General features: G+C 36.5%; 1 protein-coding gene across 1 annotated transcript; it reads left to right on the top strand.

The window, feature by feature from the left end:
• The first annotated feature begins 36,633 nt into the window (after positions 1–36,633).
• On the top strand, positions 36,634–138,003 carry MAP3K2 (mitogen-activated protein kinase kinase kinase 2). The gene is made up of 17 exons (XM_027854764.1): positions 36,634–36,736; positions 74,192–74,261; positions 89,524–89,642; positions 90,639–90,679; positions 95,949–96,048; positions 101,862–101,975; positions 103,754–103,844; positions 109,527–109,657; positions 110,179–110,258; positions 116,914–116,981; positions 117,523–117,615; positions 118,278–118,481; positions 121,282–121,430; positions 121,829–121,960; positions 124,009–124,138; positions 132,485–132,662; positions 135,904–138,003. The coding sequence occupies exons 2-17, from the start codon at positions 74,258–74,260 to the stop codon at positions 136,127–136,129; spliced, it is 1,860 nt and encodes a 619-aa protein (XP_027710565.1). The 5' UTR covers positions 36,634–36,736; positions 74,192–74,257; the 3' UTR covers positions 136,130–138,003.
• Positions 138,004–144,179: the final 6,176 nt, after the last annotated feature.

The raw sequence follows: 144,179 nt of genomic DNA, 5'->3' as shown, positions 1-144,179 counted from the left end.
CCCTGGAATTCTAGAGTAAACCTCTTAAATAAAACTGAGGTTTGGCTCTTGTCTACTGTCTCCCCTAAAAGAATGGATAAGGCCTCTTCTAGATAATCAATGTACAAAACAGATTCCAGGTAGGGACAGTTATTTAATACTTCCACCACAAATGAAAGGTCTAGAACACAAATGACCCATAAGCAGTTATTCACAAATACTTAAAACACGAAGCAATAACCCATCACCTATTACTCTCTCCCTGGAGGCAAAGGTAACTCTAGTGGGCTGCTCCACAAGGATTTCACACTCTCTTCAGATCTGCACTACACAGGTAACTCACAACATGCAGATCTGCTTGTCTAGCTGGGCTCGGCTCTTTAGTCCCATTTAGCTGCAGAAATATCCTATCATTGTTCCACTTCTCCCCAGAGAAGCTGCTTCAGAAACCACCTCATTCCGGATAACCAACTCCTCCCCTCCTTGCTAAAAGTCCAAAGAGAGCCTGCCTCGGTCCCAAGTCACACCCTCAGATGAGGAAGGAACTCTTCTCTTTGGTGCTTTACATAGTCTACTGAGAAGGTTATTCATCCTGGCTTAGTAGTCAATAATCTTTGACAGTCATGGGATCATGTGGGGATCAACCAGGCCTTACCTGTACTTTAACAAGGTGTCTGAGCATGTGGCTAACTGTAAGAGGGCAGAGCCCATGTTCAGCTCCATCATGCATATAACGACTAGAATATTAGTCACTAGGTGATGCATTTTTATTGGAAACAGCAATTCTTGTAACTGTCTACCAAGGATAGAAATTTGCTCTTCTGGAGGTTCACTAAGGGGGCATTCTGGTACAGGAAATAGGGCATTAACTCTGGAATCAATGGGCCTGGATGCAAATTCTGTTTCTGATGCTTACTAACTTTGTGACCTTGGGCAAGTCACTTAATTTCAGGGGGCTTCAGATTCCTCAGCTATAAGATGAGCGGGTTTAACTAGGTGATCTCTGTGGTCCCTTTCAACTTCCGAACTAGGATCCTAATAAACATTTAGTTGATGATTATACATTTTGTTCTCAGACAATTTTCAAATTAAAATTTTTTTCTCTCCCCCACAGTCATATTTCTCTCTCTCTCTCTCTTTCTCCCCCTCCCTCCCTTTCTTCCTTTCCTTCTTTTCCATTCTATCTAATACCTACTTTTTTTTTAACATGGATTTTATCAGTGTTGGGAGCTCCCAATGAGGATCTCTCTCCTTCAGAACAGATTAGTTCCTTCTCTGCAACTTACTATCATTTCATGAAGCACTACAGCTGGGATGTGGCCAGGTAGGACTAGAACCCAGGTCTTCCAGATCCTAGAGCCAACTTGTTATCTACTCTGCTGCCATATTGACTCTCCCAAAACCTACTTTTAAAGAACTATGGCAAGAAGGAGGTGTCAGTAGTTAAAGTCATTGGATCTGGGCATCCAGTTCTAGAAAGTTTGTTGTCTTTAAATAAGTATAGATAGCACTTTCTCTGGGCTACTTCGCCATCTTGGCACCCTTGGGTTTACAGAGTGGGTGCCTCTAGGGATGCTATTTCCAGTTTCTAGAGTAACCTATGGCATTTACTAAGATTGCATAGGAAGAACATTAGCTCCCCAAATTTTCCCCATAAACCTGGAGTGCACTCTTCTACAAATACGAACAATATCCATGGAAAAATGAGATAGAAACTTAAAGCATAGTGTTGGTGAGCACATGTGGCCGAGATAACTCACACCTCTGGTACTATGGGCCCCAAAAGCCTTTCTTTCCCCCTAAAATCCTCTTCACAGATTGACTCTTAGCTGCCAGAACTAGTCCTCCTTTGAATCCATGGTCAGATCTCTTCTTTGTTGCCAGAGATCACTTTGTTTAAAACTGCTTCCTCTCGAGTCATTGCCTCTGTGCATGCGTGTCTGTCTAGAAAGTGCAGGTCAACTGCTCAGCAGGTGGCTCCTGCCTAAATTCCTCATACTAAAGAATTCTTGAACTTCTGAATGAGGTATTGCCTACTGGCCTCTAATGCTAGATGCTATGGCTGATAGTGGGAGGGAGGAGATGGGTGAAAAGTGAATCCTTTCAGGGGCTGGCTTCTTCCTCAACTAGTGAGTGGTTCCTGCCTGGAACTCTAGAGATGGTGAGTTTAACCTTTTAAGGGATCGTGAGTGGCATGGCCAATTTTTATCTGGCTAATGGCATTGCCTCATCCAATTCAATCAAGGAAATTTTGTTCACATTTCATAGAGGGATACAAGTTATGGACATATTTTTACAATTAATTTAACATCTCATTATCTGCCCCTTTGTTTTCTGAGATTACATACTTGGCTTCCTGGGCAAAAGGATTGATCAGAAACCAATATCCATGTTTACACTATCTATATCTACACTACACTACACACACACACACACACACACACACACACACACACACATATGTATATGTATCCCAGAACCAATTACTTTTAAAAATCATGGTGCTGTGGGGTAGCCACCAAAGAGGCAGCGTGGAACAGCACTTGGGCAACTTGCTGGATGTCTGTGGGTCTAAGATCTAATCACTATTCTGACCCTTAGCATTCAGCGTGATTTTGGGCAAGTTATTCGATAGTATTGGCAGCCTCGTCATCTGTCACAGATGGAACAAGCAATACCAGTTTGACTTGTTAGACTGTTATATAGAAGAACAATTGTAAGCTTATGCTTTACTTGCATGTAATCTCAAAGGAGAAAAAGCTCAGCATACATATCATACTCCTATGGGAGGAGCGTATTCCACTCAATTTTCTGAGTACTATTTTATTTTTTCTTCTTTTCCTTGGTAACTAAAACACTAAATGTAGGATCATCCCACAACCTCCCTAATAATGTTTGGCTCAGTCTAATGCTTCCCCAAATGAGTAAGAAATGGGCTACTATCAGAACTGGCCCAGACAAAACTTCGGGGTTAAAGAAGTTTGTAGTTATCAAGATAAGTCTTCCTGGTATCTGTACACTGGACCTCCAGAATCCAAGCCTGAATCCCTGGAAAGGTTAATCCACTCACATTTGGAGCTCTAGGACCCAGCCCAATTGTCAGGTGAATAAATTAATGCAAACTAGCCCTCTTTGCTCGAAATCCCTACTGGTGAACCTGGACTCTGAGCAGTGCTTCATCTTCATATCTCATCCAACTGTTTACTCAGTCCACCTTACATCTTCATGGTGCTACTACAGTAATCAAATTAATAGTACCATTACTTCTGGAAAGATCATAACAATTGACCACTTTCTATACTAACTTACCGTTTCTCTGACCTCCCAGATCAAAACTACTTTCTCTGGCCCCAAGTCCCCTCTATGTGATGACTTCCCCTATTAGAATGTAAGCAACTTGACGGCAAGGACAATTTCTTTTTATATTTGTATCCCTAGTGCTTAGCACAGTACCTGGCACATAGAAAACACTTAATAAACACTTTTTCATTCATGTGTGCATTCTCTAGCTTAATCTTTCTTCACCCTCTCCAACTTTAACTCCCCACTTCCAAAGGATTCCACTATCCCCTTGCTTTTTTCCCTTTATCCCCTAAATATATTTCTCAGATATTTCACTCATACCAAAGAATGAAAACATATTGAAAAAATACTGAAAGCAATACAAATTAATATAGGAGTTTGTATTTTAATAGACCTCACAGTCTTAAGCTGAAAATATGAAACTGTAACCTATGGAGTTTCGGCCTTCTGGGGGAAAAGATTTCATGGGAGGAAATTTTGGATCAGAACTCTGGAGCTAAAGGGAACTTTGCAGATAATCTAGTTAATTTCCTCATTTTTGAGATGAATAAACTATGTCCCATCTGTCTTAAATTACATATAGGCAGTGGCATACACTGGCCTATTATACAGGTGGGGAGAGAAATGCATGGGACTGCTAAGAAGGCATGGTGTATCTGTGTATGCTTAAGCCACATATTCTCAAAGAAGTATAGAAGTAGGTCAGAGCTTCCCACTGAATGAGTAACCATGTTTGCTGTCTAGTATAACGGCTTCCGTAGGGAAAAGCAAAAACTTTTTACCTCGCAGTAGTCATGTTACTTGGATGCAAGCTGCCTGTGGCTTCTGGATGCCGGGGGGGGGGGGGGGGGGGGTGTTTTTTTTCCAACAATCAGACATATTTTAGATAGAAGCAAGAATAGTGTGATACCTAAGCAATGCATTGGGCCACTGTACAAGGCATGGGTGACTGGAACCAATAAATTTTACATATAGAAAATATTAACGTGCCTTTGAAATAGAATTATAATTTACTGAGCACCAGTAGCTCATGGAATAATCAATCTCGGCCTCATAGACCCAGGACTTTGACCTGTTGTATGACCAAAGAAGGCCTAATATTGCTAGAACTCCTGGGAATCCTCCTTTATTTCAAACAAAGAAGCATTTTTTTCTCCTTTGAGCTAAGAGTCCTAAGTAATATTATGATTGTTGCTAACATCTGGCATGACCTTAATTTGGTTAGTAGATGTTCCTAGATGTTGTTATCCATTAACCACCTGTTCTTCAAAGAACGTTTCAAGGAAATTAAACTTTTGAGTTTATTGCCAACTTCCAGGAATTATTACACACTTCATCACCTCAGTCCTGGGACAAACTGTCTTGGGACTTCTGATGGCAACATTTTAAACTATGGTTTAAGGAATGATATTAAAGATAGCTTTGGGTCATGGCAGTGGAAACTGACTGCATCTGTCTCCTCTCTTTTAGAGTAGGCATTTATGAAGACCAAAAAAAAAAAAAATCAATGCCACTCAATTAATCAACCAGTAAGCACTTACCAGCACCTGTTGTGTGCTCAATATTGACTCACAGATGTCATCAAGTCCAACCCTTTCATTTTACAAATGAAAAAACTGAGGTCCAGAGCAAATAGTAAGCTTCAGAGTCAGGATTTGAACTCAGGTCCTCTGGCTCCACAGCCAGTATTATTTCTACTCTACCACCCTGATTCACTGTGCACTATTGAAACTATGGAAGAAATCTACTCCTTCACTTGACATTTACTAGCTGTGTGACCCGGGGCAAGTCACTTAACCCCAATTGCCTCACCAAAAATAAAGAAAAAAAAGAAGTATACTCCAACGGGTATGTGATCTCACTAACATGTTTATTCCCTCTAGCAATTTGGATCACAACCCATCCATGCCTGTGCATCCATCTTGTCCACATACTGATATAAATTTGCTAAACAGAATCCATTCGACATGCTGGAGACCTTCCTGAGTTCTTTTGATATTACATGTATACAGCAAGAAGGCTGTCATAGGTTATTTTTCAATCTCATTTTGTGACCACCTATTTTTTTCTTTTTATACGTTTCCTTGATAATGTCTTTTATACTATTACATTCATAATTCTTTGTGTATAATTTGCTAAAGCTGCTCCAGCCTGCCATGCATATCTCCATTGCCCTCAGCTTCATTTCTTTGGAGAATATAGTATTTCATGACTTGTATCCACACAAAGTCATCAGAGGAATATTGTTGTTTTAAAAAAATGCAAGGGCAGAGCCAAAATGGTGTAGTAAAAGCAGCGACTTCCTTGAGCTGTCCTCTAAACCCCTCCAAATCCCTGTAAATAATGACTCTAAACAAATTCTAGAGCAGCAGAACCCGCAGAAAGACAGAGTAAAACAAATGTCCAGCCCAAGACAACCTGGATGGTTGATAGGAAAGGTCTGTTGTTCTAGGCTGGGAGAAGAGCACAGTTCAGTGTGTGCCCCAAAGGCAAAGACAGGGCCCCAGTGAACCTGGAGCAGGCCTCACAGGACTAAATCACTGGCACCTGTGGCAGTTTCCAGATTTCTCAATCCACAAATGCCAAAGACAACTTAGAAGATGAGTAGGGAAGGTCTGTCAGACCTGGATGAGAGAGGAGTGTGATCTAGCCCCCTCCCTTGGGCAGCGGCAACAGCTTCTGGAGCTTGTGGCCCACAGACGGTAGAGGGATTGAGAGGCTGATCAGGGGGAGATTGCAGGGATCTCTTTGCTGGTGCTGAGGCAGGATTCTCTTGCTTTGCTTGTGCTTGGAACTGGTCACGGTTTTGGGTGGCAGTCTTGGGGGGAGGAAAAGCACTGATGTGGTGGAGCTTGTGGTAGTGGTGGAGAGAGAATCCTCCCCACACTTCCAAGGCAGAAAAGAGGTCACTCATAGACCAGAGGACAGGCCAGGCTCCCTTGATCATACCACCTTGGAAGAACTGAAAAATTTACAGGTCCCTAGAAGTATCCCTGAAAACAGCTACACAAAACCCCTGAAGCTTGGGACAGTACACCCTCCACAATGGAAGCAGACCCCTACCTTAACAAAGAGTTTAAAACTCAAGTAATTGACTGGGAATATGAGCAAACAGTGGAAAAATCCTCAGATTATAGAATTTTACTTTGGTGACAAAGAGGATCAAAACATACAACCAGAAGAAGACAACGAAGTCAAAGCTCCTATATCCAAAGTCTCCAAGAAAAATATGAATTGGTCTCAGGCCACGGAAGAGCTCAAAAAGGATTTTGAAAAGCAAGTAAGAGAAGTAGAGGAAAAATTGGGAAAAGAAATGAGAGTGATGCAAGAAAATCATGAAAAATGAGTCAACAGCTTGCTAAAGGAGACCCAAAAAAAAAATACTGAAGAAAATAATACTTTAAAAAATAGTGTAACCCAAATGGCAAAAGAGGTGCAAAAAGTCAATGAGGAGAAGAATGCCTTAAAAAGCAAAATTGCCCAAATGGAAAAGGAGGTCCAAAAGCTCACTAAAGAAAATAATTCCTTAAAAGTTAGAATTGAGCAAATGGAAGCTAATTACTCTATGAGAAATCAAAAAATTACAAAATAAAACTGAAAAAAATGGAAAAAAATAGAAGACAATGTGAAATATCTCATTGGAAAAACAATTGACCTGGAAAATAGATCCAAGAGAGATAATTTAAAAATTATTGGACTACCTGAAAACCAAAAAAGAGCCTAGATATTGTCTTTCAAGAAATTATCAAGGAAAACTGCCCAGATATACTAGAACCAGAGGGTAAAATAGAAATTGAAAGAATCCACCAATCACCTCCTGAAAGACATCACAAAAGGAAAACTCCTAGGAATATTACAGCCAAATTCCAGAGTTCCCAGATCAAAGAGAAAATATTGCAAGCAGCCAGAAAGAAACAATTCAGATATTGTGGAAACACAATCAGGATAACACAAGATTTAGCAGCTTCCACATTAAGGGACCAGAGGGCTTGGAATATAATATTCTAGAGGTCAAAGGAGGTAGGATTAAAACCAATAATTACCTACCCAGTAAAACTGAGTATAATCATTGGGGGGGGGCGGGAATGGACATTCAATGAAATAGAGGACTTTCAAGCATTCTTGATGAAAAGACCAGGGATGAATAAAAAAAATTGACTTTCAAATACAACACTCAGGAGAAGCATGAAAAGATAAACAGAAAAGAAAATTATAAGGGACTTATTAAAGTTGAACTTTTTACAATCCTACATGGAAAGATGATATTTGTAACTCATAAGACCTTTCTCAGTATTGGGGTAGTTAGAGGGAATATATATAGACAGAGAGCACAGGGTGAGTTGAATATGAAGGGATGATATCTAGAATAAAACTAAGGGGTGAGAGATGATTGTACTGGGAGGAGGAGAAAGGGAGAGGTAGAATGGGGTAAATTATCTCACATAAAAGAGGCAGGAAGAAGCTTCTACAGTGGAGGGGAAGGGGGGTAGCTGAGAGGGAATGAGTAAATCTTACTCTCAACGGATTTGTCTTAATGAGGGAGTAACATACACACTCAATTGGGTATGGAAATCTATCTTACCCTACAGGAAAATGGGGAGGAAGGGGATAAGGGGTGGGGGGATGATAAAAGGTAGGGCAGATTGAGGGAAGGAATAATCAGAAGCAAACACTTTTGAGGAAGTACAGGGTCAAAGAAGAGAATAGAAAAGACACAAGGCAGGAGAGAATGAGGGGAAATATAGTTAGTCTTTCACAACATGACTATTATGGAAGTGTTTTGCATGACTATACATGTATAATCTATATTGAATTGTTTGCCTTTTCAATAAGAGTGAGTGGGGAGGAAGGAAGGGATTTGGAACTCAAAGTTGTAAAAACAAATGTTAAAAGTTATTTTTACATGCAACTGGGAAATAAGCTATACAGGCAATGGGGTATAGAAATTTATCCTGCCCTAAAGGAAAATAGAAAGGGAAGGGGTTGATAGAAGGGAGGTCAGAATGGGGGAAGGGGTATTCAGAAGGCACACTGTCTTGGGGTGGGGGAGGGGAGAGATGGGGAGCAAATTTGGAACTCAAAATCTTGTGTAAGTGAATTTTGAAAACTAAAAATAAATTAATTTTAAAAAAGAAAAAAAATGCTTCATTTAAAAAAAATAACGAGGAACAGTGCAATTTCCCAAAGGAAATCCAGCCCACTCCCCTCCTCCTCCTATTTAATGTTGGACCCAAATCATAGTCCATTTGTGATAACTGTCACAGATACATGTATTACTGATCTACAAACTCTCTATATAGGCTGCCAACGCAGACCAGACAATAGATATTCTTCATCCACTTGGTTTTTTTCTATGTGGATAGTTAGGGCAAACTCTTTTGAGTGATTATGAATCTTTTTAGGAGGTTTTGCCAAGTTTTGGGTGTTGATGCAATGAACTCAATGTCATCCACAAACAGAGGGATTTGGAGGACCTCCTCATTTATTAGGAATCCCTCTTTGCCTAGAATTCTGTGTTTTACCTGAACCATGACAGAGCAAACACCTTTGGTGAGCATATATTTCACTTTTTTAAGCCTCCCTTGCTATCAGAGGGTCATTGACCAACATTATCTCTGTTGTTACATCTTTGCAGGTTACATTATCAGATTTTGACCTATACACAGGAGACACTTGTTAGAGGAGAGGTTATCTGCAGGTAATGTTTTGCTCTACTGAATCAAAACATTTTTTTTCATAGCAAATAGTAAACAAAAAAGGATCTTGTATTTTCCATATCTTTAATTATAACATCATAGTCTGCTGCAGTACATTGTTTGTGAGTGTCTCTATCTCTTAATACCCTTATCAAAGATGCCTTTAATGTATATATAGATTATTCTCATAAACATTTTATATAGATGGGAAAGTAGGTTTATAGACCAGTAGATAGCTATATTCTCTCAGTAACCTTTTTGTTTCAGCAATAATATTTGAGGGTTTTTTTTTATGCCTTTGCTATCCTTTCCTCTTTCAGATACATTAAGAATCAATCTCTCAAAGCCCTCAGAATTGTACTGCTTCTGGGACAGACTTTTTATATCTGTATATGTTCTAGTGCAATTGTGTTTCCAATTCTTTTTTTCTTCAATGCCATTTCTACTTTCTCCAGAAATGAATCTAAGTTTGCAATGTTGGAGGAATTCCAGAGGAGGCACAGCAAAGATGGTGGAGTAGAGGGAGCATTACAACAGAATTCTCCCAACATTCCCTTCCAAACAACTTTACAATAATACACCAAATCAAATTCTGGAGTAGCATAGCCAACAAATGGTTGGGGTGAGATATTTTTCCAGCCCAAGACAACTTAGGAGGTTGGATGGAGAGGTCTGTGACACTGGAGTGGGAGTAGAGATTGCAGCAGCAGCAGCAGCAGTAGTAACAATTTTGGGAGTTCTCAGAGACAGTAAGGAGATGGGACAACTGGTCAGAAAGAGATTAGAGGAGACCCCTGTATGGGGACTGGTTGCAGGACCAGGCACTGCTTAGCAACTCCATTGCCCATTACCCAGTTCCAAGTTGCAGTTCCAGGGTGGAAAGAATGCACTAGTACTTGTGGTCACAAGGAAGCAGGGGCCCTTCCTGGATCACGACTAGAACATAGGCAAGGTGAGCAGTGACCACACCTCTACCTAGATCATACTACCTTTGGAGCACCAAAAACATATAGACCCTCCAGAACTAACTGTGAAAAGAGGAGGGCAAAAAAACCCTAAAACTTGGGATAGGGACTCTGCCCACCCCATCTCCTCAGAGGTGAGCAGAACCCAACTCTAACATAAAGTTCAAAGTCAAGAAATAGGCTGAAAAATGAGCAAACAACAAATAAAAGAACTAACAAATAAAAGAATCTGACCATAAAAGTCTACGATGGTGACAGGGAAGACCAAGACATAAACTCAGAAGACATGAAAATAACTACAAGCAAAGCTTCAAAGAAAAATGCAGGTTGGACACAAGCCCAACAACAATTCCTAGAAGAGTAAAAGAAAAAAGGCAAAAAAGAGCAAAAAAAAATGATTTTAAAAATCAAATAAGAGCAGTAGAGGAAAAAGAGTCAAGAGGAAAGAAATGAGATTGAAATGAGATTGAAGCAAGAAAATTATGAAAAGAGAATTAACAGCTTAGTAAAGGAGTCACAAAAATTACTAAAGAAAATAACTCCTTAAAAAGCAGAACTGGCCAAATGAAAAAAGCGGTGCAAAACCTCACTGAAAAAAATAATTCCTTAAAAATTGGAATTTGTCAGGGGCAGCTAGGTGGCACAGAGCACCGGCCCTAGAGTCAGGAAGACCTGAGTTCAAATCCAGACCCAGACTCATGATACTCCCTAGCTGTGTGGGCAAGTCACTTAACTCCAACTGCCTTGCAAAAAAAAAATTTTTTTTAATTGTTCAAGTAGAAGCTAATGACTCCTTGAGACACCAAGAAACAATAAAAACAAAGCCAAAAAAATGAAAAAGAAAAACAAAAGAAAATATGAAATGTCTCATAGGAAAAACAACTGACCTGGAAAATAGATTGAGGAGAGATGATTTAAGAATTATTAGACTACCTTAAAGCCATGATCAAAGACATCATATTTCAAAAAGTTACAAAGTAAAACTGCCCAGATATTTTAGAACCAGAAGGTAAAATAGAAATCAAAAGAATCCACCAATCACTTCCAGGAAGAGATCCCAAAATGAAAACTCCCTGGAATATTATAACCAAATTCCTGAGCTGCCAGCTCAAGAAGAAAATAGTGAAAGCAGCCAGAAAGAAATCAATAAACTATTCAAATACCAAAGAGCCACAGTCAAGATCACACATGATTTAGCAGCCACCATGATAAAGGAGTGGAGGTATTGGAACATGATATTCTAGAAGTCAAAGGAGCTAAGATTACAACCAAGAATCACCTACACAGCAGAATTGAGTATAATCCTTCAGAGGAAAAAATGGATTTTTAACAAAATAGAGAAATTTCAAACATTCCTAATGAAAAGACCAGAACTGAATAGAAATTTTGACATTGAAATATAAGACTCAATAGAAGCCTAAAAAAGGAAACATGAAAGAGAAATCATAAGGGGCTGAACTGTATACATTCCTATATGAGAAGATGGCACATGCAACTCCTAAGAACTTACCATTTTTAGAGAAGTTAAAAGGAGTCTATATTGACAGAGGGCACAGGCATGAGTCGATTTTGTTGGAATGATCTCAAAAAAAGAATGTGAGAATGAGAAAGAGGGAAGTACTGGGAGAAGGAGGAAGGGAGAGGAAGAATGGGGGAAATTACCTCACATAGAAGAGACACACAGAGAAGATTATTTTCAGTGGATGGGAAAATGGAGAGGGGGAATTGGTGCAAAGAGTGAAAAATATATACACATTCAATTGGGTATAGAAATCCATCTTACCCACAGGGAACTAGGAGTGGAAGAGGCTAAGAGAAAGAGGAGGAGGGAGGTGATAACAGGAAGGCTAGATTAAGGGAGCCTAGATTTTCAGAAACATAACAAATTTTGGGGGAGAATAAAAAAGGATAGAGAAGAAGAAACAGAAGAAAACAGGATGGCAGGAAATACACAGTAATCATAATGATGAATATGAATGAGATGAACTCACTCATAAAACAGAAGCAGATAGCAGAATGGATTAGAAACCAGATGCCAACAATATGTCATTTACAAAAGAAAAAAAAATACTTGAAACAGAAAGCCATACACAGAGTTAAAATAAGGCGCTGGAATAAAATCTATTATGCTTTAGCTGAAATAAAAAGGGAAGAGTAGCAATCATGACCTCAAATAAAGTAAAAGCAAAAAACAGACCTAATTAAAAGAAACAATCAGGAAAACTACATTTAGCTCAAAAGTATCATAGGCAATATAATAACATCAATAATAAACTGATGTGTACCAAATGGCATAGCATCCAAAATCTTAAAGGAAAAGTCAAATGAGTTGCAAGAGGAAATAAGACAGTAAAACTATTCTAGTGAGGTACCTCAATTTATCCCTCTCAGAAACAGATAAATTTAACCATAAAATAAATAAGAAAGCAGCTAAAGAGATGAATAGAGTTTTAGAAAAGATAGATATAAGCCAAATTGAATGGGAATAGAACGAATAGAAAAACAATTTTTTTTCTCAACTGCACATGGCACCTTCACAAGAATTGACCAGTTATTAGGGCATGAGAACCTCACAAACAAATGCAGAAAAGCAGAAATATTAAACATACCAGTTTTACATCATAATGAAATCAAAATTACATTGAATAAAGGGCCTTGAAGCATAGATTAAAAATTAATTGGAAACTAAATAATCTAATCTTAAAGAATGAGTAGATCAAAAAACAAGATACAGAATCAATAATTTCATTAAAGAGAATGATAACAATGAGACAACATACTAAAATTTGTGAGGTACAGCCAAAGCAGTACTTAAAGGAAATTTGCTTATCCCTAAACACTTATATCAGTAAAAGAAAGAACAGGACAATTAATTGGGCATGCAACTAAAACAAACAAAAAAAAAAGTAGAAAAAGAACAAATTAAAATTTCCAGTTAAATACCAAAAAAGAAATCATAAATATCAAAGGAGAGATTAATAACATTGAAAAAAATTTAAAAACCATTAAACTATGAAACTAGGAGGTGGTTTATGGAAAATCCAATAAAATAGACCATTAGTTAACTGAAAAGAAAGGAAAGAAAAGAAAGGAAAGAAGGCAGGAAGAAGAAAACTAAATTGCCAGAATTAAAAATTGAAAAGGGTGAATTTACCACCAATGAAGATGAAATTAAAGCAATTATTAGGAAGTATTTTGCTCAATTATATGCCAATAAAACTAAAAATTGAAGTGAAATGTAGGAATATTTGTAAAATTATAAATTCCTCTGATTAACAAAAGAATAAAGTACTTAAATAATCATATCTTAGAAAAATAAATTGAATAAGCCGTAAATGAGCTCCCTACGAAAAAATCACCAGGACTACATGGATTTACAAGTGAATTCTATCAAACATTTAAAGAACAATTAATTCCAATACTATATAAACTATTTGAAAAAACAGGTAAAGAAGGAGTCTCACCAAATTCCTCGTATGAAACAAATATGATCTTGATACCTAAACCAGGGAGAGCAAAAACAGAGAAAGAAAACTATAGAAAACACGTATCCCTATTAAAAAATACTAGAAAGCATAGGAATAAGTGGAGCTTTTCTAAAAGTGATAAATAGTATTTATCTGAAATCAAGAGCAAGGATTATCTGTAATGGAGATAAATTAGAAGCCATTCCAATAAGATCAGAGTGAAGCAAGAATATCCAGTATTATCATCATTATTTTATATTGTACTAGAAATCCTAGTTATAGTAATTAGACAAGAAAAAGAAATTGAAGGAATAGGAACGGGCAACAAGGAAACAAAACTATCTCTCTTTGAAAATATGTTGGTTTAGAGAACCCTAGAGAATCAATTAAAAAACTTACAAAAACAACTAACAGCTTTAGTGAAGTTATAAGATATAAAATAAACCCACATAAATCATCAGCATTTCTATATATTACCAACAAAACTCAGCGGGAAGAGACAGATTCCATTTAAAACAATTGCAGATGATAGAAAATACTTGAGGGTCTATATACCAAGGCACACTCAAGAACTATAGGAAGACAACTACAAAACACTTCATAAAATAAAGATAGATATAAACAATTAGAGAAATATTAATTGCTCATGGGTAGACTAAGGCAATATAATACAAATGACAATTCTACCTAAATTAATTTACTTATTTTTTTTGAGGGAGAACTCTTTATTTGATAGGAACAGTTGGAAAAAAAATGGAAAGAAATATGCAGAAATTAGTTTGAGAATACAACTTGTACTATATATTATAAAAAGATCAAAATGTATACATGACCTGGATATTGAAGAAAGTACACACACACACACACACATACACACACACACACGCGCGCACACACACACAAACAATGTAATACATTATATATAATATATAGGTATCATTTATAGTTAAAGTTATAGTGTCACAGTTAATTAATTTATTTATTCAGTGCCATAACAATTAAACTACCAAAGAATTATTTTATGGGGCTAGAAAAAATAATAATGAAATTCATCTGGAAAAATAAAAGATCAAGAATGTCAAGAAAATTAATGGAAAAAAAAAGTGGAGGGAGGTGGCTTAGTCATACCAGATCTCAGACTGTACTACAAAGTAGTAATCATTACAACAATCTAATACTGGGTAAGAAATAGAGTGGTGTTATCAGTGAAATAGTTAGGTATATAACACAGAGTAGGAAATTACCATAATAATCTAATGTTTGATAAACTCAAAGACCCAAGCTTTTGGTGCAGAACTCACTATTTGACAAAAACTGCTAGGAAAATTAAAAAGAAGTCTGGTAGAAACCAGGCATAGACCAACATCTCAAGTCATACACCAAGGTAAGATCAAAGTGGGTAGATGATTCAACTATAACGGGTGATAATATAAACAAATTAGAAAAGCACGGGAAAAAATTCTTTCCAATTTGCAGATAGGGGAAGATTTTATGACCAAATAAGAGATAGATAGGATCACAAGAAATAAAATGGATATTTTTTAATATGTAAAATTAAAAAGGCTTTGCACAAATAAAACCAATTAAACCAAAATTATAAGGAAAGCAGAAAACTGGGTGGGGGAAAGGGGTGGGAATTTATAACAAGTTTCTCTGATAAAGGCCTCATTTCTCAAATGCATAGGGTACTATACCAAATTTATAAAAATAAAAGTTATTTCCCAATTGATAAATGGTGAAAGATATGAATGGGCTGTTTTCAGAAGAAGAAATCAAAGTTATCAATATTCATATAAAATACCCTAAATCACTAATAATTATACAAATGCAAACTAAAAGAAATCTGGGGTACCACCTCACATCTATCATATTGGCTAATCAGACAAAAGGAAAGTGACAAATGCTGGAAGGGAAGTGGAAAAATAGATACACTAATGCACTGTTGGTGAGGTTATGCACTGGCCCATTCATTCTGGATAATAATGTGGAACTATGCCTAAAGACTATAAATTGTACATACCCTTTGATCCAACAATAGCACTACTAGGTTGTATCCCAAATTGATCAAAGAAAAAGGGAAAGGACCTGAGGCAGAGAAAAATCAAAGATCAAACCGAAGTTAGGAAGATGGCAGACAGAGTGATGCAAGTCAATTAGACAAGACCCATTTTTCCCTGAGGAGGTGACACATACAGATGGAGAAAGCTAAAGTGGCTGAAAGTGGCTGAAAGTGGCTGACGAGTTCTGCCTCTGATTCCAAAGGAATTCTCCCAACTTGTGTTTAGCCTTATCTGACCTGCTTGAGATTAATGAATTTGTAAGAGGCCCTAATTACCATTGTCTGGTTCACTATAAAACCATACTCCTCTTGAATATGTAGGCCATTTGGTGGTGGAGTTATTGTCTGGCTAGAGCAGGCTTTCTGGGAATAGTGTCATATATTTGTGTTAGACAAGAACAGAGACCCAGCAGATAGCAATGAGGTTATGAAAATACTCTATATTTGAGGGTGGGTTTTTTTTTTTTCATGTTGACAAGTTAGACTAAGGATTTGCATATTTTCTTGTGTCTTCAAGAGTAAGTATGTCTGTATGGTTTATATATTAGTTAATAAACCCTGTAGTCAGATCAACTTATCTTGATATTTTCTTTGTTTCTTAAAATTCATAGAAAGAACAGGTTTAGGAGACCAAGATAATAAACCAGTTTTGAATGTCTTGAGTTAAGGAATAGCTAGATGGAAATGCCTTATGGGCAATGGAAAATGCCAGTCCGGAATTCAGAAGAAATACCAACCAACCAACCATCATTCAACAAGCATTTATTAAATGCCTTCTTCTCTTACATACTGGAATTTTTTTTAAAAAAGGAAAGAAACAAACAAACAAACAAAGAGTCTCTGCTGTCTAAGAGCTTCCATTCTAACAGAGGAGATGGTATGGACATAAATAGGTCTATATGGAATAAATACTAAATATATAAGGTAATTTTGGGAGAGTAGACACTAAGATCTGGGAGAATCAGGAAAGGCTTCTTGTAGAAAGTAATGCTTGAGTTGAATCTTGAAGGAAACAAGGGAACATAGGTGATATAGGTGAGGAAGAAGTGCATTCCAGGCATGTGAGATAGCTAGTACAGAGGCACAGGAATGAGAGGATTGTGTGTGTGAGAGACAGCAAAAAGGCCAGATAAACTGGACCATAGATTATAGAAAGGGGAGCGATGTAGGTGAGAAAGGCAAATGGGGTCAGGTTGGAAAGGAGTTTAAATATTAGAGGTAGAAATAAAGATTTGAAATCACCTAAGTTGAGGTGATGTTTGAAGCCATAAAAATGAATGAGATTTTCAAGAGAGAGTAGAGATAAAAAGACAAGAGGGAAGAAAAGAGCCTTTTGGGATCATCCTTCTTAGAGGGTCAGGAAGTTGGTAAAACAGACAGACAAGTGGTTGGAGAGACAAGAGAATGCAATGTTTCTGAACTCAAGATGGGAGAGAATTTGAGACTTATCAGTAGATTCTGATCATGCAGTAATGTAGTAAAATGGAAAAGAATTGTATTTTTCAAGTGATAGAAAACCAAATTTATCCAATATTTTTGACTAGACAGCTTCAGAGAGAATTCTAATAACTTTATTTTATCAGACATTTCTAGCTGTTGAACTGTTTCTTACAACTCCCAAAATGATGTTCCTCTCATTTCTTTTTTTCTAGGTGCATGAAATGTTTAATAGAGCTAGATTCCTCTGTTGTACTTCATTTTTAGGTGGGTTGAGAAACTTTTGGTCTATGGGAGAATCACTTGTTCACAAATAAAAAATATGAGTCCGAGACCACACACAAGCAAAAAGAAATTTAATTCATGTTTAAAAATAAGAATCAAATAACAAATAATGCTATTAAATAATAAAAAAGAATTATTCAATTTCATATTATGGCAAGAAGGAGAGGGGAACAACATGGCATAGTGAATAGAGGGCTAGTTTATGGTTTTTGCAATTATGGGAAAGTCATTTACCCTCTCAGTATCCTAGAGAATTATCTAAGCCTATAAGTTACAGAATTATCCATCTGAATTGGTGGAAGGAATGTACATACCAGGAGATCTCTACATCAATGAAACAATAGATTCAGGACACCCCTGCTACACATACCCTACCCCCCCCCAAAAAAAGAATGGAAACATTCAGCAGAAAAAGAAAGAAAGAGTTTTCTACTAGGTCCATACCACAAAGATTTTTTTAAAAGAGGAAAAAGTTCCATATATACAAAAATATTTCTAATAGCTCATTTCATGTTGGCAAAGAACTGGAAACTGAAGGGGTAAACATAAGTTTTAGATAATGGCTGAATAAGTTATGGTATATAAATGTGATGAAATACTACCATGCTACAAGAAATTATTAAATGAAGCTAAGAGGGACTTACCTGAGCTTTCCCAAATTCCCTTCCAAACAATGCTAAAATAACACCTCAAAATGAATTCTGAAGTGGCAGAAACAGCAAAAGTATTGGGTGAAACAATTTTCTACCCCAAGGCAACTTAGAAAGTCAGTAGGAAAAGTCTGTCTCACTGGAGTGAAAAAGGAGTGTGATCTAGTGTAGGTCATGCTGGGCAAGCCACCAGCAAGCCTTGGGGGTGACTGAATCAGTTGTGGCAGCTTCCAGGGCTCTCAGTATACAGGAGAAGAGGGTTGGACAACTGGTCAGAAAGAGATTACAGGAAACCCTTTGCCAGCCCTGGGAGCAGTACTCTGTTGCATTGCCCATACTCAGTTCCAGGTCAAAATCCCAGGGCAAGAAGAAGCACTAACAGGAGCAAAGACTCTGGTCACAGTTCCAGGGTAGAAAAGAGTGCTTGTGGTTGCTCTGGTCTGTGAGCCAGTAGAACAGTGATCACACCTCTCCTTGGATCATACCACCTTGGAAGAACTGAAAACTTACAGACTTCAAGAATAGCTCTGAAAACAATAGCACAAAAAAACCTGAAGCTTGGGACAGTGCCCCCCTCACCCCAGAAGCAGAGCCTAACTTTAACATCAAGTTAAAAGTCAAGAAATGGGCTGAAAAATGAGCAAAATGAAAAAGAACCTGACCATAGAAAGTTACTATGGTGAAAGAAGATCAAAACACAAACTCAGAAGACAACAATGTCAAAACAGCTATATGTAAAACCTCAAAGAAAAATGTGAATTGGTTTTTGTGCCCAAAAAGAATTCCTGGAAGAGCTCAAAAAAAAAAGATTTTAAAAATCAAATAAGAGAGGTAGAGGAAAAATTGGGGAAAGAAATGAGAGTGGTGCAAAAAAAATCATGAAAAAAAGAATCAACAGCTTGGTAAAGGAGGCACAAAAAATACTGAAGAAAATAACATCTTAAAAAGCAGAACAGGCCAAATGGGAAAAGATATACAAAAATTCACTGAAGTACAGAAATCCTTAAAAAAGTAAAATTGGTCAAATGGAAAAGTAGGTGCAAATGTTCACTAAAGAAAATAATTCCTTAAAAATTAGAATTGGGCAAGTGGAAACTAATGACTCCATGAAACATCAAGAAATAATCAAACAAAATCAAAAGAATGGAAAAAAAGAAGAAAATGTGAAATATCTTATTGGAAAAACAACTGACCTAGCAAATAGATCCAGGAGAGATAATTTAAGAATTATTGGTCTGCCTGAAAGCCATGATCAAAAACAAGAGCCTAGACATCATATTTTAAGAAATTATCAAAGAAAACTTCCCTGATATCTTAGAACTGGAGGATAAAATAGAAATTGAAATAATCCACCAATCATATCCTGAAAAAGATCCAAAATGAAAACTCCCAGGAATATTAGAGCTAAATTCCAGAGCTCCCAGGTCAAGGAGAAAATAATTGCAAGCAGCCAAAAGAACCAATGCAAATATCATAGAGCCATAGTCAGGACAGTACAAGATATGGCAGCTTCTAAAGGATCAGAGGGCCAGGAATATGATATTCTGGAGGGCAAAGGAAATAGAATTATAACCAAGAATCATCTACCCAGCAAAACTGAGTATGATCCTTCAGGGGGAAAAATGGATATACAATGAAATTGAGGTCCTACCAGAATTCCTGATGAAAGACCACAGCTGAATCAAAAATTTGACTTTCAAATAAAAGACTCAAGAGAAGTCTAAGAAGGTAAGCAAGAAAGATAGATCATAAGGGATTCAATAAGATTAAACTGTTTATATTCCTACATGGGAAAATTATACTTGTAACTCCTAAGAACAGTATCATTATTAGGGTACTTACTTAGAAGGAGCATACATAGACAGAGAGTACAGGTGTGAGTTGACTATGTTGAGATGATAGCTAAAAAAAATAAATAAATTAAGTGGTGAAAAAGAGGGATACACTAGGAGAAGAGGGAAGTGAGAGGTAGAATAGGTTAAATTATCTTACATAAAAGAAGCACAAAAGAGTTTTTACAGCGGAGGGGAAGATGGGAAGGGGGTGGGCAGATAGCGTTTGAACCTTATTCTCATCAAAATTGGCTCAAACAGAGAATAGCATCCATCAGTTGGGTATAGTAATCTACCTTATTGGAAAGTAGGAGGGGAAAAGGATTTAAAAAAAAAAAGAGGAGGACAGATTGATAGAAGGGAGGGTAGATTGGGGAAAACAGTGATCAGAAGCAAAACACTTTTGAGGAGGGACAAAGTAAAAGAAGAGAGAGAGACAGAGAGAGAGAGAGAGATGGATAAACTGGGAGAAAAATAAAATGAAGGGAAATACATAGTAATCTTAACTATGAAAAAAATTGGAGGCAGAGCCAAGATGGTGAAGTAAAGGCAGGGACTCACTTGTGCTCTCTCCCAAACCCCTCCAAATACCTTTTTAAAATGACTCTAAACAAATTCTAGAGCAGCAGAACTCACAAAAAGATGTAGTAAAACAAATTTCCAGCCCAAGACAACTTGGAAAGTCAACAGGAAGGGGCTGTCGCACCTGGGTAAGAGTGGAGCACAGTTCAGTGCAGGCCGCACCAGCACAGCCCCAGCCCCAGGAAACTTTGAGAATGGCTGAATCAGCAGCAGCAGCAGCAGTGGCTGCTTCTGGAGCTCTCAGCCCACAGACGATTCCAGTTCACAGTCCTGCGTGGCAGTCCCAGGGTAAGAAGGAGCACTAGCACAGCAAAGCTTGTGGTCACAGTGGAGGGGTTCACTCCCCACAGTTCCAGGGCAGAAAAGAGTGATTGTGGTCACTCACAGACTAGAACACAGGCCGGGAGAGTAGTACGTCATACTACCTTGGAAGAACTGAAAACTTGCAGTTCCCTAGAAGTATCTCTGAAAACAGCTGCACAAAACCCCTGAATTTCAGCTTGGGATGGTGAGCCCTCCACCCTGGAAGCAGAGCCCTACTTTAACAAAAAGTTAAAAGTGAAGTAACAGACTGGGAAAAATGAGTAAACGACAGAAAAAGAAACCTCTGACTATAGAAAGTTACTATAGTGACAAGGAAGATCAAAACACATATTCAGAAGATAACAAAGTCGAAGCTCCTACATCCAAAGCCTCCAAAAAAAGTATGAATTGGTCTCAGGTCATGGAAGAGTTCAAAAAAGATTTTGAAAATCAAGTAAGAGAGGTAGAAGAAAAATTGGGAAGAGAAATGAGAGTGATGCAAGAAAATCATGAAAAACAGTTTGGTAAAGGAGATACACATGCACAAAAAAAAAATATTGAAGATAATAACACCTTAAAAAACAGACTAGGTCCAATGGTAAAAGAGGTCCAAAAAGCAAATAAGGAGAAGAATGCCTTAAAAGCAGAATTGGCCAAATGGAAAAGGAGATCCAAAAGCTCACTGAAGAAAATACTTCCTTAAAAACCATGAAAAAAAAAATTTTTACAGCAAATTCCTCTGATAGAGCCTCATTTCTCAAATATACAAAGAACTGAGTCAAATTCATAATAAAGGTTATTCCCTAATTGATAAATAGTCAAAAGATACAAATGAACACAATTTTTCAGATGAAGAAATCAAAGCTATCTATAGTGATATGAAAAAAATTCCCTAAAAATTATTGATTAGAGAAATGCGAATTAAAATAACTCTGAGCTACCATCTCACACCTATCAGATTGGTGACTATAACAGAAAAGGAAAATGGTAAATGTTGGAGGGGATGTGGGAAAATTGGGACGCTAAAGCTCTATCAGCTGTGAACTGATCTAACTGTTCTGGAGAGCAACTTGAAATTATGCCCAAAGAACCATAAAATTGTGCATATTCTTTAGCCCAGCAATAACACTACTACTGTATCCCAAAGAGATTTTTTAAAAAGTTCTTTTTGTGGTGGCAAAGAATGGGGAATTGAGGGGATGCTTATCAACTGGAGAATGGCTTAACAAATTGTGGTGGAAGTGGATTGTGATGGAATACTATTGCGCTATAAGAAATGATGAGCAGGATGTTTTCAGAAAAAACTGGGAAGACTTATATGAAATGATGCAAATTGAAGTGAGCAGAACCAAACAGTATACACAATAACAGCAATATTGTACGATGATCAACTGTGATTAACTTAGCTATTCTTAGCAATACAATGATCCAAGACAATGCTGAAAGACATGATGAAAAATGCTACCCACCTCCAAAGAAAGAACTGATGGAGTTTGAATGCAGATTGAAGTACACTTTTTTTCTACTTTATTTTTTGGGGGGTTTGTTTGGGGCTTTTTTAAGTCTGTTTTCTTTCACACTATGACTAACATAGAAATGTTTTGCATGACTGCACATGTATAACCTGTATCAAATTGTTTGCATTCTCAAAGCCAGGGAGGGAGAAAGAGAGAGAATCTGGAATTCTATTTTTTTTAAATGAATCTTTAAAATTATTTATAAATGTAAGTAGAAAATAAAATACTTAAAAGTGAAAAAAATTTTAAAAAGAAATGACAAGGGAATAGTTTTAGAAAAACCTGGGAAGACTTGTATGAACTGATATAAAATGAAATGAGTAAAACCAAGAGAACAATTTATACAATAACAACAATACTGAAAGACAAACAACTTTGAAAGACTTGGGAAACATAATTACCAGTCTCAATTCCAACCAGTTCAGGATGAAACATACTATCCACCTCCAGATAGTGAGCTAATGGAATTAGAGGGGAGATTGAGACATGTTTTCTTTTCTTCCTTCCTTCCTTTCCCTCCTCCCCTTTTTAATATGTCTAATGTGGGATTTGTACTGCATGATTGTACATATTTATAACAAGGTTTTTTTCTTGCCTTCTCAATGGGTGGGGCAGTGGGAGGAGGGAAGGAGAGAATTTGGAACTGAAAATAAAATTGAATTTTTAAAAATGGAAGGAGGACAAAATCACAAGAAAATGGAAAAATAAACATTATGGGGAAAAGAGGGAAGGAAATACATTCAGAGAAAAGAGAAGAGATATTCAGAGCAAAGAGCAACTAGATGGGTAAATGAGGCAAAAGGCAAAGGAGAGAATTCAGGGCTATTAATGGAAGATCTCATTCTTAATCTCATTCTTATGAGAGATGCTTATGAAAGAAAAGTAGAATGGGAAGGAACATCATGGAGAAAAAGGGAGAGAAAGACTGAGGTGTAGAGAAAGGTCAAAATCTCTCACCCCTTCATCCCATGGCCTGGTCTCCACACCCCCATTTTATCCAGGCTTCTGCTCCACAGCTTTAGCCCTAATTCTGCCTTACAGCATTTTTGTGTTTTTTTCTTTGTTCTATTGCTACATTCTTTGAAACTTGTCCTTTTTGCTCCACAAGTTTCTCCTACTGTGGCAGTAAAGTATGCAGAGTTGTTTTTCAAAGTACCTTGTCTTTTTGATTCTCAGTTCACATTTATCTTGGGTTTCCAATAAGGTATTTTAAAATAGATCCTAAGCTTCCTGTGAATTCCACATGATGTGGAAGTGACCCTGGATTCTCTAAGGCTATTCCAGGGCAATGTAAGCTCTCATAGGATAGAAGGCCTTCAAAGATAAGCTGGGCAATATAGATAGATAGATAGATGGATAGATATATATGTAGATATGTATATCTATATATATAAAATGTGTGTATGTATGTATATATGTATGTGAGTATGTATAGTATTGTCATAGCCAAATTAAGTGTACAATCTTATCACTAGAACATTGGCTACCAGGCGATACTTTTTTTTTCTAGATACAATTTATAAAATGGATTCATGAAATTCCTGGAAGTAAATTTGCTTTTAAAATTCTATTTTTCTCCTAAATAATGGCTAATTTGATTCTTTTTCAATTTCCTTCTCTCAAACTGCATAATCATATGGAATCATAGATTTAGACCTGGAAGGGACCTCAAAGACCACCTAGTTATTCTCATTTTACAAATGATGAAATTGAGACTCAAGGAAGACTGAAATGACTTGTCCAGGGATGAACCTGCAGCCTTGAGGCCACACTTGGCTTTTTAGGTTCTTGGGTGTGTCCTTTTGACTGAGTCCAAGTTGTACAAAACAAATCTTTTTATTAAGGGGATTTGTTCTGTGAGATTTGGATTCAGTCAAAGAGCCACAGTTGACGACCTAGAAGACCACATGTGACCTCGAGGCCACAGGTTCCCCACCCCTGGACTTGTCCAAGGTCATATGGGTAGTTAAGCATCAGAGGTGAATTGGAAAGATTTTTTCCCATGAATATGCCAGTACTGTGATTGCAAGAGATTTGCTCACTAGCAAAATCTAAAGATCTTCTTTACATGGAGTTGTATCTTCATCTTGAGAACTTCCAGGATATTTCCACTAATGATGTTTAAAGTCATGATGTATTTTTATAACTAGAGGAAATGGGTTTTTAAATTGAGGGTTAAGGTACTTGGCATTTGTTAAAAAATTTGCCCTGAGCTAAAAGATCTTTGGCCAGGGTCTTTAGGCTGAGGGTTTCTCACCCCTTATAGTCTGAACATTCCTTAAGTTTAAGTCTTTAGACTCATTAAAAATCATTTATGAAAAGACTGTGTTCTGGTAGAAACTAGTGGGAACACTGGATTTGGAGTCAAAGGACCTAGGTTTAAATCCAGCCTCTGCCACTTACTTGTTGAACAGCTAAGGGGTACAGTGGATAAAGAGCCTGCCTAGAGTCAGGAAGACTCATCTTCCTGAGTTCAAATCTGACCTCAAACAGTAACTAGCTGTGTGACCCTTGGCAAATCATTTAACACTGTTTGCCTCCATTCCTTATGTGTAAAAGGAATTGGAAAAGGAAATGGCAAACCACTCCAGTGTCTTTGCTAAGAAAACCCCAAATGGGGTCCCAAAGAGTCAGACACAACTGAACAACAAAATCTGCCACTTACTAGATCTGTGAGCTAAGCTAAGTGATTTAATTTGGAGCTGGGGGCAGGGGGAGGGGGAGTGCTCTGTGCCCACATCTGTAAAATGAAGCCGAATTCTGAGGTCTCTTATAGTTCTACATCTATGATCTTGCAATTTGGTTTCTTATCCTAAATTAGAAATTATGTTGCTTAAAATGAGGGATGCCTGTAGTGTGCAAGGAACAGAATGGAATAATCACATTTTAATACTCCATAACAGTAGGAAACAATTCTTCTAAAACCTCAGTTGACTCAGATCTATAAAAGGGTTTTTAATTATAATGGCTCACAACATGAATAGACAGGCTGAGGTACAAAGTGGAGTTGCATCCTTTCCAGGGACCAGTCCAGCATTTTTACTCATGAAAAAGTCATAGCTAGACTTAGAGACCAAAGAAATGACCTTTATAGCAGCTAGCATGCTAGACTCCCCAAGACTTTAAGGGACTGCCAAAGAGGTCTTTTTAGTTCTTATTACTACCTTTGGGGGGGACACCTTTAAAAAAAGCTATGTTATATCTAGCCTCATCTGAATTAAAGTATTTTAAACTGTTCTACATTGCTTTTAAAAAATAAATAAACATGAACAAAAAAGAGAGACACGCTTCAAAGATTTTCCTGCAAAATCACAAACAGAATCAAAATTCAGAGGAAAAAATGGTCTGCCTGTAACTTTTAACAATGTATGCCCTGTTAACTTAGTTCCAGGGCAAGAGTATATAGGGATGAGTCATCCCAATCCACCCTGGCTATTAAATTCTCTCATCCCTCCCCTAACACATGAAGCTGGGAACTGGTTGCCAAGTAATAGGACATAACATATATAAATAAAATACAATTCATTGCTGCAAAATCTGAGTGCATTTCTTGGTCTCTTCACCATTCCTTTTGCTTCTTTTGTCATTTCTTTCATTTATCTGAATTTCTGTGCTATGTATTTCTCCAGGTGAAGCTCCAATAAAAATGAATGAAAGGACGTTAGGACCTTAGTAAACAGGAAAATGTGGGGATCAAGAACTATTTATAAGACTCCTAGATAGTTTAACTAAGAGACTTGTGGTAGAAAATGAAAGAAAGAAGACTGCAGAGGAGGCAAGCCTAGGGCTGGAGGAAGTGGTAAGACAAAGGAGTGGGTGGTAGCAGCTGTACTAAATCTTTACTATTCTAATTAGATAAGTAATGCATAACAACTTGTAAATAAAGCTGAGATTGCAGACAATTTTTAAAGTTAACTTGGGATTTCTTTTTTCTCTCCAGGAACTGAATATGGAAGATGGCTTGGTCAATACTATAACACAGAATGGAATTTATTCTTTGCAAGGAACTCTAACATAGCCCCAAAGGACATGTGCCAGCACTTGATTATCTTATTGTTATATTATCATGTATTATTCTCCATTTTGTTTCATTTGTTAGTCATGTCTCCTCAGTTTGTTTGTAAGCTTCTTGTAAGCACTGTGCCCATATCACAAGCTTGGAGTGGGGGGGGGGGGCGCGGAGGGAGAATAGCGTGGTCTGGTAGACAGAAGTCTAGACTTGCAACAGAAATATCTGGGTTATCCTGCCTCTGACACTTCCTGGCTGTGTGACCATGAACAAGTTTTTCAACCTGTCTGATCTTCAGTTTCCTCCTCTGTAAAGGGGAGGTGATAAAACCTATAGCATATTCCTCACAGTACTGTTGTGAGGCCTAAATAATATAAAGCACTTTGCAGCAAATTATTTGTTGAACCTGGGCCAGGTCTCTGTTGCATTTTTTCCCCACACTTCTGTGCTGCTGCCAAAGGCTAGTGTACATAGACACTGGGGCACAGCCAATTTGGGGGAATAGGAAGTGGACTGCTCCTGGATCTCCAAACTCCTGATAGATTCTCTTCTGGGATGGTGGCCAGAGATCCAAGATTTCATTACCCTCAAAGATCCCACTCAGTCAATAAAGTGCAAGAGCTCTTAGAGACCTCAGCAGGCACAATAAATGAATAGTTATACTCATTGTCCCTATAATTACAGGTAGGTGACTAAATGGTACAGTGGCTAGAGTACTGGACTTCAGTCAGGAAGACCTTGGTTCAAATCCTACCTCAGATTCTAGGCAAGTCATTTAATCCCTGTGAACTTCAGTTTCCCCAGGTATAAAATGGGTATAATAATAACACCTAATATAACATCACATCATTTGTTGAGAGGTTAGAATTAGATTAACACATGTAAACCTTAAAGCACCATATAAATGCTAGCTAATATTACAGATACTGTGATATCCAGCAATAGCCACAAATTTCCCCACAGAATCTTTACTACCTGCTGTTTCAAATTGCAGTGAGGAAATTGGACTTGCAAAGTAACTAACTAGCATAACCTGGGCAAAGAAACCAGACAGTAAAGTTGATGAGTGGCTTCAATTTCTTTCATTTTACTTGTAAAGGTGAGTTATAGAACCATATTATATTAGATTAAAAGGAGCAAGGCTATATATGCAAATAAGCATGACTAACTTGTAGGGTTTGGGGGAAGGAGGAGGTAGGATAGGCAAACAGGAACTGTGTTCATTAAGTTACTGAGTTAATCCAAAGTGTTTCTAAATGAATTTTAAAGTGCTCCAAAGTAGCATTGAAAGTGTTGGTTTAATTATGCTCGATATTGATATCTGGAATGGAGAACCATGGCTTTGAGAAGGCAAATGGCTAGAGCTAAGTGTTGAGAAACACAGGCATAATCTGTGCACTTCCTAGTTGGTAGCAACAGCTGGTATTTGTAAAATAGGGAGTGGCCAGAGGAGTAGGGCAATTAAGGAGTGGCATTTGGACCTGGGCAATTGCAAGTAGGGGTGTCAATGGCAGAGACGAAGAGAGAAATTAGTGGGTTCTAAGTGATTATTGTGAGGTCTCAAGACAGCTACTTAACCTTTTAGCAATTGTGTTTCCTGATATGTAAAATGGAATAATTGGGCTGATCTACTTTTCTGGACTTTTATGAGGACTAGCAAATGGTTGATAAATATAAGATAAAGGAGGATGGATCTCTAGAGTCCCTTCCAAATCTATAGACTGTAAGCCTATAATCCTAGAAGGAAAAGGAAGAAGAGAGTGGGAAAGGACTTCAGAGGTCACCTAGTCTATTTGATAGAAGAGGAAACTGAGTTGAAGAATGATGAAGGTCTGAAATCAAATATAGCAAGTTATTGGCAGAAAGCCAAGGATTATAGAATCCAAGACTCTTAACTGTCCATTGAGGAAGAAAACAAAGAGAAAGGATAATACTGTAGGAGAAAGAAATGAAGCAGGTCATTGGTATTTAGCTATTTGGACACATGTCAGAGAAAAGACCTAGACAAACAGGAAACAACACTTGGAAACAAAAGTTTAAAGGATATATTCCAGGAAAGCTGGTCTAGATACCAAATTATGAGATAACGGTTTAGTGACAATTATTTGGCAACTTAAATACATATATGTAGATACAGAGATATATTTAAAAGTATTATTATTATCATGATAACAGATGGACAGCCTGAATACCCCACTGGTACCCATGGAATATAAAAAGCCCTAGAGGCAGGTTTCCAGCATGTTAGAAGGATCTAATGCAGAACATGAGCAGGAACTGCACCAGGTGAGAAAGCATAGATGGGTTAGGATTTGCACTGATGGACTTACATCAGTGAAATCCCGCATTCACTAGAGTATTGAAATGTAAAGCTATCTTTAAAAAAAAATCAGTTAACCAACAATTGAAACAAAAATGTAGGTAAATTTCTAGCCAATGTCTCTAAATTTGAACCATTTACATCTAAATCAGATATAGGTAGAAAGTCACAAAATGATAGAAAAGTACACAAAAATTATTTTAGCAAAATGAAATCAATTTTAAGAAATCTTTTTGATAAGATGTTAAGGTGTACAACATTTTAAAATCGACAAATAATTCAATGTAATTTCAAATACAGGTGGCTTAAGAAAAAACAACTACATACCCGGAAAATCAGAAAATGTAGGCTGTGTTAAAATAGTGGCCACAAAATTCACCTTTAAAAATCTAGAAAAGATATGGAACCAAATCCTGAGGGGGAAATCCAGAAAAAGTCACAGTGAATCATTTGTCCAGCCCAAAGCAGCATAAAGAGACAGACAGGGAAATCTGGGAACACTGGAGACAGGCCATGTGCAAACACTCCAGAATCCAGGGAAAGCCCTTGCCAGCAAGGTGAAAGGAGGTTCCAGACTCCAGGGCACCCCAAGACCCATAGTAAAAACAAATGACCTGCAGGCCAGATTGAGGAGAAAAAAATTAGGAATCATTGGACTACCTAAACATTATGATAAAAAAAAATACCTTAGGCATCCTATTTCCAGAAATCTTAAAATTGCCCAGATCTCAGAACCAGGGGGCAAAGTGGAAATAGAAAGAACTCCCTGATCACCTCCTGAAAAGAACTCTGAAATGAAAACTCCTAGGAACATTATAGCCAAAATCCAGAGTTTCCAGATCAAAGGAAAATACTGCAAGCAATCAAAAAGAAAGAATTCAAATATTGAAGAGCCACAGTCAGGATCATACACAGTTTAGCAACCACCACTAAGAAGGACTGGAGAATTTGAAATACCATATTCCAGAGGGAAAAAAGGATTGGGCTTACAGCCAAAAATCAATTACCCAGCAAAATTGAGTATGATACAATTAGAGGAAAAAAATCGATCTTCAATGAAATAGAGGACTTCCAAGCTTTCTTAATGAAAAGATGAGAGCTGGGTAGAAATGAGAAGTGAAGAGAAACATAAAAAGGTAAAAATGAATGAACAATGATAAATAAATGAGGATAAACTGCTAACATTAAATTATGAGGAAATGATACATGTCTCTTCTGAACCCAAGCATCAACAGGAGTCAAAAAGGGAATAAAATTAGACAAGACCTGTGAGTGGCTTTGTTGTTTGATGATCTTAAGAATGGAAAGAAAGGGGAAGATGAATACACTGGTATCAAAAGGAAAAGAAGGTTAGCGAAAATTATCTCATATGACCAGATACACAAGTAGACATCTATACAAACAAGAAGGAATCCAGAGAAAGGGAGGAAGCAGCTGACTCTTGAACCTCACACTCATCTGAACTGCTGAAAAGAGAGAAGAATACACATGTACACAGGAAGTTGGGTACAGAAGTATATTTCACTCAGCAGGAAATGAGGAGGAAAAGGGGAGAAGGAAGGAAGAATTAGAGAGAGGGTAAATTAAAGAGAGACTAGTCCTAAGCAAAACAAACTCTACGTAAAAAATCACATAAATAAGAAATACATCTCTTTGTGAGGTGTCAAAGAATGGGAATCTGAGGGGGTGCTCATAAATTGGGGAATTGATGAACAAGTTATAAATGTAATGGAGTACTTTTGTGCTGAACTCTCATTAGTGTAATGACCAATCAGGATTCCAGAGGACTGATGAGGAAATATGTTACCCATCTCCTGATAAAGAGGTGAAGGACTCAGTGCATAATGAAACAATTTTTTTTGGACATAACCAGTGTGGAAAGTTGTTTTGATTGACTATACATGTTTGCAATGGGTTTTGCTGTTCTTGTGCCCTCAATTGCAGGGGTGGGGTTTGGGAGGGGAGATAAGAAGTGGATTTTAGATGACAAAAACAAAAAAAAAGTGCATGTTATCAGCTCAATATTGTTCAAACCAATACAGAAGTCAACATAGATAACTGAATTCTATAAATAACCTTCTGTTGGGGTTATAGTTCCCACTCCTTATTTCAGGAAAATTTGTGCCACTGTCTAAATAAGTGGCCAATCAAAAAGTCATTTACCTGTTCCCACTCCCCACTCTCCCCCATTAGACTCTGATTCTATGTGGGTAGAGATAATGTCTTATTCTTGTATTCTCTATGATATTTTTCATGTAGACAGTGATCAATAGCTGTGTATTGAACATTTTTTTAAAGCAATACATTTACCTCTCTAATTATATCTTGTTTAGGCTAATATTAAATTTTAGTTTGCATTCATTAAACACAAATGAACTAAGTGAAAGTGTGTCTGGTATGTGCTGGGTAGTTAGGATAAGCACAACTAGAGTTTTTTAAATAGTTCCAAATGATCCCCAAATCATATAATCTCCATGTGGGTAATTACTGCTTCTGTTCAAAGCCTGGGCCCTCCACTTCAGGTCTTCTGATGATCTGTTTAGCATCCTTTCCACTACACCACATTGCTTCCCCAGTGACAACCCCATCTCCTAAGTTACAGTCCAATTGCCTCTAGCGTCACAGTTCACAATCTTTCTCCTATCCTTTCCTCTATCCTTTGGTGCCTGTGAGGCCTGGGAAAGACCCTACTTTGGAAAGGCCAAAGTCATCCAATGCATCCCAGGCCATCATCAGTCATTTTGACTTTTATCTTGCAGCTGGACTTCGATGACTCTGGAGGAGAGAGTGAGGCTGACTACTTTGCCAAGCTCTGCCTCACTTAAACCCAATTCACAAGCAAGTCAAGACATCACCTTCTTCATGCCTTTAGTCTTCTTTGAGAACAAAAGACGAACAACATCAACAATCTCCATCCTCCTCAACTCTACCTCCTGGTATGCTAGATCTTTTTATTGTCCCCTCTGCCCTCCAGTTCCATAACGAACAAATTTCTCTTTATACTGGGCTTCTTATTCTCATACTTCTTCCATCTTCTGGTACTCAAAAAAACTGGAGTAAAATTATATCTATCTGCTCCCTTAAATATTATGTCTAGGGGATATGGTGTTTAGGTTCAATCTAACTTCTGATGACTGTTTCATTAATATGGGAAGCAGGTCCCAAAGCTTTATGTCCAACTTGTTGTTCAGTTGTTTCAGTCATGCCTGACTCTTCGTGACCCCATTTAGGGTTTTCCTGGCAAAGATACTCAAACAGTTTACCATTTCTTTCTCCAGCTCATTTGACAGATGAGGAAACTGAGGCCAATAGTTAAATGACTCGCCCAGGGTCACACAGCTAGTTAAGTATCTGAGGCAAGATTTGAACTCAGGAAGATGAGTCTTCCTGACTCTATGCTCTGCACTCTATCCATTATACCACCTAGCTGTCCTTATATGCAAGGCTTGACCCCTTTCTCAGCAAATGCCAGTTCCACAATGAACACACAAAGCAAGTAACAAAGACATTCATTTATCCAACTTGATAGCAAAAGAGAATAAGAGAAAGTATACGTAAGAGAATATACATCAGACAAATACAGGGTGAAGTAGCTCTCCTTTTAGGCGGTAACACAGATCTACAGAGAAAAAGAGACAGAGACAGAGAGACAGAGAGAGACACAGAGAGACAGAGAATCCTAAATCTGACCTCCAAAGGAAAATTCCCCAAAGTCTCTAGCAACAAGCTGGGGATAGGGACGTGATGGGGACTGTCAGTTCCTCTCATGTCAGCTTCTTCCTAGAGTCTTTTCCTTCAACAACCTGAAATGAGATTGGCATCTTTCATCTTCTCTCTCAAAGCTGGAAGCCAGAAGCTTCCAAAGAGACTGAAAAGTTTGGAAGAGATAGAGAAGATCGGAAGAAACCCAAGAACCTAGAAGAGACATAAAGAACTGCCAACAGTTCTCACTCTTGCTCTCCCCGATTCTTCCCCACACCTGACACAGGCACAGGGCATTGATCTCCACCAATGAGGAGACAGTGCTATACAAACGGGCTTTGGGACTCAGCTTACACATGGAAGATTTTTATGAAGCATCCAAATGGAAGAGGACCTCCCCCTACATGTTGGGGTCTAACAAAAAGATGTTCCTGCTTGCAGAAGACACTGTGCTGATTACATTTAGCTGTCCAGTGGGAGCCAGAGTGTGAGAATGTTAATGGAAGGTACCCTAAGTAAATGTAAGTAGCAAAAGAAGCTTGAACTATCCCATGGGAAAACTTGCATATGACCCTGAGCCATCCCTGGCACTATGCCTTCTTTGTTCTGTTTCTATACATCTGACCTCGTCTAATTAAGAGCAGGTGTGGGGATACACTATTCAGTCCTCCTGCTGCCAAGGACCAGTCTTGTGAGTAAACTCTCTAAACTCCCTCAATTAATCCAATAAATCCTAATAAATCTACACATACATATATCCATGCTGGTGTGGACTGCCCTTCTTCAGTATCTTGGTATTATCTCAGAAGGTTTGCCACTCTATAACTGGCATAATCAGCAGAGATTATATCCTATACATATACTGCACTTTTAAAATTTGTAGTTGGCAGGACCTTGTCTCTACACAAGTCCCATAACATTACAAGGCATCTTCAATTCAATCCGCTATTAATTCAATTCAATTCAAAGTACATATTAAGCACTATGTCAGACATTGTGTTAGGTGATGGGAATATGAAGATGAAATAAATGTCCCTGTCCTGAAAGAGCTTATGTTCTATACAAGGGGAAACAACAGACCCAGAGAGAAGTGTGTGTGTGTGTGTGTGTGTGCACTTGCTCGCCTGCGTGTACATACATAAATAAAAAGAATACAAAGTGATGGAGGATAGGAAGAAGCGTGAAGTACAATAAAGGTGTCAAACTCACAGTCCATAAAACTCCTGAGTGCAACCCCAAGATTAAAACATAATTGGAAAAGATTTAACAAAATAAATAAAAATCCAACAAAACATTTTTTGTTGTTCAGTCTTTTTGATCTTGTCTGACTCTTCATAACCCCATTTCGGGTTTTCTTGGTAAAGATACTAGAATAGTATGCCATTTTCTTTGCCAACAATACAACATATATAATGTTAATTTGTGGTTTTCTAAATCTATATGCATAGGCCATGAGAGATCAGCCTCTATTTGAGTTTGACACCATTGGAGTAGAGCAGTAACACTTGATGGGATTAGAGAAGAGATTGGGCTAATAAATCCATATAGGAAAAACCAAATTATTTAATAGTCCCAGACTATTATATGCAGTTGAATGTCCAGTTTATGAGTTATGCTTTTCATCTGTGTACAGTAATTTTTTCCACTAATAAGAATTACCTAGAGTATTGATAGGTAATGCCCATTGTTACATTGGTAGAATGTGTCAAAGGAAGGACTTGACCTCAGATTTTCGTAACTCCAAGACATAGAGCCTTTCTGAATTACAGCTAGGTCCTTGAAACCCACCTGTGAAATGGTTGTGTGTTTTCCAGTTCATACTACTCTGTTATAATTATGTAAAATATCTTAATTGGTTCCAGACAAATAGAAATACGCATTTTTATTTTATCTCAATTCAAATTCAAATAAAGTGACCATTTCACAGGATTTATCATTTGCACTAATCAGGACCTGGCTGTTGTATATACATACACTTGTCTGGGACCACAAAGGAAAAATGACTAGTTGGGCCTACAATTGAATAGGAGGAAGGCACTGGGTTGGATTGCATTTGGGAAACTGCACAGTACTTTTGGTGATCCTAACCTGTTTCCTGCAACACAGCACTTAAACACAAACATTTTTCCAGTAATATCATGGTCACAAATCTTTGAACATTCCATCCCTGAGGAACTGAATGCGCTAAAATGAGATGGAAAGACTCTCCTCAATTCCCACTCAAACTTGCAGGTCAGGTTACTGCTTCCACAAGAGTTCTAGGGGGTCTAAGTGTTGGTAGTTTTTCTAATACTATGGCTCACAAGCTGCTGCAGATCCACTAACTATGCATTTGTTGTCGTTAGTGTTTGAGTCCTATCTGACCCTCCATGACCCCATTTAGGGTTTTCTTGGCAAAAATACTGGAGTGGTTTGCCATTTCCTTCTCCAGTTCATTTTACAAATGAGGAATTGAGGCAATAGGGTTAAGTGACTTGCCCAGGGTCACACAGCTAATAAATGTTTGAGGTCACATTTGAACTCAGATCCTCTGACTCCAGGCCCCTTATGCTATCCACTGACCCACCTAGCCGTCCACAACTGTGCTTTAGGAATTTGTTCTTAGGAGACTAAGAGGCAGTGTGCATAATGGTTAGAAGGCTGGCCTTGGAGTCAGGAAAATCGGGGTTCGAAGTTCTGCCTGTGACAAATACTGGCTGAATGATCCTGAACAAGTCTCTTTAGCTTTCAGTGCTTAAGCAGCTCTCTAAGACTGTGAAGTTTCAAAGTAGTTGTAGATCTGCATTGATAGAGGGAATTTCCTCATTAGGAATTTCCTATATCAATGAAACCTCAGATTGAGCCTCAGTCTCCTACTCCCACGTGTGTCAGGCACCTCACTAAGCACCTGCTCTCAAGGATGTTACATTCTAAGAAGGAAAGAGCCTAAGTTAACAATGTGCGGCAAACTGCCTATAAAAATATAGGTCATTAATAATCCATTATTAAAAATTATTAATCCTTCCTGCCATTTCCAAAATACCTTTAAAAAGTGTTAGCACTGAAGGCTCAAAGAAGGAGGCTAAATTAAAATTTCTTTTCCCCTCTCATTCGTGAACCCCCCAAGCTTCCTAGGTGGCAAGTCGAGAGGCCCTTGGACTGTTTGGGTCCTGGTTCTGCTGCTCCTGGATGTAGCGTCACTTCCCTTCTCCTGGCCTCAGTTTCCTCATCTGTAAAACGAGAGGTCTGGCTTTGATTTCTTTAAAGTCCCTCACAAAACTAACATCCTGTGCTTTTGATTCCCTCATTTCTCCCAGACGTTGCGAGGGACCCCATCCTGTCAAACAAAACATTACAAAATTAAAAAAAACAAAAACACTTCTGGTTTGACGTTCTTCTCGGCGGTCAATCATTCCGGCCTCTCCTGGGAGGGAAGTGGGGAAGGGATGGGGGTAATTATTAACTGAAGGGTTTCGGCGTCTGGAAGTCAGGAAGGCCGAGCTGGTTGGAGCTGGGACTCGAGACCCGGGAATCATGACCCCCGCGGGTGACCTGGCTCAGAACCAGCGCCGGGGATCGGGGGCGTAAAGAGGACGGGAGGCAAGGCAGGCTGGAGATCCCCTAGCCTGTGCCTTCACTGCGCAGGCGCGAATGGCCTTCTTCCCGTAACTGCAGTAGGCTTGCGCAGCCACAGGGGCGCTCCAGAGCCAACGAGCGCGCGCCCGGCGTTTCCTTCGCCTCCTCCCCTTTCCTCTCTCCCTGCACTCAGTTCCCTCTCGCCCGCATCCCCCCAGCCCAAAGGTTGAGCGCGTGTGCACGCGCGCGAGCCCAAGACGGCGCGGCGCGGCGCGCACGCGGGGAAGGGACGATGGAGCCCGGGCTGGTGACGCCTCCCGCGCGCGATGCTCTACGTCACGGGTGCGTGTGTAGTGGCGGCAGGGCTGCCGTCGGCGACGGCGGCTTAGGCGAGCGGCTTGGCTGCTGGGGCCGGCGGGGGTGGGGTGGCTGGGCTTGGCAGCCGCTGGAGTAGACGACGACGGAGAAGACGACTCCGACTCCTCCTCTCTCCTCGCCTCCTCCCTCCCTTCCCACCGGTGAGAAGCTTCGGCCGCCGCCGCCAGCCCCAGCCGCTCGGTCACTGCTGGGGCCTCGGGGAGCGCCAGGCCTTGGAGCTTCCCCTTTTTTCGCTGCCCCGCAGGCAGCCAGGCCCCCGCCGGCCGCAGCCGGCCTCCGCAGGAGGGGGACGGCGGGCTGCCCTTTCCTCGCCGCCGCCGGCGGGAGTTCCATGTGAGAGACGGGCCTGGCCCTCGCCGGCCGCCCGCTGCGTGACCGACTCGTTTCTCCGACCCGGACCGGCCTCCTCGTCTCCTCCCCTCCTCTCTCGGGGGTCCCTCCGCTGTCACCCGCGCCCGGGTCCGCGCTCCCTTCCCTCCCCCCCAGCCCCCGGGGGGGAGCGGTGACAGGCCGTGAAGGGGGAGGGGGGTGGGCCGAAGGTGGGGGCGCCCCCCAGCCCAGCCCCCTCGGAGGATCGCGGAGGCCCCCCTGGGGCCGTGGAGCACCAGGAAAGGCCTCCCCAGGTTCGACCTAGCCAGGCACTGACGTCCCGGTGTGGCGGTGACGGCCCCCCGCCCCCTGCAGTCCTTGGAGCCAGGTACGTGTGTGCGCGCGCGTGCATGCGTGTGTGTGTGTGTGTGTATGTGTGTGTGTGTGCCGTGGTGGTGATTTCAATGCAAGGGTGAAGGGTTGGGCTTGAAGGGGGGGGAGCATACATGTGGCAGCTGGGCCGCTGCCTGGAGGAAGATGGAGGTACGGAGTGTTGGGGTCACTGGAGAGCAGGGATGGAGCTCCAGGAAGGCCTCGGCATCATGAAGACCTGTCGGGTGTCGGGGGTGCTGCCCGCAAACGCGCTGTTGTCAACTCTCGGGGCTGTCACTCGCTGGAATAAGCACAGCGCCTATTGGTAGCAGTTATGGGCCTGTGGATCACTAACTAGGTTCTGGGTTTTACACTGATTCGGTCCTGTTAGGAAGACAGGCTTTAAGAATGCAGGGTGGACCTCTTGAGCTTGTTAATTTTGTATGGTGGGCCCACTTTTTAGAAAAATGTGTTGACGGGGTGGGGGGAATTGTGGAAATGAGGAATCTGCAACAGTTTTAGAAGACTGTGGTTAGGAACAGTATCTGGGAGAGTTAGAAGCATTTCACGGCCCCAAAAGTGCTTGTCTAAAAAGTATCACGTTTCTTTAGTATCCCTCAATTTAAAGTTTATTTCCATTGTATTCTTAAGGAAGTATTTACAGGCATCTTGCAACTGTATCTAGATTTTGCTAGGGATGCGTGTGTTGAAGAAGGTGTGAGCTAAATAAACACAGTTCCTCTCTGGGCTGGGTACTAAGTACAAACAATTATTGTACTCTTCTGGCCTCCAGCTTTTTCCATGAGTTTCTCTGTTTAGTCAAGGAAATATTTTTTTTAACTTTTGATTTTCATAATTTTTAAAGGTGTTTTTTTCCAGTTGCCTTTTTGTTGTTAGGGTTTTTTTGGGGAAAATGCCTGTTTACTCTTTTATAATATATAGAAATGTAAAATACTATTGTATTCATTCTGCAGTTGGCTTTTGATGCATGCAAGAGACTAAAAGTTGGGTGTTTTACTTGAGATTTCCTGCTTGATAAATTTGTTGTTAGATATGTGGCAGTGGCCACACACTTAACTAATTTCCAAGTCTTATGTCTTTTTGTCTCATGCATTGTTTCTGAATTATTTGAACACTTAATTTAGAAAATCATAGAAAGTTACCTCCTATCAGTTTTGTGTAATTGAATTTTCATTCCTTTGCAGTGAGGGATGAATGTATACTGTGTATGCTAACTTAAAGATCCATTTCATTACTTTTTTCAGAAAGTTATTTAAGTAAGGGACCAAAGATACTTAACAAAATAAATGATTTTTTAAAACTCTTGTATTAAATTTGGTGTACACAGTTATTTCATTCCACTTGCTTAGGAAAAATACAAAGTAATAGTATTTGTGAAATTAGTTTTTCATGGCTGCAATATTTTTTAACATTAGTAAGTGCCTACAACTATGCTAAGAGCCTTTTTTTTGCAGGGGGGGGTTAGGCAATGGGGATTAAGTGACTTGCCCAGGGTCACACAGCTAGTAAGTGTTATGTGTATGAGGCCAGATTTGAACTCGGGTCCTCCTGAATCCAGGGCCAGTGCTCTATCCACTGTGCCACGTAGCTGCCCCCTGCTAAGAGCTTTAATATGATATCTGACAAATTGAAGAAAAAGATTATAGAATTAAAGGAATTTTGAAATGATTCACAGATTGATTTGTTCTTTCTAAAAGTGTGAATTCATTTGGCTGAATCATATAGACATTGGTGGAATGATTATATAGTTATGATCTATGTAGAGGTTTGTCCTGAAATAAACATCTTCTAATAGATCTAACTTATTTTGGGGGGAAACTTTATAAACTTTTAAGAAAACATCTGGTCTTGTATTTTAAGAAAACATCTTGTATTTACTCATCATATTATCCTGTCATATTCTCCTTATTTTTCAAGGGGAGATAGCTATTATATGTTAGATACAGGCATGCCTTGCTTTATGCAAGCATATATACATATAGCATATAAATCTAAATTTACACAAAGTTCAGTTAATCCACAAATGTCATTATTTACTTTACAAAAAAGATTAATGATAAAGCAAGTTCTCTTAGTGCATTTAAAATATCTGACTGAGGGGGAAGACATGCAATTTTTTTTTAAAGAACACATGACTAATGTAAAGCAAGATAGTTGTGTATGAGTTGCATTTACCAAAAAAGAAAAAAAAAAGCCAAATAGCCCTTTCTTTTATTGTCTAAGAAGATGTTAAATATTTACTACAAAATGAATCATTTGATCTTGGGTGTTCTCTGAACTCAGTTGGGACATATATTGCCTCTGTTACTCATAGCAATTAATTATATATTGCTTTTTAACATCTATTGTTACTTAACTCTTAAGTTGTTTAATGCTTGTGTATATAACTTATCTCCCCAACTGGAGAGAGCAAGGGAAAGGTCTTATACCTTTTTGTGTCCCACACAGTGTCTGGTAATTACTCAGATTTTATTAATAATTTTCAATAAAACAAATCTTATTTTCTTTTAAGTTATAATTGTAAAATTAGAGATGTGTTCTAATGGAAGAATTTGTGAGTACAATGATTAGCAACATGGTTGTATGTGTTCCTTGAAGCAAGTGTAAGGATGATGTTGAAACCACCCCATTTGGCTCTGGTGCCTTGATTAGATGAGAATACTTTTTGGTTGAATTATTATATTCATAACTGAGTGAACAGGACCAGTGCACCATCTTTAATTGTTCAGAGCTACTGTGTGAAAGACTGGAGCATGGCCTAAACGATTTGTATGAAAGAGAGAAACTATCTCAGAATTAAGGGGGAAAAAAGAGATACCGAGCTCTGGTTTGAGAGCTTAGAGCAAACATGGAGCAAAGGGAGCTGTGTCAGAGAAGTGAGATATCTAGGAGAGTCTTTGACTGTGTGGGTCTCCCAGAGAGGAGGACCCAGTCTGAGGGAAGTCCTAAGAAAAGACAAGCTTTTTTCGCTAACCTCCAGTCTAGATGCTTGTCCACAGATACTGTAATATAATCTGTTTTGTTGCACAAATGTTTCCTGAAAACTGAATTTTGCTTCTACTAGAAAGACAAGGAATAACTGGAGACAGATATAAATGTAAGATTAGATAGAGAGCTTTGCTAGGTTTTAGTAATTTTCCTAATTGGGTGCTTGGAGCAATTGTTACTGAATTCAGAACTTTTCATCTAAAATAAACTCCCTAAGTCAGGAGAATCTGAATTTGAATCCAGTCTCAGACACTTACTAGCTGTGTGACCCTGAGCAAGTCACAATTCCAGTTGCCTCCATATATATATATATATATATATACTTGCTAGAACTGAAAAAGAAGGGAACCAAGTGGACTTTAGGAATCATTGTATTGCCCTTAGGCTTATAATGAGCTAATGATTTTTAACAGGGTATTTATAGGGGTTGCCTTGAGTGATCTTAGAAAGCTGCTGAAATATTTCCTATTTTGTTAACCAACATTGCATTATCTTCTTGGGTAAGAAGTATTAGAACCTCTGTCAATTATTTAACTACAGTATTAGAAACAATAAACATTGATAAATAAGTGAATAATCTCTACTGAGATGCAAATTAAAGAACTAGACATCTGAAAAAAAATTTTTTGTAAGACTTTTCCAGTTAGTGTACTCAGCTAAATAAATATCTGGGGTAATGATATGAGCCAAGAATGCTTCCTCTACCCCAAAAAGAACAACAAAACTGCCCTTCTTTTTCTTAGAATCCTATTTAACTTTTTAAGATTCTACAACCTTCTCCAAGAAGCTCTGCTTGACATAACTCCACCTCACCCCAAGTTCAGTTCATTTAACAATTTATTAATCACCTTCTTTGAAAAACAAAATAGTACCTTCCCTCAAGAAACATATTTGTTGGGGGGGAAACATGTCCATAGATAAGTAAATACCAAATATATAAAATAATTTTGGTGGACACTAATAAATGGGAGGGTCAGGAGAGGCCTTGTGTAGGAGGAGACACCTGAGCTTTGAAAGAAGTGAGGGATTTTAAAAGGAGAGTTGAAGACAAAAAGCATTCTAGCCATGGGAAGACAGCTTGTGCAGAGACACAAAGATGGGAGGTGAAATATTGTCTTGGTGAAATAGTAAGTAGGCCAGTTTTCTGGAATACAGTCATCCAGGGATGGGGAACCTTTGGCCTTGAGGACCTAGAGGGTCACATGTGGCCTAGAGCCTGCAGGTTCCCTACCCCTGGAGAGTTTATAAATAGGAGTAATGTGAAATCATTCTGGAAAGAAAGGTTGGAGGCAGATCATGAAGAGTTTTGAATGCCAAATAAAAACTTTGTTTTTTAGCCTAGAGTCACTTAAACATTTTGAGCACGGGAATGCCATGGTCAGACCTGTGCTTTAAGAATACCAGTTTGGCAACTGTGAAGAAAATGTATTGGAGAGGGTAGAGGATGGAGACAGTTGGCTAGAGTTGATAAGGACCTGAATCATGGTGATGGGAATCTGAATAGAGACAACTGGACGGACATGAAAGATGTGGAAATAGAATCATGCAACATAGCAACTGATTGGATATGGGAAGGGAAGAGTTGAGGATAATTCTGACATTGGGAAACTGGGCAACTGGAAGTATGATGGTGCCCTCAACAGAAATAAAGAAGTTAAGAAAAAGTTTGGTTTTAGAGGAAAGATAATGATTTGCATTTTGGACTTGATGAGTTTGAGAGCTAAGTGGATCTATTTAGCAATCATTTGATGGTAGAGGATTGGAGTCCAGGAAAAACTAGGGATGGATTTGTAGATCTTACAGTTATTTCATAGAGACAAACTGAATCCCTAAGAGATGATAAGATCATCAAGAGAGAGAGTACGGAAGAGGAGGAGGACCCTGTGCAAGAGTCTTAAGTGATACCCATAAGGGTGCAAGAGGAACATAGTAGATGATGTTCCAGCAAATGGGGACTGAGATGGGTTGGTCAGACTAAGAGATAGGAAAACCAGGTGGGAGCTTTGTTATGAAAGGTTAGAAATTATCCAAGAAGAAGGAATAGTCAGCAGTGTCAAAAGGTACAATAAAGTCAAGATGAATTAGGACTAAAAAAAGGACATTTTATTTAGTGGTTAAGATATCATTTGCAACCTTGGAGAGAGCAGTTTGAAGAGAGTGATGAAATCAGAAGCTAGTTTTCAGGTAGTTGAAAAAGAGTGTGTTATGAGGCAGCTGGTGGCACAGTAGATAAAGGGCTGGGCCTGAAGTCAGGAAGAGCTCAGTTTAAATAGTGCCTCAGATACTTTAATCTAGCTGTGTGACCTTGGGCAAGTCATTTAACCTCTATTTGCCTCAGTTTCCTCATCTGTAAAATGGGGATAATTATAGCAATTACCTTCCAGGATTGTTGTGAGGATCAAATAAGATAATATTTGTAAAGCATTAAATGCTAGGTATTATTTATTATTTTTTTTTCCTTTCTTTTCTTTTCTTTTTTTTTTTTTTTTTTTTTTTTTTGGTGAGGCAATTGGAGTTAAGTGACTTGCCCAGGGTCACATAGCTAGTAAGTGTTATGTGTCTGAGGCCAGATTTGAACTCAGGTCCTTCTGACTCCAAGGCTGGTGCTCTATCCACTACACTACCTTCCTGCCGCTATTATTTATTATTAATTGGCAATAAGTGTAGATGGCCTTTTTCCCTAGGAGCTTTGACTTCGAGGAAAAAAAAAAGATGTAAGCTTTAAAGGTATGGCATGATCAAGTGAAGGGGATTTTTTTTTTTTATGCTAGGGAATATCTGGGCATGTATGTGAGCAGCAAGAAAGGAACTCTTGCATATTTCATATTTTTTATTAAAATCTGTTTAGATGTCTTATGTCTCTATAGTTTCTTGTACAGAATGGGAATCCTGTAGAATGGGGATGACCATACCAATAGTACCAAACTTGCTTAGGTTCTTGTAAGGCTCATGTGAGATAATGCACACAGAATGCTTTGCAAATGGCTCTATATAAATGTTAGTTTTTACTAGATTCCAACCCCCTACCCCCATGGGGCCTAGAACCATACTGAAGGCTTTAAAATAATGTTTGTTGTTGAATATTAAAATCCCATGGAGTCAGTGAGTTTTTCTGATTAAATGGGAATGACTAGTATTTTATGTATGTGTACTTTTTGATGAGTGGTGGGTTCATTTTTCTTTTAATGTTTTATACAGTAGATGTGTGAGAACTAAATGTCTATTGACAAATGCTCCTACATGTGGATATTAGGAATCTTCAGTAACTCTTTAATGACCTCTAAGGACCCTTCCAGCTCAAAATCTGTGATTCTTTGTGTAGTTTTTGTTATGTCTTGGGGCCCAAATTTTTTTGTGGAAATAACTTTCAGATTAATTCAGATAAATTGGTGGGAAAATATGATTCAGTATGCCAGTGATCATTTTACACAGCTGTTACAGATAATGCATAAAATGAGGTTAACTTGTAGTGGTTTACTTGGTTAATGATTTTGTAATAAATGCTTGCAGGGTGCATTATTTTTTTGTATTATTTGTGTGACTGAAAAATTCATCATTAGAACTCAAAATACTTTGTGACTATTTTTACTAAATTTGACTTATGTTTCTACATTGAGTGTGTTTTAGGATTACTTTAGAATCTTTTTAAAAAATAATTACAACATCTACCTCCTTCTCTTTTATTTATGTGATATTGAAGACAGCTGGAAGAAATCACAAAACTATTGAGTGCACCATAAATTTTTGTCATTTGATCTCAACTGGTCTCTCACTGCAGCAAGGCAAACATTTTATTCCTCCTTAATCACTTCAGTAGCACTCTTTACAGCAACTGTTCCAAATCTTCTTGTCTGGCCTCTCCTACCCTCTCATCTGAGGACCTCATCTCATAACCTCACTAAAAAAATAAAGGCTGCTGGCTAAGAGCTCTTGCTTCTCTCCTCCTCATCTCGTATCATTCAAACATTTCCCCACCCCACCCCCATTATTTCTTCCTTCACTCCTATCTTGGATAAAGAGGTGATCCTTTTTATTGCCAAAATCAGTTCCTCCAAATGTACCTCATTACATCCCACTTCAGCAAAATGCAAAGTTACCAGTGATCTCCTAATTGCCAAATCTACTGTCCTTTTCTAGATCCTCATCCTTTTTGACATCTCTGCAGGCTTTGACCCTGTTGATCACTTTTTCCTCCTACATACTCTCTTCTCTAAATTTTCATGATATTGTTTTCTTTTGGTTCTCCTCCTACTTGTCCGACTTCTCCTTCTCAGTGTCTCCTTTGTTTCTTCTTCATCCATGTCAGTCTACTTATTAAGGATGCTCTCTAGGGCTCTGTCCTGGGCCCTCTTGTCTGTTCTCCTTACTTGTAAATGAGGTTACTTGTAACCTCATCAACTCTCATGGGTTCAATTATAATCTTGATGCATATGATTCCTAGAGCTTTATAACCAGCCCTAGTCTCTCCCATCAGCTACAGTCACGTGCCACCAACTGCCTCTTGGACATTTTAAATTGAATGTCCAATAGGTATCTCAAACTCAACATGTTTAAAATAGAACTCATTATCTTTCCCACCAAATCCTTCTTTTACCAGTTTTTCTGTTATGTCTTGGGTACCAATATCCTACCAATCACCGAGGTTTCCAACATGAGTGTCATCCTTAACAACTCATTTGCATTCACACCACATATCCAGTGTCTTGTCAGATATTCTTGTTTTTACCGTCATAACATTGCTTATGTATTCCCTTCCTTTCACTCACACAGCCAGTAACCTAGTTCAGACCCTCATTATTTCTCACCTGGACTATTGCAATATTTATCTGACTGATCTTATCTCCCTAAAATATCTCCTCATTCTAATCTATCCTCCATTCGGCTGCCTTAGTGATTTTTCTAGTCTAAGTCTGGCCACAACAGTCCCCGGCTGAGTGACCTCTAGTGGCCCCCTAGTAACTTCAAGATCAAATATAAATTGCTCTGTTTGGATTTAAAATTGTTCATAACCTGGTCCCATCCTACCTTTCCAATCTTCTTAGACTGGGCCCTTTTTTTTTTAACTCCCCTCCAAACACGTTTTAAACCACCTACGTTGTCTTACTTGTAGTGCCTTGAATATGACACTCCATCTCTGACTCCATGCTTTTGTGCTTACTCCCCCCCCCTTATTAAGCAGAATACTCTGTCCCCTTATTTCTCTTAGTTTCCCTAACTTCCTTTATGACTCAACTCATCTTACTTTATGCAGTAGGCCTTTTCTGGATCTCTCTAAGATCATCTCCCATATACTTTGTATATGTCTTGCATGTACCTAGTTACTTACATGTTATCTCACCCACTAAAATGCAAGCCCCTTGAGGACAGGGACTGGTACTTAGCACACATAGTAAGCAGTTACAAACTACTTGTTGACTGATAAACTGATTGATTGATAATCTACTATTTATATACTGCTTTAAAGTTTGCAAAGTTCTTTACATATCTTATCTAGTTTGATCCTCACAGCATCCTTATGAGGTAGATACTGTTATTATCTCCATATCGCTGATGAGGAAACTGGGACTAATAGAGGTTAAATAACTTACTGAGGGTCACGCAGCTAGCAAGTGTCAGTTTTAAGATTTGAACTCAGTTCCTCCTACCTCCAAATTTGACTTTCTATCCAGATACCACATAGCTGCCTTTATTACTGATCTAATGAGATACTGAGAGTTTTTCTCTGCTAATAACATGTTAGAAGTATTGTTTGGAAATAAGAATACCACTAGTTAGTCCATGGAAGTTGAGATGGGTTAACTGTAATGGTTTTCATCATGGTTATAATGTTTAAGTTAGAAAATACTTGATATACACACAGGTACTGAAAGTTTTTATTGGTACATGGGAAACAAAAGAAGTCCAAGACATTAATAGAAGGGAGTTAATAATCCCACTCTGTTTAGTACTTGTCAGACCCATATGTAGAGAAGTATGTTAAATTATAGATGCTTCACTTAAGAGGGATATTGATAAATGATGGTTTATTTAGAGGTGAGATAATAGGATTTAAGGAAATTTGAAACCATGTTACATAAAAAAACTTTTGGAGGAGCATGGGAAAAGAGACTTGGAGGATAGGTTAGTTTTCTTCAAATGTTTGAAGAACTATAATGTGAAAGATGGATTGGACTGATAGAGAACTAGGTCCAATGTGCTGAAATTTAAGATTGGGTTTGTTTTAATATATATGTGACTTTATAACAAATAAGGTTACTCCATGGTGGAAAAGGCTAACCTTATGAGGTATTGAGTTTCCTGTCACAGGAAGTATTTAAGTAGAGGCTGAAAAATCACTTGTTAGATATGTTTGAGAGATAGAATTCCTACATGGTGGTAAGGAGTTTGGAGTCTATGAACTTTTCCAATTCTTTAAAAAAAAAAAAGATGGGAGAAGTTCACATCATTGTCACTTTCCAGTATATTCTCCCCTTCCCCAGATAACCCTTTTTTTTAAACAAGTACAGTTAAGCAAAACAAATCAATACTTTAGACATATCTGAAAATTTTCTCGTTTTGCACCTATAGTTCACTACCTGAATACCTCTGAACTAATTGTTCCTCCAAAGTTGTGATTGATTGCTGCATTTATTAAAGTTCCAAAGTCTCAGTGTTTTCTTCCTTTAAATTATTGCATAAATTGTCCTCTTGGCTTACTTGTGTCAGTTCATTTAAATCTTCTTGATTTTCTCAGAATTGTCATTTCTTGCTATGTAATAAATATCCATTACATTCATTTACCACAGTTATTTCAGCCATTCCCCAGTTGATGGGCCCCTACTTTCCTTCCAGTTCTTTGTTACTACAAAAAGTACTCTAAAATACACAAATTCTGTATATATGGCTAAAAACCTTTTACTCTGTCTTTTGACATCCTTGGAGTATATGCCTAGTAGTGGTATTTCTGGGTGAAAATGTCTGTACAGTTGAATGACTTCTTAATATAACTTCAAATTGTTTTCCAGCAAAATTAAATCAATTCACAGCCTCACCCACCGTGCATTAGTATGCTCCTTTCAACTCCAGGATTCTATGAACAATTCCATTGTAATCAATTAAGTGTTAGATTTTGTTATAGATTACAAATGATATAATATTGTAATGCATCCTTTTTCCTTACTTTCAAATAACCTGGCACATACCAGGTAGCCAAATACCTTGGGACATTGCTGACTAATTGGGTATTGTAACTGTGGCATCTGTACTAGTCCATATCCCAGAGTTAAGAGAGCAGTGAATGTAGAAAAAGCCATCCCTGAGCCATATGTCTTTTGATTATACTCTCAGCTTCCAAAAGCAAGAGCCTCTCCCAGAACTAGTCCAAGGGAGCTTGGCCTTTGACCCCAGAGCTTTTGCTTTTAATTATTTCCAGAATTCTACCTTTAGCTATAGGCATGGAGACTATTTGACCTTTGTAGCCTTTGAGTTTACTTGCTTCCTTGATTTCAGAGAGATATGTGCAATATCTAATCCCCAATTACCTTCTCCTCATCTTTGGCTGTAGCCATTGAGTCTTAGTACCTGATTCTAATAGCTACTCCTTTTTTCATTTATTAAACCTGAGCCATCTTGACTCTAAGCAAGGATCTTTATTTATAAGAAAAAATAGAATGAATATAAATTTGATAATAATATTCCTGGCTAAGGTCATTGAAAGTTTTTGTTAAGTCAACCAATATTAAATAAGGGCTCATATTGTACTGAGGGGCATTGTAGAGGAAACAAAAGATCTAAAAGACATGTATTTAACTCCTTTTGGATCAGAGAATTTAGAAATAGAGCAGTCTTTTAGTCTAGTCTCCTCATTTTACAGATGAAGAAACTTAGCCTGAGAGAGGCTAAGAGCTTTGTCCAAGGTTAGACAGCCTTTAAGTGGCAGAACTAGAATTAGAATCCAGGTCCTCTGACTTTAGATTTAGTATTATCACAGTGGTTGATGTTTTCTTTGTTTTTTCTCTAGTCTTAGTTCCTGAATTGCATCTTTGTGTCAGGACTAGGCATCTGCCTCCTGCTATGGTGGCAGAGTGGATAGACTGCTGGGCCTGGAGTCATGAAGACCAGAGTTCCTATCCAGCCTCAGACACTTACTACCTGTGTGACCCTGGTCAAATCACTTAACATCTGTGTGCCCCAGTTTCTTCAACTGTAAAATGGAAATAATAATAGCACTTGCCTCACAGAGTTGTGTGAGGATCAATTGAAATAATATTTGTAAAAGATGCTTAGCACGGTGCCTGCATTGTAGGCACCATATAAATGCTTATTCCCTTTCCTTCCCCTTTTGGGTGAGGATAGTCTGCCCTGCTTGGTCTTGCTCTGTGTGCACCTTCATTTCCAGAAGTTAGGGTCCCTTAGATCTTTAAGGATCAGAGTGCTGTATCTTCACGGCCCTCCTGACTTTTCGGGACAGAGTGCTAGATGCCTTGGAGCCCAAGGGTTTGGGATATCCCATTCTGCCAGCACAATGTTCATTATAGTGTATTCCAGGTCATTTCTGAGGTCCCAACAATAGGTTTCCAGTCACCCTGAGGCTTTCTTTGGAAGCTCTCTGCCCTTGCTGCCTCTGTACTTGGAGCCCTGGAGGCTCATGCTGGGGAGGCTGCATGCTTGTTGGCCTGTTCAGGCAACTGGTTTTTATGGGAACCCCCTTTCCTATCTCTAGTCAGCTTCTGGCTGACTTTTTTGTGCAGTTCTGGGGTGGGAGTAATAAGCTACATTTATTATAGCTGCTTATTAGATTTCTTGATCATTATTTGACTTGATGTGATTTTTAGATTTTTGCTGGAGTAGGTGTGGAGGAGCTGAACTGTCTGTCTCCTTTCAAGCAGTCATCTTCTAAAACTGTATACCTGATAATTTGAAGAAAAGGGAGAGCACTCACAGCTAGGGAAATCAGGAAAGGCATGGAATGCAGAGTTCAGGGAATAGCAGGTAGACCAGTTTGACTGCAAAAGAGAGTATTTTAGTAGAAGTTATGTGTGGTAAGCTTGGAAAGGTAGACAGGAACCAGATTGTGAAAAGATTTAAATGTCAAACTGAGGAGTTTGTTTTTTATCTTAGGGGCAATAGAAATGCACTGAAATTTCTTTACCAGGGAGTGATATGGCAAGACTTGTCCTTTAGAAAGTTTCTTTTAGTAATTGTTTGGTGGACATGAGGGGAGATACTGGAAACAGAGTGTTTATTTAGGAAACTTTTGGAATAATCCAGGTGATATGTGATAAAGAATACTGACCACTATCATTCACATATTCTTTGATCCAGGAACATTGGCCTCCTTGCTGTTCCACCAGTAAGACACTCCATCTCTTGGCACAGGCATTTTCTCTGCCTGTTCTCTGTAGCTGGAATGTTCTCTATCCATCTCCACCTACTAGCTTCTTCGACTTCCTTCAAGTTCCAGCTAAAATCCTACCTTCTACAGGAAGCCTTTCCTAGTTCTTCTTAATTCTAGTGCCTTCCCTCTGTTAATTATTTTCAATTTATCCTATATATAGCTTGTTTGTATATAGTTGTTTGCATATTGTCTCCCTCAGTTAGATTGTGACCACCTCAAAGGTAGGAACTGTTTTTGCCTTTCTTTGTATACCTAGCATTTGACAAGTAGTAGGTGCTTAATAAATATTTATTGACATGCAACTGGATAAACTAAGATATATATGTGAGAGATGTCATGGAAGTAAAATGGATTATTGGTAATGTGAGGGAGAGAGAAGAGTTAAGAGTGACTGAGGTTTGGAAGCCTGGATGGATTGAAAGGATGGCTGTACATTTAACAGAAATAGGAAGTTTGGAATCCATCAATCAGTAAGCATTTGTGTGCTAGGCATTGGGGATACAAAGTAAATTTATATTTCTGCATGTTCTCTCTTCTCTGGATTTTTGTGAATAGAGGAGTAATATGATCATTCCTTCATTTTAGGAAACAGCAATGTGAGAGGATTAGAATAGTCTCAAGGCAGGCAAACCAGTAAGGAGGCTATTGTAATAGCTTAACGTAGAGGTGATTAGGGCCCAAACTAGGGTCATGGCCATGTGAGTACAGAGAAAGTCAGATGCTAGCAATGTTGTAAAGAAAGAAATAGCAGATTTGGCAACTGAATGGATATGTGGGGTAAGGGGGAAGAGAGTTCAAGATAACTCTGAGAATGTGATTCTGGGTGACTAGGCAAGTGATACCTGGAGAGAAAGGAGGCAGTTCAGTAGAGGAGAAAACATGTTGAGTTTGAGATGCCTTGAAACATCTAGGTGGAGATAATCAAGCAGTTAGTGTTGTGAACTTAGATTGGAACTTAGAAGAGTAAGTAGGGCTCTCTGTATATGTCTGAGAATCATCTTCTTAGAAACTTAAACTGAAACCATGAAAGATGGTGAAATTGTTAAGAGAGAGAGAGTCAAGGGAGCAAAGCAGCAGCTATATGAAAGAACCTTAGATGACACCCGTGGTAAGAGGGCAACACAAGGAAACAATTCAGCAAAGAAAACTGAAGTGTTTAGATAGAAAAAAAGCAAGAGAGAGCAATGTTATGAAAACTCAGGGATCAGAGAATATTCAGAAATAGAAATATACTCCTTTTGCTCTAAAAATGATGATTTTGGGTGAAATATAAATGGCTTTGGAAATAAAGTTCTAGAACTGTCATCAAAGTTAAATGTAATTGTTTGGGAATATTTAAAAATAGACTGTTTTTTGGTTTTGGGGTTTTTTTTGTTTTTTGTTTTTTTTTTTTTGGTGAGGCAATTAGGGTTAAGTGACTTGCCCAGAGTCACACAGCTAGTGAGTGTTATGTGCCTGAGGACAGATTTGAACTCAGGTCCGGCTGACTCCAGGGCTGGTACTCTATCCACTTCTAAACCTAGCTGCCCCTAGATTGTATTTTGTTGACATCATGAATCATTACTATGACAGTAACAAGTTTTATAGTGAAAAGTACAATTAAGGAAATGTCTGAGGAGAAAATGCATTTTTAAGATTGCATAAGTTTTAAAGTTAGAATGGAGTTCTTTCATTGTGAAGTTTTGATCATTTGGAGGTCTCTATTACTTTAGTCCTCTAATGATATTATAAATTCAGAGGAGAATGGTATAAACTTCCTCATTATGATGTTCATATGCCTGTCTTTCTCCCAGTTTCTAAATCCATCATATCATTCAATTTGAGTAACTCACTGTTTTGCCAGAGATTCCTATAAAGAGACATTTTACTTTAGAGATTACTGGAACATAGCTGCTTTTGTGGATGTTAACATGTTATTATTTATTTTGTATTGATGAAATATAATAGTCTTGTGGATAAAGCTATATATGTTCAATCCTATTTGACTTTTTAAATTAGCTAGTAATTTATTGCCCACTGTATTGAGAGCACTGTTACAAAATGCTATTGGAAGAAACAAAAAAAAGGTCAGTAGTTTATAATTTAGTTCAGTGACAAGCAAAAAGAAGTAATCGTTGAGCCAGCACAAAGCAACATCTCAATAAGGGCAATGTAATTAAATGAAAATATATAAATACTAGAAGGATGCTTAATAAAGTAGTGTTTAGAGTGGGAGTAAGGTTAATTGTAAGTAAGAACATATCTTGGAGGAGTTTTTGTGGTAGAAAGAAAACAGGACTAGGAATCAGGAAACTATGTATATTAGCTGTGTGACCTTGAGCAAGGGACCTAATCTGTATGGGGCTTAGTTTCCTCATCAATAAAATGATTAAGTGAGCTATATGATTTATAAAAAGATCATTATTTTGCTCTAACTTTATGGGTGTAGTGGACGAGCATTGGTGAGAAGAAGAGAGATCAGTATTTCAAGTAGCAGGAATGGCATAAGCGGCATTTGGGGGGAGTAGGAACTAGAAAGTGTAAGAAAAGCAGATTGACTTGACTGTTACAGAAGGAATAATGAATGAGAAAGTTAAAAAGTTTGGGTTGATGGTACTAAATCCTGGAATTAGCATTTATTTAATATGGTAAGATCTAGGAAGCCATTGTAATTTTTGGAGCAAATGATGATATGGAAATTATATTTGAAGAAGGTAATTTTGGCATTTGTGTATAGTAGTGGGAGCAAGATAACCAACTAGAAGGCTATTGTATGTATGTAGGTGCTCTAAGGTATTAATTTGGAGGAAAGAAGGGAATGAACTTAACAGATATTGGAAAATAAAGATGTCAGTTTATTATGATGGAACAATTGTAAACTCCTTCATTCATATTTGTCTTTGTATTGTAAGCATCTGGCACTGTCTTGCACTGAGTTGGTGCTAAATAAATGCTTAATGGATGAAATTAATTGAGGGGCGACAGAATGACGATGAGAAAGTAAACAGGATTTCTTGCCTTGTGTTTCCTTTATCCCCACCTCAAATAAGGAGACCAGCCTTCAAAATAAGGCTAGAAAGAAGTTCATTAACACAAAACTAACCAACCAACAAACCAATTTAAGTAGCTCCTAGGTTCCAGGTACCATGCTGAGTCCTGGGGATATAAAGACAAAAATTAAAGTCTTTTCCCTTGAGGAGCTTGCATTCCAATAGAGGAGATAGCATGCACATATTTAAATATAGAGGAGAGAGAGCACCAGCACTTAGAATCAGCAGTGACTTCATGTAGAAGTTGGTGTTTGAGCTGTATGGTGAAGGAAACCTAGAATTCCAAGAGACAGTGTAAGGGCACTGAGACATATATGTTCTTTGTGAGACACAGCAAGAAGGCCAGTATTGCCAAACCATAGTGTGCATGAGGGAAGTGATATATAAAAAAGTCTGGGAAGGTAGGAAGGGGTCAGGTTATTCTTCATAACTTTTAAATGGACTCTGTGTTTGATCCTAGAGGTAGTACAGAACCTTTGTAGTTTATTGAGAAGGTGGAATGTCATGGTCAGACCTACATTTTAGGCAAGTCACTTTAGCAGCTGCATGGAATGTGTATTGGGGTGGGGAAAAGATTGAGGCAGTGGCACTGGGCTTACTGGGTGTGTCTAGGGTTTAAGTACTTTTGGATTGTATAGAAAGTAAACAAGCTTCAGAATTCTGGTATAAATGGCAGGATGGACCTAATGTCAGTGGGACATGAAGGTGCAAAAAGTATATGATGGCAAAGAGCATGTCAATGGCATTTAATGGTTTTGTGCCTTTTAAACTTTGGGTTTCGGTAAAATGTTATGGTTAGTGTAATTTAAAGCTAATTGTCATTCTAGGATTTTTATCCTTAATATACTTCTTCTTTTAATGGAGATAGAAAGAAATTAGTGCTAGTGCCTTTCCCTCTGGGATTTTTTTCCCTATTTATCCTCTGTGTGTGTGTGTGTGTGTCACACACACACACACACATATATAGCTTGTACATAGTTGTTTGCACATTGTCTCAGCCGTTAGCTTGTGAGCTCCTTGAAGCCAGGGACTGTTCGTGCCTTTCTTTGTATCCTCAGTGCTTAATACATTGGCACATAGTAAACACTTAATAAGTGCTTGTTCAGTTGATTTGACACCAATTAAAAGGCTCCTGTAATAGTCCAAATGCAAGATGAAGAAGACCTGAAGTAGGGTGATGGACAAATATTTGATTGATGTTGTAGAGAAAGAATGCATATTGGTCATTTCAAGCTGGATGTCTTATACACATTTCAAACTTAACATGTTCAAAATTGAACTTATAATTTGTTTTGATATTACATGGATACCAGTGGAAAACTTTGGACTGTCTTTACCTTGCCCTAGCTATAAGCTATTTATTATTATAAGTTATAAGATCATTTGATTAATTATATTAATATAATATTATATATTAATTGCCCATCTCCTTTTCTGGCTTTATATCCCTGATAATATCCATTATACTGTCTCTCCTGTACAATTCTGTGTTGGTAATGGGTAATGGGTTGCAAGTTACTCATACCCACAGGTTTCCATTGTCTTTTGTGTAACCTGTAGTTTTAATTCTTAGAGGATTATAGTAGTCCATGATTCACTGCCATGTAGCAGCAGCATTAGTTTACTTAAAATATGAGATTTTATTTTAGAAACTTTATATGTGTGTATATATATGTGTGTGTGTGTGTGTATATACAGATATGTCTATATGTATGTGTGTACACACATAAACATATGCATATATTTATAAATAGATTTATATTTATTTTTATATATTTATACATACAGATATATATATATATATTTCTCTAGAAAGATGCACCAGTTTTATAGGTTGTCCTTCCAACTTCATATCTTCTTCTGGATAATAGTTAATATTTATCCACTTAGTTTTTCCAGTATGTTTGGTTAAGCTGAACTCTTTGCAGTGATTAGAGATCTCATTTAAGAATCTATGAAATGTTGTGAGGCTTGATACAGTCAGCACAATTTATGCACAAACAAGAGCATATGGAAGACTTCTTCTATAGGATATCCGTCTTCAACATCCCCAACGATGTCTACAAGTACCTCTGGCAACATACATTTCCTTTGTGGCTTTTGCTTGACAGTGATAAGTAGAGGATCATCAAAATTATCTCTGGTATTATATCTTTAACAAAGGAATGGAAGATACCTTTTTGGAGAAGAGTCTTTAAGGATACATTTTGCTATGTTGAATCAAATACTTTTTTATAGTCAATATACAATAAGCAAAAAGAGGGATCTTTCAATCTTTCCACTTTTCAGTTTGTGACAGACAGATGTGGTTGGCTATAGAATATCATTTGCAAAAGCTTGCTTGTTCCCTTTTCATACCTTCATCTTTTACACCTTTGATATGTTTAGATTATTCTCATGCAGATTTTATATAGTTGCTAAAAATATGAATCAGTAGTTATTACTGGCATATGAATCAGTAATTATTAGTATTTTCTCATTTTCCTTTTTTGGGGGGTAATAATAGAACCTGATACTCTTTTCCCAAATATTGTGTATCCCCTATTTCTTGAGATTGTTAGAAATTGATCCCTCTCTAATTTCAAAATTGTTTCACTTCCAGCAGCCACCTTCTTCATCTTTGTTTTCTTCAGTGTTAATTTTTTAACTCAGTGAAGCACAGGGGGATTGTTATATTAGAGTCCAAATATGGTGTCACTGATGTAGAGCATAATTTGTTGTAGAAATCTTTGCTACAATGTACTTTACAGATGGTTAGTTTTACAGAATCTTTTTTTTTTTTTTAATTCTTTGTACAAAGTATGATTCTTTGATTTGGGGAGGGAAAGGGTTTTATTTGGAAATGAAGTTGATAAAAAAAGAAGCATATCAATAAAATTTTTAAAGAAAAAATAATAAGACATGTTAACATCTTTGCATTTTCACCAATTTGTTCTAGTTTCATCATTGCATAGAATTTTACTTCCTTATTCTTTGCAACTGATATTGGTGGATAAGTTGCAAATATCTTCAAGGTGGTCTTTTTACTTGTGCTCATCATGAATACTATGATATGAAATTTGCAAGTGTCCATGAAATATTTCTTGTTGCCTTTGGGAACATTATAAAACCAACTCTGCCAACTTTTTTGTTTGCCTCTCAATGGAGAACCTGAGAACCCTCTTTCCATCTAGCTGCAACTTTGCTTTGTCTTGTTTTCATTTATAGCAAGAATGTCAAAATCATTAATTTACTTTCTCTAGTTCTGTTTCCACTTTTTACTCATTAGAAAGAATTTCACATTGAACATCAACAGTTATGTTAATGTTTATAGAGGGTCCAAAAATTGTATGATTTAGATCCTGTATAGATCTTATGCCTAGGATCTAGGAAGAAACATGATTGCTTATCCTTTTTTATTCCAGGGAGTTGTACTTAAAGTAAAAAAAAATAGTGGGGACCAATAAACACATTAAGGTTGTACTTCATAAGGATTTTGCAAACAACTTTTCAGAGTGGTTTATTTTGTTTGCATTTAGTTGAATACTATTTTTTAGTCTACACATTTAATTTACTTTGCAGACCAGCCTGTGGTAAAGGAAGGAAATGAGCATTTATTAAATACCTACTGTGTAGCAAATACTGTGCTAAGCACTTAACAAATATTATCTCTTTTTATCCTGAGAGGAACTCTCGGAATTAATTATCCCCATTTTACAATTGAGAAAACTGAGGTAGACAGAATTGAAGTGACTTGACCAGGGTCACACAACTAGTTAAATGTCTGATGCTGCATTTGAACTCAATTCTCCCTGGCTCTAGACACAACACTTTATCCATTGTTCCACTTAGCTACCTCTGAAGGGCTTAGGCTTTTTTGTTGGTTTGGGGTAATTTAGTTTCTTACTTTTTAATGTTTAATAAATTGGAAATTAGAGGAAACTGAGGTCCAGAGAGTTAAGTGACTTGATAAAAGTAACACAGAATCACATAATTTGAGGTATGAAAGGGACCTCAGTGGCCACCTGGACAGGTGTTTCCAAATTGACTGATATTAATCTTTGGGAAATTGGAATTCTTGAAATCATAAGTTATTCTGTATTTTTCAAAACATTTTATTTGTACATTTAAAAATAATATTATGTCTATAATTTTAAAAAGTTAATCTTTTTTCTGATATACTAAAAATTCAAAGGTTTTCTATTAAAAATATAAGTGCATAGTTTATTATGAAACAGTATATTGTGAAAATGATTGAAAACATTTGGCAATAAGCTAATTTCCTTTTTGTCAAAATACTTCAAATATTTTTTATTTTACTCATCATTATGGATGTCTTAAAATTTTTATTTTAATAAATTAGAAGTATTAAGTTCAGTAGTATTTACAAAGAACTGTAGCTTATAGTGAATGTTCAAATGCTGGAAAATGCCATTGAATGTTATCGAGTAGTACTCAAATAATATAATATTCAGATCTCCTAATAAGGTTAATAGTACTACAGATAGTACTATATTAATTGCATCACATTTTGAAATGACCAACTTAATTTTGCTTCTAAAACATTTCTTCGAATACCACTCATAGGGTTTGTGTATGCTATATACATAAACTTACTAATATTTATTTTATGTGCAAGAATGACTCTCTGTTAGCAGCAGACAGGGCCATGAACACACACTTATAATGTGGCAACAGTTACAAGCAAGACTGATTAGATTGTGACCACTTCTCTCCTATGTGCTCCTATCTTGGTTCCTGGAAATACTGACCTCAACTTTTAACTCTGCAGGCCACTGTTTTCTGCTTTTGATTTTGACTTGATGTCAGGGTATTCCTTCAAAACTGTAACATGTCTGTGTTGATTGCCAAGCTCTAATTCTTACAGAAGAATCATAATGCTTTTTCTTGATTTCTCAACTGATTTTCATGGGATTCAGGATTCTGAAAACATAATTTTCTTGGAAAAAGTAAAAAAGAATTCCCCACAGAAACACTAATCTGGACCAGTCCATACACAGAAGAAACCCTTCCTGTGACAGACCCAACAAGTGATTTTCTTGTTGAATTGCAATAAGTGATTTTCTGATGTCTACTTGAAGTCTGACTTCCAAGGAGCAGAAATCCTTTTCATCTTTCAAAGCAGGTAGTTCCATTTTGGGACAGCTTTAATTGTTTTGAAGTTTTTCATGACATTAAATCTAATTTGTCACTTCGCAACTTTTATTGATTGCTCCTGGTTCTGCTTTCTGGAGCCAGACAGAAAAACTCTTAATCCCTCTTCCAGTGACAGACCTTCTAGCTGAAGACAGTTATCATATCTCCCTTGAGTCTTCTCTTATCCAGGCTAAAAATCCTCAGTTCCTTCAATTCATCATCATATGACAACACCCTTCACCATTCTGGTCACTGTCTTTTGCACATTCCAGCCTATCAGTAACCTTCTTAAATTGTGTCACCTAGAATTGAGTAAGCGGCTTTCAAGGTTGGCAAACAACCTGTTTTTGTATGGCCCTCAGGCTGAGAATGGTTTTTTATATTTGTAAATAAAGTTTTATTGTACTTAAAAATATAACAGCCATTCTTAACTCACAGGCCTTACAAAAACAGTCTAAGGTGAAGGACTTGACCCCGGCTAGAGTTTGCTGACCCTCTGCTCTAGATAGTCTGATGAGGACAGCATACAGTGAGACTAACACCCCCCTGTTGCTGAGAGGTCAGCTGATTTGAATCTAGGTTCTTTAACTCCTAACCCTGTGCTTTTTCCACTATACAGCCTGCCTCCATCCTTTATCTGAGAGATGCGCAATTATTTTCTTAAGGCCCCTGCCGGCTTTAATGAACATATAATATAAAGAAAGTGTTTCTAGGTGACTCCAAAAGCATTCCCTTTTCTCTCAGTGCCTTAAACACATTATTTCTTAGACTGTATAAACTTCAGGTCTTTCTAGCTTGGAAATTTTAGGATCCTTTTAATTTTCAAAAAAAAAGTCCTTACTCAATTTGTCATTTAACTAAAGTATTATTATATATACTGGTACATCTTGCCTCATCCACTCTTTGGGATTTTCTGTACTACTTTTACCTTCTATTGACATAGATCATAAATAGTTAATTAAAATCTTATACTTTCCATTACTTGAAACTGTGCACTTAAAAATATTTCCTATTTTATTTTACAAAGTTAAAAATAATTAGAAAAAAGATATTTTGAGTTATTTGGATTATGTTTGATAATTCCTGTAGTAATACTACTGAATATATTTGCAGCATATGTATTATAACCAACACTAGTGTAATTTGTACTTTTTTAACTGTATTTTTTTTCAATCAGCAAAAGTTTGCCTTCTTACCCTCTCAGCCCAAACTCCCCCCCCAATTGAGAATGAAAAACGAAACCCTTGTTAGAAACATGTGTAGTCAGTCAAAACAAATTAAAAGTCTCACTCTTCACTCTGAGTCCTTGCCTCCGTTATTGCAATTGTCAGCTGGTTGGTTTTCCTGCCTCAAGTCTCTCCTCATTCCAGTCCATCCTCCATTCAGCCACTATTAAATGGTTTTTCTAAAGGGCAAATCCGATCATGTACACACACATACACACACACTTTCTCTCTCTCTGTCTCTCTCGCTGTCTCTCTCTCCCTCCCCTCCTCCCCACCACAGACCCCCTTCTCATCAGTAAACTCCAGTAACTTCCTATTGGCCTCTAGGATCAAATACTGATATAAAATGTGCTGTTTGTTATTCAAAGCTCTCCATAATCTAGTCAGTCCTCTCCTGCCTTTCCAGTCTTCTTGTACCTTACTCCCCAGCAGGTACTCTTCTATACAGTGACATTGGCCTCCTGGCTCTTCTATTAGCAAGACACTCCATCTCTCAGCTTCAGGCATTTTCTCTGGCTGTCCTCATTCCTAGAACACTCCACTCTGATACTGACCTCCCTAGTTTTCTTTTTTGTTGTTGTTGTTGAGTCATTTTTCAGTCATGTCTGAGTCTTGGTGACCCCAGTTGGGGTTTTCTTGGCGAAGATACTGGAGTGGTTTGCCATTTCCATCTCTAGCTTTCTTTATGTCCCAACTAATCCCACCTTCTATAGGAAACCTTCCCCAACCTCTTTTAATTCTAATGCTTTTCCTTTGTTATCTCCTTTTTATCCCATATATAGCATGCTTTGTGTGTGTGTGTGTGTGTATGCGTGTGTGTTTGCATGTTTTCTCTCCCATTAGATTTTAAGCTCTTTCTTTTGCCTTTTTTTGTATCCTCAGTGCTTAGCACAGTGCCTGACGTATAGTAGGTGCTTAATGTTGATTGGTTGATTTTGCGTATTTTTTACTATAACATTTTAATAAGATAAAGTAAACTTGAAAGATGTTTAACATAATGTAATAAAAATATATAAACTTAATTTTTATCTTGGTTTTTATTCGAGCAAAAATTTGCATTATTTTGCTCAATACCATGTAACATCTCATTTAAAATGTTTATAGTCAAGAAAATTGTAAAATATATTTAAAAGTCTTAAATTTGATCCTGCATTCAGTTTATTTCTGTATTTGAATTTAAAACAACAAAGTGAAAATGTTAATACAAATACATGGTAGAAAATGAAAGGAGAATTTTACAAGCTTTTTTTCTGAGAAATGGAAATTCATTTTTTTTTACTTTTAGTCAAAAATGTATAAGGCCATAATTTTTTAAATATTTGTAGTCTACAGTCTGTTCATAAATAAGTTAAATTTTCTTTTTCATCTATTGTCAGTTCGTTAGAGATATAAAACATAGTAAATGGGTTGTAAATCCAGTTTAATTTTACTTTATTGGAAGCTCCAAGACAGTATTCATCGATAGTCACTTCTAAAAATATCAGATGGTCACCATTGTCTTTCCTGACAACCTGATCCCAAGATAGTTCATTCTCTGATAAGAAATAATGTAACATCACAAAGCACTCAGTACTATTTTCAATTGTTTGGTTCCAAAATGTAAGTTTCTTGATCATGCTTTTTACTTTGTCTTGAATGTTGAATGTGTTTGTATTTGCACCCTGTAATGGTGTGTTGAGTTTAATTTTTGAAAAAATACCTGTTCAGTATGCTAGTCTTTGTAGACATGTTATATCACCTCTACATTCATGGTCAGTGAAGAAGACAACTAACTCTTCTCTCAGTGCAAATGAATGAGTAATAACTGTCTATGGGAAAGCTACCTAACATTTATGTGCATTAGAAGTGTAACATCCATAACTGCCCATTTCTATGGGTAAAATAGTAAATACTTGACAGTTAATGGGGATTTGATTTTATAAAATTATTTTGACAGCATCATGCTTGTGGATTGTTGTGGCATTCTCTTTGATGCCCAAAATTGTTTGCATATTCCATAGTATATTCATGCTATGTCCTCATTAATATTTTTAATATATGCAGCAATGTCTCCAGATTTCCCAGTCATTGATTTTGCTCCATCTTTGCATTATAGTTCACTATAGTGAGACCAATTTCTCTGTTTTCTTTTAAAGTATTAATTAATTAGATTAAAAATGTCTTCCCCAATTGTACATTTTCTTAACTGATGACAGAATAGCACATTCTCTTCCATTCCATCATGAAGGTATCTTACAATTAAAATGGGTAGGTTATATCAGCTGTCTCATCTAATTACAAAGTACAAATGTCACTTTTTGGAATTCATCGTCATTGGACACATGTATCCTATGAGACAGTGTATTGTTAGGAATGTTTACCCTCTCTAACCCCTTAACAAAATCATCTCCAAACATACTTAACAATTAATTGCATTCGCACATGACAATTTTTCTGCAATAATATGAACTTGTCTATTTTTTTTTGCAGTTTGATAATAATCAATAGGAAGATTTAGTTGTTTTTCTGTCTTGTTTATTCACAAAAATAAGTGAGTCAGTATAGTGTATTTTCTTATCTTGTTCTTTCCACTTAAAAAATCAACAGGCTTATCAACATAACTTTCAGACATACTTCCTTCTTTTGTACCACTGGCACATTGGCTACGCTGTCATAAAAACTCTACTAAACAACTTAACAGTATTGCTAACCAGTTTGTTTGAAAATTTGCCACATAGGAGAATAGTAACATAAGTCTTCGAAGGATAAGTTTAAATCAGAAAATAGTCTTAATACTTCAGTGAGAGGCAATATAAGGTTTATTTCTGCAGAACATTTGTGCTGTCCATGATGGTGTCAAGGTGGCTTGTAGCGCCCATGCCCTGTCAATATGGTTTTAAAATAGCCTGACATTTGCACTGTAAGGACATAAATGTTTGTGATATCTTGATCACATGGTTGCAAAGCTGATAAAGTACTATTGCTGGGTAATAAGGAGAATGAGGGAGCTACTTTGGTGCAGTATACAGAACATAAATGAGGGTATGTGCATGTGTTTGTCTATCCATTGGGAATCAGTTTGTGCTCAAATGTTGAACCCTTGTGGTTTGGAAACAATTTGTTGATAGGTTAGAAACTGCAAGAACATATTGTGCTTAGAAGCAGTCAGTTTAATGTAATCACTGCACAAACACCAAAATCAGTTGTGCTCAGGATTATGATGGTTCTGAATCGCTGTAAAAAAAAAATAACTTATGAAACTTCAAACATTCATATGTATGTTGTTAGAAAAAAATATACTTGTAACATAACTGGGCAATCATTTGCTGCTTATGTCACCATTAAAGAATTGTTAGCACAGAGCCCCTAGGGGTTCAGAAACCACTGGCCTAAAGCAGGGGTGGGCAACCTGAGACCTCAAGGCCACATGTGGCCCTCTAGGTCCTCAATTTCAGCCCTTGAATGAATCCAAACTTTGAAGAACAAATCTACCCAGCTATCCTTCCCTTAAAACAAAGACCAACTGAAATCCCCTTAATAAAAAGATTTGTTCTGTGAAATTTGAATTTATTCAAAGGACCGGACTTGAGGACCTACAGGGACACATATGGTCTCAAGGCCACAGGTTTCCCACCCCTGATTTAAAGTTGTTTTTTTTCTTAGGCAGTTGTTGAGGATTATTCTTCCTTTCAGTGATACTTAGCTTCTAAACTAGCCCTGGTGGCTCATTCTTTCATAGCTTCGGAGACTGGTAGATAATAAATCAGTAAACATTAATTATGTTGCTATGTGCCAGGCACTATGTTAGGTGTTGGAGATACAAAGAAAGGCAAAAGTGCTAGTACCCTATTGATAGTTCTTAATTTTTAGGCAAAGAGACTGGGTGAGTGGAAGTATCTAGCTGAGCACTACTGAGAAATTGAGGTATGCTTTGGTTTCCAAGAACCAGAGTAACCTTTAACTACATATCTATTGGAGAATGGCTAAAGAAAGGAGAATTTTGATTTAAAATATTTTTAAAAGGTCTAAATAAAAATTGACTTAAATTATTTTAAGCATATTAGCATCCTTTAACTTTTTAACATTTTCTCTTTAGTAAAGTGATGAAGGTTGTAAATCAATTCAAGTAACATTTATCAGTTATCTTCTATGTACCTGAAAGGTACTAAAGATAATACAAAATTTAGACAACATGGTCCCTCCCTCTATGGAACTTAGAATGGTAGTGGTATAATCAAAAATGAATAACTGTAATAAGAGGTGCAAAGTACTGTATGAAGTCCAAGGAGGACTTCAAGTAAGCCTTCAAAGAGGAGATGACATTTCATTTGAGATTAAAGGACAGATTGGAACCCTTCAGGGGCAGGAGGGGAAATGAGGAAGAAAAGACATAGACAATAGCACATAAAGGCATGGAGAGAGCGAAGCATAACACTAAATGTGGAATAGGTGGTTGAATCTTATAGCCTTAATAATACGTTAACACTTAAAAAAAAATTTTGTTACCTTTTTCTTTTACATTACATCCATTTCCAAATAGATCTGTCCCTTAGCGTCTACTCAGCTAGCCTTCCCTTGTAACAAAGATTAAAAAATAAAATAGTTAAGTGTCTTAACTCTTGACAGTAATCTTTCTGCTGGGAAACCAGGCATTTTGAGTTAGCTAAATAAAAGGGAGCAACTGTTAACCTAGCTATTTACATCAGTGATCTGACCTTTGCAAAGTGAGATGTAACCTTAAATTGTGGCTATCACAAATGAGTTAACATCCTCTGAACCTCATTTCTTTAGCAATTTTTTCTACTTTCCCTCTTTGACATCTATCTTGCAGAATGAATAGGGCATCATAGACTCTCGGTGAGGTAGGCCATCAGAGGTCATCTAAGAAATGGGATCAGGGAAACTTCTGGGTCAATTGAGCCACAAGATGGCAGAGTAAACATTTTCTCCAATCCTTATCACCTCTCAGATCTCTCCAAAACAGAAACTGTGTGCCAAAGATAAAGTATTCTCAGCTGTTTCCATGGTCTAGGACATCTAGAATCTAAAATAAGGTTTAAAAAAAAAAGTACTTGGGGTAGCTAGGTGGCATAGTGGATAAAGCACCGGACCTGGAGTAAGAAGGACCTGAGTTCAAATCCAGCCTCAGGTACATAACACTTACTAGTTGTGTGACCCTGGGCAAGTCACTTAACCCCAGTTGCCTAAAAAAAAAAAAAAGTACTTACTGATTGGGGTTGGGGGATGTGGAGCAGGAACACCACATTTACTTACTGATTGGGTTCCCGCCCAACCTCTCCATCATACCTGATAAGTGTCATCCTTTGCTTTTCCCTGCAGTGAGGCAGAAATAACTATATCCCAAGATGAATTATGCCAGTTAAAGATAGCACTAATTGTTAGGATGTCTTTCTGTTTACATGAAGCCAAGATTTATTTCTTTGCAACTTAGGATCATAGGTTCAGAGATTTAGTACTGGAAGGGACCTTAGAGATTATATCTAATACCATCCCTTTATTTTAGAGATGAAGAACTCACTCCCAAAGAAGGTAAATATCTTCCTAAAGGTCACATAGGTGTTAAGTGACAGAGCCAGGATTCAAACCAGGGTGCTCTGATTTCCTCCGATTGCAAATCTGGCATGCTTTTCACTGTACCATGTGTTTCTTGTTCCTATCTGTCTTCTATGGCAAAGAGAACAAACCTGATCATATTTCCACATGATAATCAACCCTTTAATCAACTTAAAGACAGCTATTATGTCCCCTTTGAGGCATCTTTTCTACAGGCTAAAACTCCTCATTTCTTTCAGTTGACCGTAACTTGGCCTGAACTCAAAGCCCTATATCCTGGTGCTGTCCTTTGGAGCAGGGATTCTTAACCTGAGGTCCATGATTTTTTTTTTTTAATATTGTGGTAACATTTCAATACATTTATATTCTTTTATAATCCTATATATTTTATTTTATGTATTTAAAAACATTATTTTGTTAATGTTTAAAAACATTTTGTGTCTGTAGGCCTTACTAGACTGACAAAGGGGTCCATGACATAGAAAAGCTTAATTCCTGTTCTAGGTGATCTCTGCCTTACTAATATCCTTCCTAACCCCCATCCCCTATTTTAACTGTTCTTTTGAACAATATAAATAATTGGTGTTCCATGTATGAGGAACAGTAAGAACACCAGTTTGACTGGACCAGAGGGAGCATAATAAGAAGTGATTATAGGTCAGGAAAAAATTTTTGCATCAGGTTGTAAAGGTCTTTAAATGCCAAATAGAGAAGTTTATATTTTTTTTTCTAGAAGCAATAGAGAGCCACTGGACTTCATTGAGAAGAGGCATGACATGCTAAGACCTCCTCTTAAGGAAAATCACTTTGGCAGCTGTGTGAAGAATGGATTGGAGTGAGGAGAGGCTTGAGACAGGAAGAACAGTTTGGAAGTGATTGGCATTATTCCATGTGAGAAGTGATGAGGATCTGAACTCAGTTGGTGACTACATAAGTAGTGAGAAGGGGACAGATAGAAGAAATATTATAGAAATAGAAATGGCAAGATTAGACAACTGATAGGAATGTTAAGAGTTGAGCATGACACCAAGGTTGTAAATCTTTGTGCCTTTCTTGGCAGTAGGGAATTTCAAAAGAGGGGTGGATTCAAAGGAAAAGATAAGAGAGTTTTGTTTTGGACATGTTGCATTTGAGATGCCTGCTTGACATTATTTTGAAATGGTCAGTAGGCTTCTGCTGATGTGGAACTAGATCTCAGGTAAGAAACTTAGTTCTGAATATAGGTCTGGGAGTCATTTAAATAGAGAAGATAATTGGCCACATGAGAGCTGATGAGGTCACCAAGTGAGGGAGTGTAGAGAAAAAAGATGGTAGCTGAGGATAGGATACACACAGTTATAGGACGTAATTTGGATGATGAAGCAGCAAAGGAGACTGAGAAGTAGTGGTCAGATAGTAAGAGGAGAAACAGTATAGTCTAGTGTCATGAGAACCTAGAAGAAGGAGAATATCCAGGAAGAGAGTGGTCCAAGAGTATTAGATGCTGAAGAGAAGTCAGAAAATGAGGATTGAGTTAAGCCTATCAGATTTAGCAATTTAGAAATCATTGGTGACTTTAGAGTGAGCAGATTTCAGCTGAGTGGTGAGATCAGAAACTAGATTTCAGGGTGTTGAAAAGTGAGAGTAGAAGTAGAAGCAGTGATAGTAGTAAGCTTTTTCTAGAAGTTTGAGAAAATCGACTATATTGGACAATGACTAGAGGGGTAGGTGAGATATAATCAAAACTTTAAGGTTGGGAGACTCTTGCACATGTTTGTGAGTGGCAGGGAATGAATTAGTGATAGATTTAGATTCATAGTGGGAAGGGGAGGTAATTGTGGATGCAATCTGTAGGTGAACACAGGAAGAAATGGCATCAGGGGACTTCCAGTTCATGTGAACAACAAGATGGCAGACTAGACATTTTCTCCAGTTGCCACAACCTCTCAGACCTCTCCAAAACAAAAATTTTGTGTCAAAGATAAAATAATTTCAAGTGTTTCTATGGTCTAGGACTCTCAGAATCCAAAAGAAGGTTAAAACAAAACCCAGGAACTGAAGCTTACTGACCCTGAGCTCTCGCAGTACCCCTCCCCTGCCTCCTCCACTACTGGGAGCATCATTGCACTAGTAGCAGACTCAAGGACATAACACAGGCTTACATTAAAACCTACTCTTGTACCTCATTATCCCCTCCCTCTTTCTAGTGCCATAGAGACCCTTGCTCCAGGTTGTGGAAGTTTGCTCAGGCCTTGACAGCCATCTTGTTCTGCAGAGTTCTGAATTGCCAGTGCCAACAGGCTCTAAACTGCCAGTGTGAGGCCAAAGAACTAAGGAACAGAGGGAGTGGGACAAATCACCAGAACTGGACACTCTTGTATGTGGGGTACTGTGCAGCATTCCACCAAGCCTAAGGGAAAGAGCACAACATTCACCTGGGGCCGTTTCTGACCATCCAAAAGTCAGTTGACATGGAGACCTAGGCTGGTATTCTTTGAATTTTGTCCAGTGAGAGAGGGGGCTGAGATAATTTGGCATCCAGCCCCGAAGGAAACCACAATCAAAAGGAAAGGACCCTGGAAGTGATAAGTAAAATAGAGGGGGGTCAAGGGAAGAGACACTAAAAGTACCAAAGATTTCAAGAAGAAATCTCAAACAACTTGAGTATAAACAGATAAATCAACAGGAAAAACAGCAACAGAAAGAAATATGACCTCCCTATCTAATGAATGAGTCCAGGCATCTGTGAATAAATTCTGCAAAATGAAGGATAACATGAAACCACAACCACTGTTCCTGAGAGGTTTAAGAGAGAAATGAGAATTATGAGAGAAGAATTTATGAGCAGAATAGGAAAAACTGGAATCTGTGGTGGCAAGACTCACAGAAGAAACAAGAGAGAACAATAGATCAGGAATGCAAATACATGGAAATGAAGGACAAGAGAAGCAAAACCCCAAAACATCAAAAGAAAATATGCTCACTGTGCAAGTAAAACATGCAGATCTCGAAGACAGAAACCATAGAAACAAGCTAAGGATCATAGGTCTCCCAAAAGAACACAACGGGACAAAAAACTTTAACACCATAATGAAAGAAATAATAAAAAAAGATTGCCCAGAACTACTGAACATAGAAAATGAAATCCCAATTGAAAGAATTCACAGATTGCTACCAGTTTAAGAAAAAAAAAAAAACACAAAGGCAAATTCCAAGACACATAGTGGTAAAAATTTAACAGTTAACATTTTAAAACAAGAAATTCTGCAAGCCATCTCGGAAAAGACCTTCAAATAAAAAGGAAGAGGCATTTGAATAACTCAAGACTATTCCACTCTCCCTAGAAAAAGGAGGAGGGAATGGAATAATGTGTTCCAGAGAGAGCATTGACATGTAGGATGCAGCCCAGGCTGACCTAGCCTGCAAATCTGAGCTTGACCATTCAGGACAAAAGATGGATATTCAATAATAAAGAAGAGTTGGAAACATTTTTAGAAAGAAAACCAGAACTGAAGAGATTATTTGCTTCATGAATACCCCAAAAAACAGAATTGATGGAGGAGTAAATAAGTGGCAATAGCAACAGAATGAAAATAGAAAGACCAAAAGGACACTTCTTTCTAAAGGTTGACGAAAAGACGGGGATAGAAGCAGAAATCTTGTAGTGGTAACAATGAAGAGGCGGACAGGGAGCGTTATGGACAGAACCTAGCAACATCCTACCTACAGGTGAATACTTCTTTTGTGGGACTACATTACTACATAGGAGGGTTTGTGAAAGGTGAGGAGAGAAAGGTAGCAGGGGGATAGAGAAGAGTAAGTAATGTGCTGAGTCAAATCAAGGGCTAGCAGTGGGGGGGAAAGTGGCCTTTGTGGTCTCAGACATCAAAGCACCTGTAGGAGAGTGGATGAGGAGGAGAAAGGAAGGAGATTTTACTTTGGAGGTAGGAGGGATTTCCACTGATGAATGTACCTGTAGAGTACACTAGATGAGGCCTAGGGGATTTGGTGCCTGAAAAGTCTACTTTCTGGGAGGGGCAAAAGGGGCACTTAGAAGGATGGGAGAACAATAAACACAAGGAGGTGATTTCTAGGCAAATGTAGAAGGGGAAAAAAGGTCAGTAAGAGAGGATATAGTGGGGGCAGCACTACTGTGGGACAGTGTTCTTTCTGACATCTTCAATAATTGACATTCTTCTGAGAGTGAGGCACAATGGAAAAGGGAACCCCGTGGGGTAAACTCTACAAGGCAGTGTCAGAAAGCACCTAGAGGACAGAGCCTAGAATGGATAACTTTGAAGCTTCAATTATATAAAAAATATAGAGAAAAGAGAGATCAGATGATTATAGGGGTCATAAATCAGGGAATGAGGGTGTAGAGTAAACACAGAAGATGGATAATAAAGAGAGTAAGAGAAATCCTTTTCAGAAAAGCGGTACAAAAATAAAATTTAAAAATGAGCAGGAATAGCCAGAGGTGAGGAGAGGAGAGGGGAATCTACTTGACAGAGAGAAAAAAAGAGAAGAAGAAATATATTGCCAAATAAAAGCAGGAGAGTGGAACAAATGAAACCATAAAGGGAAAAAGTTAACAAATGAGAAGAATGGATCCATGGGAGGGGAAGAGAGCCAGTGGGAACAGGGCAATCTTTAAAAAAGATTAAAGTAAAATAATTGAAAGAATATAATAATGTGTTTACAGCAAAAGAGGTGGGGGGGGTCATAACTTGGGGAAAAAATTAGAGACAGATGGAGGAAAATATAAACCTAACTTATAACTTCACATTTAAATGGATTAAACAATTCAATAAAATGAAAAAGTCATAAGATTGGAGAACAAAACAAAACCTTATAATCCACTGCTTACAAGAAATACATTTAAAAAGCAAAATAAAACTGAGGGCATGGGAAAAAAATTTACTGTGCAACAGGTAAATCTAAAAAAAATCAGGAGTTACACATGCTATCAGACAAAGCAAAAACAAACATTCAAAAAATAAAAAGGGACAAACTATATTATTCTGAAAGGAGCCATAGACAGCAAACTAATATCAGTAATAAACTTATACACCCCAAATACCTTAGCATCTAAAGTCATAAGGGAAACATGAGCTTCAAAAAGACATAGTGTTAACAGAATAGTGGAAAGAGCCTTAAATATCCTTCTATCAGTTTTGGATAACTAGCAGAGAAGTAAAAGGGAAAATGTGGAACTGAACAAATTGCTGGAGAAATTAGAGTCAAGGGGCAGCTAAGTGGCGCAGTGGACAGAACACTGGCCCTGAAGTCAGGAAGACCTGAGTTCAAATCCATCCTCAGACCAAATACTTGCCACTTACTAGCTGTGGGACCCTGGGCAAGTCACTTAACCCAATTGCCTAAAAAAAAAAATAGAAAGAAAGAAAGAAAGAAAGAGAAAAGAAATTAGAGTCAAAAGACCTGTGACACCTTCTGAATTGTACAGTGAAAGAATATGCATGTTTCTCTGTACCACATGGAACTTTTACAAAAATTGACTATGAACTATAGGGCAAAGAGATTTATAAACAAATGTAAAGAGGCAGAAATAATAAATAGATCCTTTACAGACCATAATGCAACAAGAATAGAAATTGATTCAGGGACTACAAACAAAAGATACTGAGCAAGAGGAGACTTAACGATGAAATCAGAAATAATAAATGGGTCAAACAACAAATCATAGAAACAATAATTATGTTAAAGAAAATGTTAATAATGAAACAACATACCAAAATTTTGGGGATGCAACTAAATCAGTCCTCAGGGAAAACCATATTCTTAAAATCTTAGTTTAACAAAATAGAAAATGAGAAGATTAATAAATGATTATGGATTTTAAAAAATTAGAGAATCAACAAATAAATCTAAAGTAAGCACAAAAGAGATTTTAAAAACTAGAGGGGAAATAGGTAAATTAGAAACCAAAAAACCACAGAAATGATAAATAAAATTAAAAGCTAGTTCTTTGAAAAGAGTAATAAAATTGATAAACTCTTTAACTAATCTGATTAAAAAGAAGAGAGCCAAAATTTAAATCAATAAAATAGCAAATGAGCAGAGTGGAAATCACAGTAAAACCAGACAAAATGAAAAGAGTAATCAGAATATATTATGAATAATTATATGCTAACAGACTGAAAACACAAAAGAAATAGAGAAATACTTTCAAAAATATAAAATACCCAAACTATCAGAAGATAGAGATCTTAAATAACCCAATATTAGGAAAAGAAATAAAACTGGGTATAAAGAAACTGTCAAAGGAAAAAAATTCCTGGGCCAAGAGAATTCTGTCAAACCTTTAAAGAACAGTTAGTACCCATACTTCACAAATTATTCTCAAAAACTGAGGGGGAATAAAAACCACCCAGAATCTGAGCAAATGTAGCCCCAATACCTAAACCAGGGAAATATAAAATATGAGAAGAAAACTGCAGGTCAATATTATTCATGAACATTGACCCAAATTTTTTAAACAAAATCCTTTCAAACAGACTACAACAATTTATGCAAGAAATCGTTCATTATGATCAAGTGGGATTTATATCAGAGATGCAAGGATGATTCAATGTTAGGACAGCAGTCAACAAAACCAATCCATTTAAAACCACATGATCATCTCAGTAGCTACAGAAAAAGCCTTTGACAACTCTTTTATGCTAAAAACTCTACAAAGTATTGGCATAGAGAGACTTTTTTTTTAATATAAAAAGTATCTATCCAAAACCAAAAGCAAGCATTATATACAATGGAGATACACTGGAACCTTTTTCACTACATATAAGAGTGAAGTACAGATGCTTACTTTCACTACTGTTATTTGATATAGTTCTGGAAATGCTACTAATCGAAATAAAACAAGATAAAGAAATGAAAGGAATAAAGATAGGTAAAGAAGAAATAAAATATCCCTGTTTGATGATGATATGTTGGTTTACTTGGACAACACCAGAGAATAAGCAAAGGTTGAGATAGTTAATAGCTTCAGCAACATTTCAGGCTAGAAAAGAAATCCTTAAAAATCAACAGCATTTCTATATAACAATAACAAAATGTATGAAGCAATAATAGAAAGGGAAATCCCATTCCAAATAACTACAAAATGCATAGAATATCTGAGGAGCAGTCTCCCAAAGCACACAAAAGACTTGTATAGATTAGATTTCGAAGCACTCCTTGAAGAAATAGCCTAAATAAGGGGCAGCTAAGTGGCGCAGTGGATAGAGCACTGGCCCTGGAGTCAGGAGGACCTGAGTTCAAGTCTGCCTTTAGACACATAACACTCACTAGCTGTGTGACTCTGGGCACGTCACTTAACCCCAGTTGCCTCACCAAAAAAAAAAAAAAAAAAGCCTAAATAGCAAAAGTAAAATAACAACCTAAATTCAGTGTTCATGGCAGGACCATTCCAATATAATAAAAATAACAATACTACCAAAATTAATTTGCGCTTTCAGTGCTACACCAATTGAATTACAAAACGGGGTACTTTACAGAGCATGATAAAATAATGTTTCAAAATTCATTTGGAAAAACAAAAGACCTTCAGTATCAAGGGAAATGAAAAGAAGTAAAGCTGAAGGGGGATGCACTTCAAGACCTCAAACTGTATTATAAAGCAGCAGTCATTAAAAGCATGTTGTACCAGTTAAAGAATATAGAATTGGGGGGGGGGGGGATTAAAAGCGCACAGCAGAAAACAAAAAAAAAAAACTTTAAAAGGAAGCACAGAAAAGCAGGGTAGCTTTGAAAATGATGTAAATATCATTGTTAAACAGTGTGAAATGGGAATTCATGGTTTTATGTAGAATCCTCTTTTTATATTATGCTCTCTACATAGAACTGTTCTTTTTTTGGTCTCTTTTGTATTGAAATTCAAAATGAATCAAAATTTTAAAAAGTGGAAAAAAAAAGAATGAGAGATCAGTGGAACAGACTAAGGAAGATTCAGAAACAATAGAACTCAGTAACACAGTGTTTGGTAAGTAAAAAAAAAACTGAAGGGAAACTCTTTGTTTGATGAAAACTCATGGGAAAACTGGAAGGCAGTCCGGCAGAAAGGCTTAGACCAATACCTTACATACCACAATATGTTCTAAATAAATATATGGCCTTAATATTAAAGATCATACTATTTTTAAACATTAGAGGAAAAATAGGTCATATACCTCTCACAACTATGGTAAGAGATGTATTCTGAACCAAACGAGATAGAGGCAATTACAAAAGAAAATATCTAACTCTGATTACTTGAAACTGAAAAGCTTCTGTATAGACAACATTATTGCATCTACAATAAGAAGGGAAGTGGTTGAATGGGGAAAAAAAATCTTTGTATCATATTTCTCTGTAAAGAGTTTGGTATCCAAGTTATATAAACAATAAGTATATATGACTAATAGCAATTCCCCAATAGATAAATGGTCAAAGGATATGAACAAACAGTTCTCAAAAGAACTGCAAAGTATTCGCAACCAAATGAAAAAATTCTCCAAATCTTTAATAATAAGAGAAATGCAAATCAAAACAACCCTAAGATTTCACCTTACATCCTGCAAATTGGCAAAAATGACAACAGTCAGCCTGGGCTATTGGAAGTATGCATACTAATACATTTTTAATGGAGCATTTTGGGCAGCAGTTTGGAATTACACAAATAAAATGATTAAAATGTCCATACCCTTTGAACCGGCAATCATTATTGGGCTTATGCTTAGTTCATAGATGTTACATATTGCACATGTTTTCAGACTTTAATGTGTCAATCAGTTGTGCTGACTTTTTTTTTCTCTCAAAAAAATACTATTTTTCATATGGCATGACTTGAAGGGAGGGTATAAGAGAATACATGGTATGCTATGTTAATGTAAAAAAACAAAATATCAATAAAAACATTTAAAAAAAGAAATGGGATTGGGGCATATGTAGACAGGTTGATTATGAAGATATGGGCTAGCTCATCAGAGATCATAATAGGAAAGGCAGAAAAGAATAGAGTTTTGAGATGAGTGGGAGAGAAGAAGAGGGGTTCATAACAAATGGTTTCTATTTTCTTTTTAAAAGTATCTGAGAGGGTGGGGGGGAATGGTGGTATGGAGAATGTGAAGAGAGAAGAAAAGTTTTGAAATAACCGTTGTGAAGAACAGGGTAGAGCATCAATTATGGAGGAATCAAAGGACTGTCTTATTGTAATTAAGAACCAGTTGAGTTTATATCACATAAGTTTGTAAGGAATCCAGTTTCCTAAGTTGTTTGGCTCTTTCCAGCTCTGTTCAGCAGCAGGTGATTAAGATTAGACAAGTCAGATAGATGGTTGGAGTAATTCAGGGTTGGCATTTGACAAGACAAGGTTCATGATAAGATGGGGAGGAAAGGGATTCAGTAGTAAAGGATATTGTAGAGTTTAATAAAAGGGTCAAGATTGGGAATACAAAAAAATAAAGATACAGTGGAGGAATGATTTAGTAGAAAAGTATTGAATAGGGAAGAGATTGTAAATTATGGTGAGGAAGAAGAACAGGTTTAAGAAAGATAAGGCATGAGGAAAGATAAAATGGCATTTGATACAAAGATATTTTTCCACTTGACAGTTTCTCTTTTTCTTCTCCTGACTGAGCAGCAAGGGAAATTAACAAGTATTTATTAAGTTCCTAGTATGTGCCAGGAATTGTGCTAAGCACTTTACAGATATTATCTCGTTTGATCTTCTCAGAAACTCTGTGAGGTAAGTGCTATTATGATCCCCATTTTGTAGTTCAGGAAAGTAAGGCAGCCAGAGTTGAAGTGACTTGCTCAGGGTCACTTACCTAGTGTCTATGGTCAAATTTGAATTCAGGTCTCCCTAGGTGATTTAGGTATCAGTAAATAAAATGCTGGGCTTAGAATCAGAAAGTCATGAGTTCAGATCCTGATTCAGACACTAACTTGACTCCGGGCAAATCCATTAAACATTATCAGCTTCAGTTTCTTCATCTGTAAAATGGGGATGATATATGATAGTACCTATCTTACAGGATTATGAGGATCAATGAGATAATATATACAAAATACATTGCAAATCTTAAAATGCCATATAATTGTTGCCTATTGTTATTTTTTAAAATATATAATAATTATTAAAATGTTTTTCCTCCTTTTTAAAGGGATTTAAAGAATGCTGATGGGAGACCCATTTTCCTAAAGAACAATTTGTCAAGGTGGTTGCCACTATGGGTGAGTTTATACCAAAACCAGAGCATAGTTAACTTTGAATTAAAGAAATAAATTTCCTGGGTTAGTGAGGGGATCTTATTAAGTGATTTTGAAAATTTGTTGTACAGACATTTATCAAGTATTGGAATAATATATTCAGTTGTATTGTAATTACTCAACAGATATTTACTGAGTATTCCTAATGTCAGTCGCTATTCTATGCTTGTTATATTAATCCTAAAGGGAGATTAAAAAAAAAAATGTGAAAGAAATGTCTCTCGTAATCTAATATGGAAAAGCCAAAAAAACACAAACAGACATAAACAGCGCAACTCTAAAGACAATATTCATAAGTACTGTGAGGAAGTACTCGAGTCACAGAGTAACTTGAACTAGATGATGTGATTAGTTAGACATTGGAAACATGAAAAAGGAACCGTACAGCTTAAAGTATAGAAACAGCAGTCTCCTAGCCAGAGTTGGAATATACCTAACAAGTGTAGAATGAAGTAAGAATATATTTTCCTGGAGTTTTGTATATCTAATCAGAAAGACTTTAAATTAAAGGTGAAGGGGGAGAAAGAAAACTGTCTATGTATATCTATCAAGCCAGATGCCATAGGGAATGGCTATAAAGTAGAAGAATAGCATTTGAGACACCTAGAAATTAATAAACAAAATTCAAGCAAGATATTCAAATCAATTGAAATGAACTGAATCCATAAGTAGTAAAACACATGGCTTCACGTGACTATATATAAAAGCAAAATGTTTATAGACCCTTCAAAACCATGCTAATTTTACCTCATAGGTATTACTCTGACTTGGTAGCTCCTATGCTTGGAGTGTGCTTCTGAATCAGTATACTGTATTTAAATGGAAAAAAAAATAGGTAAAGGGGGAGAGGGGAGTATGGTAACATTTTATTTGCATCATTATCTCATTTGATTTTTCAAAACAACTCTGTGAGGTTAATGCTATTATTACCCCCATTTTATGGATGAAGAAATAGATTTAAAGAAGTGACGTGAATTGCCTAGGGTCATACAGTTAGTAAATGTCTGAGATGAGATTTGAACCCAGAGCTTCCTGTCTCAAAAGTCCAGTGCTCTGTCCATTATGCAATACTGCCTTTTATTCCATATTAAGAAGATTTATTCATGTACTCAGGAAATCTAGGAACCAGAGTTGGGAAATAATAAAGTGCTTTTGCATGAAAATCAGTAAGAATTTTGTAATGGGAATATATTGCAGATGCCACCTGAACAGAAAGAGGAGATAGATAACAAGCAGAAGCATGATAGGAGATGTCAGTATTTGTGTGGATATCTACCAAAAGCAGAGCAGCTAGCAATTGTTTGGTCATTTTATTTGTGTCTGACTCTTTGTGGCTCCCTTTGGAGTTTTCTCAGCAAAGATACTAGAATCGTTTGCCATTTCCTTCTCTAGCTCATTTCTCATCCTCCAGATGAGGAAACTGAGTCCAGTAGGGTTAAATGACTTGCCCAGGGTCACACAGCTAATAAGTGTCTGAGGCTGGATTTGAACTTAGGTCTTCTTGACTCCAGGCCCAGCACTCTATCCACTGCACCTGCCCCCAGCTTTAATGTTAATTTCATTTTTCTAAAGGTAGAGCAACCAAGAAAGAGGACATATCCATTCTGGAGTTGATTTTCACCAATAAGGGGTAACTGGTTGCTCCAGTGGAAATGATAGGTACTTTAGGTGTAAATGTCCACTTCCTTTTAGAGTTTGTAATAGAGAAGAAGAGGAAGGCCAGGCATAATCTGATATGTATCCTAGATTTTTGAAGACTAGATTTCAAATGCTCCAAAAGAAGAATAGGTAGGTAAGATAGAATTCTAGAACATTAGAATTCTGTAAGGAAAGTCAGCCCAAGAAGAATGGAAAGCTCTTGAGAATTAAATTCTGAAGAGGCAAATAGAAGCAATTCTTATGATAAGGATGCAGAGGAGTTATCTGAAAAGATCATTGTGGATACACAGGAAACTCACCACTTAACTTAGTTTTTAAGAAGATGTACTGAAGGGGAAAGTAAGGGCAAGTAACAGGCAGAATAAAAAAGCATGGAATGATTCTGTAGGAATAGTATCAGAAGTGCTCAGAATGAGCTATAGTTGAAAATGAAAGCTAGAAGCAAACAAAAAAATGTTGAGGAAAAGAAAAAGACCCGTAAGAAAAAGGACCATATGAGACAGCTAGATGGCACAGTGGATAAAGCTCCAGCCTTGGAGTCAAGAGGACCCGAGTTCAAATGTGACCTCAAACACTTGACACTTACTAGCTGTGTGACCCTGGGCCAAGTCACTTAACCCTGATTGCCTCACCAAAAACAAAAGAAAAAGAAAAAGGACCATAGCTTGGAGTGGATGAGACATTTATAACTAACAATAGAAGGTAAAACAACTTAATTCGTATTTTGCTTCTTTTGTCTCTTTTAAGGAGCATGGTGTAAGAACTAGAAAGAACAGAAGAAAAGTGGCCAAAATAGGGAATTGATAGTCTAGATAAAAAAGAGAGAGAGTAGAAGAACCTCTTAGGTTCCCTTGATATTCAAATCAATTGAAATGAACTGAATCCATAAGTACTGAAATAATTGATGATGTGATTGAATTATTGACAATGATATTTTAAAGATTCTAGAGAAGGGAGAGGTACTGCAAGACTCAATAAAGGCAAGTGGTCTGTCGGTTTTAAAAAGTGAAAAAGAGAATGGAACCTACAGACTGAAGGACGGTTACCTTAATTCTTATGCTTAACGAAATTCTGGAAGGTATTTGTTAAAAAGACGGTTAGTGAAAATCTAGAAAAAGAAGTGGTTATCACAAAGCCCATTGTGACTTCATCAAGAAAAAGTCATGCCAGAGAAATCTTAATTCCTTTTTTTTTGTCAAGATTATTAAACAGGTAGATCAAGGGAATAATATAGATACAGTTTGCCTGGATTTTAGCAAAATATTTGACAGCTTTTTTATAGATAAGATAGAAAGTTGTGAACTAGATCTGTGTACAGTTAGGTAGATTCAGAACTGGTTGAACAGCCAAAACTAAGTGTAACTCCTAATGGTTTGATAGCATCTTGGGAGGAGGTCTCCAGCAATGTGCCCCCAGAGATCTGTGCTTGGTCCTGTACTGTATAGCATTATTATCATTGCCTAGTTTAAGGTCATGGAGAGTTTGCTTATCAAATATGCAGACATCATAAAACTGGGACAGATAACAAACAGTAGGATGCAGAAAGATCTTGATGGGCTAGAATATTGGCTGAGTCTAACAGTGGTATATTTATCCTTGCAAAATTTTAAGTCCTTCAGCTACTTGGATTTATATATATACTTGGATTTTTAAAAAAAAATCAATTTCACAGATAATGAAGGTTAGGAAGTAACTAGACAACAATAGTTCCTCTGCAAAAGATCTGGGGGTTTTAGTAGACTGTAAGCTCAGTATGGGTCAGTAATGTAACTATGGTAGCTCCAAAAGCTTATGCTTTCTTAGGCTACATTAGGAGATATTCAGGGTCCAGGACCAAAGAGGTTTTAGAACTCCACTGTTTGCCTTGGAATATTGTATTTGGTTCTGGACCCCACAGCTTAAAAACTACTTTAGCACTCAATCTAGTCCAACTTTTATTTTAGAATTGAACAAACTGTGGCCCCAAGAGGGTGAAATGACTTGCCAGAGGTTACACAGATTTTCCAGCTGTATATTCAAAATACTTTCCAAGGGCAATCAGTCAATCAGCAAGCATTTTTATTTTTACAGTTTTTTTAGTAAACTACTTTTTTTTTTTTACAATATCCAGGCACTATTCTAGGCCCTGGGGATATGAAATTAAATATGAAACAGCCCCTGCTCCCAGGGACTTTGCATTAAGGGGAAGACAGCATATAAATATTTAAATACATACAAAATAAAAATAAATATAAGAGGACACTAGCAGTTGGGAAGGAGAAGGAAAGGTTTCAAATAGAAGACAGCATCTTATAATAGTCTTGAAAAAAGTAAGGAATTCCATGAGGTAGGGATGAGAAGTAGGTGAGGCATGGCGAACAGCCAGGGAAAAGGCATAGAGATAGGAGATGCAGTACCTTGTATAAGGATCCATAAAAAGGACAGATCTGTTAGATCATAGAGTGAGGGAAGCAGGAAGTAGTAATATGCAATGATTTTAAAGGGCTTTAAATACCAAATAGAGAAGTTTATATTTTTTCCTAGAGGCAGTAGAGAGACATTGAATTTTATTAAGACCTCTTCTTAATGAAAATGACCTTGGCAGCTTTGTGAACAATGAATTGGAGTGGGGAGAGGCTTGAGACAGGAAGAACAATTAGGAAGCTATTGACAATAAGAAGTGATTAGGATCTGAACTCAGATGATGACTGCATGATTAGTGAGATAGAAGAGATGTTATAGAAGTAGAAATGGCAAGATTAAGCCACTGATAAGAGAGTGAGGAGTTAAGGATACTACGTTTGTAAATCTTAGTATCTTTCTTGGCAATAGGGAAGTTCAAAAGAGGGCTAGGTTCAGAGGAAAAGATGGAGAGTTCTGTTTTGGACATATATTTGAGGTGCCTGCTGGACATCATTTTGAAATGGTCAATAGGCTTCTGCTGATGTGGGACTAGATCTCAGGTAAAAGAGAACCAGGAGAGAGTAGTATTACCAAAACCTAAAGAGGAGAGTATCAAGGAGAAAAGAGTGACTGATAGTGCCAGAGGCCAAAGAGAAATCAAGGAGAATGAGAATTGAGAAAAGGCCACTGGATTTAGCAACTAACACCCTTGGTAACTTTGGAGACAGCTATTTCAGTTGAGTGATAAAATTGGAAAGATAGACTTAAGATAGCCTACTTGTGGAAAAAGCACTCAGCTCTCACTCTCCAAACTCCTGGAAGCAACAACCTTCCCTACCGGTTACCCAGTTGAAGTATGTCCAGAGTAAGGAGATCAGTTTGGTGAAGGGGGAAGGGAAAAGGGGAAGAGAATAAACATTTATATAGCGACTACTTTGTGCCAGACACTGTGCTAAGTGCTTTTTTACAAATATCAAATCTGATCTTCAGAGGAACTCAAAACTATAGTATTAATCTAGAAAAGGCTGGTATTGAAGTCAGAATTACTTGCTTAATATGTGGCAGGCACTGGGAATACAAATATAAAAGTGACACAGTCCCTTGCCTTCAAGAAGCTTGCATTCTAAAAGAAGACAGCACATATATATAGAAATGATAATCAGCAAAGAGAGTGTCTAGGGAAGCCCAAAGATGATAAGTCAATCCATAGGGCAGTTCATTGACATGACCTTTCCAGGAACAGTGGTACTGTGGTAGCATAATTCCTGAGCCCTGAGGAAGAGGAAACAAGGAGTACATACATGTGTGAGCACTGGAAGGCAAAGGTCAAAGACATGTAGATGGAATTTGAAGTATGATCTGGTTTGGTGGTCTGGAACTGGCTAGATTTTATGGACTAATTGAGTTTACACTCACCAATCAAGATATCTGGGCCCAGGGTAGTTGTTTCAAAGTTGTGTAGATCAATACCCCCAGGGAGTAGGGACATTTTTCCTTGTGAGCTCCTCCAGATGTGCTGTTCTAAGTGGTGAGTAGAGCAGTGTGTACAAGTTATAGAGAGGCTGAGTGTCATACAACCTGGTTTCTTCTTATGCAGAGTGCTCTGCTAGGTACAGAGAGAGTTATGTTATGATCTCTGCCCTCAAGGATCTTACAGCTTTGTAGAGAAAATGTAAAGAGGACTGGATTTAAATTTAGAAGATCAGATAAATCAAATCTTACTGCCTCTGTAGACTTGGACAAATCATTTTTCCTGTTGAGCAGTTTCTTCATCTGTACAATCAGGAAATTGGGCTGGGTGATCACTCAGGTTCTACATACTTGCTTCCATCTCATTCCATTCTGACTCCTCCAGTAGTTTGAGCCCCTATTATACCCATTCTCACACTTCTTCAATCTCTCCCTGTCTGCTGGCTGCTTCCAACTACCTACACACATTCTCATGTCTCTCTCACCCTCAAAACCCCCTCACATGAGCCTTCTGTCTGTGATAATTATCTTCCCATTTCTTCTACCTTTTTTCTGTAGCTAAATTCCTTGAAAAGTCTGTCTGCTATAGATGCCTCCACTTTCTCTCCTCCATCTCTTCATAATTCTCTACAGTCTGGCTTTCAACCGTATTATTCAACCAAAACTTCTGTCTCCAGAGTTAAACCAGTATCCAATGATCTTTTTTCAATGAGACTCATCATGTTTTTTTACCTCTCTGCAACATTTAACACTATTGATCACCCTCTTTTCCTGGATATTCTCTTTTCTCTAGGTTTTCAGGACACCACTCTCTAATAGTTTTCCTCCTATGTATCTGACCACTCCTCATTCTCCTTTGCTGGATTTTCATCCAGGTCACATCCTCTAACCATTGATGTCCCATGTAGCCCTGTCCTGTATTCTCTTCTCTCCTATACTGTTTCAGCAGGTGATCTCATCAGCTTCCATTCATTTAATTATTATTTCTGTGCTGATAATTCTCAAACCTCTCTGCTGACCTCCACTGTACTATCTTGAACTGCCCATTAGACATCTCAAACTGAATGTCTCATCTTAAACTCGATGTGTTCAAAACTCATTTTTCCTTCCCAAACCCTCCCCCTTCCAGACTTCCCTATTACTGTTGAAGGTACTACTATCCTTTCAGTCCCCCAGGCTTGCAACCTCGTATCATCCTCTACTCCTTGCTCTGTCTAACCAGCCGTCCTCCCCTCCCCCCCATGCAATCTGTTGCCAAGGTCTATTGATTTCACATTTGCAACATCTCCTGAATATATCCCCTTTTCTTCTCTCATACTGTCACTACCCTGGTGCAGGCCCTCATCACCTCACTGGACTGGATAATGGCCTGCTGGTTATTCTGTTTGCCACAACTCTTCACACTACAATCCAACCTCTGTTCACCAGCAAAGTGATTTTCCTAAAGCACAGGTTCAGCTACATTACCCCCACCCAGTAAACTCCAGGGGCACTCTATCCCTCCAGGATCAAATTTAAAATCCTCTATAGTATTCAAAATCCTTCATAAGCTACCTCCTCCCCCCATCTTTCCAGTCTTCTTACAGCTTCCCACCCGTACCCCGAATGTCACTGGCCTCCTTGCTGTTCCTCAAATAACACACTTCATCTCCTGACTCTGGGCATTTTCACTGGTTGTCTCCCATACCTGCAGTTCTGTCCCTCCTCATCTCTGCCTCCTGGCTTCCCTTAGCTTCCTTCAAGTCCCAGCTAAAATCCCTTCTGCAGGAAGCCTTTCCCAGTTATCCTGTATATAGCTTGTTTGCACATGGTTGTTTCCATGTTGTCTCCCTATTAGATTGTCAGCTCCTTGAGGTCAGGGACTGTCTTTTGCCTTTCTTTGTGTCCCTAGTACTTAATGCAGAACTTGGTACATAGTAGGCACTTAATAAATGCTTATTGATTGACTGATTTTCATCTCTAAAATCCTATGATGCTATAAAGTATTAATACAAGTTACTCATATGTGATAAATGTGTTTGGTTACAAAACAAAGCTATCTATATCATAACAGGCAGAGAGAGAGAGAGAAGAATTAAGTTGATAGTTTGGAACTCAATTCCAAAAAGCATTGAAGTTCTGGCTGAAATTCTTCCTAACTGTGAGCTTGGTTAAGTTATTGAAACTTTCTGAATTTCCTCATATGTGAAATAGGGGTAATAATTATTGTGAAGAAAGCATTTTTAAAGTAATATATGAATGTGAGGAGTGACAGAGGAAAGCTTTAAGGGGTAAATTCCATTTGAGTTGTGCTTTAAATAAGGTTGTCATTCCTTTCGTAGGTAGTCAATATGAGAGTATACGCATATTTGAGAAATCAAGTACTTCATTTTGTTTGGAGCGTAGAGTGCCTGGAGGGAAAGAATTTGAAATGGGGCTAGAATAATAGGATGTCACTAGATTGTAGGGGATCTTGAATACTAGGAAGTAATTTGGATTTAAGATTTTTGAGTTAGTGACTCCACCAGATCAGTGTATAAGGGACTTCTGGTAGATTTATTCACTTATTTATTCATTCATTCATTCATTTATTTGTTTGTTTGTTTTTGGTGAGGCAATTGGGGTTAAGTGACTTGCCCAGAGTCACACAACTAGTGAGTGTTATGTGTCTGAGGCTGGATTTGAATTCAGGTCCTCCTGACTTCAGGGCCAGTGTTCTCATAAGGGACTTCTGATGGAAGTATCCAGGATGAATTGGAGGGAAGAAGACTTCCTAATGGATAGAGCTGTCCAAAAATAGAATGGGCTACCTCTTAAGGCAGTGAATTCCCTGTCACTGGAGTTCTTCAAGCATAGCCTGAAAGATAACTTGTTGGTGATGTAGAGGGACTCTTAAGTTTCAGGTAGGACTTGAACAAGATTACCTGAGGTCCTTTCTAACTTAGATTCTCTGCTTCATAGCCCTTATCTCATCTTCAGTACAATCCAACAGGTATTTATTAAGGGTTTGAAATGTGTGAGGCACTGAGGCACTAAGGATAAAAAAAAAAAATTTGAACATTTCCTGTTTACAAAGAGCTTACATTGTATCCGGAGCAATATAACATATAAACAGATAAGTAGATAAATGATAATTTAAGGAGGATCAGAAAAGTTTTCCTGGAGAGGAGGACACATGAACAAAGCCTTGAAGGAGGGTGAGAATTCTAAGAGGTTGATGTGAAGAGGGAATAGGGAGGGGGAATGAAGAGGGAATATGTACTGACAACCTGGACAAATGCATAGAAGCTGGAGACTGTATGCCAAAGTTGGCATATAATAGAGTGTGATAGCCTGAAAAGGTAGGAGTCTGATTATTTAGGGCTTCAAATAACAAGGAGTTTTTATTATATCCTAGAGTAGGCCTGCACAACCTGCGGCTCCAGGGCAAGTCACAGGGTTTCAGGCAGCCCTCGAAAAATGTGGAGGATGTTTTCCTCTGCGTGGTGGTTTAGTGGATAGAGCACCAGGCCTGGAATCAGGAAGAGTTAACTTCAGATTTGGCCTTAGGCACTAGCTATGTGACCCTGAGCAAGTACCCTGTTTGCCTCCATTTCCTATTCTGTAAAATGAAATGGAGAAGGAAACAGCAAACCACTCCAGTATCTTTGCCAAGAAAACCCCAAATAGAGTCCCAAAGAGTAGGATACCGTTGAAACAACCAAACAACAACAAAGAATATTTAAAGGAGGTATTTTTAAGGTGGAGCCTCCCTGTGTTCTTAGGTTCTATTACACACACACCCTATACATAACTCAAAAATAAGCCAAAACCTCTCAAAGTAGTTTTTTAATTGATTCTGAAACTATTTAAAGCTAATAATTTATTTCAAAGTAAATACAGTGATTAAAAAACTGGCTAGGAATAAACTCTACAAAGTAACATTAATCAAAAATACCTTATGTCAAGAATGTTTGTTTCTTTCAAAAAATAGTATACAAACATACCTAGACGTCAATTTTCTTTTCCTGTGGATAGTTTGCTTTCTTAGAGTATCATGTTAAATAACTTTTGTGTAATTGGAACAGTGCCAGTTTGTTAACTCATCAAGAATAGATAATAGCAAGGGATATTGTTTTGACTTACAGTCTTTTTGTATGATAGTACATTGTAGTTAACTGCAACAATGACCACTTTGCTAAATTAACAATATAACAAAACTTTATTTCCCAATAGGTGTTTTTGCTGATAAAAAAATGTTATCTTTGAATCTGGCCACCCCACTTATGAATAGAACCAGGGGAGCTGTTGATATTTAACTTTGATAACACAGTAGTGTTTCATTACAGAACTGAATACAAAGAATGTGATTCCATTATATTATTAGAGAAGAGAACTATTTTTTATATTTGAAATGTACTATTGAGGTCAGTGACTTTGACCTTTAATAGTTTTCTTTATAGAGGATAGGATGTCTTTAATTAGAAAATTTCCAGAAAATTTCTGACTAATCAAAAAACTTTTAAAATATGATACAGAAAGTCCTGACATACATACATCTTTCAGTTTTGAAGTCTCCCAGTATTCTAGATGGAATCTTTATCTTCCTATTGTTGATTGTCTTTTGTGCAGCAGCTAATATTTATTTTAGTGCTTTCCTCTTTACCGTGACCTTTCCTAGAGACTACCAAGGTTCATTGAATTGAAGTGCAAGCATCATCATCATCATCATCATTATTATTATTACCATTTTACAGATTAGGCAACTGAAACTCATAGACTGCCCATGGCACACAACTAGTAAACTCCAAGTCCAGAACTATTTCAAGAAGCAGACCATTCTGTTTTTCAATAGTTATTGTTAGAAAATTATATTGAATCCAAATCAGCCTCCCTTTAATTTTTATCTATTTTTTCTTAGTTCAGAATAAATGTAATCCCTCTTCCACGTGACAGTACTTTTAAATATTTGGAAACAGCTTCTAAGTTAACTTCTTTAAGCTAAACATTCCTAACTTTTTCAACTGTTTCTCATATGAAATGATTCAATTCCTGTCACCATCCTCCTTGTCCTTCTGTGCTCCTATTGGTCAGTGTTAATCTTGAAATATAGTACCCAAAATTCTAGTCGATATTGCTAATATTTTCTAATGATACAGAGTAATGTTAGAACCCTTGCCTGTCTTCTTTCTTATTACTGTCAAGAGTACCACCATTCTTCCAGTCACCCAGCTTTGAAGCTTTGGTGTCATCCTCTTAATTTTCATCCCATATATCCAGTCATTTACCATATCTTGTTGATTCTGTATCCACAATATCAACTCACATTTGAAATATTGCAATACCCTGCTAGTGGGTCTGATTGCCTCAAATCTATCCTCCATTCATCTGCCAAAGTGATTTTCCTAAAGTGTTGGTCCAATCATGTTACCCCCTGCCCCTTCTCCTTAAACTCCAATGGCTCCTGTTTTTTTGAGGACCAACTACAAAATCCTCTGTTTTGTGTTCAAAATCCTTCATAACTTAGCATACCCTTCTGTCACCCGCTTTTCCAGTCTTACACCTTATTCCCTGTCACTTGCTTTTTGATCCAGTAACACTGGCCTCCTTTCTATTCTTTAAACCAGGTACTCCATCTCTTGCTTCCAGGCATTTTCTCTGGTCGTCCCTTATGCCTAGAATATTCCTCCTCCTTATCTCCACTAACTGGGTTCCCTGGTGTCTTTCAAATCCCAGCTTTGCAACCTTTCTTAATTTTAGTGCTTTCACTTTTTAAATCATTAGCTGTTTTCCCTGTATATAGCTTAATTGGACATATTTGTTTATTGTCTCCACCATTAGATTGTAAGCTCCTTCAGGGTAAGGATTTTTGCCTGTAATTGTTTCTCCAGTGCTTACCACAGTATGCACTTAATAAATGTTTATTGACTGATTGACAATATCTTTCAAATAATTCTCTTCTTTTTTCCTCATAGAAGCACCACCTTAGTCCAGGCTCTCATCACCACTGCTGTAATAGCCTCCTAATTGGCTTCTCTGCCTCAAACTTTTCCTACTTTAACCAGTTTTTTATATAGCTATCAAAATGATTTTCCTGAAGCATACATCTGATCATGACATCCCACCGTGCTCAGTAAACTCCAATAGCTCTCTTATCTTTAGGATAAAATATGAATTCCTCTGACATTCAAAGCTTTTCACAGCTCTTACTACTTTTGCAGTCTTCTTAATACTTTACTGTACCCCTTGCACTCTGCCATACTGGCCTACTTGCTTGTTTCCTTGGAATTCATTCCTTTTTCTTCTCTGCCTCATGAAATTTCTGGTTTCCTTCAAGACTTAAGACTTTATTGATGAAGCCTTTCCTGCACCACCCTCACCCACCTCTCCAATGCTTCCCTAAGCTACCTTGTATTCATTTTGTATGTATTCTGTCTTTGTTTATAAGTGTGCAGATTGTTTCCCTATTAGAACATAAACTCCTTGAGAGCAGAGACATTCACTTTTGTCTTTGTAGTCATAACACTTAACATATTGCTTCACACTTAGTAACTACTTAATAAACTCATAAATGAATGATGATGATTCAAATTTCTGTTAATTCATCCTTATATCCTGCTAGCTTTTTTTGATAGCCACAGTAGGCTTAGTCACTGAATTTATAGTCACCTGTAAATTCTTTCACTTATGTGAAATGTTTCACTTAAGTGAATTGACCAGGGAACTACAATTTGTTAAGAACAACACTGTGCTTTATTACCTCTTTATTTATCTTGGGTTTCAGTTTCCTTTTAGTCAGGCTTGTTGTACCCTTTTCAGTCTGAAGAGAATTTCCTTGACAGAGAAGATAGAAATAAACGAAAAAGGTCAACTAGTTCTGCTTCCTGTAGTTTCTGTTAATATTACCCCATCTTCACCAATCAGCAGGCCTGTTGTTAATTCTTTTTTCTTTCTCTAACATAAGTTTTAAAAAGCCTTTTTAAAAATCCTCCCTGGGAGCAGGTAGGTGGCACAGTGGATAGAGCACAGGCCCTGGAGTCAGGAGGACCTGAGTTCAAATCCAGCCTCAGACACCTGACACTTACTAGCTGTGTGATTCTGGGCAAGTCACTTAACCCCTTGCTAGCCAAAAAAAAACCCCAAAAAAACCTTCCTTAATATTTTTCAATCAAGCCTTAGCTTATTCTGGATTTTAGCTTTGCTAATATTATTCTTTCAGATCTATGCCACTCTTTTGTATTCTCCCTTCCATATTTTATATATTTGCATATAACCTTCAGAAGTCTGAGTTCTCTATATTTCTTTTAAAAATCTTTGTAACAAGGGAAGGTTGTCTGAGTAGGTGAGTAGGAAAACAAAATCTTATGCCATGTTTTAAGAAAGACAAATTTTTAAAAATGTATCATCAATAAAGACATAATCAACTTTTAAAAACATAAAACTTGAACTTCAGACTCCTTTTATAGCTACCATTAATCTCTTCTTTTTCATTTAAATCATTTGCAATTGTATTAGTTCATTTTGGGGAGACTCGCATTCTTGTTCAGCTACATTTCCTTTTAGAGGCCCTGGTTACGGAATCTCAACTTTGAATTCTGCTTTTCAAAAATCTTGGGCAAACTTGTGGCCATTCCTGGTGTCACCTCTTTAGATGGTGGTCAGTTTTCCTCCAGATTCCATTACTTGTTGTACATCACCAACCAGACCCCCTTGTTTGTTCGAGTTGGGTCTAGAGTAACAATTCTCATTTAATCTCTCAAAAATTGAGAGGAAGCACATGGCCATTGGGAATATTGAAAAGCATTCAAATATTCTGTTATTAGAAGTAGACTTCTAGCAGCTACCTGTTGGTTAATAGGATCATAAGATTAGAACTGGAAGAAATCTCAAATGTCATCTATGTGTAGTCCAACACCTTCATTTTACAGATGAAAACACTGAAACCCACAAAGGACAAGCGACTTGCCTAAGTTCCCAGAAGTATCAGTGGAGCTGGGATTTGAATCCAGTTTCTCTGACTAAAAACCCAAGACTCAGTGTTCTCCTTTGATGCCAGTAGGTAGCATGCTATGCTGTATTGCGCAGGGGACACTTACAATGCTTTTTGATAAAAAGTTCCAAATCTGGTCCTTGAACCGATCCCAGCCTCTTCATCTCTGTATAGTTTATCTTTAATAATTATGAACTACTTGGAGAATGGGGGAGGACACATGGAAGGAACACTGATATCTGCCATCTACTTTCCTGTTTTTCTCAAACAGCCTGGTATAATAGATTAAACTTGGAATACAGAACCTGAGTTTGAATCTCACTTCTGGAACTTAAAAGTTGTATGACAACATTTTGTGTGAAATTATATGGCAAATCATTTAATCTCAGACTCAATTTCAACATCTATAAAATGGGCATAACGATATCTATAACATTTATTTCACAAGGTTGTCATGAAGGTCAAATGAAATAACACAGCTTTGTAAACTTTTTAAAGCCCTTTAAAAACGTGTGCTGCTGTTGTTGTTCTACGTGCATCCTTTTGGTCTGCAGATGGCAGCTACAAAATCTGGCTTAAGTACTTCAGTGACAGGATCACATTAAATCATATTGCATCTGGTAGAAGCCCAAATACGCATGATTACAGATATTAATGCTTCTTTACATATGGCCAGGCCTTCATGTTGAAGAGCTCAGAGAGTTTTATGTAAGCCGTGCATCCAAATAGTACCCAAGAAGTCTTTGCACTGCAAGGCGGGAGCAGTAGAGACGCTAGAAGGGTAGAGAATTCAAGATAAAGTGCACCTTCTGGTAACTCTTCATGAGAATTTTGCATGGGGACCCAGAATCGTTCATTGGAGAAAATTTTATAGTACCAGATTCACAGATTCCGTTAACTTAACAAACATGTAAGCAGTGCTCTCTTGGGAAGACCCAGGATTATAGAACCATTTCAACTAAGTCATACCAAAATATACAGTGGTGTATTTTAGTTAGGAATTTTCTGTAATTACTGCATCTGACCAGGAAGCAGGCAGCCTGTCCACAACCTGTTGCTACTGTTACTCAGTGCTTTTCTCTTTACCCAGATGTAAATCATGTTGTGCTTTTCCTTTCTGGCTCATAAATTTCTATGTATGTGTATATCTTCTTGATAGGAACTGACTTAGGCAGTGTCTGACACATTAAAATACTTGTTGGTTGGTTTCTTGATAGATACTGTTGCTTTGTTGACTTTATTGTATCTATCTCTTTTGAATGTAATAAACCTTATAGTTGTATTTCAGTCATAAGTCTCATCCTGGTTTTGGTATCTATGAGATTATATTTACTCAACCTTGTATTTAATATCAAGGTCATTTTGTTTATTTTAATACTCTTTGCATTGGTATGTAGATATACGTGAGGCTGTAAGTGTTGTTCCTAATCTCTTCCTAATTTTCTCTTTTGAATTATTAGGTATATTATCTGCTGCTCTTCTTTGCTTGTCATATTCTCATATCCTGAGGCCCTCCATATAACTTTATTTTAATATAGTTGTACCTATAAAATAGTTCAATGCATGAACCCCAAGATTGATGCTATAGCAAAACTTGTGTGATTATATTTTGCATTTGTTGTTAATAATTATAACTACTAGGCTATAATTCATTAACGACCTAGTCATTTAAATTGTATGTATTTTTCTGATTTTTATTCTATATTTTTGTTTAGTCTTAATGTATATTGAAATGATATTTTCTCTGTGTGGTATTTTTAAAAACAGATGATCAGCAAGCCTTGGATTCAATAATGCAAGATCTGGCTGTCCTCCATAAGGCCAGTCGACCAGCATTATCCCTACAGGAAACCAGAAAACCAAAATCTTCATCACCCAAAAAACAAGTATTTGTTTTCATAATATTATAAAACAAATAAGGTTGCTGTGTAAATCATTTTAAATAGTTTTTCGGTTTTGTTTGTTTTGTTTTGCTTTTTTTTCTTTGAGAGGGGGGTATTATTTATTGTTTTAGTGTATATAGTTTTTGTTTTGGTTTGTTTATTCTTTGGAGATTGGCTCTCCTATCTTGCCCAACTTGAAAGTATAGCAGCTATTCACAGACCTGATACCGGTACTGATCAGCAGCAAAATTTTAACCTGCTCCGTTTTCCTGATCTAGGCTGGTTTGCCCCTCCTAAGCAGCTTGGTAGCTTTCCACTGACCATATTGATACCAGACTTAGTACAAATGCCTAATCAACTTTAGCCCTACTGCCTCAGAACTCCTGACCTAAAGCATTCCAGTAACTTCAGCTTCCCTAGCATCAAGGACTCCAGGTGTACACCACCATACCTAGTCCTTTCAGTAGTTTTAAAGGACATATGTAAAATAATGTCCAAATATTTAATTCTAGTTAATTTAAGTTAGGCCCAAGTATATCCATTTATTTAAATCAAAACTTGTCTGTTGATAATGTTTAGGCATTTTCCCCATGATACTTACTTCCTAAATAGAGAGCAGGGTAGAAAATTGTTGTTTTGTTTTTAATGTCTTGAGTTTTATTTGATATGAAAATTTCTATTAAACCTAAATGTACTCTGAGGACAGTATTTTATTTTGCTTTATAAGGATTTTTTTAAATCATTCAAGAAAAAAAATTACTTTGTTTTAGCTAATTTATTTTGGGAAATTTATGCCTTACAGATTTGAGTGATTTAATTGTACAGAATCTAATACAAAAATATAAAATATTTTAGTGTTCTGAAACTAATGATGTATTATTTTATAGATGTTTATTTTTATGTAAGGAAAAATTAGAATTCTAATCAGAAATCATAGCTAATCTCTGTTTATCTCTTAATGGTTTTCATTTATGTCTATAATTTGTCTTTTCATTATAGAATGATGTTCGAGTCAAATTTGAACATCGGGGTGAAAAAAGGTAAAGTAGAAAGAGATAAACTGTTTTAATGTGTTTTTTTTTATTTAATGGTTTAAACACATCTTTTAGGTGCTTCACTGAAGCCATTAATGATTTGTGGTTGTTGTTTAGTTAACACTTTTGTCTGATTTTAATGTAGTCTTATGGCATAAAGTTGAAAATGTAATACTCTTTTATAACTTTTAGATAAAGTATAGAACAGACGTTTAAAACCCAGTCTCTTGAAATTTAAGCTCCAAATGATGTGACTGTATAAAGATGGATATTCATTTATTAATTGTCCTCTAATTTGATCAATATGTTATTTCTATTTTAGAATAGTCAAAAAATGTTAGGTAGACTCCACTGAGTTAAATGAAAAGCTCAAAGTAATTGTGTTTTGCATGTTCAATTCCTTTTTTGTTGTTCTAAATTTAAAAAAAAAAAAAACAACTAAGTATCCTATCTTTATATGAACCTCTCCAGTATAGTATGAAGACCATTAGTCATTCAAGAATTTGAGGTAGTTAAAAACTAAATAGATATTAGGGAGTGTATATCTAAACAGTTTACAAACTGAGAATTGTTTTCCATCAGATCAGAACCAGATTCAAAATCTTTTTAGTCATAAAGTTTCTTTAAACTGGATTATTTAAACAATCTGTATGAAATTCACTTTATTATTTATTTATTTAGTTAGTTAGTTTTTAAGAGAAAACAAGGCAGATAACTTTTACTAGTTTTTTTCTTTGGGTCATAAATTTGACATTTCAAAGGTGAGGAAAGTACCAAACTTAATAGGATATTAGATAGAATTTTGAAGCTGAGAATTTCTTTTATTCTTACTGGGGGGAAAATAATCTGTTTTATTGCTCTGTTTGCTAATTCATGTAAAGTGTTAATTTTCTAAAATAGATGTTCAAAATACTAATGTAGAGTTTATCATTCAAATTTGTTTCGTGTGTTGAATAATTCGAGAGATGTGAGTGAAAAAATACCATGTTAGTTCAGTCCCATTGATTTAAATAGTATCCTTTTTTTTTTCCAGCCAAAGACAAGGTTTATTAGAACATCCATCATGTTGGGCAGACTCTTAAGGAGTCTGAAATCTGGGTAAGCAGTGGCTAGATTTTAGGAATCTGAGCCATGGCTAGATTATAAGAATCTAAGCATCTTAATGGAGACAAGATGGACCTTATATACAGAAAGACTGTGGGAGGGATCTAAGAGTTGCGAAGTATAGTCTATGAGGTAATAGAGTTCCAGGGACCTGGACCACGTGGCCAAGGGAGAATGGAGAAGTGGCCTGGGGCCATAGGGAGGTCCACAATGAAAGGCCAGTTGATAGGATTATAGCCTCAGGTGAATGCCAGATTTGGCCATGTGGGAAAGTCCAGGGTTTTTACTTTCTGGGGCCCAGATCCCAACCTCATCATTCTCCCCTCAAACAAATAGGAACCCAAATTCTTTTGGGGTAACGGGCGTAGGGCTGTTCCTGCCTTGAGGGAGTCCCAAAGAGGAAGTTGACTGGAACTGAGCACAGGCTGCATCCAGGAACAATGGGGGACATTGGCTGGTACTCGCTGTTTGCTGCCAACTGTAGGTGAATGGCCTGTAGTCTGGAAGACACAAATCTGACAGACAAGACTACAGGGCCCAGATATAAAACAGTAACTAGATTTAGGACCCAAATGAGAGAATAAAACATCCTTAGCTCTATTTGGATTGAGATAATTCAGTTTTCCAACCATGCAGTATCCAATCCAGTTCATAGCCAGACTCAGGAATAGCCAGGTGGGTAACATTCCTTTTCAAAGGAACATAATGGGGAAATTGAGCCAGGAGGATCCCATCTTAGACTGAGGCTAAAATTGTCCTCTCAGCTTTTCCCGATGCTGACTTCCCACCAGTCTCACCTTCTCTGAGTAGCTTGTGGCATTTCTCTCAGATGGTAGATTATTGATTATTGATGGATTATGATCCATCAGATGACTCAAAATAAAATCCTATGAGCTTTTACCTCAAACAGCAAGTTTTACTAATCACAGCTTAGGAAAAACTTTTCCAGGATTTACATCTCACACTTAAATTTATCATAATGTAAAAAGCCAATCATTAGAGATTTCTATACACTTGCAAATTCTCAGCAAGCCATATATAACCCACACAAGCTTTTTGGCTAGTTTACACATTGAAACAATAACCAACAATAGCTAAAATTATTTTAGCGTTAACCAAATTGTGAAAAGTTGCTTGACATAACTGATACAGAAAGTTCACCAATTTGAAACTTGAAACAAATCCATTACCAATCAAGTGACTTCAGTTTTGTTAAATACACTTCCAAATTACTTTACACAGAGAATCAACATCTCATCATTAACAATTAAAACTAAACTTTAAAAGAGCGTGCTTACCCAAGTTTGGAGGCCAGCTTCATTACATTGAGTAGGATGTGCTGAACCTGGGTGATGCTTCCAGGCAAAGGTTGCCCCAGAGCCCAAGGCCATTGCCAGTGGGGCCCATGCTAGCTGCTGCCCCTCCCTCCTCCTTCCTTTCCTAGGTCGGGGAGGGCAAATCAAAGGTGTGTCAAAACTCCCTAATGATCAATCACAAAACCTCTAGAATATGCCAAGATATTTTTAACTGTTCTAACTTTTCCCTGTAACCTCCATAAAGGAGGATTCAGAGGTGCAGAGGGAAGGGAGTAAGTAAGCCTCAGGGAACCAAAAAGCAACTGCAGTTTTCCCCAATTCCCTAGCACTGAGGGAATTCATACACTTCTGGATAGGGCATCCATCCTTGTCCTCTATGCTGAGGAAGGCATACCCAGGTCCATGGCCTCGAACCTTCCCAGTGGACCAAGAGCCTGAGAGGGTCAGGCCGAGTGCAAGACGGCCTTGTAACTGTCTGCCCAAAAAGTACCTCTTGGTGCAAAGTCTTGGCGCATGGAGAGTGACCCCAATTGCAGAGCAAGAAAAGGAGAGAGAGGAGGCTTACATACCTTCCAGTCCTGGCTGGAGAAAAACTTGGGGTTAAGCAGTTTCCCCTTCTGGCCACTAAAATGACATGGTTTAGGGGTTCAGCGGTGCTGGGACCCCAATATCACAACACTTGGGTCCTGCCCGAAAGAATTCGACCCAAGCCTTCTTTCAGCCAAAGACAAGGTTTATTAGAACATCCATCATATTGCGCAGACTCTTAAGGAGTCTGAAACCTGGGTAAGCAGTGGCTAGATTATAAGAATCTAAGCAGTGGCTAGATTTTAGGAATCTGAGCCATGACTAGATTATAAGAATCCAAGCCAATAGTATCCTTTTTTGGAAAGACAGTTGGCCCAATAAGGTCCATTAAAACCATTCTGGGCCTCTTTTTTTCTTCAAAGGGAATTCAACTCATAAAATTGGTTTGAACTGCATTTTTTGTATAGACAAAAAAAAATTTTTTACTGAAAATCACCATTACTCCTGCTCAGTTAAAAATTCTGTCACTATATTTCAATAGTTGTATATTTTTACTTTGCTTTTTAATGTCCACTTATCGATTTGTATGCTCACCAGACAAGAAAATACTGAAAGCAAAATACATTTTAATTGAGGAAATGTGGGTAAACTGTACCTAATTTGGACTGCCAGTTTGTTTAAGCCAGCTGAATGTTTGCATATAGATTCTCTGAATTTTAAATCTGTTTAGTCATTTTTGGGGTTGGGTGGGAGATGACGTCCATACTTAGATTTCATAGGCGGTGATGAGCTACCCATTATGAAAACCACCTCCACCAGTGTATATCAATCGATAATTAATTGCAGCTTAGCCTAAGTTACCTGGGGCACTAAAAAGTTAAGTGACTTCCCTGTGGGCACACATTCACACAGCTAAGATGTATCAGAGGCAGGACTTGACCTCAGATCTTCCTGATTTCAAGGCCAGCTCTATGCAGCACTTACTTTCTTTTAACCAGTATGCAACTATTATTGCAAGAGAAGATCTCTAGCAAGGATTTATGTCAAATTTATGGAGAACAGAAGAATTTATGACCTAACAGGAGATAGAGAACATTATGAAATGCAAAATAGATTATTTTGATCATATTAAATTGAAAAGTTTTTGCACAAACAAAGCCAATGCAACCAAGATTAGGAGGGAAGCAGAAAACTGGGAAAGAATTGTTACAAACAGTGTCTTTGATAAGGGCCTCATTTCTAACATATATAGGGAACTAAGTCAAATTTATAGGAATACAAGTCACTCCCCAGTTGATAAATAGTCAAAGGATATGAACAGGCAGTTTTCAGATGAAATTAAAGCCATCTAAAGTCATATGAAAAAATGTTCTAAATCACTATTGATTAGAGAAATGCAAATCAAAACAACTCTGAGGAACCACATCACACCTATCAGATTGGCCAACATGACAAAACAAAATTGGAACACTAATGCATTGTTGGTGGAGTTGTAAACTGATCCAACCAATTTGGAGAGCAATTTGGAACTGTGCCCAAAGGGCTATAAAAATGTGCATACCCTTTGACCCAGCAAAAGCACTTCTAGGGCTGTATCCCAAAGAGATCATAAAAATGAGAAAAGGACCCACATGTACAAAAATATTTATAGCAGCTCTTTCTGTGGTGGCCAAGAATTGGAAATTGAGGAGATGCCCATCAATTGGAGAATTCTGGCTGAACAAGTTGTGGTATATGAATGTAATGTAGTACTGTTGTGCTATAAGAAATGATGAGCAGGCAGACTTCAGAAAAACCTGGAAAGACTTGTACAGACTGATGGTGAGTGAAGTGAGCAGAACCAGAAGAATGTTGTACACAGTGACAGCCACATTGTGTGATGACTAACTTTGATAGACTTAGCCCTTCTCAGGAATGCAAAGATCTCCAAAAGTGTCAGGATGGAAAATGCTATCCACATCCAGAGAAAGAACTATGGAGTTTGAATGCAGATCGAAGCACACTATTTGCTCTTTTTTTTGCTTCTGTTTTGTTTTGTTTCCTCTTTCTTGTGGTTCCTCCTATTGTTTCTAATTTTTCCTTACAACATGACTAATGTGAAAATATGTTTAATAGGAATGTATTTGTAGAGCCTATATCAGATTGCATGCTGTCTTGGGGAGGGAGGTGGGAAAGAAGGGGCAGAAAAATTTAAAACTCAAACGTGTATGGAAGTGATTGTTGAAAACTAAAAATAAATTAATTAAAATAAATTTTTAAAAAGAGTAGATCTGTAGATATTGGTCTTATAAGACCAACAAAAACCTTATCAATTTGTATCTTTGCAGAATCCTTCAGTTTCCCAGACCACTTAGATTAGAAGAACTGAGTTCTAAAGCCAAAATTGCTTTTGGACAGTCTATGGATCTACATTATACCAATAATGAGGTAACATAAAGAACTTCTGTTTTCTATATTTAATATCTGTGGTAGACGGTTAATAAATGTTGGATAAGTAATTGAATAATTTTATGCTCTTAATCTGGAAGAGAGAGTGTTTCAGGCAAGACTGCTTTGCTTCTTAGTATTCCAAGAAGATAGTGTATTCTAGAAACATAAGTAACCAAAATTAAATTTTGTACCTTTCTCTGCTTATATTTTAGTTTCTTTATATGTTTCTGATTTGTCAGAAGACTGGCAAAACCTGCAATGAAAATTATATAATAATAAACTTTAGAGAAAAATAGTGAATTTTATATATTTATTACAAAATTTCCCCTTTCTTTCTCATGTGACACAAGCCTCCAGACTTTCCATTTGAAGTTCTCATTCAGCTTCAGTAATAATAATATATTAGTCAGTGGAATTTATATAGATAAGATATATCTGTCTCTGTATCTCACAATTAAAACTTTCAGGTCTTATTCTTAACATTGGTTAAGATGTTATTTGATTATTGTGTCCAGTTTCTCAGTTTGAGCTTTAGATAATCAGAGCAGGAAGTCAGTTAATAAAAATTTTTAAGTACCAGCTATTTGCCAGACATTTTGATAAGCACTGCAGGATACAAAGGAAGGCAAAGACATTCCCTGTTCTCAAGGAGCTCCCAGTCAAATGGCAGAGAAAAACTCAAACAACTTTGTACAGATAAGACATGTACAGGATAAATAGGAAATAATCAATAGTGGGAAGTCATTAAAATTAAGGGGGATTATAAAAGATTTCCTATATAAGGTGAATTTTGACTAGGACTTGAAGGAAGACAAAAAACAGAGATGAGGAGGGAGAGCATTCCAGGAATAGGAGATAACTCGTGAAAATTCTTGGAGTAGGGAAATGGAGTTTCTTTTCTTGTGCAAAGAATAGCTAAAAGGCTAATGTCATTGGATTGCAGAATATATGGGGGACTATAAAGTGTAAGAAGACCAGAAAGATAAAATGTAGAGTGGGACAGGCTATAAAGTCTATAAAGGGCTTAGAATGCCAAATAGAAAATTTTATATTTGGTCAAGGAAGTGATGAGTTGCCAGTGGATTTTCTTGAGAAAGGATTTGACATAGTCAGACCTGCACTTTGGAGTGATAAGACATTTGTGGCAGGGAGACCAACCAGCAGGTTATTGCAATAGTCCAGGCAGGAGGTAATGAAGGTGGTAGCAGTTTCAGAGAAGGGGACATATGTAAGATGTTACTAAGGTAAAAATCTACTGGATTTGACAACAGATTGGATATGAGGAATGAGAGTGAGGAATTGAGGCTCACACCTAGGTTGTGAGCCTGGGTGACTGGGAGGATGTTGGTGCCCTCAACAGTAATAGAGAAGTTGGGAAGAGGGAAGAGTTTAGGGGAGTGCAATAATGAGTTGTTTTGGACATGTTGAGTTTAATATGTCTATGGGTCATCCCATTCAAGATGTCCATTGGCTATTGGAGACACAAATCTGAAGATTGGGGCTGATAAGTAACTTTGAGTGTAGAGAGGATAACTGAATCCACGGAAGCTAATGAAATTTCAAAATGAAATAGTGTAGAAGGAGAAGTGAAGAGAGCCCAGGACAGAGCCCTGTCCTAGAACATGGACACTTAATTAACAACAGATTACTTCTTATCCTGTGTGATTCTTTTCATTGTCTTTCTCCAAATCTTCCATAGAGGATCTTTTCCATAGTACTAGAAGATTACTCTCATTCTTTTAATATTTCATGGCTACCAGTACTGCACTAAGGTTGTACACTTGATGTCTTTCACTCTTGCTTCGTGACCAGCCAAGCTCTTTTTCCATACTTAGATGTCTTTTGCACCACTTCTGGTTACATAAACCACCTTTGGTAATATTTTGCAAACTGATTACACCAAACCATGCTTCTTTTCATATGTACTGTCTTCTTTGCTTTGATTCTTCTGAAATTGTCATTTTCATGTTTAACAGTCATATACTACTATTGGAATGATATCTCTCTATCTTTCTCTCTGTATATACCAATAACTCACATCACTGAACAGTAAATATTATAGGATCTTATATTCTTTACAGCTCTCAAATCAATTAATGACTGTCAAGAAATGGTCTGTTGTAGAAGATTGTCTCCTAAAGCATACTTGTTCTCTTTTCATATTTTCATCAAGGATATATTTGATACATGCACAAACTGGTATCACAAAGATTTTATAAGGATAAGAAAGTAAGCATATGTGTTGGTAGGTGTTAATGTTGTCTTAGTTGCCTCATTTGAGGTAGTAATGCTAGCTGTGATTTTTTTTTCCATTCTATGAGAATTTTCTCCTTTGATGTATATTAAAAATTAATCTTTCTTTAAGTTATTGCCTCTGGCATAGATTTTCTCTATATATTTTATTAGGTTCAGCCACTGTGATTTATATATATGTAGGTATAACATGACCTAAGGATCTAAAATTTTCATATTTTACCATAAATAAAATCTTCTAGGAAACATTTCTATATTAAGCTACATGTCGCAGAAAGCAATAATATTGACAGTATTGTTACCCAGGGATATTATGATGTGTTCTGGTATAAATATGTGATCTGTACACACTGTGGGTCTATCTTACGTATTAGAAATATAATATACAGACTTCTGTATCTCTGGTATAAAAATGAGTCAAGATTATTTCCTTCCCTAATATTAAGAAGAATCTTACTTCTATAGGATAAATGGATAATGGTGTAAGAGATTTGCCACAGCATCCTTATATTGGTGTGACACTTTAAAGCTTATGAAGCACTTTCCTCACACCAGCTGTGGGAAGTGCAAATATTGTCATGCCCTTTTTATAAATAATAAGCTAAGACTGAGAAGTAAAGTAACCTGACTAAGGCCCCATTGCTTAGAAGTGCCTGAGGCAGGATTCAAACCCACTCTTCTGATTCTAAGTTCAGCACTTAATTTTACTATACCATCCTGCCTCACATATAGCTCACACATATACCAATTAAAATTCATGTTTGGAATAAATTTGAACATGAATTTTAAATGTTTCTTTTTGAATCTTGATATTATATGCCAGAGTAATAACTCCATTACAGAGGAAAATGAGATTCATGTCATGACTTGTAGTTTCTTCCTTGATTTGTAAATGATTACAATCTATCCATTTAATAATCTCTTATATTTTTGTTAGAGATTGATATCAGGTTCATCAATCTGTGGTTTCTAGAATCTGACTCAAGATTTTCCCACTCCCATAAAAACTGGGACATTTTCTACCTATTGTTTATGATTTATCAAAGACCACTGACAGTATTTTAAAAATTATATTGGAAAATTCTTATAGTACATTGGGAGCTATAAAGAGTCTCTAGACTTTTTTAGTCTAACCTCAGCTTTCATTTTATAATTGAGTAAACTGAGGCCTACAGCAGTTGAAGTGATTTGCCCAAAGTCTGTCAAGTAGGTAGTGGCAAAGCTAGAATTCAAACTAAGATCATCTGATTAAATCCAATGTTACCTGGACCACCTAATGCCTGATTTGTCTCAGCCGCTAGTGTCCTCCTCACTAAATACCTTGTATTTAACCTTGTATTTATTTTGTATTTACTGTATGTGTGTTTTTGTGTACATAAATACACACACACACACAGAGTTTTTCGTAATAGATTATAAGTTCCTTGAGAGGATTGATCCACTATTTTTCTTTGTGTCACTAATATATAACACAGTGTCTGGCCGTAGTAGGGCACTTAATAAATACTCATTTAATGATTGTCACAAAAACAGTTCATTAATCAGGATGGAAGTTGGGTAAAAGTATTTATAGTTCTTGAAAAATCATCATCACTACTAGAAAAGTAACTTAATCACATGCCCTAATGTCATAGATTAGTAGCATTCTAGTATATGAAGGACTGAATTTTTGTGGATCTGATTCTTTTGTTAATAAAACCTAGCTTCCCTATTTGGGGCTGCCTATTTTAGCTAAAATAAAGTAAATTTTAAATAACAAACTTTAAAATAAATTTTGAATTTTAAAATAAAGTAAATGGAAGGAAATTTACATTTATCCTGAACTGAAACAGCCAATAATCTTAAGTTGCCATTTTAATATTATTATGAAATAGTATGGAATAATAGATATTCATAATGATAACCATAAGGCATAGAAATATCCAGAAATGTCTTCTGAACCAATAAATTTTTAATCACTAAACTATCGATTAAATTCAGTAGTTTTGCTGTTAACTTTATTTCATTATATTCTTTTAAATTAGAAATTCTTGCAAATATATTGGGAAAATATCAGCATTAAAAAAATTTTTTAATGCCCCTTTTAGTAGATAACGTTATTGAAACTTTTTCATGGACAATAGAACAGAAAACCTTTTTTTTTTTTAATGCTAGGTAGAGACAGGAAGGGATCTGCCCTTTAAGACTAGATTCCATTTGCTGTGTGCTTATTTGATCGGTCAGTTCTATACTAATATAACAAAGAAAGCCTGTTTTCATGAATGAGATTGACATGTTCTCAATAAGCAGGGAAGAAAAATATTCTATGATTTATTTAGAATAATTTCCACAAGCTGAGAATTGTTCTGTATTCTTAGTATAAGGTCTAAGAGACCTTAGAATGTAAGAGATAGTTTTGTTTTGTTTTTTTACCAACCCTGCCACATCAGAAGTATGGGCATTTATCCAAACCACTACTCCAGGAACCTCTCCAGAATTGTCAGATATTCAAGTCAGCAAACTAGAGTCATTTAAATTAGTATTTAGTTAATATATTTCAAGCTAGTGTTGTTTGGTTTTTATCTAAGAGCAACAGTATCTTAGAGAAGTAAATAAACCTATTGTAAATAATTTTTTGGAAGAAGTCAATAATTCATATTTCTTCCTTGTTGGAGGCTGCTTGATATGTAGAAAGAGAACTTTGGAGTCAGAAAGACCTGGTTTCAAATCTGACCTGTCTTACTGCCTGTGCGGCCTTGGATAAGTCATTTAGGCTCCATGGGCCTCATTTTCTTCATTGGTAAAATAAGAGATTAGACTAGGTGGCCTCTTTCAACTCTAAATCTGTGGTTCTATGATTTTTGAATGAAAACCCTAAAAAAAAAAAAAAAGTAGCACAAAATATTTATCATTTCTTTGAAGTATTTTTCCTGTGTTTAAAATGTCATCAAAGCATTAGGATTGAAAACCAAAAGAAACAACAGAACTAATAAGTGTCTGCATAAAATACTATCTGATTTGGAAGGAAAATCATGAAAATATTCCATTTAAGAAAGGTCATTCAGTTATAATATATCTTTCTTAGATAAAAATTGAAGTGTAGAGAAAAATTGCAAGTATAGTCAATTATAAAAATGTAATATGATCATGTAAAGAAATATCTCCAGATAATTAATTTTAACTGCTTTCTGCCAGAATTGAAAGTATCATGAGAATTGAGGGTATCATGGTAATTCACCATACTTACATGATTAATGTTGGGAAGTTGGGTAGAAATATCAGAAGTATCTAGCTTTTTCACTTTATTTTTGTCTTTCTAAGTATCTATACTGTGTGGCAAAAAATTCACTTTAAAAGAATTGTTTCACTCATTGTACTTGTATCCCTAGTGCCTAGCACCTAGTAGATGTTTAATAAATTATTGTTGGTTGATTGAAGGCATAAGAGAATTTGAAGTGTAGCTCAGTATGGCATCCTAACAATCAGATGGATTAACCTGCCAGTGTAGAAGCATCATGTAGATGTAGATATAGAAGCATATTCCTAATTAAGATATCTTCTCTTTAAAACTTGTGTAGCTGGTGATTCCATTAACTACACAAGATGACTTGGACAAAGCTGTAGAACTATTAGATCGCAGCATTCACATGAAGAGTCTCAAGATACTACTTGTAACACATGGCCATATACAGGTATGTATTTGCATACTTCATTCTAAGACTTAACAGTCAATTTCAATAAAGTTCTACCCGTGACATATAGTTATGATAAGTACTGTACAATTAGTGGTCACATCTGTAATATAATTGAATGTAAATTTGTTATTAGTATGATTCTTATGATTACATATGTCCCAATTCTTAAAGAATATAGCAAAAATTAAAGACAAGAATAATATATTTTAGGCATGAATCTTTTTTTTTTCTAATGGCATTTAAGAAACAAGTAACATGAAGTAAGATTTGAAAGATTTGGTGAGGCACACGTAGATGCTGAAGAATGTTCCAGATTGAGGCTACCTGAGAACATCGAAGAAGAAATATGATATAGTGGAAAGATTTTTTTTTTTTTGGTGAGGCAGTTGGGGTTAAGTGACTTGCCCAAGGTCACACAGCTAGTATGTGTCAAGTGTTTGGTCTGAGGCCGGATTTGAACTCAGGTCTTCCTGACTTCAGGGCCGGTGCTCTATCTACTGCGCCACCTAGCTGCCCGTAGTGGAAAGATTTTTGGATTTGGAGTCAGAAGAGTGGAGTTTAAGTTCCTTCTCTTCTACTTGCTAACTCTGTGAACTTGCACAAATAACTTTTCTGAGGCCCAATTCCCTTACCTGTGAAATAGGAATAATACTAGTTGTACTAATTACCTCATTGGTTTATGATGTTAATGAAATGAGATAAGATATGTAAATTATTTGTAAATTATAAAATGCTATTAATGTAAGCTATATGAATGTTAATATTTGGAAGATCAATTAGTGTGGTACTTCCACATCCACTTATTAGATCTATAATCATTATGGATTTCTGTGGCCAAAAATTTCATGACCTGGTGACCCTGCTAGTGATGATTATTATCCTATTAACTTGTAGGAAGATCATTATCTAGGAGTAAATGGAAAATCTTCTTTAGTCAGCAAATATTTATTACGTACCTGCAGTGTGTCAGGCACTGTGCTAATTAGATACAAAATAAAAAAAAATTCTCTCTTCTCAAGGAGCTCCAGTCCAGTGGGGTTGACAGTATGTAAACAACTGTGTACAAACCAGCTATTGAACAGAAAAATCAGACATAATTAAAAGAAGGAAGGCACTAGAATTAAGAGGGATCTGAAAAGGCTTCCTGTAGAGGGTGGGATTTTAGTTGGAATTTGAGGGAAGCGAGGAAACAGAGATCCAGAGGGGAGCATTCCAGGCGTAGGAGACAACCAGTAAAAATGCCTAGAGTTGGGAAGTGGAATTTATTGTGCAAGGAACAGCAAGGAGACCAGGGTCACTAGATTGCAGAGTACATGAGGTACTATAAAGTGTATGAAGACTAGGGGAGGAGATATGAAGGGCTTTAAGAGCCAAACAGAGGATTTTATATTTGGTCCTGAGATGATGGGGCTAGATAGAAGAAAAACAAAAAGAGTTCATATAGAATTTGTATAAACAGAATTGACTCTACAACACCTTTTTTTGTGATCCTCAAAGGACAATTTTCATATAGCTTATTTTCATTATTTAATATTCACATATGATGTTATATTGTATAATTTCAGTGGCAACATATGGAATAAAGCTATTATACTCTGGAAGTCTGCATGGACAAGAAAGCAAATAATTTACCATGAATAGATTGCCAGTTAGAGCAAAAAATAAAAAAGGTCTCAGAATAACAAAGTGGGTTATACTTGGAGGGAAATAAATATGTCCCCTTTGAAGGAATAATATGGGAAAGTTTCATTTATTTTTCTTTTTTCAATTATTAGGCTGCCAACTTGGAGCCTTTGCCATCACTGGAAGATTTGGATAATACAGTATTTAGAGTAACAGAGATTAAAAAACGGCTCCCTGTGATAGGTAAGAACTCCCATTTACTGAGTACAGAAATAGAGGCAGTTTTTGAGGATTTTTTTCTAGGCTTTCAGGTAGATATCATCCAAAATCATCTTTGCTAAATAGGAATCTGCTTGTTGTTTCTTTCACCTTTTTTTTTTTTTTTTTTTTTTTGTCTTTTTGGTTGGGCAATGGGGGTTAAGTGACTTGCCCAGGGTCACACAGCTAGTCAGTGTTATGTGTCTGAGGCTGGATTTGAACTCAGGTCCTCCTGACTCCAGGGCCAGTGCTCTATCCACTGTGCCCCCTAGCTGCCCCTCTTTCACCTTTCTTAGTAACCCTCTTCCTTTCTGCAGTAGTTCTTCAAAAATGTATTTCAGACAACAATAACAAAAAACCTGAATCCTGTTTAATTATAATGACAACCAGCTTTGACCTAAAGAAGAGAGGAGAAAATGTATCTCTCTCCCTTCTTTGTAACTATAGGTGTGGGATATTGCATAAATTGTCAAGGCTCTATTGATGTATTGGTTAGTTTTTCAGAATGTCTTTTTTTTTTTCTTCCTTCATTTTTATTCTTTGTTATAAGTTTTAATCTCCAGGGAAAGGGGTAAGAAGGGATATGTACAGAAAAATGAAGGTAAAGTTTTTGTTATTGTTGTTCAGTTGTGTCCAACTCTTTGTGACCCCATTTGGGGTTTTCTTGGCAAAGATGCTGAGGTGGTTTGCCAGTTCCTTCTCCAGCTCATTTTACAGATGAGGAGACTGAGTCAAACAGGGTTACGTAACTTAACTAGGGTCACACAAGGGTCTTTCAAGTATTACAAGGTTGGTAATCACCAGTGTTAATGTTTTTTTTTCCTACTATAGTTTCTTTATATTTGGTACAATCTCAAAATTATTAATATCATGAAGAGGTTTTACTTCTACAAAAAAAATCATTAGCCTTAATTTAACAGATGAACTTAATTCTGTATTTTTAAACTAATTTTTTTTGGTTTGTGTTAAGAACAAAGTAAAAATAAAAATTGCTAACTATTTCCAGGTAATTATTTATTTCTACTTAACTAGAATTCAGTGCTTTTGCATCCTGTTTGCATTAATACATGTCAGCTGAATATCAGTAGGAAGAAATATGATTTCTCCCTGCTGTTAAAGTAACTAAATCTTATAAATAGGTAGTAGACAGTTTTATGCATGGATAATTATAAAAGGGAATGGAAAAATTTCAAGGGTCTAGGGCTAATTACTATTAATGGTGATGATGAAGACAATAATAGTAGTTTGTATTTATATAGCACTTGAAGGTTTGCAAAGGACTTTATATTTATCTCATCTGATTTATTACATTTATCTATCTCATTAGTTTTGGGTGGTGATTAATAATAGAGTTGAAATGATATTGTAATCCCAGAAATATTTTAATAAGTAGTAATAATATTTGTGGAGCATCAACATGTGATCTGTTGTACAAAGTAAAAAAATTGTCTCAACTCCTGACTTAGTCAATTTTGAGAAAGGGTTTAATGGAGGAAGAAAAGTAAAATTATGGATAAGTATAGATTACACAGCTACTGAAGATAATGTAAAGGAACTTGTAATTGATGAGACTTGGAAAAGGGAACAAAAAACATAGATGGGAGAAAAAAATGCATGCTGCAATGAGAGAAGCATAAGGGGTGGGTTACAATCAGAGTTTTGGCAAGAAGTAATCACTAAAGATTAACAAAGAAGATTGTGGAATAAAGTTTTAGAAACAGTAGGAAAGGGCTAAATTGTGCTGTGAACTATAAGAGTAGCTATTGCTTCATAACTGATAGGCAATTTTTGACTTTTGCATTTGTATTCCATAGCAACAAACATGTACAGCCCCTGTCATTGCACTGGTTGATTAAGGATTGGTAACTCCATTTCTTAGTAGCATTTGTGAGCACATATCAGTTACATTTTTTTTGTTTGTTTAGAAAGAGTTAAAAATATAAAATGTAAAAGAAACAGAAAAAATAATCATTGATGATAATTTTTATGCAAATATATCTTGATCTAATATTCAGTCATTAGAATCACAAGACACAACATGGTTTATAGTGAAAAGACCTGGATTCAAGTTTTGCCTCTCGCATATGTTGGCTTTGTTACTCTGTGCTGGTCGCTCAACCTTCCAGTGTCCAAGGCTACTCAGTTGCTGATCTGCATTAGTAAAGGGAGTTCCCTCACTGGAAGTTCCATACACAGATAAAATAACAGTTGTCAACCAAACAAACCAAAGTTGATTCAGGAGACATGGCCCGAGATTCCAGCCATGATCATGAACAAATCACAAAATGTGAATTCTTTAGTTTCCTCATCTGTTCTGCTCACCTCAAGGAGTTGTTATAAGGATCAAGTGACACATATACATACACACACACACACACACACACACAAATTTATACATTTGTATAAAACTAATGAATGATAAATATCTTTGTCTTAAAATATATTAGTGCCAACCTAAACTTATCCCCAAACAGTACAATTATATTAGTATATATAAGCTAAATGTACTTAACTTGATCTTTAAATTGTTTAATATAGTCAAAATATAGATTTAACTTATTTTATCTTCCAGGATGATGAATTCTTTCCATTGGATTTCAATACAAGTATGAGACAAAATTAAAACTATATGAATATAACATATTTGAATGTCTGAGAGGAAAGCCCTAGGTTTTGAATGCCTTTGTTATGGCCCTGGTCATTCATGGACTGGTGTCTATTTAATTTTTTTGTTTTTTTAAGAAAAATTTTTCTGAGGTAGAAGGTATGCCAGTATGAAATATCAAGAAGTAATTGGCATACTACTAACAAAAACTGGGAAAATAATGTTCTCCCAAAATGCCTAAGTAGCACACCAGATGGAGTGCTGGTCCTGGAGTCAGGTCAAGTAGACTGGAGTTCAGATGCAGCTTTAGACACTTTCTAGCTGTGTAACCCTGGGCAAGTCACTTAACTCTTATTTGCTCAGTTTCCTCATTTATAAAATGGGGGTGATAATAATAGCACCTGCATTCCAGGGTTGTTGTGAAGATTGAATGAAATAATCATTTTAAAGCACTTAGCACAGTGCCTGGCACGTAGCACATGACAGATACACACACACACACACACACATTATTTTGTTGATTGGTCATGTCCAACTCTTGGTAACCCAATTTGGGGTTTTCTTGGCAAAGATACTAGAATGATTTGCCATTTTCTTCTCCAGCTTATTTTACAGATGAAGAAACAGAGGCAAACAGGGTTAAATGACTTGCCTAGAGTCACACAGCTAGTAAGGGTCTGAGGATAGATTTGAACTCAAGTCCTCCTGACTCCAGAGCTTTTATTCTATCTACTACACTACACCACATAGCTGCCATATATGTGTAGTATATGTATATATGGATATACACACACATATTTGTGTGTATATATACACACAACATATATGTTAACTGTTATTAGCTAGCTGTTCTTCCCAGCTTTTGTTCCTAACTTTTCACACTGAGAATGTATTGGCATTTCTCTTACATGACAGTCATCCTCTCTCTCTAATCTTTAACCTTTCCCTATTTACTGGTTTCTTTCCCTACTGCCTTCAGATATATTCAAGTCTCTCCCATCTTTTAAGAAAACACATTCATTAGACCCTCCCATTCTCTCAGGCTATTGTCTAGGAAGCCATACTCTTGGGAAAAGCTGTCTGCATTCATTGCTTCCACTTACTTTCCTCACATTCTCTCTTTAGACCTTTGCAATATGACTTGTGACTTTATCACTCAATTAAAATTGCTTTCTCCCAAATTAATCAATAATCTCTTCATTGCCAAAGCTGATGATATTTTCTCAGACCTCAACTGCTTAACTTCTCTGCAGCATTTGACACTGTTGACTGCTCTCTTTCCTATCTGGCTTTTCTTAAAACCACTCTCTCCTGGTTCTCCTTTCTGTCTGATCACTCTTTCATGGTTCATTATCCTTATCGTGCTCCTACCTCTCTCCTCTTCACAACCTGGCCTCAGCCTGTATTTCTTGGTACGTTACACATTCTTCCCCTTCCTGTGCTCTGTTGTTCAGGCAAATTGGCCTTCTTCCTGTTCTCTTACACAGGGCACTCCATCTCCTAACACCATGACTTTGCAGGGTCTATCTCCCATCCCTGGAATATATTCCATCTTCACCATTGTATGTAGGATAAAATACGTAATCTGTGGGCTGTCACTTAAGTACTTGTCCAATCTAACTGTAACAGCTAATGGTGGTCTGTGCCACTACCTCTTGAATGAGAGGTGATGCATTTGAGATGCAGACTAACATACAACTTTGAATGTGGATAATGCACGACCATGGGAGAAAATAAATTCTTTCTAGTTAAAAAATTGGTGTCATGAAGAATCAGACATGACTGAACAACACCAAAAATTTAAACATAAAGTAATAACTATCTAGTTCTGACCTACATTTCTAACATCATTTTATATTGCTTCCCTTCACAAACTCAATTTCAGGCAAACTAGACTACACACATTCCCAGAGTTTAATACTCTGTCTCCTTCTTGTCCCTGTGAATTTACATGTAATTCTCCATTGCTGAAATGCACTTTCTTCTCATTGCTGCCTTTTAGAATTCTTGGCTATGTTCAAGGTTTATCTCCCATGTTGTCTCTTCCGTTGAAACCTTTCCTAATATCCCCAGTTAATAGTGTTCTCCCATCTCAATTTTCCTTTTATTATACACGCATGTATACATGTTACATCTCCCAGATCTCCTTGAGTTCAGGTAGTGTTTTGGTTTTGTCATTCTGTCCTCCCTTGAATAATGCTTTACATGTTCAATTCATTTAAGCCTGACTATTTTTAGAGATATCCCAAGAAGTAATTATATCTTTTAGGGTTCACCATATTTCGGCTTTCAGCTTTGCAAATTCAGAAAGATGTGGTAAGGATTTGGTAGATTGATTCATAAAAAGCAAAACTCAGAATAGATTGATTTATAAACCAAGATGCTAATTCATTTATACCAGGAGATATGTCTAGGATAAAGGCTGATTCTGGTCATCCATTCATCCTCATAGCCAGGCCTCTCAAGAAATCATATTACAGATCAGAAGGTTGTTTTTTGTTTTTGTTTGTTTTGATAAATAATTATAGCAAAGAGAGCTATGTTCTTCAAGGACATTTTTTAAAAATAAATTTTGATATCACTTGTTTCTTGTACTATCTACATTTCCTAATATTATACTTCTCTTTGCCCTCCCCACTCCCCTGGCACTCCTTAAATCAGGACTTCTTAAACTTTTTTGTGTGTCATAGAGCCCTGTGGCAGTTTGCTGAAGCTTATGGACTCTTCAGGCTAATGTCTTTAAATGTATAACAAAAAATAAAGGATTGCAAAGGAAAACAATTATTGAAATGCAATTATAAACTTTTTTTTTAAAAAAAGTTCACAGACCCCCAAGTTAAGAACCCCTACTCTATAGGAACCCAAGTGTTAGAGATAATTTATATTTTGCCATTGATTGACAACTTGAAATATTTAAGAATCTATTAGTATAAGTTAATTAAAGTATTCAAACTGTGGTTCAGAAATCTTTGTTAAGATAGAAAATAGAATATAAATAAACTTATTTACTGATAATTATATGTTCAGTATTTTAATGACTTTTTTTTTTTTTCAATCTGAAGTTCCTACTACTAGAGATAGAAGTTCACCTCCCCCTGGTTACATTCCAGATGAACTACATCAGGTTGCTAGAAATGGGTCATTTACTAGTATCAACAGTGAAGGAGAGTTTATTCCAGAAAGCATGGACCAAGTAAGTAAATTAATTGTATAATTGAGGGGCGGGGGGCTGTCAAGATCATGGAGCTTTTATTAACAAAGGTTTGCCAGGAACCTGATATGTATCTTATTTTGACCTATATAATCTGTAATAACTGTCTTCTCTAGTAAGTTGAACAGAGCAACTCCTGTTGCTCACTAAGTTGGGACTAGTTGTTTGTTTTTGTATAGAAAAATCTAGCTTATCAGTGTTTTTTATCTAAAAAAATTATGTCTGCTAATTCAGAGATTATCAGTGGTTTTATATGTGTTTCAGAGAGAAAAGGGGAAAGGCTAATAGAGTGATTATAATTTTCTGCTGTAACTCTGTGACATAGGAATTTGAGGGCTTTAAAAATTTTATTAGTATTTTTAAAATATTGCCATTTTGAGGTATTAAAGTGTAATACTTCTCTTTTTGGAAACATAAAGATAGTGACTTACCTGGAGAAACTAATTTTAAGCTTAACATCCAGAAACTTCTCCTTCAACATTATAATGATATTCCATTTCTAGATGTTGGATCCACTCTCATTGAGCAGTCCTGAAAATTCTGGCTCAGGAAGCTGTCCATCACTTGATAGCCCTCTGGATGGGTAAGGTCATGAGTGCTTATCTATGATAGATATTCAGAGAGATATGGGTGGCAGTGAAGGTAAATAAGAATATTATATTCTTAAGCTCAACTTTAGCAAGTCACTTAGTTTCTTTGGGTCTTCATCTTTAAAAATTGTTGGACCTCCATATCATCAAATATTCCTTTCAATGCTAAATACCTAAGTATCTTTTTTTTTCCCAAATGTGTTTAAAACAGCTTAAACTGAGAACTGAAGCTGATTTATGTTTCAGTTTTAGTTTTTTATATGCTCTTTTTAAAATATATAGGATTTTTACTCTGCCTGCTTCCAAAAACTCTTTAAAGTAGCATATGAAATTAACACTTTAAAATGAAATAATAAAAGAAACAAAAACTAGTTAAAAGGAACAGAGAAGTAATGTTGCAAATCAACAAGGGTGCGTAGACTACCCTAATATCTAGAGCTGAATTTAGCTCTGAATTTCCTGGAAGCTAAGGCAAAGAGGAAAACCCAAAAGTTAATCTAGAGAGACATACTTTTGCAGGCACTGAATTTAAGGAAGAATTATAATGTGTTTTTATAAAAGTAAGGAACTTTGCACAGCAGCAAAATTTCTAACATCCTTAATTCTGATTTATTTTGTGAAGCACAAAAAAGGATTTTCAAAGGATTGTTTCTTAAACTGACTATAAAAATTAAACTAAAGGAATAATTTTAAATCTTAATTCATCAATAAAGGCAAATCCACAGACATCAAGCATCTACTGCTAAATAAGCTAGGGTGCCCAGGAAAGATAAAAAATTTTACACATAAGGAAACTGAGACTAAGAGGTTAAGTAACTTGCCAATTGTCACATATCTTGGAAGTATCTGTGGTAGGACTCAAATTTAGGTCTTCTGACTACAAGTTCATTCTATCTCACCAAATCATAAGCATAAGAAAGGAGACCAAAATAATTGGAGAAATATTCGATTTTCATAGGTAGGTCAAGCCAGAGTAATGAAAATGGCAATACTACCAAAATTAATTTTCATAGTGCCATACCAATTAAACTAAAAAAGTTTTGCTTTATAGAGCTAAAAAGAGTTAATAACAAAATTCATCTGAAAGAGCAAAAGATCAAGAATCTCAAAGGAAAGAATGAAAAAAAGTAGAAAAAAAGGGGGCCTAGCAATACCAGATCTTAAACTACACCACATAGCATTTTCATCAAAGCGATTTTGTACTGATTCAAAAATAGAGAGATTGACCAATGAAACAGATGAAGTACACAACATATAGAAGCTTATGAATCTTAGTCTAGTGTTTAGTAAACACAAAGACCGTAGTTACTGGAGTAAGGACTCACTAATCAACAAAAATTTCTGGAAAAATTTAAAAGCAGCCTGGCAAAAATTAGATTTAGACCACCACTCAATACCATATACCAATATAAGTTCCAGCTGGTTTTAGAAACTAGATATAAAACGTCACACCAAGCGTAAGAAAGGTTATTCTGTCAGTAGTATGAAGGATGATTGACAGTGGGGATTATAGTAGTGCAAGTGATGGGTAGATTTTTAGGTGACATAAAGTAAAACAGGACCAAGGACAGAATCTTGGGGAAAACCCACAGTAAGATATCAGGAAGAGTATGAAAAAGCAGAGAGGAGTAGAGAAAGGAAGAGAGAAACAATAGAGTGATGTTTCTGAAATAAAGGGGGGGGAAGAATTTTTTAGTAAAGGATAGTGGTGAATGATGTCAGACGTTTAGTGAGATGAAGAGTGAAAACGCCATTAGATTAGTAATTGGGAGGTCAGATTAGTTTTAGCAGAGCAGAGGGAGCAAAAGTTAGATTGTGAGCAGTGAGTATAAGGAGGATATGAGTAAGCAGAAGTATCAAATGTAGAAAATGATTTTAAATTACTTAGCAGTGAAGGGGAGGAGAGAGTGAGAACATTAACTTGATGTTGACATCCTTAGGCAGATAACTCCTAAACCTTTATATACAACTCTAACCTCTTGTTAACACTCCATTTCCATGTCAACAGCTTCCTGCTAGACATCTGTACTTAGATGTCACATAGGTATCTCAAACTAAGTTTTCTAAAACTCTTCCATATTACCTTAATTTATTTTGATGGTACCACCATCTTCCCAGGCACCCAGGTTTGTAGCCTCACAGTTGTCCAAGACTCTTCCTTCTCCTTCTCTTTCACCTCTACCTTCTAATCAATTGCTAAGTCCTGTCAGTTTTACCTTCACAGTATTTCTCAAATCTGTCTTATTGCCACCACCCTAGTTTAGGCTTTCATTACCTCTTAGACTATTATGATAATATCCTAATTGATCTCCCTTGTTCCATTATCTTCCCTTTCCAGTTAGTATCCTTCATACTTCCAAAATAATCTTACCAATGTGCAAGTCTGCCCATCTCCCCTCCTTAAAAAACCATCAGTAGCTTACTGTTTGCTTCCAGGATAAAATATAAACTCCTCAACATGGCATGTAAACCCTCCACAATATGACTCCAGCCTGCCTTTTTATCCTTTATATTTCTCTTTCACGTGCTTTACATTCCAACCAAATTTACTCTCAGGTAGTGCCAGAATTCAACATTCCTTCTTCCACCTCTGCATTCACAGAAACTATCTCACTTGCTTGAAATGCACTCCCTTTTCATTGTTGCCTTTCCAAATCTGTGTCATCTTTTAAAACTCAGCTCAAATACCACCTACTCCATTAAGCCTATGCAATCCTCCTTCCCTTCACCAGGTATTAGTACCGTCTTTATCCTCAAATTACCTTGTATTTATTACTCATGTGTCTTTGTGAGAGTGTGTATTATATTACCTTAGCAGAATCTCAGCCCATTGCAAGTAGTAACATTTATTTTTGTCTTTGTCTCTTCAGTATAATAATTGAAGCTCAGACAGTGAGTGAAATTGTTTATCATATACAGAGACAGAAGAAAAAGGCAACAGACAGAACCTTGAGTAATTGTTATTTGACTTGAATAATAATAATTTTAAAGACTTAAGGAGAAAAGAAGGAGCCATCTAAGGCTATAGAGGAGAAGTTAGAGAATGAGGAGTAAAGCCAGAATAATATGATGTCTAGGAAGCCTAGGGAAGAAGGGATACCCAGGGAGAGATGGGGTGATAAGTGTCAGATGTTGCAAAGAGGTCAGACAGGCCAACCACTGAAAATTGACATTTTATATAGCAAATTAGGAAATGATTGCTGTATTTTGAGAAATTCAATGCAGTGGGTAGGGACAGATGCCAGGACACAAGGAATTGAAGTGAGATACAAACATCTTTAAATCATTCTCTGTACCCTAATGATAGTATCTACAACTGAGTATGGATGATGTGACAGGTACAAATATATAGTGCTTCAGTGGAACTATGATTTCATCCATGTGCACTTCATGGGTACAGATTGCCACTATTCATACTTTTTTAGCCTGTTATTCTTGTCCATGCCCTCACATTAACCCTCTAAAGAGGACATTAAACTTATCAGAAGGCCTCTTTTTTTTTTGCTTCTTATCAAAGAAATTTATTTGCAAGTAAATAAACAGGTTCTTTTGCAATGTTTTGGAAAAACAAACCCACAAAACAGATTTTTGTGTACTTTCAAAATAAAATAAGGAAACCCCCAAAGTATTTACAGAATTGCACAAACAAAAGTCAAATTGGAAAACATTCTTTCTATGATGATTTAGAAAAGATCCACCCCTGCTCCTGATGCACATTTCTGAACTCAAGAACTGTACAAGTTCAGTTCCCACAGTTTAGCATAATTCCCATCCTGGCTTTTGACATTAAACGCCCCCAAAAGATGAGAATCCAACCCCAAGATAAAAATAAAGACAAAATAACAGCCCCTCCCCAATGCACTATGAACAACTATCTCCTTTACTGTGGCATCTACAAGAAGTGATTTAATCATGGATACTGCATGACTCATGGGCTCCTGGAAAAAGTTTGTTCTACCTGGAGTTCATGATACTGTGTATTGCATTTTCTGATCTGGACCTTAGGAAGGAAAATCCTGTCAGTATAAAACCAACATCCTCAATCCTTGTTTTGGCAAGTATTACCCTGCTTCATGTTTCCCTCTCAAATACTTTGCTTTAAAAACACATTTTTTTTTGGATCATTTGAAATCCTCATGTGCAGTGGAGCAACTTATTATTTTGACTAACCATTCCAGAGACCTTTTTTTAAATCTTTTAACATATTGTTTATACTAGAGCAGTAGTTGGGTTATCTCTCTGTTATACCTTTTTTCCAATGTTGCTTTTCTTTTTCAGGGTATAGACTCTTTTCCTTTTGTTTGGGCTTCCTCTTTCCTATCTCAAAGGATTTTCAAATTTAAAATCAAAATAAAATACAATTATTTAAAAAAAACCAAGAAGATAAAAGCTGTTAGTAATTGCCCTGGAACAGCTAAGTTGAAGTAGGATTTCCTCAGTATCTTTGAGGAGAGAAGATTGTAAGTTTCTAGTTTGCAGGTTAAGGGCTCCAGGAAGAGAGCCCTTCAGCTGGTGCCAAAGATTTGGTAACAGACCAGAGATTTGCCCTTTATATACCTGAGAAAGGAGAGACAAACTATCCAGTCGACACAAGGTTCTCCTTACTTTTGAGACAGCTTTAGGCGATAATAGCAGGTGCCAAAATACAGTACTCTCAAACTTATAAATATTTTTATTTGTTTAAGTATCTCTTATCTGCTAAATCCATTGGTCATTCTTAGTCCTCATACAAATTGACTTCTCTGCAGCTTTTGATGATACCAACTATCATCTCTTTCCTTCACTTCTATGAAGCTATTCCATCCTGATTTTCCTTTTACCTGTCTGATTACTCTTTAAACTCCTTTGATGGTCTGTTCCCTTAAATATGAGTGTCCCACAGGACTGTACCCTGGTCTTCTCAGTGCTCTCTTGGTGGTTTCAGCAGCTTCCATGAATTCAGTTAACTTTACACAAATGACTCCTCAAATATATTCCAGCATAAACTCCCCTGATTTCCAATCCCATATCACCAACTACCTGTTAGGCATTCATCTCTACCTAGATGTCCTGCTGACATCTCAAACTCATCTAAACTTACCCTTCCAAATCCTTCCAGTCACCTATATTTGCCACTTCAGTTTCATTTTTGACTCTTTCCTTTCTCCTGCTCTTTCTTTCTCTTTTCCCTAACCTCAGTCTCCATAGCCACTTGCCACGTCTTGTGGATTTTACTTCTTATGCCATCTCTTGCATCAGTCAATCAATAGATATTTAATATATCTACCCTCTTCTCTCTATACATATTGCTATTACTCTAGTATGGTACTTAATCACCTCTCTCCTATACTATTTATATTAGCTTTTTAATTGATCTTCTTTCCAGCTTTTTGACTTTCTAATCTGTCCTCCCACAACGTCCAGAATAATCTTTCTGAGGCACGTTTGATCATCATCTTTCTCAAGCTCAAAAACCTTAAATGGTTCACCTTTGCCTAAAGTACAAAACACAAACCCTTTAGCCTAGCATTTTAAGGTCTTTCAGAGTTTGGCCCTGACCTTCATTTGCAGCCTTATTTCATTCTGTTCCCCTACAGGAACTTTGTGTTCTAGCCAAATTGGACCGCTAGCCATTTCTCAGATATAATACTCCATCTGTTAACTCCATACATTCACACAGGCCATTCCCATCCCCTGGATGTGCTTTCTCCCCATCTCTGCTTCTTTGAATTTTTTTCTTCTTTCAAGGCTATGCTTAAGTGTCACCCACTAATTCTCTCCCACCTCAGTTTTCCTCGTACTATACTTATTTGTGGATATGGTGAATCCTTCCAAAACAATGGAAGCAAGTACCTTGAGGGAAAGGACTATTTATTCTTTTTTTTCTTTTGTAGTCTCAGCACCTAGCACAGTGCCTAATATGTGGGTATTTACTAAGTGTTTTGAGTTGAATTGTCTTGAATGTACATTTGGCACCATATTCTTGGAGATCATTGTAGCTCTGCTTAAAGGTTCCTTGATATGTGGACTTGGAACTTTTAAAGTTTTGTTAAATATATTTGCCTTCCATAGAATAAAATGGCTGGTTTTTTTTAGGCAGAGGAGAAACTAGTTGCTTCTGAGATCTTTGCTAAAAGTACTCCGTGTCTTGGTTTCACAGAAGTAATTCTTATGGTATACATTCTGCTATAGCTCACAAGAATGGAGCGTAATGATCTTTGGGGAAATCTGCAGTTCCTTGAACCTTCTGAAAATTTGTGAAAGTAATGTGTTGAAATATGTCATAGATGTAGTATCAGATCATGATACATACTTAATTTTCAGATGCCCACATATGTGGAATGTGTGGTTGTCATATATAACTGGTTTGATAAATGGAAAGCAAAACTGGCAAGTTTTTTTCCTATATAATGCTAAATAGCTGGAGTAACTGATTTTTTTCACCTTTAGCTGTCTTGATAGACAAAGCCTTTGCCTATAAACTACCTCACTATTAGGATACTCCTTTAACGCCACACCTCAATGTGTCATCACATATATAGAAAGTTTATGAGTGGAATTTCAGGGGCAGTTCCAATAATTTTAATATTTTGGATTCCAATATTGCTCATTAAAATTTGTATTTGCCATTACTAATTTTTTTTTGTACATTACATTTTACATTTGTAGTGACAGCTATCCCAAAACTCGAATGCCAAGAGCACAGAGCTATCCAGATAATCATCAGGAATTTACAGGTTAGATTATATGATTCCAGATATTAAAATTTTTTACTTTATATTTAAGCTGGCTTTTTTATGTAAATGGAAAAATATTAAGGAAAATTTTTAAATTTGCAAAATGCTTTTTTTCAATGGGGAACAGTTTATAAAGTACAGTCTGTTTTAAGTCATGCCTACCTATGAAATTATTTATCCAAACTTAATGGGAGAAAGGACTATTGAAAGATATGCAGAGAAATTAGTATGCTTTGCTATCCTTATGTATAGGGGAAGACTTCCTGAGATATGTTTTGGACTAATTTTTTAATAGCTAGATTGTGGTATGTATATATGTACATGTATGTGTATGACTGTCTAGAAAATGTCTAAGCTAAATTGATGCAATGTAGAAAGTTGTGTTATTTTGTAAGGTAAAAATAACATACTCTGTTAGGTGTGGGGTTTTCAGGTTTTGGTTTGGTTTTTTTTGTGTGTGTGTTTTTTTGGTGAGGCAGTCGGGGTTAAGTGAAGATTACTTTTTTTAAAAAGTTTTTTAAAGATTACCTTTTTCTGTCAGATTATGATAATCCTATCTTTGAGAAATTTGGAAAAGGAGGTACTTATCCAAGAAGATACCATGTATCATATCACCATCCAGATTATAATGATGGTAAGTTTCTTGGCATTTTGAATTCAGAATCTATAGCAAAATTCTATTTTTAATGCTGCTAGAAATGCTTTTTTTTATCCCCCAAAATGAAAGCTAAATTCTTAAGGAAGATTTGAGTAAGCTTTTCTTTCATTTTAAAATTAAGATTTTTATCCAGATTCATTGCTATTAATTATTCAAATAAGATAGTGTTTTTCCAAATAAATTGCTAGTTTCTTGTTTTTCATAAAAATTTGTTTTTACGAATTAACATTGGTCCTTAGGCATTCGGTTTTGTAACTTTCCCAAAAAGTATATGAAATTGGCTAGTACCTTCACATGAAGTCTACTTAATAATATCTTCATAACAAAAGCCATTCTTATCTCACAATGGCCTTTGGTTTCTGTTGCCTGTCCAGTTCTCTCATCCATTTCTGCTTCCACCTATTCTCTTCCCTAGTTTCCTTATTTTTTTTAATAATGTTCTGTGTCACACATATATAACCTTAAATTAATTCTTTGTAGAAAAGCTAATAGAATGTAGTCATATGACTGCTAATGTTAACGTTACCTGGTTTAGACACAGAAAAAACTTGTATTATTCCTTCGACTACAAATTTTAAATGATTTAAACTCTAGCACCATTAATAAATTATAATGTAATTTTAAAAATTATTTTATAGGTCGAAAAACTTTTCCAAGGGCCAGAAGGACTCAAGGGAACAGCTTTCGTTCTCCAGTCAGTTTCAGTCCTACTGATCATTCATTAAGTACCAGCAGTGGAAGCAGCATCTTTACTCCAGAGTATGAGGATAGCCGAATGAGAAGGGGAAGTGATATAGAGAATCCCACTCTGACTGTAATGGACATAAGCCCTCCCAGCCGTTGTAAGTAGTAGTAATTGGTACACTAAAATTTTTAGTAGAAACTTCAAGATTTTAAAGCTCTGAATGTCTTACCCGTAAATGCCATGAAACTGCTTCCCTCAAAGCTATATGTTCTCAATCTGAGGCCAAGGAATGGTCTCTCAGGATAGTGGAAGATTGGAGCATCAGCACGGTGCCACTCCCAGTTACTCTGGGAGATTCTACTCTGCTGCTCTTTTATTTTAATGAGGAAAGTGTCACTGCCAATTGTGTAAAAATTAATAAAAAAATTTACTAAGATTTCTTTCATTGCTCATTTATAAATATGTTGCCTTTTCTTTCTCTCTACTCCAACCATATAATTGTAATTCTGTGTTTTTAATTAGTTTTTATTGTAATCTTTTGTTTTTATACACCATCATAATTTCTCCCACTGCTCTTCCTCTTCCCTCCCAGAGAACCATCCAATGTAATAAACAATATTTAAAAATTTTTTTTTTAGGCGTTAGGGTTAAGTGACTTGCCCAGGGTTACATACCTAGTAAGTGTCAAGTGTTTGGTCTGAAGTCAAATTTGAACTCAGGTCCTTCTGACTTCAGAGCCAGTGCTCTATCCACTGCGCCACCTAGCTGCCCCTAAAAGATGTTTTGGTTTTTTTTTTGTTTTGTTTTTTTAAAGAAAAAGAGGGGGGAAATCAGCATAACTGATCAATACATCAAAAAAAAATGTATGTAATATACAATATTTATGGACCTCCCGCCTTTGAAAGGGGTGGGAGTGGGGAGAAAATGTCTTCTCCTATCTTATCTTTTGAGCCGTGCTTTTTCTTTATAATTTTGCAGCATTCAGTTTTGACTCTTTTATGATTGTTCTTTCCATTTACATTGCTGCTATTATTGTGAATATTGTTTTCTTGGCTTTGGTCTGCAGTAGTTCATGTAGATCTCTCCTTGCTTCTCTATATTCATCACATGCCTCATTTCTTACAGTAGAGTAATATTCCATTACATTCAAGTATCATTATTTGTTTAGCCATTCCCCAGTAAATGGACATCTACTTTGTTTCTAATTCTTTGCTATCACAAAAATTGCTGCTATAAAGATTTTGATATATATGAAGACTTTCCTCTTATCAATAGCCTTCTTGGGGTATAAAGCTAGTAATGGAATCTCTGGGTCAAAAGGATATTTTAGTCACTTTATTTGCATAATTCCAAATTGCTTTCCAAAATGGATATACTGATTCAAAGCTCTGCCAAAAATGCACTGTCTGTCTTTCTACAACCTCTCCAACATTGACTATTCCCATCTTTTGTTACCTTTGCCAGTTTGCAGAATATAAAGTAAAGCCTCAAGGTTGTTTTTATTTGCATTTCTCTTATTAGTGGTTTGCTACATTTTTTACATGGATGTTAATAGTTTGCAGTTTTTCTTTTGAAAACTATTCATATCCTTTCATGGCCTATCTTTTGAGAGTGGTTTTTGGGCCTTTAAATATCTTAGATATCACAGTCTTATCAGAGAAATTTGATATAAAATTTTTCCCTCATTCAGCACTTCCCTTCTTATTCTAGATACATTAATTTTGTTTGTACAGAGGCTAAGTTGTTATTCTTTAAATATAATTTCAGCTCAGCTAGTGGCTATAACTCTGGCAGGGAGAATTTCCTTTTTCTTGGCCACATGCTCTTATCCACTTCTCCACCTAGCTCCCTCATTAAGGTTCATTAGTGTACTTGCATGTAGGTTTTCTAAGCTTCAAGTGCCATTGTTATAAGTTTGAATTTCTTTTCCAAGAATACAAATAGAAATTCATAGATGGATTTTATAGTGAAGACTTAACCAATCTCTTTATCTAGTGTCCTGGGTTGTGAGGATATTCCTGCTAAATTTATCTCATAATGAGAAGAGTATGGTGTTTGGCTCTCTTGTGAATGCTATGGAAATCACTTAGCCTTCATTTCAAAGTAGTGATAATATCAATAATTCAAATCGTACGGTTTATTTTATTTCATTTATATTTAAAGTTTAATACTTCATTACCCTAAGATGTGAGTTTTTTCAACTTACAAAGCTTATAAAAAAGATATGATTTAAGATTCTTTAAAGTGTGTTTTAGAGTAGAATCATAAGATCATGGATTCAGAACTAGAAGGGCCCTCAGAAGCCTTCAAGTCCAAATGCCTCATTGGAAGCATTGGAGGTTAGGGAGGAAACTAAGGGGAGAGAGATTCAGTTTATTTCCCAAGGCCACATAACAAGTAAGTGTCTGAAGCACAATTTTAAACTGAGGTCTTCCTTTTTCAAGTCCAGCACAGGAAAGGACTAACAGCAGAACAGATAAAGTGCTTTGCCTCTTAACTTCCATTTTGGTATTTTGTCATTAATAGAAGTGTGGTACTTAAATATTAGAATATTTAGCACTTTAAAAATTCAACTGATTTTTGGTTGCCTTTGGATTCTGTGGCCAAAAGCTTATCAAGAACATTTGTTACAGAACATACTTTCTTTGGTGATCTTGTGGCATTTCTTAAAATCAACTTGTAATACTTTCAACTCCTTTTTCTATTATTTTTCCTACCTTGGACCTGCTAAACTAAGAGCAACACTTTTCCAAAGAAGAAATAAAAGAGTACATGTCTTTGGTTTAAAAATTTTTCATAAATTCTCTGAAAGGTGGTAACCAAGATATGCCCTTTAAAGCTTTTCTTGAATAGCTAAATATGTATTAATTTAACTTTAATGCCCTTACTCATTTGATTTCTAATTGTTTGTTTATATTGTTAACTATATCCTACTAAGTAAAAGATCTATTTTTCAGCACCACGAGCACCAACTAACTGGAGACTGGGCAAATTGCTTGGTCAGGGAGCCTTTGGCAGAGTATATTTATGTTATGATGTTGATACAGGAAGAGAGCTTGCTGTTAAACAAGTTCAGTTTGACCCTGATAGTCCAGAGACTAGCAAGGTAAGAACCATCATATAAACTGCAATTACATCTTTATATTTTTAGCGAATTAAATGTAATATGCAGTGGCATTTCCTACTTTCTCTTAACATAAATTATTTCAGTTCTTCATTGAAAGGTTTTGGTATAAATCATTCTAAAATTTTTATTATAACATGAATTTTCCTTTTCAGTGAAACAAATGAAAAATCTGATTCAATATAGTTTTAACCATTAATCATAGATAAAGTTTCTGCTATCAAAGGCATGTTGTTTATGGGTGTTTTATAGTGTGTTATTTCCCAATGGATATTTTCAAGCAAACTGCATCATTTTCATCATCTAGATTAGTTATGTCACATCTTTTGGCTGTAATTGTTCTAGGAATTTTATAAACTTTACTATAAATTATGTTTCAGGAAGTAAATGCACTTGAGTGTGAAATTCAGTTGTTGAAAAACCTGCTGCATGAGCGAATTGTTCAGTATTATGGCTGCTTACGTGATCCCCAGGAAAGAACACTTTCCATATTTATGGAATATATGCCAGGGGTGAGTTAGTAAAGCTTTTAAGAAAGTATTTGTTATTCAAGGTATGTCTTAAAATAAAGACCATACAAAAGTTTTAGACCCAAAGTAATCTTTTTGTTAATAAATGGATAGTCTAATGACAAAGAAAGGCTAGGAGAATATGCAAGCTTAAAGGAAAAGTTAAATGAGTTATAGGAGGAAATCGTAAAGCTATACTAGTAGGGGACTTCAACTTTCTCTTCTTGAAACTAGATAAATCTAAGAAAAACTAAACAAGAAAGAGTTAAGGAGATGAATAGAACTTTAGGAAAGTTAGATAAGCTAGACCTCTGGAGAAAATTGAATGGGAATAGATAAGAATATACTTTTTTCTCAGTAGTCCATGGCGCCCACACAAAAATTCACCCTGGGCATAAAAAAACCTCACAACCAAATGCAGAAAAGCAGAAATATTAAATGCATCCTTTTCAGATCATAATGCAATAAAAATTACATTCAGTAAAGGAGTGTGTAAGCCTAATTTAAAATTAATTTAAAAGTACTTAGTCTGCACAGATAGATTTGAAAAAAGTAAAGAAAAAAAGATCTTGTGTCTCTCTCATAAATGAAATAAAGGTCTTTATCACTGCTTTCCCAATGGGACTGTGGTTCTAGAGAGCTGTCTTCATTTTCTCTACCACACACTTGTTTCTGGACTTACCTGTATTCTTGACTGTATCATATGTGATGCATTACTCAGACTTACCTACCTATGAGCAAAGAAAACTCTGAAGTTGAAAATAAAAACCAGAAATCCCACAGACCCTAAAATATATAAAACTACATTATGCATATAAGCTCTGAATTCAGGTCCTAGTGGCTTTCACAGAAAAATGAATGAAAGCCCTGCCCATTTTTTATATAAGAAAAGTGCTTTAGTATATATTGCAGCCACCATGAGCATCCCAATAAAGTGCACCACATGCTGCAGACCATCAAAAAAAAGAATTGGAAACTAAATAATCTAATCCTAAAGAACAAATCATTGAAGCAACCTGTAATTTCATTAAAGAAAATAACAGCAATGAGACAACAACATAACCAAAATTTTGGGGATGCAGCCAAAGCAGTGCTTAGAGGAAAATTTGTATTTCTAAATACTTGCATCAAGAAAATAAAGACAAAGCAGATCAATTAATTGAGCATAGAACTTTAAAAAAAAACCCTAGAAAAATAAATTCTAAATCCCCAATTAAACACCCAAATTGGAAATCCTGAAAATCAAAGGAGAGATGAATAAAATTGAAAGAAAAGCATTGAACTAATACATAAAACTAAGATCTGGTTTTATAAAGAAAAAAAAAACCAATAAAGTAGATAAACCATTGCTTAATTTGATTTTTAAAAATTTTTTTTAAAAGATGAAAACAAATTACTAATATCAAAAGAAAAAGGTAAATTCACCACTAGTCAAGATGAAATTAAAGCTATTAGCTATTAGGAGCTATTTTGCCCAGTTATATGCCAATATTCTGACAGTGTAAGCGATGGGTGAATACAAAAATATAAATTGCCCAGATTAACAGAAGGGGAAATAGCATATTTAAATAACACCATCTTAGAAAAAGAAATTGAACTGGCCAGCAATGAACTCTATAAGAAAAAATTCCCAGGCAGATGGATTCACAAATGAATTCTACTGAACATTTAAAGAATAATCAATTTATGATGTCAATTTTAACTAAAGATTTATCTTTTAACTAACTGTGATTTATTACCACCTAAAGTGTTAGATTAATTAATCAAGTAAGAAAATACTAATAATTGTGTCAATAGGGAAAAAAAACCCAAATGTTTATCTATGATGATACAAGTACAGCATGTTTTTGGCTATTTCTGTTTTCCTAAGGTTTAATTATCATCATTCTAATTACAGTAGTCCTCTGGGAGGACTGAAAATAAATACATAGAAACGCTGATGATTTATGAGGGTTTATTTTATATCCTACTATTTTACTAAGTACTATACTTCTTAATAATGTGTCATACTCTTTTCTCTCTCTTTTTTTTTTCTCTCTCTCTCAACATAGGGTTCAATTAAGGACCAGTTAAAAGCATATGGAGCTCTTACTGAGAATGTGACCAGGAAATATACCCGGCAGATTCTGGAGGGAGTTCACTACTTGCACAGTAATATGATTGTACATAGAGATATTAAAGGTTAGGATTAACGCATTTTTATTTTTAAACATATTTATATTCTATATTTAAATAAATTTGTAAAAGGTTTGGGTTTTTTTAAAGATTAAAAATGGCTTTATTAGTGAATTTCAGAAGCAGAATTAAAATCCTCAGAATAAAAAAGTCAGTTGTAATGAAAAAAGTTATTAGTGCGAAATATTGACCTACCCATAAAAAGGTAATGTTAATGATTCTGTACTTCAGGAAATAATAATAGCTTTCTAATTTCCATACTATTTTATGGTTTTTAGTGTGCTTTCCTCACAACAGCACAAGTAAATAAATAATACAAGCATACTTAAATTTTAGATGAGACAATTGAAACTTTGTTGATTTCAACAAAATAATTCTCCCAAAGTCACAAATATGAAGTGTCAGAGGCATAATTGTAACTTGTTAGGTCTTCTGACTCTAAGCCCCAGTGCCTTTTAATATGATTGGAACATAATTAGAAAACCAACAGTTAAATAATCAAAAACCATTTATTAAGCATTTATTGTGTGCCAGGCACTCTGTTAAGTGCTAGAGATACAGAGAAAAAGCAAAATGGCCCCTGCACTCAAGGAGATTTTCTAATGGAAGAGACAACTTGTATGTAAATAGAATAGGTGGAAGGTTACCTTAGAGGGGAAGGCAGTAGTAACTGGGGAGAAAGGGAAAGTTCGTCTATAGAAAGTGTCATTTAAGCTGAATTTTGAAGGAGAGACAACATCCAAAGAGCTGTGTACTAACAAGCTATATACAGGATAAATAGGAAATAATCAATAGAATGAAGGTACTAGAATTAAAAGAGATTGGAAAAGATTTCCTGTAGAAGGTTAGATTTTAACTGAGATTTGAAGCAAGCTGGAGAAGCCAGGAGGCAGGGATGAGGAAGGGGAGAATATTCCATGCATGAGGGGCAACTAGTCAAAATGCCTGGAGTTAGTAGATGAAATATCTAATTTGAGGAAAAGCAAGGAAATCAGTGCCACTGGAAGGAAAAGTATTTGGTGAGGGGAGGGAGACCGTAAAATATAGGAAGATGCAAAAGGTGGGAGCAGGGATGCAAGGACTTTAAACACCAAACAGAGGATTTTATAATTCACACTGGAGGCAATAGGTAGACACTGGAGTTATTGAGTAGGGTGGTGGCATGGCTATACCTGAACTTTAGGAAAATTACTTTAGCAGTCAAGTGGAGGATGGACTATAGTGGAAAAGGACTTGTAGTGAGCAGACCAATCAGCAAGCTATCTCAGTAATTCATGTGTGAAGAGAGATAGGTGCACCAGGATAATGACAGTATTGGAGGAGAGATGTTAAAAGGTAAAATTGAAAGGCCTTGGAAACAAATTGAATATGTAAGAGTGAGGACTCAAGGATGGCACCTACATTGTGAGCCTGAGGGACTAAGAAAATAATTATGCCCTAAATAGTCATAGGGGAAGTTTGAAAGGGGAGAAAGTTTGGAGACAAGGGGAAGATTTTGAGTTCAGTTTTGGATATGTTAAATTAAGACGTTCACAGGACATCCAGTTCAGAATGTCTAATAGGCAATTGGAGATGCAAGATTGGAGGTCAGCAGAGAGGCTAAGGCTGGATAACTAGATCTGAGAATCCACAGCAAAGAGATAATTGAATCCATGCAATCTGATGAGAACGCCAACTGAAATAATAGTATAAAGAAAAAGGAGCAGGATTTCCTTCCTCCCTTTTCAGCTTCTTACATGTCATCTTCCTCTTAGATGGTGAACTTCTTGAGAATGGGGATGATTTTATGCCATTCTTTGAATTCCTAGCATTTAACAGTGCCTGGCACATGGTAGGCACTTAATAAATGTCTCTTGACTTTGACTGTGACTCCAGTGTCCCAAAAATCTAGTAAGAAGAGAGTTTCAAAGAGAAAAGAGTGATTGACAGTGTCAGAGGCTGCAGAGAAGTCAAGAAGGTTAAGGATTTTCTTCTTTCTCATGGTTCCTCCCATTGGTTCTAATTCTTCTTTACAACATGACTAATGTGAAAATATGTTTAATATGAATGTATATATAGAGCCTATATCAGATTACATGCCATCGTGGTAAGGGAGGAGGGAAGGAAGGGTAAGAAAATTTAGAACTCAAAATCTTAATGGAAGTGAATGTTGAAAACTAAAAATAAATAACTTTTTAAAAAAAGTTTTTAAAAAAGAGGATTGAGAGAAGTCCACTGGATTTGGCAATTAAGAGATCATTGGTAACTTTAGAGAAAGCCATTTCCACTGAATGATGAGGTCTGGAAGCCAGATTGTAGGGAGTTAAGAAGAGATTGAGAGGATCTTAAACTATACTACAAAACTGTAATTGTCATAATGTTTGATAAACCTAGAGATCCCAGATATTGGAGCATGTTCAATAAAAAACTGTTGGGGGGGCAGCTAGGTGGCGCAGTGGATAGAACACTGGCCCTGAAGTCAGGAGTACCAGAGTTCAAATCCGGCCTCAGACCAGACACTTCACACTTACTAGTTGTGTGACCCTGGGCAAGTCACTTAATCCCAACTGCCTAAAAACAAAACAATAAAAACTGTTAGGAAAACTAGAAAGCATTGTGGCAGAAACTAAAGTAGAGTACAACATTTCATACCATATACCAAGATAAGCTCCAAATGGGCATATGATTTAGATGTAAAAGGTAATATCATAAGCATATTAGAAAAGCATAAAAGAAATTACATGTCAGGTATATGAATACAAAGTTCCTGATCAAACAAGAAATCAAGAGGTTCAATGGAGGTAAAATGTACAGTTTTAATTACATAAAATTTAAAAGTTTTACACAAAATCAAACAATGCAATTAAAATTAATAGAAAATCAGGAAATGGACATCTTTGCAGCAAATTTTTCTAATAAAGGTCTCATTTCTAAGCTGTAGAGGGAACTGAATAAAATTTCTAAGAATAAGAGCCACTCATCAGTTAATAAATGGTCAAATGATATGAATAGAGAGTTTTCAGGGGAAGAAATCAAAGCTATAGGTATATGAAGAAATGCTTTAAAAACATTAAATAGAGAGCTGCAAATGAAAACAACTCTGAGATACCACCTCACACCCATCAGATTGGCCAAGTTAATCAAAAAGGAAAATGACATGCAGAAAGGGCAGTGAGAAAACAGGCACTTAAATGTACTATTGGTAGATCTATGAACTGATCCCACCATTTTGAAACTTATGTCCAAGAAGCTATTAAACTGTATATATTCTTTGATGCAGCAATACTGCTACTAGGTCTATACTCCAAAGAGACCAAAGAAAGAGGAAGATAACCCATATGTTCAAAAATATTTATAACTGCTTTTTTTTTTTTGTGGTAGTAAAGAATTAGAAACTGAAAGGATGACCATCATTTGGGGAGTGACTAAATAAGTTGTGGTATGTGAATATGTTAGAATATTTTTGTACTCTAAGAAATAATGAAGGGGATGGTTTCAGAAAAACCTGATAAGACTTAATATGAACTGATGCAAAGTGAAATGAGCAGAACCAGAAGAACACAGTTACAGCAATGTTGTAAAGACAATCAACTCTGAAAGACTTAGGAATTTTGATCAACACAATGACCCACCACAGTTCCAAAGAACTCATGTTGAAACATTCTGTCCACCTCCCGTTACAAAAGTGATAGACTCAGAGTGTAGATTGAAATATATGTTTTATTTTATTTTTTATTTTCTTTCTTTTATATATATATGGCTAATATGGGAATTTGCTTTGCTTGACTATTTGTAATAGGCTTTGTTTTTCTTACCTTCTCAGTGATTGGGGAAAGGGAAGAAAAAGAATTTGGAACTGACAGATTTTTTAAAATTAAACTTAAGTAAAAGAAAATATCAAGAAAGAGAGGAAATGGAGGCATTTATTATAGATGATTTTCTCAAAAAAGTGAGCCAAAAAGGCAGGAGAAATATGGGATGATAGCAGGGGTAGGTGAATGGAGTGAGGGTTTTTGAGGATGGGAGGCACAGGCATGTTTATAGGCAATAGGCTAGCAGCAAGTAGAGAGGGAAAGATGGAAGATAGGCAAGAGAATGGGGATGATAAAAGGTCCAGTCTAATAGGAGAAGATGAGATGGAATAGGATCACTTGTGTGTGTAAAGGAATTTGCTTTGGCAAGGAAAAGAGCCACCTCATCATTTAAGATGGGGCAAAGAAAGCAGTCGTGGCAAAAGGCATTCAGGTGATATGAGATAAGAAGGGGAGAAAAGGCAGCTCTCAGCAAATAGCCTTAACTTTTTCAGTAAAATATGAGGCAAGGTTCTCAGTGGAAAGAAAGTGGGAAAAGGACCCATAGGAAGTTTAAGGAGGGTTGAAGAGGTTTCAAAGAGCCACTGTGGTGAGTGGGATGGTGAGTTAATTAGGGAGGTATAAAAGGATTGACTAACAGTGGTGACAGCCTAGTTGAGGTAATGTAACATAAATTTGTAGTGAACTCAGGGTATGGGATACATTCTGTATCATGTGCTTCAGAGCCAAGGAAGCAGATGGTAAGAGTGATCTAGAGCTAAGGCTTGTCAGGGCATAGTTCAGCAGTATAATAAGAGGGCAAGAGACTCAAGAAAGAGTGTAAAGTTGAACTTACTTACCAGAAGGTCAAGATGGAGAAAGGAGAGATTATCTAGTGCAGGAGTAATAGCCTACTAGAAAACTGAGAGATCAAGGGATTGAAGGGATTTCTCCACTCATGCAGCCAACCCCCCAGGTTTGTGGCTCTTTGTGGCTCATGTTCTTCACTTTGGAGCTAGAGCGTTTTTATTAGTACATATAATTTAGTACATATAAAAACATCCAGTTTTTGTTTTTATCTCAATGGTTATCAAAGATGATCACAAACAGTAAACCCATAAAAAAATCAGTTGTTATTCAGTGAGACTATGTGACACATTTCTAAACTGATTTTTTCTAAGCTTCTTTCTTTTCTTTGAGCTTCTGTCTCTAGTTTGTGGAAAGCCACAGCTTTCCAGGTAAAATGCAAAGATATAACCTCTTCTCCATCTAAATCTATCTCACTCTCAGACCATGTAGCACCATCTTTAATAAGAAGCATTCATGGAGCACTCATTGTGTGCAGAAACTATGCTAAATACTGGAAACATAAAGACGTATTAGATATTTTCCCTGCCCTTCAAGAACTTAAATTCTAATTCTGAAATTGGGACACAGACACACATCAAGAGATTAAAAAAAAAACGATACAAGGTAGCTTAGGCTAAGTGACAAATAAGTGGCACAGATGGTAATTGCTATCAGAGTTAAAGGAAGAAAGAGCAGGGTGAGTTAAACTGGTCGGTGAAGGTCAAACTCCCCGAAGAGTTAGCACTATAGGACTTGAACTGAAGCTTTGAGTAGAACTTAGTGAAGAGAAGGAGACAAAGCCTTCTAAGCATTGAAACAGTGTGAACAAATTCCAATGAAATTAGTCTGCCTGATTCTAGGGCTGTGTCCCAAAGAGATCATAAAAATGGTGAAAGGACCCACATGTACAAAAATATTTATAGCAGCCCTTTTTGTGGTGACAAAAAATTGGAAATTGAAGGGATGTCCATCAGTTGGAGAATGGCTGAACAAGTTGTGGCATATGAATGTAATGGAATACTATTGTGCTGTAAGAAATGATGAGCAGGCAGACTTCAGAAAAACCTGGAAAGACATGTGTGGACTGATGCTGAGTCCAGTGAGCAGAATCAGGAGAACGTTGTGCACAGTAACAGCCACATTGTGCGATGACTAACTTTGATAGACTTAGCCCTTCTCAGCAATGCAAGGATCTAAGACATCTCCAAAAGTCTCATGATGGAAAATGCTATCCACATCCAGAGAAAGAACTATGGAGTTTGAATGCAGATTGAAGCATACTATTTGCTATTTTTTTCTTCTGTTTTGTTTTGTTTCCTTTTCTTTTTTTTCTTTTTCTTTTTAGGCAATTGGAGTTAAGTGACTTGCCTAGGGTCACACAGCTAGTATCAAGTGTTTGGTCTGAGGTCAGATTTGAACTCAGGTCCTCCTGACTTCAGGGCCGGTGCTCTATCCACTGTGCCACCTAGCTGCCCTATGGTTCCCTCTTCTTACCATACTCTTTTTGCATTACTCTCTTTTATAAAATGTATATTCCAGCCAAACTAACTTCTTTTTGTCTCCCATACGTTACATATCCCTTTACTGGCTTTTCTCTATATCAGAAATGTACCATCTCCCCACCTATGCTTCTTAGAATTAGCTTCCTTCAAGGCTCAACTCAAGTTTGTGCCACAGGCCTATTGTGACACCAGTTTGTTGTCCTCTTCTTCTTCTTCTTCTACTTTTTTTTTTTTTTTTTTTTTTTTGGCTAGGCAATGGGGTTAAGTGACTTGCCCCGGGTCACGCAGCTAGTAAGTGTTTAGTGTGTGAAGCCAGATTTGAACTCAGGTCCTCCTGACTCCAGGGCCGGTGCTCTACCCACTGCACCACCTAGCTGCCCCTATTTGTACTTTTCTTACAGTGTACATATTGTTTCTCCCCATTAAGGATGTAAATTCCTTGAGAATAGGAGCTGTTTGTTTCTTTTTTGTTTTTGTATCACCTGAACCTAGCACAGTGTCTGGCCCCTGCATTCTCTGTGGGCAATTCCAGTGGTGGGGAACCTATGGCCTCAAGGCCACATGTGGCCTTCTGGGTCCTTGGGTGTGGCCTTTTGACTGAGTCCAATTTTACAGAACAAATCCTTTTATTAAGGGGATTTGTTCTGTGAAGTTTGGATTCAGTCAAAGGGTCGCACTTGAGGACCTAGAAGGCCACATGTGGCCTCAAGGCCGCAGGTTCCCTACTCCTGGGCAAGTCACTTCACCTCACTAGACTTCACTTCCTTCTTTCATTAAATGTGATCTGTTGTGTCTGTTTTATTCTATTGGGTTGTAAAGTATTAAGATTACAACCCAGACTGCCATGATTTGGAAAGAGATTTCAGATCATGATTTTCTTGCCTTCTCTATCAGATAATGGTTTTGCCAATTCAACAATGTAGAATTTCTGTTATTTCTGTTTTTCTCACTTTATCTCTCTACATATGTAGACCTGCTACCTGCTTCCTGACAGCAGAGTACATGCATGCTGGAAGACAAACTTTATTGAAAGACTAGTAAGTTTGTTAGGCTATGGAGAATCTAAGGGAATTTAAAAGGCAGGGATAAAGGGCTGAATCCTATGAAAATTAAGCTGCTGCTTCTTGTAAAAAGAGTACTAACTCTTCCTCTCACTAGTTTATGTGACTTTAGACATACTTTATTCTGGGCCTAATCTGTAAAATGAATTAATTGGATTAGATAATCCCTTTCTACCCTGATATTCTTATGATTCTATGAGTTTATTGGTGGAATTTTTTTTTAAACAAGAGAATTTCAATATGATTTTGTCCCATTAAAAGGACTTGCAAAGACCATAATAAGATAAACAATAATACTAAACAGCACTTGAATTTTTATTGTAACACAATATATTATAATGAACAGTCTTGGGCCAGGCTTGGTAACACATGTCTGTAATACCTGATTCAATGGGCTAAGTTTATCAAGGGGATATGATTCTGTTTCTGTTCAAGAGGGAGGAACAATTGGGCTTGTGAGCCACCAGGAGTCCAGGGACCACCGGGCATCCTAAGGAGGGACCTACTACCCAAGGTCAGAAATAGAGCAGGGCAAAGCTTCCATGCTGATCAGTAGTTGATCATGTCCATGAGTGGTGTACTTCCAACCTAGACAAGACAGAGAGACCCAGTCTCAATAATACATCATCATCATCATAAAGCGTTAGACCCGTAAAATAATAATGAAACACAACTTCCTCTTCTCTAAAGAGAGAGAATATATTCTACCAATGTGGAATTAGGTATACACCAAAAGATAAATTTTCTGTATCAGTTGGCTTTGATTAAATGTTATTGTGGTGGTTGTGGGTCATTACAAGGAAATAAGAAATAGAAACAGTTAACATTTGTAGCTAACAAAGAAGGGTTCAATAATTAAGGGGAAATAATTAAAGTTAAAAAGTAAGAGGCAACAATAAAACTTCCGAAAATAAAAGGATTCATTGATATTGTTTCTTGTAAGTTTACTAGAGGCCTACCTATAAAAATTAATTGATTGATGAGGCAGCTAAGTGGCACAGTGGGTAGAGCTCTGGCCTTGGAGTCAGGAGGACCTAAGTTCAAATCTGACCTCAGACACATAACACTTACTAGCTGTGTGACTCTGGGCATGTCACTTAACCCTGATTGCCTCACCAAAAAGCAAAAAAAAAAAAAAAATGATTGAAAGATTTGTTTTTTACTTCACAGGAGCAAATATTCTTCGAGATTCAGCAGGAAATGTGAAGCTGGGGGATTTTGGTGCCAGTAAACGACTTCAGACAATCTGTCTTTCTGGTACAGGAATGAAGTCTGTCACAGGCACACCATACTGGATGAGTCCTGAAGTCATAAGTGGGGAAGGTTATGGCCGAAAAGCAGATATCTGGTAGGTTTTTATAAGGTACTTTTTAATGAGTTGTTACCTCTATTTCCATCTTTCTACCAACAAACCAAGTTAGTAAAACCTGGCTTAAATTCTTTTGTCCTGCAGCAGTTGGGTGGCACAGTGGATAGAATACTAGCCCTACAGTCAAGAGGACCTGAGTACAAATATGGCCATAGATACTTACTAGTTGTGTGACCCTGGGCAAGTCACTTAACCCCAATTACCTCCCCCTCCAAAAAAAATTTCTTAGTAGGATACTCTTGGATACTGTATGTCCTAGAAATATTTACTTTTTAATTCTACCTCATGGTTCTATAAATCTGCCAAGTAATCCTATGTCTAAAAAGTGTATTAAAGAATTGAAGTTTTCTGCTTTAGAAGTATGATTAATCTACTCATGCATATGCTTGCCTTCCATCTTCCCCTCCTTTCACATATTAGGGAGGTATTTTTATTTAAGGTGTCTTAGTATAAGATTCCTAGAAGATAAAGGGAGAGAAGTGACTAATTTGACCATACTTGAAAAATCTTTTGCCTGTAATCCATGTATAAAAACTGTCCTTGACACTGGGAAATTAACCTGTGTTTAAAGATATTAAAGAAAAGTTGCAGTCTGGTGGAGTCTGGCTTTATTTTTAATAAATTTTTCAATTAAGCATCTGTTTTCTCTTCTACCTCCCCTGTCCTCATAGAAGAAAGAAAAACAAAAGAAAAACAAAACCCTGTAACAAATATGCATAATCAAACAGAACAAAATCCCACATTGGCCATGGCCAAATGCTTCATGCTTTTAGTGGTAGGATTTATCTGTTGGCTTAATGAGTGTGGCATTTCTAACACTCCTAAATCTCTTCAGACCCCATTTCTAATTGTCCTTCCATTCTTGATCATAGGATCCTAGATGTAGAACTCGAAGGGCCCTGAAAGACCGTCTAGTCCAGCCCCCACATTTTAGAGGAAGAAAATGAGGCCTAAGTTTGTTAAGCAACTTGCACTGATTTCATGGAAGACTGTCTGTGGTTACTACTAGATAATATAGCATCAAAATGGTGATGCATTATGTGAAAAGACATGATGTTTAAAATTATTCTAAGAAATAGACTAGTTCCCCTGAAGCTTAGCTTTTAAGGAATTTTTACCTTTTTTCTGGTAAAAAATTCCGTGACCAACAACCTGCTATGATACAACCTAAAATTATCTTCCTCTCCTTCACATCTAGAAAAGATTATGGTAGACATTCATTTTTTAAAGGGTTTAGAATCAAAGGGGAAGGGCATTTTGTTCTTGGTCAGCTAGCATTAAGTACCTATTGTGTACCAGGCACTGTGCTAAGTACTGGGGATACAAAGAAAGGCAAAAAACAGGCCCTACTCTCAAGAAGCTTACAGTCTAATGGTAGAGAGAAACAGACAACCGTGGTTCAAACAAGATTAGATATAGATTTAGATATATGATCAATTGGGAATAATGTCAGAGGGAAGTCACTAAAAGTAAAGAGACTACAAGAGGTCTCTTGTAGAATGTGGAATTTCTACTGAGATGTGAAAGAAACCAGAGAATCTAGGAGACAGAGAAGAAGAGAGATAGTGTTCCAAGCATAGGAGACAGCCGATCAGAATGCTCAGAGTTGGAAGATGAAGCTTCTTGTGTGAGGAACACTAAGGCCATTGTCACTGGGTTGCAAAGTATCAATGGGAAGTAAAAGTGTAAGACTGGAAAGGTAGGAAAGAACTCCATTTTAAAGAGCTTTGAAAGCCATACAGGGGCTTTTATAATTGATCCTGAAGGTAACAGGGAATCACTGGGGTTTATTGAATTGGGAATGGGGATGATATATGGTCAGACCTGTGTTTTAAAAGATAATTTGACAGCTGAATGAAGACAGACTGGAGTGGGGAGAGATATGAGGTAGGAAAACTATTTAGGCGTGACTATTTCAGTAGTCCAGGCATGAGGCTGAGAGCCTGCACCAGGGTGGTAGCAGTATGGGAGGAAAGAAGGGGTCATATACAAGGGATATTGTTAAGATGAAAACGACAGGACTTTACCACTAATTGGGAATGAGAGAAGAGGTAATAGAGTGAAGAGTTGAGTGTGACACCTCGGTTGTGAGCCTGGGTAATTGAAAGGATGGTAGTACCTAAACAATAATAGGGAAATTAAGAAGAGGACAGGGTTTGGGGGAAAAGCTAATGAGTTCACTTTTGGACATGTTGAGTTTAACATGTTTGTATGGGACATCCATTTCAAGATGTTTAAAAGACAGTTGGAGATATGAAAGTGGAGGTGAGGAGAGAGGTTGGGTCTGGACAAGTAGATCTGAGAGTTGTGTTGCATAGTAACTGTGCATGTAACTGAAACTATGGGTAACTAAAAACCATGATGACAGTGCCAAATGCAATAGTATAGAGGGAGAAGACAAGTTTAGGACAGAACTTTGGGAGACTCCCATTGTTAGTGGACATGGCCTAGATGAAGATCCAGCAAAGGAGACAGAGATGATGAGATCAGATAGATAGGAGCAGTATTAGGAGAGAGCAGTCACAAAAAAAACAAAAGAGAAGAGAATATCAAGAAGATGAGGGTGATTGACAATCAAAGACTGGTCAAGAAGGATGAACATGTTAGGTGTGGCAACTAATTTGGCAATTAGTAGTCACTTTGGAGAGTCTGTGACTAGACAGAACAACAGTTAATATAGATTAGCTAGTCTGATATTTAAAAAATAAGATTTCTAAATTAGAACATAATTTTCTCCACCAGTTGAAATCCTGTCTATCCTTCAGGGCCCTGCTTACATCTTAAGTCTTCCATATAGCCTTTCCAGATTCTCCCTCTGCCAAAGAAGTCCCTTCTTCTCATAGCATTTTCTGTCTTTCATGTGTACATTCATACCCTTTTATTATACCAATTTATATATGTATCTATAAGTTCCTTAAGGATAGAGATTATGTCTTATTTAGCTTTATATCTTTCTTAGCACCTAACATAGTGGGCATTCAGTATATGTTTATTGAATTAAATATGAATAGCATTTAGGGCAAGTAGTACAGTTAATCATTATATAAAGGCATATTTAATACCCACATACATTCCCACAATACTGCATTAGGGAAAATAATCTAAATGCAAATCAAGTTCTAATTGGTAGCAGGTTTATTGTTGTTTTTAACTTTAAATATGTAGTTCTGTTGGGTTATGCAGTCTGTCTAAATAATCAATTTTTGCTCTTTTTTTTTAGGAGTGTGGGCTGTACTGTGGTAGAAATGCTAACTGAGAAACCACCTTGGGCTGAGTTTGAAGCAATGGCTGCCATATTTAAAATTGCTACTCAGCCAACCAATCCAAAGCTGCCACCTCATGCTTCAGACCATAGTCGAGATTTCCTCAAGCGGATTTTTGTAGAGGCCAAATTGAGACCATCAGCTGATGAACTCTTAAGGCACATGTTTGCGCATTACCACTAGCACTCAGTGTTAGTCAGTGCCTCTCCCAGCTCAGACCTACTGCATTTACCTTCTCTCTAACTGCACTTTTTTCTTTTTTTAAAGAGAGAGAAAGAAAAAAGAGGAAAGAAAAAAGAGGGAAAGTATTTCTCTTAATTCTTGGTTTCATTAATTTGTCTAAAAATAATCTCAAGTTTTTTGTATTTAGAATACTTCTCCCCTATCAGGACTTGAAACTTTTTTTTATAATGTACTGATGTGATTCTCAGAGATAAAAGCACTTTAGTACATATTCATCATTATTTAAAAAAAAAAAGACAAGCAACAAAAGAGACTGTAAAATTCTTAAAGATAAGATAGCCTTTTCTCATACTCCTGACACATTTTTGGTGAGGGGGAGATGGAAAAAGATAAATGAAATTACTTCTAATTTCCATTATTTAGTGATAGTAGTTAAAATAGATCCGCACGCCTGGGGTTGAGCCCCAGAATAGATTAGATTACTGATAGATTTCAATAATATAGACTTCATCATGAGTGTGTATGCCCTGCCATATCCTAGCTTCTGCCTGCCACTCCTTTTGCTGATAATACATCTTGAAGTAAAATATAAGTTTCTAAGAGGTGTGTTTACTTAACATACTTAACAACTCTCAGAGAGCCAGAATTATAGGTAAATACACTATAATAGATCCATATTTCTAGAGAAAACAAAGCTTAAGGGATAACCCTCTAGTGAAAAATAAAGTCACACTACTATATTTTTAAACATGGAAAGTCAGCAAGAAATTCTCTTAAAAGCAAAATGTAAGAGGAAAATGTTTTTCTTAAATGATGTGAACAGACCAAATTATATAGGAGACATCCAATGAATAGTCAAAAGGAAAAGGAAAAAAAAACTGTTCAATATTTTCTATTGTACTCTGAGGGGAAAAAGGTCCCCAATTAATTGAAAATGGAGATGAACTGAAAACAGTCAAAAAGATATATACCTTCTTCCTTTCTTTAGCTACCACTTCCTTGTATATAGCATTAAATACCATCCAGTCTAGGGGGATCCTTGCTTTGAAGGTCTTGATTGTCTTGGCAGAAAATGAAAACCATGCCTTCATGGTCATATAAAGAGCAATAATGCACTTGGGGGAAAAAAGCATATAATCTCAAGAGTTATTCAATTATGTACCTAAAAACAACAATTGAAAAAGATCGCTTGGAAAAAGATAATACCTGAACTTCAAGAAATATTCACAAATTTAGCACAAGGATTGTCCAATAGCAATTACCATTACTTCAGAACAAGGGATAAACGTCCCAGAAAATAGAAATCCCTTTTTCCCAGCTGCACACTGCATCTGAATCACTAATCATTCAGCTACAGAACTGAAGTGGAATTGGTAGAAACTTGTATATTGTGTTCCAACCTCATACGTGAAGAAAATAAAATTTAATGTTTTCCAGTTACTATGAAGGACCAAGAAATTCCAGGTCGCAAGTGTCTTTGTAATGATGGAGATTGTGAAGTTTCTCCCTAAGAACACAAAATGGAATATGAACTTTTTTTAGACCCCATGTTTACATTGCAAATGAAAAATAAGGAAGATTTCAGTAATTTGGCTGCTCATGTTTCTTTACTGTGTATGGGAAAGAAAAAATATTTCCCACCTCAAGGTTTTGAATTTGATTATTCACATGGGGCTCATGTATTAATAGTATTGTATGTGTTTTTAAGGATTCTTTGAAAATAATTTGTTACTGAAACCAGTTTAACAGATGTAGGTACAGTGAATGCAAAACTCCTGCATAGCACACTGTGCTGGATTATTTGCAGTTGATACTCTCAGAAGAAAAAAAAAAGCACAGGTAAAGTGCCAGAAGCTTCTTTTGTGTTCCAAGAATCGGCAGAAGCAGCCAGCAGAAGCTAAAGAAAATGCAAAATATTACGACAATGTCAACAGTTATTCAGAGAATTCATAATTGGAGGGGAAGGAGTAGAGAATGTTGGCTTACTATACTATGTGCCAGAAACATAAACCCCAAGTGTGTGGATCTATTATAATCTATTTACTTTTGGTGAGTAATTCAGTCTTTTCTACTCAAGCACTGTCATAGCATATGGACCAGTGAAATTTCATTTTGTCTCCTTTTATTGTGATTTCCCTTTGTTTCATTTTTGGTCTGTCAGGGTAACCAGCAGTGCAAAGTATGGGACAAATGACTTTTACATAGAAATCCTGGGAGACTGTGTAACAATAACAACAACAAAAAAGCAAAGTGATGTTCCGGGGGTTCTCTGTCTCCTTGTCCTGGGCTAAAAGCTGTAAAAGTAAGCATCTGGGGGGGAAAAAAGTCCTTCTTTCCTACTGCTGCAGAGGACCTTTGCTTTATAAGCAAATTTTTTTTTATTAGAGCTGAATATAGGTGGGGGAGGGAAGGGAGTATGCTTTATGTAAAGATTGTTTTTAAAATAAGCATAGTTTACATAGGTGTGTATCTGAATTTATTGATATTAAATAGGTTTGAAGGTACCAAAAACCAAGCTGAAAATGAGCAAATATGGAGCCATTGGTTTAAAAAAAAATGCCCAGTGGTAGCTAGAACATTTAGAGAGAGAGAGAACCAAAAAAGAATGAATTTCAAAGGAAGAGCCTATATCAGGTGTAACTATAGCATTCCGAGATTTAATATTATTTCTTCCTGTTAGATTATGATGTGGGGCGGCAAATTAAATTGCACTCTCTGAAGGTTGAATTTTTTTCGAAAACTAGTCTCTGATTTTATCCTGTTTTTAAATGCACAACTTTTTTCTATACTATAATATTTCTTTGCTGCAGCTGGAAAACAAAAATTACTTAGACTGCTGCTTTTGTGCCTTTTAAAAATGCATTCTGTCTTGGCAATGGCAGACATGTTTGGTGCTGGAGAAGGTTCACTTGCAGTCTTTCATATGCTTTCCAGAATATCTAGCTCTTCCTATTTATATCACATATATGTTTGTGTATATATGTGTGTGTGTGTGTATGCATGTGTATACATACACATATGATATAAATAAGATTAGGCTGTGAGAATATTGGTGTTATGACTTTGCCCTGGGCTAAATTCAGGACTACTATACTGTAGGTATAATGTGCTGAATAAAAATGTTGCAAAATAAGGGGAAATGATGTGGACTATATTAGTTATTATTAATTACTATATAAACCCTGATATTTTTAACATATTTAAAAGGCAGCATATTTAGGTCTCATAATTTCAGTATGGCCTCTCACAAAATTTCAGTAAACTTTAACTTACTGAATTTTTGTTTTAAACAGAGACTACTCCATAAGTCATTTTAAAAAGATTTTTCATTTATAACTTAAATTATAAAATACTAATGCAAATGGAGAAATGGAAAAACACAACAAAAATATATTTCATAATGAATTGGGCAACTCAAATACTCTCATTAACATCTTCATGACAAATCCTATATAAAGGAAGATAAAATTTTTAAACTATTTTCTCTGTACTGGCTCTCTACCACCAAATTTTCTAGTCATTGGAATTTTCTTTAACAATCTTAGGGATGTATAGCCAGGTCCTCTCTCAATACTTTGAAAATACCCTCAAAATCTCATATGTTATGTCTTTTCTACAGTCTTCGTTAGTTGAGTTATTTTTCAGTCATGTCCAACACTTGGTGAACCCATTTGGGGTTTTTTTTTGGCAAAGATACTGGAGTGGTTTGCCATTTCCTTCTTTAGCTCATTTCACAGATGAGGAAAGTTAGGCAAACAGGGTTAAGTGACTTGCCCAAGGTCACACAACTATTATGTGTCTGAGGACACTTTTGAACTCAGGAAGATGAATCTTCCAGACTCCAGACTTGGCACTCTATCCACTGTGCCACCTAGTCTTGGTTAATTAGTTCTTAAATTTTGCAGTTCTTACACTACTAAATCATGCTGATGTGATCAAATAGTTTTCATAGGATCATAGTTATAGGGTTAGAAGAAATTTCTGTAATAAATGCCAATGCAAATAAAATAGCTAAATCATAATTGTGGGTAGATAAAAATCAGGATTCATTAGACAAATGGTAGATTTTGTTCCTTAGAGTTCTACTAGAATTCATTGACTTCATTTTGGCCTTGGAGCTTATTGCTGTAATTCATTAAATTAGTTTGTCATTAAGGATATTTAACTGTCATTTTTTTGTGTGGGAAGGATCAGTTTTATTCTTCTAGCCCTATCTTTTTAAAAGCACAGAGTTGTGATCATTTTGTTAGTATTAATTAGCAGGATTTTTTTTTCCCCCAAACACATTTTAAATTGTGGGCAGTTATCCAACCTTAAAAATTAGGCTAGGTGCAGTTGCTGAAAACTCAGATTATTAGTGTCAGGAACTACAGCGATGGAATTCCAGAGCTCAATCAGATCCTAGAGGTCAACCAGTCAAAATTTACTTTTAGTGCAAGTTCCTTTAGGGCAGGGACCATATTTTTCTGATCTTGTATTCCCCCTCAGCACCTAGCACAGGGCCTTCTAACTAATAGGTACAATAAATATTTGTTGAATAGAAGAAACTTACACAACGTACCTGACAAGCAGATGTTCATCCAGCCCATGCTTAAACATATACAGTAATGAACATTTATTTTTGGAAAAATGAGGTTGGTTTTTTTCATAAGGATTCTTTTGAAACTTATTTCATCAAACTTATTTAAAAATCAAACATTTGGAAGGAGCTAAAAATCCAGTATTAATTCTGGGAGGCTCTATTTTCATCATAAAATGTAAAAGTTTGGACAGCTTAGTTCTAGAACTAATATATTTATTTTAGTTTGAAGTTTTGATTTCAGGTGAACATTAAAGAAATTTAATTGTTAGCACTTTTGTATGTTCTAATTTTCTTTTATGTCAGTGATCATTCAAATCATAAATCAGATGTGCAAATAGTTTTACAAAATTATAAGACCACAGCAGTTTATTTGACCACAAAATAAGAATTGGCCTTTGTCCATGCTTCCTAATACCTCCCTTCCCACATTTCATCCTCCCTTTTTACTATATTGCTAAGCAGGGAACACTAGTCTTTATAAGAGATATAATCTGCATTCCTCATACCCAAAAGATCAAGAAATAAGAGATGAAATATAAATTGTTTCAGGACTACTGCTTTTCAATTACATTTGAACCTTTCAGGTCTTAGGTATATCATAGGTCGCTGTTTATTTCCCATAGCTGGGCTAAATAAAGGAAAATATTTTTACCTAATGATTATCTGTCAATATTTTAAACAGTATGACTTAGAGAATTAAGAAGAGAGCTACAAATTGAGAATAAGATATCCCTACCAATCACTAAGTATTTATTAAGCACCTATTATGTGCCAGGCATTTAACTGTACTCGGTGCTGGAAATACTAGTACAAAGAATGAAAAACTTCCTACTCTCATGGAGTTTATATTCCATATTCTTTGACTGATAATTGTGCATGTGCCACTGATTATATAACTTACTTGTCTATAAAGCAGGGGGAATTGGGATTAGGGGATAGAGATCTGAATGTCAGGCTCCATGATAAAGCATTTTAGACTGAATTACTCAGTACCACCCATTCTCACTATTAGAAAAATACATAAAAAATATATCATACTAATGGTGTATGAGTAAAATTGTCTCTATGTAGGAAAGTCAGCTTATTTCTACAAATAATTGTAAAAGCATTAGTTTAAAAAAAAAACTACATAAAGGTATTGAAAACTGCCAAATTCTGGGTTACTGAAAGTGGATGATTTTTAGCCAGGGCTACTTAGACACATACTGTTGTGTGGCCCTGGGCAAGTCACTAAACTTCTGTGGCACAGGACAACTCTCTAAGTCACTGAGCAGGTACTGATCAGCATTGGTAGAGGGAATATCTTCACTGTGAGTACCTTCTACCCAGTGAAATCACACATCTGGTAAAAGAACTATAAGACACGGTATAATGGAATTGTCACACCAAGTTGGGAATTAAGAGAAGTGTATTATTGTTCCAACGCTGACACTAACTCACTGTTTCCTTTGCAAGTCAGTTCATTTCTCTGGACTTTTTTTCATCTGAGAAATGATGGGGTTGGATCAGATGATTGATAAGCTCCCCTGTAGCTTTAATAGTCTTTGCTCTTCATTAGAAGATTAGGTTACACATCGTTAGTGGACTCTTCGGAATAAAACAAGTAACCACAAGAAATTGATTAGTTTATTCATTGCAGTTCATAAGGAAATTTCCTTATGTTTTTAGCAGGTTTGGGAAATGACATAATGAAACCCTGTTCCCAGCTAATTGAATTGTCATGGTTTAACTTAAGAGATTTAATAGAACTATTTTATCTGCAGTAGAGCTCAAGAATTTATCTCATTAATCTTTTAAAAATTGTTCACATTTTCCATATTTGCACATTTAAATTTAAATCCATGTGGTATTTTTGTTAGGAAAAACAAAGGTATTAAAACCAATAATGTCCCTGATGGCTAGTAACTTGGTTTATATTCATGATATGCATTGTCAGAATCACTTTAAACCAAAGCTTTTATAACCTCTGTAGACAGAGCCATACAAGTTGTTTTATAAATGATTAGCACACCTGTAAGGCCAACCAATAAGTTGTTTTGTTTTGTTTTGTTTTGTTTTATATGGGACAAAACAGGTAGTTACTAGTGAACCTTCTCTCAGTCCATCCTTTTAGAGGACAGTGTTTCATGTTCATTCTTTAGATGTGCAGATTGTCTCCAGCATTTAAGAAACTTGACTTACTTGGATAAACGTTAGCTCACCTAAGGTGACATTGCATTGACATGATTCAAATATATTATGCTTCAACTTCAAAGAATGCTCTCTAGTGTCTTAAAATTTGTGAACTTGTTTCATTTGAGGGGCATTTCAGGCAAGCTGTGAAGATAAAAAGGTTTCATGGACTGACCTTGTGCCATAAATAAATATATTTTTGAATTTATTGAGAAGTAATCCCTTTTTTACGTAACGTAAAAATTGATTGTGCTCTTGAGTCCATGTGCAGAATTTATCCCCATACTAGAATTCTAGAGAGACAACTCCAGTCAATAAGTGTAACAAAAAGCACTTTTATTTATAATTTTTTTTTAATGCAAACAGTTGATGGTACTGCCATTCATAACATGAGGGTAGGAGGAAAATATGTTAGCAAAATTACATATTGATCTCTCTTAGAAAATGAGGCTCTGTGAGATGATTTTGACTAGCTCTTAATATGTTCTTATTTTTCCAAAGATTCCTACCCCTGTCCCTGCCCCAAGAAGAAAGCAACAGGAAAAAGTCAGCTTTTGAGGGGGAAGATATTAGGGTAAGACAGAGTGGCCCAAAGCCTTGCAATATCTTGTGCAAATACAAGTACAGCATCTAAAATGTTAGGAATTGTTCATTTCCATATAGTTATCTTTAATAAATAAGATGTTTTTAAAAGTATGTGAGAGGTTTACATTTCCATTTACATTGGTTTCAAAAATTTTATGTCCTGTATTCTTATATATAAAACAGTTAATGCCAAAAAATACTTCTAATGTCTGACATCTCTTATTTGTCACATGGTTCTTGTTCATATATCATTGTAAATAAAAAACTCAGATAAGTTTGAAAGTAGACTTATAATTGTCACAAAAAATATGAATACACTCCTGTAAATTTACCCTTTGATCTAATGTACATTTTTTAATGTAACCATTAACTTCTATGTATTTAATCTATGTTTCTCTCTGTAAATGTTTCTAATCTCAGTTGAATGCTGGGCACAGTTTGTAATGTATGTACAAAGATGTTTTTTTCTATCAATGTTGACTTTTTTGCACATTTTGAAAATGTTTAATTTGTACACTGATTTACTACTCTGACCAATAATTGTATAAGAGTGTATGAGAACCATGTATGAGTGCATTGTACTACTGTCTGTATGTATGTTTAAAATTCTTTTGAGGTGTAGCTATCAGTAACTGCACTGCTCTTGCTGATTTCAGTGGGATTTCTTGCTTTTAAAAAAAGTGTAATTTGTGTATGGTCCTATCTTGGTTG

Source organism: Vombatus ursinus, unplaced genomic scaffold (genome assembly GCF_900497805.2).
Source record: "Vombatus ursinus unplaced genomic scaffold, bare-nosed wombat genome assembly UNPS02010548.1, whole genome shotgun sequence".
Taxonomy (NCBI): domain Eukaryota; kingdom Metazoa; phylum Chordata; class Mammalia; order Diprotodontia; family Vombatidae; genus Vombatus; species Vombatus ursinus.
Note: the sequence above shows the minus strand (reverse complement) of the source record. Positions and strands in the feature narration are given on the sequence as shown.

What these genes read in the sequence shown, in the direction of transcription:
- MAP3K2 (XM_027854764.1), top strand. An exon ending in TTCCAGAAAGCATGGACCAA is followed by an intron (nt 109,658 to 110,178) that starts GTAAGTAAATTA and finishes TTCCATTTCTAG; the next exon opens with ATGTTGGATCCACTCTCATT. An exon ending in TTATGGAATATATGCCAGGG is followed by an intron (nt 121,961 to 124,008) that starts GTGAGTTAGTAA and finishes CTCTCAACATAG; the next exon opens with GGTTCAATTAAGGACCAGTT.